Source organism: Boleophthalmus pectinirostris, unplaced genomic scaffold, assembly GCF_026225935.1.
Source record: "Boleophthalmus pectinirostris isolate CB_2022bp ecotype Guang Dong unplaced genomic scaffold, ASM2622593v1 HiC_scaffold_19, whole genome shotgun sequence".
In the NCBI taxonomy this organism is placed as follows: domain Eukaryota; kingdom Metazoa; phylum Chordata; class Actinopteri; order Gobiiformes; family Gobiidae; genus Boleophthalmus; species Boleophthalmus pectinirostris.
In genome coordinates this window covers 843,757-966,056 of record NW_026571140.1, presented here as the reverse complement: position 1 = coordinate 966,056, position 122,300 = coordinate 843,757, and the positions used below count along the sequence as shown (strand labels likewise).

Here is a 122,300-nt window from a genome sequence, read left to right as displayed (position 1 = left end):
CTCAGTTTTGTATTTATTTATATCATCGTGCACGTGCACGTCCATTCCAACATTTACAGGTTCTGGAGGCTTTCTGTGAGTTCACATTGTTCACATTGTTCACTTTATCACATGGTGCTTCTCGTGTTGGCCTCTAGATGGCGCCATTTGATTTCAGATGGATCTCTACAGGCCACACGGTCGTTCATTTGAACTATGACTTTTACAGTTCATTTGAGGCTTTACTTTATCATCTTGTACATGACCAAAGTCCCACAGAACATGAAGACAAGCTCCTTCACTGTTCACTGAAGTATCAGTAAAGTTTGGTGTAGTATTTGGGAAAAGAGTATAACTTTATAACTGCATTGTGTCACTTTTTTGGTGTAGGGTCTGACATGTGCACTTTATATTATTTCTTTGTCTCAAATATTTCACAGTATGGCATTAAACCTTTCTATCTTCATGTAGACCAAACCAAACAAAGTTCCAGGTCAGATCTGTGGAGAGGTGACCACACTCACAGCCAGAATGTCTGTTTTATAGATATTTTAGAGCTATAAATCCACCTGTAATTGAATAAATGTAAAGTAGAGCTGTTTAATGTCAGTGTTGAACATTTGAAGTAGAGCAATAAGCAGGTGACAGACCCCCAAATGAAATGTTACATAGCGCAGCTTTAAAGAGTAACCTTCAGGAAGTAACATCTGATTTATAATTTGAAGTGAAGTGTGCATTATTTCCTGTTTTGTCCAAAGAACAGACACAAAAAACACTTTCAGGTGCACAGACTTTCAGATAAGATCTGAAGAATCGCTGCAAGAAAGACAAATGTTTAAATCATTTCATATTGTCACATCAAGTTTTTGTCACTTTTTGTCACTTTCACTTTACTCACAGTGGGAAGAGGAAACACAACTTTTACTCGAGTAAGAGTACTATTATAAAAATAGAGTAAAAGCAGACTGCTAGAAAGCTAAAGTTAAGTAAATGTAAGTGAGTATTACCCACCTCTGTTCTTGATGATATTTTCATCATTCTAGAACCCCCACATAAGAGATGATAAAAATTTAAATTTCTGTTTTATGTTTTTGTTTACCAAAATGTGCATGTTATTTTATAGGCTTCTTGTTTTGTTTTTTGATCCCACGCTGAAGCCAGTGAGCAAAAAGTGAATATAAAGAGGCCAAAAAGAGCATGTGCAAAATGAAGCACTGGCCTGTAAGTTTAACATTAACAGAAGTTCCCCCCAAACAGAGAGGATCATGTATGTGATATACATGCAGCTCATATGACTTCACTGGTGAGAATGTATTCTTTTTATTAACTATTTTGCCTTTTTTTTTTTTTTTCAAAAATTTCCAATGTAATATACAGTGATATAAAGAGTTTAAGGGCTCAGCATGCACAATATCTGTGTTATGCATTATACAAAAGTAGAAAAATAATAAATAACAAATACATTCACATTTTATATTTTAACTTTCATACAAAGTGATTTATATATATAGATATATATGTATATATATATATATATATATATATATATATATATATATATATATATATATATATATATATATATATATATATATATATATATATATACATATATATGCTGTTCCCAGTACTGCACTTTTCTGGACTGAGATGTCTGTTGTTTTTCCCGGTATCTGTTGTGGCTCTTCCAGTTTGGGGTTACAGCCCCGAGTGTCCGATCACCACAGGCACCACTGATGCCTTTACATTCCAGGCTCTCTCCAGCTCCTCCTTGAGCCCTTGGTATTTCTTTAGTTTCTTGTGTTCCTTTTTCCTGCTATTTCCATCTCTTGGTATTGTGATGTTCCACCACAACGGCTCTGCTCTGTTTCTTCTCCACCACCACTATGTCTGGTTGGTTCGCCATCACCATCCTGTCACTCTGTATCCTTGTATCCCTGACCTTGGGATCTCCAGCCCGTACTCTGCACAGATGTTTCTGTACACTATGCCTGCCACTTGGTTATGTCACTCCATGTTTGCTTTTCCTGCCAGCATCTTACACCCTGCAGTTCTGTGCTGGACTGTCTCAGGAGTCACTTTGCACAGTCTACACCGTGGCTCTTGTCTGGTGTCGTAGATCTGCTCCTGTGCAGCCAGGATCAGTGCCTCTGTGTGTCCTTCAGACCAGCTCTCTCAAGCCATTGGTAGGATTTCTTGATATCAGCCACGTCAGTTATGGTGGTACGCCCTGTGTTGGGGCTTGTCCTGCCATGATGGTCCCACCAGCACCTCTTCCTCTGGACCTCTTCTCTCAGGGTTTGTCCTTGATGTTCTCAAGGAGCTTGGATGTTTCATCCTGGACAGTGGTTTCCACACTCACTAGTCCTCGGCCTCCTTCCTTCCGGCCTGCGTATAGTCTCGGGGTGCTGGATTTGGGATGGAACCCTCAATGAATGGTCAGGAGCTTTCATGTCTTAACATCTGTGGTCTGTATCTCCTCCTTTGGCCAGTGCATGATTCCTGCAGGGATCTGATCACTGGCAGGACGTAGCTGTTGATTGCCTGCGCCTTGTTCTTGCCATTGAGCTGCTTCTTAGGACTTGTCTCACTCTTTGCAGGTATTTGGCTGTAGCCGCTTTCCTTGTTGCCTCTTCGAGGAGCCATTTGCTTGTGGGATACCAAGGTACTTGTAACTGTCCTCAGTGTCTGCTATTGTTCCCTCTGGGAGTGACACCCCCTCTGTGTGGACTACCTTCCCTCTCTTTGTCACCATCCTGCTACATTTCTCAAGCCCGAATGACATTCCAATGTCTGTACTGTAGATCCTGGTGGTGTGGATCAGTGAGTCGATGTCTCGCTCACTCTTAGCGTACAGCTTGATGTCATCCATGTAGAGGAGGTGACTGCTGGTGGCCCTGTTTCTGAGTCGGTATCCATAGCCAGTGCAGTCAGTGATTTGGCTGAGGGGGTTCAGGCCTATGCAGAACAGCAGTGGGGACAGTGAGTCTCCTTGGTATATGCCACATTTGATGGACACTTGTGCAAGTGGCTTCCCATTGGCTTCAAAGGTGGTTTACCACAACCGCATTGAGTTTGCAATGAAGGCTCTTAGAGTCCTGTTGATATTGTACAGCTCCAAGCACTCAGTGATCCGTGTGTGGCATTGAGTCGTAGGCTTTCTTGTAATCTATCCAGTATTTTAGCCAGTATGCGTGGATCATGTCAGGGCCTGGTGTGGTCCAGTTTTTCATACCTGAGACTCTTTCCTGGATGTCTGCCACTGTGATGGTGACTGGATTCTGTTCAGGGAGGTTGCTGTGGTCTTCTCTCAGATCCACCAGCCACTGTACATCGGTGTTATGTGATGCCTCCCTCTCCCATATGCCTTTCCAGTACCTCTCAGTCTCCAGCCTTGGTGGTTCTGCTCTGCCACTGAGCGTACACTTTCACAGGTTATGTTGGGAACAGGCGCTTTATTCATCTGGCTTCATTATCTTGTGTGTACCTCTTCAGTCGGCTTTAGCCGACCTATGATTTTCACTACATTGACTTTCATTAAATGAAATATGGAACAACATTTTAGGGGCTCATTATTTGCACATTCTCTTTGCACAAGTGGGAGTGTTTTCTTTTGCAGTACTAGAAGATTCTAACAGTGCAGAGTCAAATCAGTAAGTGCATTCATTAGCCACTAAATTTATATAGCACCCAAGATACCCGAAGCTTTACTGTGCATTATTCATGAACAACACACTCAGAGGAGGTACTATACTGTTGTAGTCAGAGCTGCAATGACAGAAGCTAGACTGCCAGTCTGCACCATCTCTGACTTAAAGTGTCTTGTCTAAGGGCACTACAGTTTTTGCACCTGGCTCCCCACTGTGGCTCCTGGTGTTCTCTGTAGTCTCCCATCCAAACACTGACCAGGCCTGGCCCGGCTCAGCTTCAGAGATCTGATGAGTTCAGGCTTTGAGGAGCCTATATGGTCATTCTGTTTCATTCTTCTGTTTATGCAGTGTTGAGTTTAATGATAATATACATTTAAAGAGGACTTTACCAAAGCTATCACGCGTTAGGGTTTTTGTGTCAAAGGTACAAAAAAAAAGAAGGAGGCCAAGGAAGACCCAGGAAACGCTGGAGGGACTGTGTCTGTGGGCTGGACTGTGAACACCTCGGGGTCCTCCCGGAGGAGCTGGAGGAAGTGTCCAGAGTGAAGGAAGTCTTGGAGTCCCTGCTGAGACTGCTGCCCCCACAACCCGGACCCGGATAAGTGGAAGAAAATGGATGGATGGGTTTAAAGTAGTTTGAATATTATCATCTGTCATGTTATTTTTCTGTATCAGTATATGAATGACCAGGTGAGTCCTGAAACCAGTGGAGTCCTGAGAGCAGGTGAGTCATCTGATGCCCCTGATCCCTCATACCTGTGACTCAGTTGCTTTCCTTCTCATCATTCTGACCAGCTTCGTCCTGTGGAAATGTATAAAGTGAGAAGATCCTCCTCAGATCAGCCCCTCATACACACTGTGGAAACGTATTCACCTGAAACACTTTGTCCAACTGTGAAAATTACATTTTCATTTGCAATGGAATCTGCTTGGATGATTAAGGGATGACACAGACTATACTATACTATTACTCCAGTTACATGTGTGCAGTACTGCTCCCTGAGTGCTACTGTTTTTAGAGTACTACTGTTTTTATTTAGCTAAAGAGACAGTACTGATTTAAAGTATGTCACTGTGTGAGTTCATGTTCAGACATGAGAGTGCACTGTTCATCACCCACAAACAGAGCAAGACCATTTTTGATGGAATCACTTTTATTTTTAATTTAAAACAATTATATTTTGTTATCAAGGCCACTGTCATGCTGCATATAGTGAAGATGACCAAGCTTGTAATGTCAAAACTCACTGTGATGAAGTAAAAAGTGGTCATAAAGTCTGAGACAATCTGTTGGAATTAGAATAAATATTGATATGTCCTGATGAAGACGTGTGTGTCAAAAACTGTTGGCTTGTCCCATTTAATTACTAAAGGCCTTTTATTCGAATTCCAACAGAGGGCCTCGGACTTTTTGACCTCTTTTTACTTCATCACAGTAAGTTTTTGCATTACAAGCTTGGTCATCGTCACTGTTTGCCTTTGAGCCTCGTTCTTGAGAAGCACCTGTTAAGGACTTCTTCTAACATACCCTGAAGCTCTCACTTCCTCTGTGTTTTTATACCCTTTTGAAAGTTCTTTGGGAATCTCACAGGAGCTGTCTGCAAACTCTGATAAAAACCAAGTAGGAGAGCACATGGACTAGTGAAGTTTGTGTTAGGTGCAGGTGTACTCGCTCTGTGGGGCATGTTACAGTGTAATATTACAGTCTTCACCATTCAGTTATACTTTTCTTATTTTCAAAAAAAGAACCTTTCAAAACGCTCCAAAAACTCAGTTATTTCCTCCACTTTTGATGCATGACAACAACTGCATGTGCTTTAGGGTCTGAAGACACAATTATGAGTAAATACACGACTCAAGAAGAATCTGAAAGTTCCGAAGCAAGAGCAGATGGTCTACAGAGCTGGTCCAGGAAAAGCATCACAACAGTTGGTGACCTTTATATTTGCAAATCAGGAATAGGACCAAAAGTCAAACAAAAGAATCCTTTCCAACCAAAGCCTGATGAATCCCAGTTTGAATTGTTTCTTTTTGATGCCAAACACACCTCCACAAAAGGCCTCACATGATAACAGACAATGTCTCTGTTTATGACAACTCGCAATAAAACCAAACTGGGAGCGTGATTTAGGGTGAGCTTACACAACCCCGAGTGGAATAAGTCACTGAACTTTGTTCAAACAGCAAACACAGACACATTCAATTCAACGTCTGCCATAGAACATTTTATACCCCACACAGACTAACCAAACTAGAAAATGCTATTTCAGACCAGTCAAAGATGTCCATTAGAAATCTTGTACACACACTTTGGGTTGTGTCTTGTGTCTTTGTTTAGAGGCTGAGCCCAAAATTTAGATTTGTTACACCAATACAACTGATGCCTACTGATGCAGACTCTCCTCGTCCCAGTCAGACAAACTGAACTAATGAACTATTATCTTACTGAATCAGTATCAATATTGTGATTTTAAAAGTCCAAATGATAACATAATCATAATGATAGATTATAACCATATGGTAAACACAAGTGCAACACATCTTCTTTAGACAGACAGACAGACAGACAGACATATAGACATAGATAGATACAGAGCAGAACAGGAAAACCTAAACTCTGCCATATCAGACACTGTAAAAAAAATAACCACATTCTGGTTTGGGATGGGGCTTGGGTCATTAGATCAGAAAATAACAATTTCAAACGCTGGATCAGGGAGGACAGTGAAATCAGGAAACGAGGCACGGACACCATTAACCGTGATGACGGAGCGTTCCTCCTTTCGCACACTTGGGACACCCTCCTCCAGAGAACACCGGGCGACGGGAGATGTGATCAGTCTGAGCGACCTGCCAGGTCCATCGAACTGACCACGCCTACAGGAAGTGACAACAGCTGATATACGACACGTCACCACCAACACCCGTGACAGTTCTGCAGATGCAGCAGCCGAAACATGTTAACAAGGTAAATACACTTTACTGTATTGTTTTTAAAAAGAACCTAAGAAGTTAAAGATAGATAGATAGATAGATAGATAGATAGATAGATAGATAGATAGATAGATAGATAGATACTTTACTGATCCCAAAGGAAATTAAAAGTTTGGCAGCAGCAACAAAGAAATAAACATATAAACATGTAATGCTGTAATGTGGAGCATTCTAGGTCTAACAGTTCCATCTCCATAGAGACAAGCAGGGGACAGACCCTGCACCAAAAGTTGTTCACCTTTAAATTGATGATGTGTTTATGTGTTATGTTCTGTCCAGTTAGGCCTCTTTTCCTCTTTTCCTCTTACTCAGGTCATTTCTTGGACTTTCTTGAATATTATTGAATTAAAGAATCTCTAGTACAAAATATCTGAAGTTGAAGTGAAGTTGAAGTTGCAGCTGAAGTTGTTTTAAATGTACTATATAAATAAACTTGAATTTAATTGAATTGAAAGTATAACTCCACACCTGAGGACGAGCTCCTTCACTTACAGATGTCAGCCAGTAGAGGTCACTATCTGTCAACAATCCAATGTAGAGCGCCTCTCCTTTGACTCAAGCACCTTTTTAGACTGACTGTGTGCCACTGAGCAAGGCAATGTAAACATGCTACACACACAGTTAAAGACATGATTGCTTCTCTATAATATTAAAGAGAGATATTTTACTGCTACACTTCAGAACACAATCACAACACAGCCAGTGTGTATGCCCATAATGAAACTGCTGCACCTCACATCAGGTTTGTCAACTTGTTGTGACAGTTTTATATCATGTGTTTTATATATTTATGGAGAATTGTCGTGTGGGAACATGGCTGATGAAGGTTTGTGAGCGGAGCTTTGCACTGTAAGGAGGGTTAGAATAGAGAGAATGCAAAAATACTCAAACATGCATGGAGGACATCTGAACCCTCTTCACACATGTTTTTGATGAGGGAACAATGTTTTAACATGGGACAAAGTTTAAAAAAATTAAAATCTCTTTAGTGTAATACCCCGTGTTTAAACAAGTTCAGACCATTTATTCAACCAGCCCGAACCAAACCAGGACAAACAAGGTCTCCAAAAGCATTCAACGAGAAATAGAAATAGATGGACAAACACAGGTTTTGGAGATTTTATTGAACCTGAGGCATTTCACAAGTGCACACATCAGTGCACTGACTGACCACTAGGCACCGTATTTTACTGAACATCAAATAGTGCCTATTACCCTTCAGTGTACATGTATTAACACAAGGGTCTCCAACCTTTTTTTCTTTGGTGAACTACCAAGTTAGGCATCAAAATGAGACATTTACAATGGTAAAGAATCAAATTGTACTTATTATCTACAATACACAGAATTCACAAATCCCTTGGTGAGCTACTTGGAAGGAGCTGGAGAGCTACCGGTAGCTCCAGAGCTGCAGGTTGGAGAGAGGGTTTGGGAAGATTTCTTTTCTGTTCAAGTGTGTTTGACAGATTCATATGTTTTTCTAATTTGACTTGGTTTAATGGGAAAGTACCAGTGCTAAATATTTCATAGTTTTACATCAGTGACAGTGTATGAAGAAATGTAAGACACAAAAAGTTGGAAAATAAAACAGAATACCTCTACTTGTGTCATTAACTGTCATCAAGTCCATCCAACATGCAGAGACAACAGTGATTTAATAAAACAGAGGTCTTTATTTATTTATTGTCAAAAAGTAATTGGTGAGCGGAAACAAGCAGACCTGTAAGTATGATTCAAAGCTGTAAAAAGTGTATTTTACAGAGTAGATCTGCTTTAACCAAAACTGTGTGCTGCAGCTCAAAAAAGGTTCAAAACTGTGACTTGCCTAAATGCTCATGTCAGTGCAGTGAGTAAAGCAGGAGTCATTTAGAACTGAAGCGGGACACGACTTCATTCTAAAAGTGTATCTCCTCCTCCTCAGCCTCATCTTAATTCTCTTTCCTCGCTTCCTTCTCCTTGATTCCTTCTCCTCGATCCTCCATTTTTGAGCTGTTGATCAAACTTGTCATAATAAGCGGTGTCCCAAAGAAAACGTCTGAATGAAGGAGTAAACGTGAGGGAGGCTTCAGGAGCACACACGCCAGAGAACAGAATCAAACTTTATTGGTCAGAGTGAGGAGTTTACATCCTCTCTCCTCCCTGTGTCTCCTCTGTGGGCGGGACTTCCTCTCCTGTTTCCTGCAGAATCCAGGAGAGGAATGAGGAGAAGGAAGTGAGGAAAAGAGAAATGAGACGAGGCTTTTCTCTTTTCACATTGACCTGATCTGAACTCTGTCCCCACCATGACCTCCTCCTTACCTTCTCCGCTTGCCATCCCAGCTATTGCATCCTCCATCCTCTCATCCTCCATCCTGTCATCCTCCATCCTCTCATCCTCCATCCTCTCATCCTCCATCCTCTCATCCTCCATCCTCTCATCCTCCATCCTCCATCCTCTCATCCTTCATCCTCTCATCCTCCGTCCTCTCATCCTTCATCCTCTCATCCTCCGACCTCTCATCCTTCATCCTCTCATCCTCCGTCCTCTCATCCTCTCATCCTCCATCATCTCATCCTCTCATCCTCCATCATCTCATCCTCTCATCCTCCGTCCTCTCATCCTTCATCCTCTCATCCTCTCATCCTCCGTCCTCTCATCCTCCATCCTCTCATCCTCTGTCCTCTCATCCTCCATCCTTTCATCCTCTCATCCTCCATCCTCTCATCCTCTCATCCTCCGTCCTCTCATCCTCCATCCTTTCATCCTCCATCCTCTCATCCATCATCCTCTCATCTTGTATCCTCTCATCATGTCATCATCTCATCCTTTCATCCTTTCATCCTCTCATCATCTCATCCTCCAGCTGTGGGAAGAGGCAGTGGAGGAGTGTTTTGGGTGAGGCAGGTGGAGGAGTGTTTTGGGTGAGGCAGGTGGAGGAGTGTTTTGGGTGAGGCAGGTGGAGGAGTGTTTTGGGTGAGGCAGGTGGAGGAGTGTTTTGGGTGAGGCAGGTGGAGGAGTGCTTTTTGAGGCAGGTGGAGGAGTGTTTTGGGTGAGGCAGGTGAAGGAGTGTTTTGGGTGAGGCAGGTGGAGGAGTACGTCGGAGCGTGTCATCAAATTACTTGTCTTGAAATCTACTTTATTTACTTTATTTCAGATTCTAGTGTTCTGAATCTGCACTGACACAAGTTGGGAGTTTACGAGGATCTTAAGATATTATTTGTTACTATTCAAAACAAACTGTTTTTTAAGTTTGCATTAAAGTTAATAGGGCAGTTTATGAATCAGGTGCAATGTTCAGTCTGAATTTGCTACAACCACCTGTCTCACTTTGTACATAAAGTTATGGCCACTGTTTAAATTTCACACTGTACATTTTGCAAAAATGTTAGGTTTCTGCAAAAACCATGGATTTTCTGTAAATAAGATAAAATTTATAACATTTAGTATCCACATGAGCTTTATTTGATCTTTGTTGTGTGTTTGTTTATGAGCATGTGTGTTAGCGTTAGCTCACACATGCTCATAAACGCTGACATATGTTGTTTGTGGTTGTTCTGGAGTCATGTCCCTGTCACTGCTCTGGTCACATGACTTCTGTTTGGATGTACATACACATATCAGTCCTCTTCATTTGGCATATTTCTCTTTCTCTCTCTTTCACTTCCCCCATAATCAGCTCTCTTTTTATACGAACATCATTGTAAATGAGTATATTTATCTGTACTCACATTAACTGCAGGAATATTGAGTCATTCTGGATGTAGCTGCTGTCAGTGGGAAGTTCATGTTTTATAATATTCATAATGACATAGAGTAAAATATTTAAAAAGCAATATATAGTATAAATAAGTGATTTCTTTCAGTAAGGTGTTTTGGGCATGTCCCACTGGGAGGAGGCCCCGGGGAAGACCCAGGACACGCTGGAGGGACTATGTCTCTGGGCTGGCCTGGGAACGCCTCGGGATTCCCCCGGAGGAGCTGGAGGACGTGTCTGGGGTGAGGGAAGTCTGGGAGTCCCTGCTTAGGCTGCTGCCCCCGCGACCCGGCCCCGGATAAGCGGATGAAAATGGATGGATGGGTTAATGCTAATTTCATTTTATTTTGGTTAGATTTTTTTCTGGTTCCAATTAAATATTGTTTCGAGGGGAAGTTTTTACGGGTGTACTGTCTTAATTGGGAGACACACGAGGAGCAGCGCTCTGACCTCTGACCTCTGACCTCTGAGCAAAAAGGACATTTTAGTTTTAAGTTGAAAGTTTTTATTCTGTTTGAGTGAATGTGGCCAATGAGGTACAGTTTGTCTTGTTTTATTGTGTGATTCCTTTTCTGTCCTTGTTTTTGTATCCGAGGGTTCAATTTTAAGTTTAGTTTTTTCTTTTCTATAGTTCTGACGGCATGCGTCGGCATTGACACTAATTTATATATGGAGACATGTGGAAGACACAGTGTAAATGCTTGTTCAAACCAAAAGAATGATTTTGAGCCTTGTTTAAACTCCAGGGGAGTAACACTGGAGTCAGATTAGAAAAGTCTAGAGTTTAGGTGATCACACCGGCTTGTCAAAGCTTGACCCCGTCAGATTTCAGAAGTTCAGCAGGACTGGGCCTGGTCAGGACTTGGATGGGAAACTGCAGAGAAATCAGGAGCCACAGGAGGGCACCAGTCGCAAAAATTGTTGGTTCCTTAGACAAAACACCCACATCGCCTCGTATGAAAGTGGTGTGTGCGTGTGTGTTGTGTGCGTGTGTGTGCGTGTGTGTGTGTGTGTGCGTGCGTGCGTGTGTGCGATGGTGGTGGTCGGAGGGACTGATGGTGCAGATTGGCCGTCTCGCGTTTGTCAGTTTGCCCCAGGGCAACTGTGGCTACAATAGTAGCTTATCATCACCAAATGTGGAGTGAATGAATAATGGTCAGTAAAGCACTGTGTGACATATGTCTGTGAAAAGCTCTATATCCATAAAAACATACGATAAATTATGTACTAGACTAATCTAAGGCTTAAAATGAAAGTTCCCTGAGATAAAAACTCAAAGACCTTACACCAATGGAAGAAGAGTCCAAACTTTATTAAACATAGAAAGATGAAACTTGGCATGAACCCTAAACCCAACAAGAAGTCAGCCATATTGGGCAGAAATCCATTTTTGGAAAATCATGCTTGTCATACTACTCTGAGTTTCATTCAGAAAGCTTGGAAAATGTTTTAAACAAAAACTCGGCCCATGTGTGATTGTTTAGATTTATTTATTTTTTTTTTAAATAAATGTTGTTACAAAACAATGGCCATTTTGAAAAGCATTCAAACATGTATTTCTCACAGGTCATGTTGTTGACTCTGACCCAGTGGAACATTTGTGTGCATTGACGACCTGAATGAAATGATGTACATTATATAGAGCCATGACATAAAACTGCTGTACAGCTCCTCTGGAAAATGTTGTTTATGTGTTTGTGTTGTTTATGTGTTTGTGTTTTTGTGTTGATTGTGTTGTTGACCATTCAGATTTGGCACAGACATCCTTCTTGCTACACTGAACAAAAACATCAGTGAGGACACATTTCTTTTTGAAGACGAGTGACCACGACACTTTCACAAATCCTCTCACTGGACAGACTGGACTAACACGTAAACAAACACATATATCCACTGATGTTAGAGGGAGGGGTGATGTAGGCGGGCACGGTGGGCAGGGCCTTTGCGGTGGCATGTGCCCCGTGGTCTTGTGGGGGGCGAGGGCCTATCACACTGTGTGCGGCTTTAAGTTTATTTAAATTTCATTTTGGTATTCAGGTTCTGTTAACACAACAGACACGAGCATCAAACCATCACTGTACAATTACAACAACAAATCAAACAATTACATTCAACACACACACACACACACATTAAAAACAATATACCACCTTCTCCTAACCCTCCTTTCAGTGCATCCCATCCCACCCACCCCACCCATGAGTTGGAAATACATCTGATCACATAGTTTAAAAAGCCGACAAAAACAAATCTGTGCTCTTTTTTGCAATTGACTCTTCATTTTTGTGGTCTGAATTTTTTGTGTATATATGTGTGTGTGTGCGTGTGTGTGTGACCAGCCAGTATTAATCACACTGTGTGGAATAAAACCTGCATACACACTGACATTATGGGGACCTGCTTCTCTTAGGGGAAAAAAAATCAAATCCCCCTTTAAAGTTCAGATCTAGATTCAAATAGTTTAAGTTTAGAGTTCAGGTTGTGGTGAGGCGAGCAGTGACTGTGATTCAAGATGCTGTATCTGACTTTTACCATCATAAAAACAGAGCTAGTTCAGTTTTAACGGTTTGTAGTGGTCTAAAGTTCTTCCACACGTACTTTATACATCCATAACATCCAAATGCCACACAACCCTGAGAGACCAGTGTAACAGCAACTATCATGCTAATGTCTACAATAAAACACACTCTAATTGGCTGCAGAGCACAGCAGACTTATTTTGACCTGACACAATATAACTGTACTGGGGCAAGACACATTTTGCTCAAATACTTCGGAAAAATCGGGTACAGGCCCTTTAAGTCTACGATCAATCTTAAAGAATTGAATGTCAATGTGTATACGTGTGTGTGTGTGTGTGTGTGTGTGTGTGTGTGTGTGTGTGTCTGTGTGTGTGTGTGTGTGTGGCAGCTGCAGACTGGGGCAGGTGCACTGACCACAGGTGGACACAAAGACAGGAGCACACACTCTGCACAGGTGCTACACAATGACATACAAACCTGACACAACAGAGGACCCCCGGGGCACACTCACATTGTGGAACATAACAAAGTCATATCCATGACAACAGGCGTCACGGATCATCTGGACTTCATAATGACAATAATGATAATGATAAGAATAGGCAGATAGAGAATAGATAAGCCGTGGTCAGGTCAGGTGCTCTAAACTAAACTGAAGCAGGGCACACATCACAGGTGGACATTATACAAACCAAACTATGGAACTGTTCTACTGGAGGGTCAGCCACTCCTCTGGATCGCTTCCCATGTCTGAAAATGTGCTGACAGTGTATGAACTTTAAAAACACAGAGGAGCACAACTGTCATAGAATAGATGACCTCTGTACATCATGTGACCATGCCGTGCTGACCTGCTGAAGTGTGACCTGTCAGACCTCTGAAGCTCTGTCTGGGCTGGTTAGTGTTTGGATGGGAGACCACGGCCACAGGGGGGCGCCGTTGGAAGAAACTGATGTTGTGTCCTTAGATCAGACATTTGACCCACATTGTCTAGTATGATTGTGGTGTGAGCGTGAGTGCCTGTGGTCGGAGGGACTTGCATCTCCACAAACCTGACTTCTATGTGGCCTGGTTTAGGGCCTTCTGCTGCTTGTTTCCATAGAAATGTTGTTCCTTTGGTTATAATATTCTACAGTGTTGTGTAAAACTCATCTTCTCCATGGAGAATGTTCTGAATGTATGTTTTTTCTATTTCCATGGAGTCATACAGGAGATGTGCCACCTCCAGAAAGTTACACAGTGCAGCTTTAAGTCCTAATTTAGACATGGCTTAGATCGACCTTGTTTAATGACCATTTTCATTGTAAATAAAACTCAACACCTCTGTGATTTATCCAGAACCTTCTAATTTACTCCAAACTCCAAACACAATAGAAAGGTGCAGTTCTAGATACTAGCCTGTAGGGGGTAGTGTGACACAGAACACAGGAGCACAGTTTGTCAGAGTAAAGCAGAAAGTGGCTTTAAACTTTATTCATCATCATCATCATCATCATCATCATCATCATCATATCCACATGGGCATATCCACAGAAGTACATCCAGAAGAGACGGAGCAGTGAGAGCAGGAGCAGTGGTGACAGGTGCAGTGGTGACAGGTGCAGTGGTGACAGGTGCAGAGGTGACAGGAGCAGTGGTGGCAGGAGCAGTGGTGACAGGAGCAGTGGTGGCAGGAGCAGTGGTGGCAGGGGAAGTGGTGACAGGAGCAATAAGGGCAGGTGCAGTGGCAGTGGTGCAGTGGTTGTTTAAAGAGTGTGTAGATGGGACAGATACGGGTGAGTGTGAGCAGTGGGCACACATCAGGACTACATGTACTACTAGTACTAGTACTAGTACTACTACTACTATGTATATCCTTTTCTACATTCATACACCTGTAAAGTCATACAATGTAAGAAAGTTCTGTATCCATGGTCTTCAGCGTTGCCATAGTGATACTGAACAATTTCAGACTATATAATATAACATTTAAATGGGAAAAACTGCTCACGCTGAAACACATGAATAGATTTACAACATGAGTCTGCACCTGCTCACACATGTGAAGATGTTATTGCTTTGTCTGGAATATTCCACAGTATGACATTAAACATAACTATCTAAGTAAGTAGGTAGTAGCTAAGTAGCACCAGGCCGGTTCCAAGTCAGATCTGTGTAGAGTCGACACCGTCCACAGTAACACTTTAAGTTTTTAAAGGTATTTTCACAAAAACACCTGTAATTTAACTCATGTAATATAGATAAAATGGAGCCCCCATTTCCTTTTATATTTTTAGCAATGTGCAGAAAAGAGAGCGATAAAAATAGAGCGCACATTTATGACCTAATTCTCCTCTGTTTTCTGTTGCTTCATTTTCCAACAAAAAAGTAAAACTGTGCACACATCAAAACAACTGGAATCAACTGCATGCAAGTGTCAGTTCAACATGTGAGAAACTGAGTTCATTTAAATATTAAATTTCTAAAATCATAGTAGATTACTTAATAGTCCTAAAAATGTCACTACAGCATGACACATGTACAATAAAGCTAGAGGGTGAATGCTATACTGTGGAATATTCAGGTAAAGCTCTATCATCTCCATGACAACATGCAGTTGCTGACCCTGTAGCAGAAAAGTGCAATTTAAGAACATTTTTGACAAACTATGACGTAAATTCGCAGTAACCCTGTGTCATATTTTACATGTGATGTAACAATTTTGGTAGAATGAAAAGATGTGCACAACATGCTGTTTGATATTTGTGCATCAGATGTGAGTCTGTAACAGCACACAAGTCCTCTGGCTTATATTATGAGGACAATCTAACACCACTGCACCTGCACACTTCTGCACCTGCCCACTTCTGCACCTGTCCACTTCTGCACCTGCCACCTCTGCACCATAGTGACCGCTTTCCCAGAAACAACAGAAAGCGTGAATGTGAGCTATTCAAAAACCCATATCCACCCTTATGTTCAGAGCTCCAGTGGCCCTCAGGCAAACCGCAGCAGCACACTGTCACTTTGAGCATTTGCAGTTTGCTTTAAGTTTAAAAACTGTCCTCTGGGGCCACCATCCACGTCTCAGGTTTCATATCGTAAGTGCTCGTATTGTCCTTATTGTCTTTTCATGGTGGATAGGTCCAACATTTGGTATCAGTCTCTCAAACGCAGAAATGTAAAGTGCTTAAACCACACAGACACAGAGATGAGAAGGAATAAATAATATACTCATAAATAAACTTAAATAAATCTAAAAACATCAAAAGATTATAATGCAAACCGTTGCTAGGACACAGTCTACACCAGCCATTGCACATCGTCACATAGAGTTACAGTGTCTCAGGGGAGTGAAAAAGTCTGTAGAGGTCCACTGTTTTGTCCAGAGCTGACCGGAACAGAGCGGGGCCGTGGGGTGGGAGTATCGTGGGGCCGGTGAGGTGGGGTGGGAGTATCGTGGGGCCGGTGAAGTGAGTTGTGGGGCCAGTGCAGTTAATCTAATATGCCAGAGCCTGGTCTACAGAAGCACCCTGCACAACATGGGGAGTGGTGGGTACTGGTCGGTGGAGGGGCGGTTGTCCTTAGAGGGGTGGCAGGGGTCGGTGGTGTGCGGGTCATTGTGAGGTTGGTTGTGGGGATGGTGGTAGGATGCTTCTTGTGGCCGGTGGTGGGTGGGTTGTTCTCAAGGGGCAGTACAGGGGCAGCACGGGGCCAGTGGTGGGGCAGTTGTCTTCACGAGGGAAGTATGGGGACGGTTGTCCTCAGAGGCCAGTGGTGGGTGGGTTGTCCTCAGGGAGAAGTGGTGGAATAGTTGTCCTCAGGAGGCCGACAGAGAGTGGGTTGTCCTCAGGGGGGCAGCAGAGGGGGTGGGTTGTCCTCAGGGGGGCCGGTAGAGAGTGGTGGGTTGTCCTCAGGGGGGCAGCAGAGGGGGCGGGTGTCCTCAGGGGGCCGGTGGTGGGTGGGTTGTCCTCAGGGGGGCAGCAGAGGGGGCTTGAAGGTGCAGGCTCCGGTGCACTGTCGGGGACTGAGCATCTTACAGGAGAAATGGTGCAGAGCGTCGTGAGCTTCTGGAACACAGGGAACAGTTACAACAGAACAACAAATGTTACAAGAAAACTGTTACAACAAGAAGAAAGAACAAAAACAACTGTAATGTCATGCAAATGTAATGTAAATGTGTGAAACATTCTTTATTTCTTGTGATTTATTAGGCTTTCTAGTTCATGAATATTTTGAATATAGTTTGATTTATGAAATCTGGATGGAACTGCATAAGTGTAAAACACAAACAGGGTTGAACAGGGTTAAAGAGCACCTCAAAACCCTTTTGAAAAGTGTCCCCACTGCACCAGCACAATCATGAATGTTTTCAAATTCAAGGGTTTGTACCTGATGTTTTTTTGTTTTTTTTCATGCAGTACAGAAATGTATGTTAGCATAACTGCTTTCATCTCTGAGCTATAAACTCATCATGGTGAATAATTAGAACATTCAGAAATGAAATACTTATTTATTTCACATTTTAACACAGTAACAGTCAGATAGAGCTCCTGTACACCTCCAGTGTGTGTGTGTGTCCAGTGTGTATGGACAGTGTGTGTGTGTGTGTGTGTCCAGTGTGTGGACCGTGTGTGTGTGTGTGTGGACAGTGTGTGGACCGTGTGTGTGTGTGGACAGTATATGGACCGTGTGTGTGTGTGTGGACAGTGTGTGTGTGTGTGGACAGTGTGTGGACCGTGTGTGTGTGTGTGACCAGTGTGTGGACCGTGTGTGTGTGTGTGACCGTGTGTGTGTGTGGACAGTGTGTGGACCGTGTGTGTGTGTGTGGACAGTGTGTGGACCGTGTGTGTGTGTGTGGACAGTGTGTGGACCGTGTGTGTGTGTGTGTGTGTGGACAGTGTGTGTGTGGACAGTGTGTGGACCTGTGTGTGTGTGTGTGTGTGTGTGTGTGTGTGTGTGTGTGTGTGTGTGGACAGTGTGTGGACCGTGTGTGTGTGTGTGGACAGTGTGTGTGGACCGTGTGTGTGTGTGTGGACAGTGTGTGTGTGTCCAGTGTGTGTGTGTGTGTGTGTGGACCATGTGTGACCTGTGCTGTGTGTGTCCAGTGTGTGTGTGTGTGGAGTGTGTGTAACCTATGCTTTGTGTGTCCAGTGTGTGTGTCTGGGCCGTGTGTGACCCATGCTGTGTGTGGACCGTGTGTATGGAGCGCGTATGTGTGAGCACAGTGTGCGACCCGTGCTGTGTGTGTCCAGTGTGTGTGTGTGGACCGTGTGTATGGAGCGAGTGTGTGTCTGGACCGTGTGTGACCCGTGCTGTGTGTGTCCATTGTGTGTGTCTGGACCGTGTGTGACCCGTGCTGTGTGTGTCCAGTGTGTGTGTGTGGACCGTGTGTATGGAGCGTGTGTGTGTCTGGACCGTGTGTGACCCGTGCTGTGTGTGTCCAGTGTGTGTGTGTGTGTGGACCGTGTGTGACCCGTGCTGTGTGTGTCCAGTGTGTGTGTGTGTGGACCGTGTGTGACCCGTGCTGTGTGTGTCCAGTGTGTGTGAGTGGACCGTGTGTGACCCGTGCTGTGTGTGTCCAGTGTGTGTGAGTGGACCGTGTGTGACCCGTGCTGTGTGTGTCCAGTGTGTGTGTGTGTGGACCGTGTGTGACCCGTGCTGTGTGTGTCCAGTGTGTGTGAGTGGACCGTGTGTGACCCGTGCTGTGTGTGTCCAGTGTGTGTGAGTGGACCGTGTGTGTCCGTGCTGTGTGTGTCCAGTGTGTGTGAGTGGACCGTGTGTGACCCGTGCTGTGTGTGTCCAGTGTGTGTGAGTGGACCGTGTGTGACCTGTGCTGTGTGTGTCCAGTGTGTGTGAGTGGACCGTGTGTGACCCGTGCTGTGTGACCCCTGTGTGCTGGAGTCTTATTTAAAGTGGTGTAACTGGACTCCGTGGCTCTAAAGGCTTCACATTAGAGCCTGTCTGCTGCATGTAAGTGATACACACACTGTCCACTGACTTTTCCACACCGCCATTTAGGAGAACTGCACCTGACCAAGTACACAAAACTACACTAAAGTACACTAAAGTACACACACAGGGTTTGGGTGTCACATGGAGAAGGAGAGAGAGGAAAAAATATGCCTGCTGTTTACAGGAACAAAGCCCAAATCTCAATACACAAGTGTCACTTTACTGTTTTCCAATAAAGTATAAGGAGCATTGATCTATGTCAGGTGGAGAGAGAGGAGGAGGAGAGAGAGAGGAGGAAAGGGGAAATGACAAAGAGAAGACAAACAGAGGTAGAGATGGATCGAGAGAGAGAGAGAGAGAGAGAGAGAGAGAGAGAGAGAGAGAGAGAGAGAGAGAGAGGTGTACCTCGGACGATCTGCAGCTGTTGGACCATCTCCTCTCTGTACGACAGCTCCCTCTTCATCTGGTCCTGGAAATTATCTGACAAAGTGAAGAAAAACATTTATTTTTAGGAATAAAAGTTTGTTTTTCACACAATCTTAATTCTCAATGACTTCAAGTTTTTTTCTCAGCTCTGACCAGGACATCAGTAAAATAAGTGAAAATTCATAAAGTACATTTGAGTATTTACAGCACTTTATTTTCTCTTGAGAAATGATTTTGTTAATTTAAAACTTTTCTAATATGATTTTGATATTAACCACAACAGCAAGACAAATGTTGGAGATATGTGTGTGTGGTAATGTGCACTGTCCCTGAAATAAAATGAATTTAAATAAAATTAATACAATTAATACAGTTAATAAAATTAATAAAATAATCATCCCTAGTTTGATCTTGTCACATGTGACTGTTCCAGTGAAAACAGGATTAACAAACAGCCCGACTAAACAGTGGAATCAACAGTAGTAAGAGTCAGAGTGTGAATGTTTCAAAAGTCCACACAACCACACACATCATGTGTGCTGTTAGAATGTGGAGTAAATGTACACTTGAGTTTGGTGAAAGTCTACTGCAAGTGAAAAAATAAATTATATAAAATAAAAAATAATAAAATTTAAAAAAATCTCCTGTTTGCTCTTGTGAAAATTCACTATGATGAGTCTGAGCAGCAGCAGAGGAGGAGGAGACCTGTGAGTCTGAACACACACGACACGTGACAGATGCTCATGTTCTACAAGTAGCAGCGGGTAATACAACAGAATCCATTTACCTATCGACAGCACACACATGTACGCACACACAAACATACACATACACACACGTACACACACGCACATACAAACATATATAGTTTTATAAAGTGTGTACCTTTTAAATGCTGAAACTCTCTCTCCAGCTTCCTCCTCAGCTCCACTTGTTCCACCAGCTGCTTCTGGAGCTCCTCTGCACACACACACACACATACACAGATACACACACACACACACATACACACACACGCACGCACACACACACAGACACACACAAACACACACACATACACACATAGTTTAGGTTACACTGACTTAGATTATATCAAAAATTCTAACTAAGTCAAATCTGGTCCACAATCTTCTGGGTCCATTTGTGGAACAGGCCGACACACTTATACATACATCTATAAATATTCTAGTTACATCAAATACGTCTCCCCTAAAATGGGCTCCATATGACAGTCTTGTTAAAAATGACATTGTATCAGTCAAAACAGAGCCACCGGTTTAAGTCTTGTGTGTGTGTGAAGATTTCTCATGGATCTTTAGGGACATTACATGGACTTTCATTCTATGAAAAAGTCAAACTAACACAGCTGGACTTTTTTAGTTTTAGAAGCTGATGTTTTGCTCCAAGTGACGGGACTTGCGGCTCTTATATCGTTCCAAATCTTTTAGATTTTATCATGGCAAAAAGCCGATCAAAAGACTGTCTCTGTTAATATTTATATGACAGAAGCAGAGAGAGAAGTCATTTTATCGACAAACTAATCCCAGTGAAATGTCCAAGGCTCAGTCGTGTTTCAAATGGTTCAGACTGAGAGTGGGAGTGTGTTTGCCTTTTGGAATGATGCAAAATACAAATAAAATGTAGTACTACAATAATAATGATTTAGAATAAAACAGTAACCTCTATGACGATGAAAAAGATCTGTTTTTTTGTGCACAAAGCTCTCACTCGTGTGACTCTACATCTGTGCTCATTTTTGTTTTGAGATCCGGTTCCATGCGTTCACGTTAGGGAACCGTTCAAAAGATCCAGCTGTTTCACAAACGTTACAGGACTCTTTGCTTCTAAGCAGCTTCAGGATGCTGCATGTGTGTGGTGTGGAGTCACAGTCTCCGACACGAGGAGCCCTGAAGGAGCTCAGGTTTGTGGGGAGGCACCGGCTTCTAAACTAAGTCCAGCTGTTTGACTTTAACTTTATGACGCCTGCTCTTCCTCCAAATTTTCTCACTGAATCCAGCTCCTCTCACTTCCTGGAGACAGGTCCTCACCTCTAAGTGACAGGTCAGAGCGCACGTTTCAGCCAAAGGGGTTTCACATAATTACAAGATGGAGCTAAACATGTGACCTTGTTTTTCCTGGTTTGACCATTTTGGTGAAGTTTATAATTTTACTTCCAGGTTGGATCGGGGCAGCAAATACTGACATGTTTAATTCCATAACTGTTACCTAGCAACCATAATGTAAACAGAGGACCAAAACTTGCATAAATAGTGTATTAGTTATGATTATACTTTATTTAGTTAGATGAAGGTTTAAACCAGGGGTGTCAAACTCAAACTCACAGAGGCCAAAATTAAAACCTGGGACTAAGTTGTGGGCCAATCTAAATATTTATTGAAAAATTTCAGCAACATCTGCATGTTTTCTCTTCTTTCGAGATGTGTAATGATAAACCTTTTCTTAAAATAAATGTTAAATAATAGTTTTGCTTAAAAATTGAATTTAGAACAAGCAGAATATAAAATAAGAACAAAATTGTAAATAAATTAGTAGCCGGCAGGCCACCTCTAATACATATGATCTCGCAGGCCAAATATAATTATATCGCGGGCCAAATTTGGCCCCTGGGCCTGAGTTTGACATGTCTTGTTTAAATTGTGAAAAAGTTCCTTTCTCGTGTATAAATTGTCTCAGTGTTTTGGATGGAGGTTTTTGTGTTGATGATTTATTATATAAGCAGAGGGATTCTGTTTTAAACTCATCATTGCTTCCTGTATATTATTTTCTTCCAAACTTTTCTTCACAAACTGTCTCTTAAATGACATAAATCTATGATAAATATTTACTACACATTTACCACAGATCCTACGCAACAAACCAAGTCAGAATTAGAAAAACATGAGAAGCTGTCATATACACTTTAATCATTCAAGACAGAACACTGTAACATCATGTTCATGTCACTTTGTTTGTATTTGAGACGCCTTAATCATGTGAATAAATATTGTGAAAAATATTGAGCTAAAAATTGACCTTTGACCTTATTTGTCAGTTCTTGTATCCTGCCTCAGTATCATGAGCCTAAAATAAGTTTTCATGCAAAGACAAAAAGCAGAAACTTTGTATGTTTTGTTTGTGATTTAGCTCATAAATATATTTGATTTTAAAATCCAACCTCTGGCCTCTTTCTTTTTGTTGTGGCCTTGGCACACGCTCTGAACACATTCAATAAATAAAACTTTGTATTCAATTATACTTCAGTGATATTTAATGTGAAGTATTGTGTGTATTTATTCATACTGTACACACTTTACTGCAGAGTCAAGTGTCGCCGCACGATCCTGATCAGAACTAAACAGGAAATCCAAAACTCTTCTAGATCATTTCAAACAAACACATGATGACTGGAGCTTGGTGACGTTTTTTTTGTTTTTTTTTTTTTTTTTTTTTTTTTTTTTAATAATGGCTGGAAATCTGGAGAAAATCAAGCAAATAATAATGATCATGTCAGTTTCTGCCTTTGGCCTTTGCACAAAAACTTATTTTAGTCTCATGATACAAAGACAGAGAACAGGAAATGACAAATAAGGTCAAAGGTCAATTTTGAGCTCAATATTTTTCACATACAAATAATTCTTCATTAGAGCAACTAGTTTTCAGATTTTGGGAGCCTTGCCTTTTCTACTTTTGTCTGGACAAAACAGAAACTTTAAGTCATTTTTCACAGTTTCACACTCTGGAGAGTTAAACTCTTTTGTCTTTGTAGGGCAGAGTAGTCGGCCTGACCTGCATTATTGAACTCTTATCTGGAACGTGCTGGATTTTTTGTTTGGGACGCGTGGGCAGGTCTCCATGTCGTCTCCATGTTGTGAGTGTACAGTTTTTAGTCCCGACATTAAGATAAAGACATGTGTTACCCTAACCCTAAATATGATCACCATGACAACAACACTACACTGAAGAACACACCAAGACCCGGTGATGAGAGGTTCATTTCAGACATGACGCTGGAGTTTGGTAGTTGTAGTTTCATGTGGACACAGACATGCACATGGTTTAAACACAGTCACACTGAATTGTTTCAAAAATAAACGATGATAAAAGGTCATTAGTTGTGTAAAATGAAATGGTTTGGAATGTTAAATGTGAATTATGTGAAGGCTCTAAACTTTCATTTAGAGCAGAAGAAGAAACATTTTGAATTAAACTGGTTCAGAGTGTTTTAGTCCGACTGGACACTTTTAAAACTGAGGCCTAAAGAAATATGACTACAGTACTAGGCCTGTTTGAACTGAAGGTCTCTTAAGACAGGCTTCATATTACGGCCTCATTAACTAAAATCAAATTATGACGTTATTCGCTTTAACAGAGGAGACAAAACACACCCACATGATATAATGTCATATTTGTGATTTTGTTTTGTTTTTTTGTTTTCCTTTTACATTTCAAATTGAGTACAATTTCTTGGAACTATATCGCCACAATATTTAGAACACGTCCTTTTCATCCACGTGCGTGCATCAGTTCTATTTGAAGGTTTAGCAGAAGTTTTCAAGTCTCTTTTCTAACGGCACATTTGAAACGTTCATCATGTTAACCGCATTAAACGCAGCCTGAGAGTGTTTCCAGCGCGTCCGGGCCTATGCTGTGCACGACTGAGACGCGCTCTGTAAAATGGTGCGCGCGGAAAAAGATCTAAGGTTGAAATCATTTGCAGTAATTTGCCTTTTTAATTAATAGAAGCGCACCGACGCTGTAGTCTCCTGTTTATTTCTATCTCTGGCGTTCGAGGCTTTAATTACACTGAAGTGTCGCGTCGTCTTCTGCACAGCACCGACGCCATCAGCGGATTTGGGCATTTTTACGCAGCGTAATGGAAACATAAAAGCCAAACGCATTTCATGTTCCAGTTGTTGGTTCTTATAAATCCCACGCTGCGTCTTTACGGCCGTGGAAGTGCACACAGATGCAGCGGGAGCGGAGGATTCAGGTGCGCTTCCGCAGCCGCGGTAAGTGCCGCGCCGCCGCTCCAGCCTCTCGCTGCTGCTCCGGTAATTGCCATGCATAGCCCGGAGCTGCGGCGCATAATAACGGAGTCCCAGGGTTTTTCCAAGCGTTGTAAAATAATTAGCTGGCGCGCCTCGGGCTTATGGCGGTGTTCGTTAAAATATTAATAGCCTCTAAACGATTTGTGCGCACAATAACAAGTCAAAACTCCCACATCTTGTGATTAAGTGGTTAACAACTAGGAAACACTCCAGGCTCACACAAATGGAAATGCTCAAACGCGAAATGTTGGCACGGCGTAGTTAGCGCGCCGTGGGCGCGGAGCGTGCGTAAAGATGGCACAGGCGCGGCCATAAAAACAATGGATTTGGAGCATTTTTCTAATTAATTAATGACCCGTGCGAGTTTATGAATTCAACGTACACAACAATATACAGGGTCTGAACATCAGACTGTACGTCTCAAGAGGCCATCTGCAGAAATGAAAAAAAAGTGTGTGGATTCTAAAATATTACGGATGTTTTCAGTTAAATTTTTATGAGCTCACAATAATGTACAATTTACAAATAATAATAATAATAATAATAATAATAATAATAATAATAATAATAATACTTATTATTATTATTATTATTATTATTATTATTATTATTATTATTATTATTATTATTATGGGCCTATTTCCCTTCCTGTTTTTTTTTTTTTTTTTTTAGTATAAATTGTTGTGTTTGTGCTTGTGGTCTGTAGAATGTGACCAAACTTAAAAATGACATTATTTGATAATTAAATATTTGTAAATACCCTTCTTGTTGTCTTGATGAATCGTACCTTTGGCCATGTTTTCCAGGTCTCGCTCGTGCACACTGATGTCTATGCGTAAAGCTCCATCTGGAACAGAAGCCACGCGCGCCATATAAATCACTGTTTATGACACCCAGGCCGCGCGCTCACACGCGTGCCCGCTCACCTGCTCTGGTCTTGGGCTCTTCGTACTGCACCGGGCTGCGCTGGTTCTGTGCGTCAGGCACGTGGAGCAGTCCTAAACACAAGCACACGTACGTGAGTGTGAGGCCAGAGTCATGCGCGTAACAGCTCGGAATGGAACAATAGTCACCGTTGGATCTCAATTGTTTCCCTCCAAATGACTGGGGCTCGTGGGGGAGCGCGTGGCCGTCCTTTTCAGCAGCGTACACCTGTAATATGACACGCACAAAGACGTAATGACGCACGGTCATTATGTGTAATTTCGGAACATCTTCACGTAATTGACCTGATCACAACACGAGCTCTGACCAATCAGCGCCAAACACTCGTTATGATCAGAAGCTGATTATCTGTTCCGTGGCGCGGCGTTCAAGTGCTCTGGCTTTACACTAGGATCTTTATTTTTATCTTTGAAGTTTAATCTCTTTGTGACGGACAAAGACGCGGACGTGCCCCGAGCCTCTGACCACAGCTCGGCTCGCGCACACAGCGATGTTTAGCGCTGATTGGACTTTGATGGGGGCCCTCGGGGGCCATTAAAATGTCGTTTACTCTGGGCCTACCTCGTGCGGCGTGGAGACGGAGCGCGTGAGTCTGTCCTCCTCTGAGCACGCGGAGTGCGCAGACTCTTCCGCGCACGGCGCTGCGGGGCTGTGCACGCGCTCTGGCAGGGCCTCCACTCCAGGTGAGAGTCTGTCCGGAGACGCGCTCTGAGGCTCGTCCACGTCCACATCCGGGTCCTCCGTGTCCTCTGTGTCCCGCTCCGGGGACGCGGACCTGAGGCTCGAGCCCTCACTGATGAAGTCCGGGGACACGTGCCCGGAGCGCGCGCCGTACAGTTTGGCGATGCTTTCCGCGTCCCGCACCACCGGCCTGAACGCGGACACGTAGCTCATCTTTCTGTGCGCGCTCTCGTCTCCGGAGCGGTCATCGTCAGTGCGCGTGCACGAGGAATGCGAGCTGGAGCAGCGCTCCTCGTGCGCGGGGCCCAGGTTCAGGGGCGGGCTCCTGTCTCTGGGGTCGTCCAGCTCCTGACGCGCGCTCAGCTCCACGGGGGGTTTATGCGGAGAGGCGAGGTATGGAGGCATGGGCAGCCCCCCGGCCCCGGGCCAGAACACCGGGAAGGCCGGGTACAGCTCCTTGGCCGTGGGCCACAGGAGCCCGGACACGGCCTTGGGCTCGTCGCTCTTCTTGGGACAGAGGCCGTAGCTGGGGAAGGGGTAGGGCGGGGGGAAGAGCGGCGGGGGCAGCTTCTGGAGCTGCATGCTGAAGCTTTTACTAGGCACGGGGATCACGGGGTAGCTGCGCGCGCCCCCGAGGCCTGCCCCTGGCCCCGGCTCGTCCTCGCAGCGCATGCTTTTGTGGGGCACTTCGGCTCGGGGTTCCACACTAGAGGAGACGTGGGTCTTCATCGGGGAGGGGGGTAGAGTCCTCTTACGGCTACCTCCGTTAAACATGGCTTTGACGTCCTCCCACGCGTGGCTGATGTCGTCAGCGGGCTTCTTGTCCGTGAGACGCAGGTGGCGGCGCCATGAGTTGAAGTTGGCCGCGTCCGGCTGCAGGTAGCGCGCCTCGGGAGTGCGGTGCGAGTGGAAAATGAACTTGTTGGGGGAGAAGTACATGCTGCACATGCTGCACTTGATGCACTTGGCCCGCGAGCTGTTGTAGCGCGCGGGGATGAAGCTGCCCCTGCAGCCCCACGCGCAGTCGTGGGACACGTCAAAGGCGAAGTTCTCTGGGAGCTTCGGGGGGCTGTGCTCCCCCAGGAAGGACTTGCACAGGCGCTCGGCCTCGCGCTTCGTGATCATGCCACAGCGGCGCGAAGAGATGGGCATGGCCCCCGCGCGCCGCAGAAGCTCCAGCTGCACTGGTGTGCACTGCACGCACGTGATGCCCAGGGCCACGCGTCGGTTGTGGATTTCGTTGTAGCTGTAGTTCTTGAGCAGAGTGTTGGAGATCTGCGCCAGGCACAGGCGCTCCTTTCCGTCTATGACCAGCGACACGATGGGCACGCCGTACAGGGACGTCTCGCTCACCTGGTTGGGCTTCAAACCCGGGCCAGAGTCTTTGAGCGGGGGAGAGGAGTCCCGCACCAGCGGCCGGGCCATGGGCTCCATCCTCAGACCTACGCACAGAGAACACACGTCAGTCACACAGAGCCGCTGCCCCGCTGTGACCCCACCCGCGCGGAGCCTTCACACAATTACACGAGACAGGCTTTGGGGATCATTTGGCACAATGTTATGACGTAGAGACGGCCCGAGGGAAAACAATCACCATACATTAAACAATACGATTATGCTGCCGAGAGGAAAGGCGTTTAGGCCTTTACAATAGAAGATAAAAAGTGTCCTTTTCACGAGCCTTTGTCCTTTAGATTGTTGCAGGCCTAGTATCCGGTTTATATTTATGGCACTCTGGTGATGGCCGATAGCTGTTTTTGGGTTACGTTACCTTACGTACTGGTAAACTCTAGCTCTGCCCCGGTGCGCAGAGCCAAGTGGATCCGCTCGGAGTAAATCGGCTCACGGCAGAAGCTGCCGCTTACGGAGCTGTAAGACTCGGAGCAGGATGAGACAGAAGGAAAGAGCGGCTGAGCTGCGCCAATGCTCTTAACGGTGCACACGGAGCCCCGTAAGCCGCTTTCCTGGTAATTACACAGATCTAAGCGCACGTCTCCTCTGTTAATAAAAGACGAGTCCTATTTATAATTAAAGCAGCTGACCACAGGAGCCGGGCAGCGGCTGAAGTAGGTGACCGGGCCTGGCTCAGGTTCGCTACGCTTCGTGTGCCAAATATTACAATGCAAGTTTCACATGTGTGCGTAACGCAGAAAATTCCCCTCTCACAACTGATACTTTGGTTATTTTTTAGAGATGTTCTTCTTAAATTAAAATAACAACAAAACGTGTGTGTCGGCGTAGCGGGACAGAGGAGTCTTCATCAGTGCCCCAGTGTGTTTAGTGTCGCTCCTTTAAATGTGATCCGCTCCGTGCGGTACGCGGACACGTTTACGTTACACGTTACGGCGTTTTAAAATCACTTTTAGATTATTTTAAATATCGGCTATTATCTATTATTATCTATTATTATCTATTTCACAGCACAGCATTTATAACGAGCATTTCAGATGTGTGTGTGTTTCATATTATCACTCCTTTTTTATTCAAACATATGACATTATAAATGTAAACGCACTGTATCATTTTCTGTACATTTCTGTAAATCACGGAGTGCAGCTGGAAACTGTCGGTTTGATCCGGTGCGGAACATTTCTGTTTTTTATGAGCATAATGTCACTCCATCAAATAAAGACTAAAATAAAATTATTATTTCTTTGCAATTGGCAAAAGTATTTTTAATATTATTTGTATTAATATGATATTATTATTATTATTATTATTATTATTATTATTATTATTATTATTATTATTTAATTGGATTATTAAAGACCAGCTTAATTAATTTTTTTCTGTGTATTCGTAATGACAAAATGGTGTTAATTTTTTAAAGCCTTTTACGCACAAAAAGCGCAGAGCAAATAACGCCGTAAAACACACGTGGATTGTTTTAAAGCGTGAGAATAAATATAAAACACTCCGCGCTCAGCACCAGATGAAGCTACAGAACAGAGAGAAACAGAGCGGCACGCACCTGTCCCAAAGCGCGCTCCACGGCACAGTGAGTCCGGAGAAAATGGACCGAAAGCGGTTTGCAAAAGTGTGGAAGCGTAAATCCGCGCGTAAAGCACCGGGCCGGTGTCAGTGGAGCAGCCGCCGGACCTCCATCCTGCCGAGGCGCGCGGAGGGGAATGGCGCGCGTTCAGGAGGCACGTGGCACCTCTCTCTCTCTCTCTCTCTCTCTCTCTCTCTCTCTCTCTCTCTCTCTCTCTCTGCTGTCATGTCCCCGTGTCCTCCGTCCCTCCCAGGTCCCTCCTCAGTCCCTCCCCCCTCACGCGCGCACATACGCGCGCACGAGGGCTGAGCCATCACTTTATCGCCGTTCACTTCTGACGCTGAACTCTGTGACATTGGACGGATTCTTAGTTAAAGACTGACATTACAAAAGTGTGCCATGTTTTTTTCTTTATGAAAAATGCCACAATTAAAATTTGATCAGGACCAATCATCCATTTTATAACTCCACGTGACCTGGCGCACTTTGAAACTTTAATTTATACTTAAACCATGTTCAAGAATTTAACCAGCATAATAAGTGAACTATGCCCTAGAATATTCCTGTGTGGAGCTCCTCACTGAAAACTGCATCACTGGAACATGAGCTCAGGCTTATCTCAAATACACAAATATACAAATACACAAATACACAAATACACAAATATACAAATACACAAATATACAAATACACAAATATACAAATACACCAGTTTATCTGTTGGAAACAAAGCTTCCCTTTGTTTGATTGCAGACTTTTCAAAATCTTTTCGGTTGTGGACATTATAACACAAGTGCACTTGAACAAAACCCACATCACCTGCTTCAGAGGACTTGGTAAATATTTGTATCTTTACGTCCCAGGAGCAGCGCGCGTTTCCCGGCCCACAGGCTCCAGCCCGGCCACAGTGTGAACACACTGAACAGAGGACAGACTTATGCGAGGGGCCACATCCAGTGCACGCGCTCTTACTCACTGCAGACTCATGTGATTTGAGCTCGCGGCGTAGGCCGGACGTAGAAAATATAAAAAGTGTTCAAAGCGTTCGTGTCGTTTAACCCAAACACACACATCTGTGATAAAAGGTGAGGTGCGTTAATACTGGGTCCGGTTCCAGGTTTTGTGCGCGTGGCACTCTCCGGGCATCGCCGCGACGGGACTGAGCGCGCGCGCACACGTTGATCATGTTTCACGACCATCTGTTACGCGGATACACGCACGCGCACAGGCCTCGCGCTCAGAACACAGGGTCTGTGCGTAAAGTGTGTTGTTTTTCGGACAAAGCGGTTGTGGCATAATTAAGAGGCGTTTAACTGTTTTCTCTGAAGCTGTGGAAATGAATGTGAACGGACCACTGCTGCTGACGCCCGAGGCCACGCTCACACACACGCACATGCACGGACACGGGCGCGCACGCTGAGCTGATGAGCCCAGTAATTACATGTAAAAAAGGAGAAGAAAATGCGCGTGATGCGGTGGTTTGGGCTCTGCTGATTGGCTGCTTTGACACGGATTTATTATTAATAAGAGGATCAATGGCGGCTCGTTTAACCACAGCGCGCATACACAGAGCAGAAAAGCACGCGCGCATGGAGAAGAAACACGCACACACGAGGAGCTGAGCTCGCGCCCGCGGGGCACAGCGGCCTGGTGTAAAAACTATTGGTTTTGAACTCTTAAGTGTAAAGAATGGAGCTGATGAGGCCTAAAATGTCACAGCTCCACGCGTGACAGGAGCTCAGGTTTTCTCTGCATCTGCACTGCGCGCCTCTTCAGTTTGTTCGTATTAGTGTGAATCAGGCCAAATATGTACAACTACTACTAAGCCATTTCAGAATCTACGTTCAGGTCCACAGACTCACAGTGTCCAATAATGACTGTAATGTTAGAGTGTTAGTTTTCTTTTTTCTTTTTTTTTTTTTGTTAGTACTGAGTGGAGGAAGAGACCGGTCTGCGCTCAGGACGCAACCAAATGTTTCCTACACAAAGTCAAAATGATCCGCACAAAGTACGAACAGTTTAAAAAGTAAAGACCAATTTTTATTGTCATCAGTTTATAGGCCACGAAATATTTGCAAAGTAACTTACCAAAAAAACAAACAAAACACACTTCTCCAGAACTTTCGTTAGTTTATAGAATATAAAAAGGACCAGTCTGTTTCCACGGATCTATGACCAGTGCAGACTGAACAAAGCCCGACTCAAGTGAACAGGTTTGTGTTACACACACTGACCAATCATCTGACCTTCACAGGATAAAAAATATATATATATACATGTTTATAAGAAAACCAAGGGATTGTTTTTGAGAGTCGGCCATGTTGGAGCCATTTCAAACACATGTTGCTTTACTTGTGTGTGATCAAACCTGTGACAAAAACATGATTATGCCAAGTCCTGACTAACTCCAGGTCAAATATAACTCGACACTGTGACCAGTGTCTTGAGCCAGACGCCCCCGGGCTGCACCAAACCGTGACCTGCCCGCGCGCGGAGGCAGGCCTGTTATTTAAGGATTTCACGTAATGGACGCGCTTTTGTCCCCGTTTAGCGCGCGCACGAGACAACTCTGCTTTGCAATTAGCGTCACCTGATCCGCGGGCGTCCTCGTGCTTCCCCCGCGTCCTGCCCCGCTCCCGCCGCACTCTCACAGTCCACGGAGCCGGTTTACTCCGCTCTAATATTGATGCGCTAAACCTGATCCACGCGCGCGCTCTCCTCTTACACAGCGCGAGCCCCCTCCCGCCACCCCCCCGCGCGCTACAATAATTACAATTTTATACTGTAATTATTCTTCTCCTTGAATTATTTACCGCGCGGGCCTCGGTGCAGCCTTTTGTTGCGGGTTTTACGCACGGAAACGTGAGCTGACGTTCGTCAAAGCGGCGCGGAGCTTTTAATTAAGGCGGTAATTGTACGCGCTTTCGTTATTGTTACGCACGAGCGGACCGGGGGCTCGGGGACGTGCGCGCGCGTGTCCAGACAAAGCAGAGGCTGAAATATTGATGGAGCTCAGGTAAAGTCTTTAGGAGCTCGGATTGTTCCTCAGCCCGAGGAGACAGCTGTGCGTAAAGGCAGAACGCACGGGATTGAGCAGTGCGTAAAACACGTCCACGAAGTGTTCAAGTGCATATGACAGTTTTATGTGTTCCTAATTATTCCTTAGTAAATGTTGTGGTGTGGGCAATATTTATGAAAATTTGACATCAGCACTTTGTGAAATAAAAAAAAAATAATAGAAAAACTTGAGACAGTACAGAAAAGTACAAAAATACAGGAAGTAGTAGTGAGTTCAAGGACGTTTTGGATGAACAAAATGCAGAGACATTTTACGCACAGGGAATACAGTTTGCAATTTAAAGATGAATTTAAGAAAATATAAGTATTTTTTTTATATATAAGATATTTATGATTAGCCCAGTGTCATTTAGACACGTGTCCCTCTTTGAGGTGTAGTTACTTCAGAAAAAGTAAAATGATAAACTATAAAAACAAAGACATATTTCCAAGAAATGTGAAGTAAATGTATTTTAAAACGTGTCCAGTTTATGAAGTGTGTGGTGCGCAGAGGAAACTGTCTGCAGACACATGGACACTCAAAACACCAAAATCATCTCTTTCTGTCTGATCGTGGGACCTCTCATCTAAACCTCCCATTTTACACTGCACATGCTGAACATTTACATCATCTTAAAGGTCCAGAAATCCGATTATACGACTAATCACATTTTGATGTGTTTGTGGGCTGTTGCCTGTCTCGGGTGAACAACATGATAATACAGTGTTTCTCAAACAGTGGTGCGCGGCCCCTGTGGGGTCTGGTTTTACCTTTTGATGTCCCACAGTCACCCACAGGTCACAGAGTCACGTGAGGAGGATGAAGTATAAAGTCCCAGTCCATGGAAGACAGACGCATTATTGAGTCTGAGGTTTCTCTCTGTGATGATTTCATGTTTTTAAAGATACGTTTAGGATTTGAGGTTTATATTAAAGTTGCAGAGCACAGATCATACTTTTAAATCTTGTTCATTGTAACAGAAATACTGACTGATCCAAAACGGTTTCATAAAAGTAACACAACCATAGAGTTCTTGTTCAGATGGACAGAGGTCCCGCCCAGTGGAACTGATGCTTTTTATTGTTGAAAAACGGATGTGTGACGTTTTTAAACTTTTCATGTTTGACCCAGAGTCTGAGTCAAGAAAAGAAAAAATAATAAAGTCAAGCTAATCTAAAGTCTTGTGCAGAAAAAAGGTACAGCCAAAAGATTGCCAATCACCATAGCAACAGTCCCAGACTTCATCATTCCAAAACTCAGACAGATTATTTATTTATTTATTTATTCAGTGCAACAGTTTGAGGGCGTCAGTCCCAAACCCCCTAAACACACACACTTGATTTAAGTTGGAAACAGGTGGTAGGTGAAATCGGGAGTTTTGTGAGCACTCAAACCTCTAATGCAGAAGAGTCCAGGATGACTCCAACACGAGGGACCATGTAGTAAACTACAGTGATGACTGACAACTCTGTCCCGGTCACGTGCTGGACACTTTCTGCGCGCGCACACCTCAGTGTCCTCACACATGTTTTATCGTCACTTCACGCACTCAGGCCGCTGCAGCCCACGCACGCGCTCTACCCACGCTCCTCTGCACGCGCACCGTTCTCCGCGCGCGTGACCCTCTCCATCTCCGCGTGGACACGTCTCATTAAGGTTATTTACTTCTACTTTACTTTTCTACATACTTTTACTCTGTCCTGAATAACTCAAGTAAGAGTACTTTTGTTGTGTTTCCTCTTCCCCCTGTGAGAGTCTCCAGTGACCAGAGCTTTATGTGACAATATTTATAATAAAATCATCAGAACAGTTGAGGATCTTCACAGGTGATTTAGTTTGTGTCATGTTTGTGTCATTTGAAAATATCAGATTTTGTGACTAATTTCATGTTTAGTTCTTTAAATGACTTTCACTTCAAATGATAAATCACGTGTTATTTTCCCTCACTACTCTTTACGTTACTCTTACTTGAGTAGTTCTCCCAAATGCTCTTTTTTACTCTTGGGTAAATTCTTGGATCACTACTTTGCACTTCTACTTCACAGCGCAAACTGGAGAGTTAAAATTTTAGGGTAAAATATTTCAGAGTTGTTTTTAACTCAAGAAGTGTTATTTTAACTTTGTTAAAGTTGTTCTGGTTGAAGTGAATTCTACTTCCCTTAGTGTTAATTTGGCTCCTCGCACCACCACTTCAAACTCCCGCCAGTCTGAACCAGTTTTGTTCATCATTTCATCTTAAATTAGCTCAAATAAAGTGTAAAAATAAAACACCTCTGTGTGTTATTTATCTAAATCAGGATAACTCTTCAAAGTGTTATCTGTTTACTTTCCAAACATGAATATAACTCTTGATTTCAGGTTAAACAGGAACTTTGGTCCAGTGTTACTTAATGAACATTACAAAAAATATTAAATTAACTCTAGAACAGACTGAACTCATATAAACCCTGAGAAAATGTTAAAAATGATTCTGTGAGTCACTTTTAACACTTCACTTTTTGCTGTGTACAAAAATATTATTCTGAAGTAACGTTACTCTTACTTGAGTAGAGTTTTGCGCGTACCCACTTGTGATCGTGCACGAGCTCTGTCCACTTGAGGCGGAGCTCCTGTCCACGTTCCAGAGCGCGCGCACCGTCCTCCGCGCGTGACCCGCTCCCTGTGCGCGTGGACACGTTTCATAAGGCGTATGGATCGCGCGTGTCTGATCATTAGCAGCGGCATGAGCGGCACATAAAAGCCTGACCCCCATAAATCCCATTTTGGAGCCGGATCAATCCTCCTCCAGGAGCCGGCTCATCGATCCCCGCGGCCGCCTTTGTTCCACCCAAAAGAGGCTTCGATTGCACTTTTTACCGCCGCCACGGAGCTTCCCCAAATGAAGCGGTGACATTTTAATTACAGGACATTGATAAAGGGAGCGGGCTAATGGCGCTAAACAGGCCCCGGCATCAACACATAATCTAGTCCGACGGCTGCGGAAAGGTCAGGCCGACGAGAGCGCGCCCAGAGCGGAGGGGAGAGAGGAGGAGAGAGAGAGGAGAGGAGGAAAGGGAGAGGAGAGAGTGGAGGAGAGAGAGAGAGTGGAGGAGAGAGGAGAGGAGGAAAGGGGAGGAGAGGAGAGAGTGGAGGAGAGAGGAGAGGAGAGAGTGGAGGAGAGAGGAGAGGAGAGGAGAAGAGAGGAGAGAGTGGAGGAGAGGAGAGGAGAGGAGAGAGGGGAGGAGAGAGGAGAGAGAGAGAGGAGAGAGTGGAGGAGAGAGTTGAGGAGAGAGAGAGGAGAGAGTGGAGGAGAGAGGAGAGAGAGAGGAGAGAGGAGAGAGTGGAGGAGAGAGTGGAGGAGAGAGGAGAGAGAGAGTGAGGAGAGGAGAGGAGAGAGAGAGGAGAGGAGAGGAGAGGAGAGAGTGGAGGAGAGAGTGGAGAGAGAGAGGAGAGAGGAGAGGAGAGAGAGAGAGAGGAGAGGAGAGGAGAGAGGAGAGAGTGGAGGAGAGAGGAGAGGAGGGAGAGAGAGAGAGAGAGAGGGAGAGTGGAGGAGAGAGAGAGAGGAGAGAGGAGAGGAGAGAGTGGAGAGAGAGAGAGAGAGGAGAGGAGAGAGTGAGAGGAGAGAGTGGAGGAGAGAGAGAGAGGAGAGAGTGGAGGAGAGAGGAGAGAGAGAGAGGAGAGGAGAGAGTGGAGGAGAGAGGAGAGGAGAGAGTGAGAGAGAGAGGAGAGAGAGGAGGAGAGAGGAGAGGAGAGAGGGAGAGAGAGGAGAGAGTGGGGAGAGAGAGAGAGGAGAGAGTGAGGAGAGAGAGAGTGGAGGAGAGAGGAGAGGAGAGAGGAGAGAGTGAGGAGAGAGAGGAGAGAGTGGAGGAGAGAGGAGAGGAGAGAGGAGGAGAGAGTGGAGGAGAGAGGAGAGAGAGAGGAGAGAGTGAGAGAGGAGAGGAGAGAGTGGAGGAGAGAGTGGAGGAGAGAGGAGAGGAGAGAGGAGAGATTAGAGGAGAGAGTGGAGGGATTGAGGGTGAGGACAGAGTGAGGGTAGAAGGTGGGGGAATGTGGAGAGAAAGTGAGGAGGGCAAGAGCGAGGGATGAGAGGGTCCCAAATGAAGACACATGGTCAAATCACGTGTTTGATATTCAGAGGAGACGGACTCAGCACTGATCCGAGTCTCTGTACGTGAATGACAAATGAGCCTGACACACGAGAGGAGCCGAGAATTGACTTGAATCAGACCTGGTGCTCAGACTTCAGCACTCACACCTCACAGCAACAAGGTTCTGGGTTCCATCCCGGGGTTGCTGGGGCTTTTCTGTGTAAATGATGTGTCTTCTCTCTGTGTCAACGTGGCTTTCCTTTGAGCACCTTAGTTTCCCTAGAACGTAGAGAAAAATCCCACACACCGTCTTGCCCGACGAAGGCCTAGTGCCAAAACGTTGCATGGTTTGTCCTAATCTCACAATTTGCAAGTAAGAAGGTGTGCAGGATTTTTCTCCATGTTCTTGGGCTGCTCTCCCTCCTCCAACACTTCTCAAGTAACTGCTGTGCAAAGTTCTCATTCTTTTATAGCACTTTAGTTTCCCCCATCAAAACAAAACATGCACAAAATCCTTCAGTTAAAGTCCAAACATCTGCTCTGACCTTTTTTTCTTTTTTGATATAAGGATCTCTCTTTATCTATTATTTTCCCTTCATGTTTCAGTCATTAACCCATACAGTTTAGCTCTGACAAATAAAAATAAAATAAAAACTCTCTTTAGACAATAGAATGTGAATTTCCAGTATTAAATGGTCGTACTTTCTTTTCATGTGTTTTATGTATGTGTGTGATGGTCAGTGGTGCAGTAGGTTCATGTTGGTCCATGTGTGTGTACTAGTCTATGTGCTCTGACACTTGTTCTGATACAACTCAACATCATTCTAAAGATATTCAGAAAAGGTTAATTTCTGCTCTGTCAATGGGACATTTTAGTATCGATACTTTCTCAAATTAATATCTAGTTTCAAAACTAGTTTTATTATTGATGGCAGATTTATCACAGAGTGTGTGTGGTGTGGGTGAGGAGTGTGTGGTGTTGGTGAGGAGTGTGTGGTGACGGGAGTGTGTGTGTGGTGAGGGGAGTGTGTGTGTGGGAGGTTGGGGGTGGGGGCAGTGGGGGTGAGGAGTGTGTGTGTGTGGGTGAGGAGTGTGGTGAGGAGTGTGTGGTGTGGGTGAGGTGTGTGGGTGGGTGAGGAGTGTGTGGTGTAGGTGAGGAGTGTGTGTGTAGGTGAGGAGTGTGTGGTGTGGGTGTGAGGATGTGTGGTGACGGGAGTGTGTGTGTGTGTGAGGGGAGTGTGTGTGTGGGAGGTTGGGGGTGGGGGCAGTGGGGGTGAGGAGTGTGTGGTGTGGGTGAGGAGTGTGTAGGTGAGGAGTGTGTGGTGTGGGTGAGGAGTGTGTGGTGTGGGTGAGGAGTGTGTGGTGTAGGTGAGGAGTGTGTGGTGTAGGTGAGGAGTGTGTGGTGTGGGTGAGGAGTGTGTGGTGACGGGAGTGTGTGTGTGGTGAGGGGAGTGTGTGTGTGGGAGGTTGGGGGTGGGGGCAGTGGGGGTGAGGAGTGTGTGGTTGTGGGTGAGGAGTGTGTGGTGTGGGTGAGGAGTGTGTGGTGTGGGTGAGGAGTGTGTGGTGTGGGTGAGGAGTGTGTGGTGTGGGTGAGGAGTGATGGTGTGTGAGGGTGTGGGTGAGGAGTGTGTGGTGAGGAGTGTGTGTGACGGGAGTGTGTGTGTGGTGAGGGGAGTGTGTGTGTGGGAGGTTGGGGGTGGGGGCAGTGTGGGTGAGGAGTGTGTGGTGTGGGTGAGGAGTGTGTAGGTGAGGAGTGTGTGGTGTGGGTGAGGAGTGTGTAGGTGAGGAGTGTGTGGTGTGGGTGAGGAGTGTGTGGTGTGGGTGAGGAGTGTGTAGGTGAGGGGAGTGTGTGTGTGGTGAGGGGAGTGTGTGTGTGGTGAGGGGAGTGTGTGTGTGGTGAGGGGAGTGTGTGTGTGGGAGGTTGGGGTGGGGGCAGTGGGGGCAGCAGGTCGATACACTGAGTCCCTGTTGGATCACAGCACATTAGCAGCAGCCTCAGCTCTGCTCTGGGGAAACATCTGAAGCTGAGGTGAAAGTGATCCAGTGCTGAGGGTTAAACTCCCAGACAACACACACACAAACACACACACACACACACACACACACACACACACACACACGTAGCTATGAGATCTGAGCCACAGTGACTCCATTTGTCACTTATGGATTATCTGTATGTTATTTAAATATTTTGCTCTTTTTATCCATGTACTAACAAAAATAAATCAATCATTTAAACACAACTCTTTATGATCATGAACATAACCTGGAGTTTCAAGATCCCTCATATATGTCCTCACAGTGTCCACCCTTTGCTTTGTCAACAGCAAACCCTTGTCTTTCTCTCAGTGAGCTTCATGATGAAGTCTCCTGAAATGGTTTTCACTTCACAACTGCATCAGGGTCAACAAATGTCAAAAGTGCAAAGCCATGATCAGAGCAAAGAGTGAATATATCTAAAAATCTGAAAGAGGTTTGGAGTTATTTGGAGTTTATTGTATGTCCAGAGGAACATTTCCATGGAATAATAATTTGTTGAATTTCATTTTGCTCTTTAATGTTTTCTTCTCAAAGCCTTCACAACTACATTTCTGCCACAGCTGCCCTGGGGCTTATGGACACATGTGGATGCCATTCTATAATAACTGCACTTCCTGTATTAGCACATGACATCACAAGGTGAAACAGAGTGTTTCTGTTGTTGTGTGTTAAACATGTGAATGAAACAAATCACAGCTCCAGCTCCGTTTGTGGTGACATGACACAAACTAATAGTGTCTAATATGAATTGTAACTTGTGTGGTCTGACAGTGTTAGTTTGTGAAGTGGTATTCAAACACCTCATGAAGTTTGTTCACAAACTATCCACTTCCTGTATACTACAAAAGGTCATATCAGGATTCACTCTTGTAATCAGTCCACTTATGCATTTTCTGCATTAACATTCCTCCAAGACGCTGCTCTTAATTAAAAGCTCGTCTCAGATTAATTATGAAATGTAAATTTATGCTTGAGATGAGTGACAGAGCACAGGCCGGGTCACAGGAGGAGGAGCTGTAAGCAGAGAGAGCAGATACGGTGGTTACATACTTTTATTGTGCATTCTGGTTGGGTATGTGCCAGCGTACAAGAAAGGCAGAATTATACAGAGTAACAAAACACAACATGGTAAAATAGAAAAATAATAAATACGACATGAGAACAAAATAAAGCTTGAGGAAGTGACAGAGGATATGGCTGCAGGGTGTGCATCAGGAGCCACTGTCCTGTTGGCATCATGTATCTGACCCGCACACACACACACACACACACACACACGCACACACACACACACACACACACACGTATTACACACAAGGCCTGGTCACTGTTGAACAGTGTGTCCAGCTCATTGGACCAGGCACAGGCACAAGAGAAAGTACAAGTCAAACGTGAGGTGGGCTGTGCTCCAGAGTGGCGATAAAAACAGAATTCTGTTCAAAGGGAATTGGTTGAAAATCAGTGCAGTTTTAAAGCAGGCGGCTGTAACAGGCGTAAGAACGTTTCCTCCCACAGACACAACTGTGGAAAACAAAGCATCGGCTGCAAGACTGTGGAAATACACAGCCAGATGGATTTTAAGCATAGTAGCTCTTCTCTTTCCATTTTCTGTTTCTGTATGAACTGATATATCATCCATCCATATTACTGATGTCATTTGAATTAGGCCCACATGCTGAAAGAGATTTGGTTTTCACTAGTTCAGTTTCATTATTGCAGCACAATTCTTCTGGGAAACCAGGACAACATCTGTATTCAACTACTACTGAGCTTTAAGTCATGTTAGAATGTTGTCACCTCCTCAGAAACAGCTGGAGTTGTGTTTTGTTTCATTCACACGGTTGAGTAACTCTTTATTATTAGTCTGTCTACATCTCCAAAGCTCCAAATGCACCGTGCCACCTTGTGATGTCACGTAGTGGTAGTTTTCAAGTGAACAGCTCCTTTTACCTTTAGTTCAGTAGAAATAAGAAATTCCAGGACTGAAATCATCCAAATGATTCCTATATCACCAAATGACATCACAAAGTGGAAGAGACAGTTTTAAGTTTAAGAGAAGAACTCTTTCTAAATGTGCAGGGTTTGTGTGTTAAACATGAAACAAAACACAGCTCCAGGTGTGTTTGTGAGGAGGAAACTGCATTATACCGTATGTGGATCAGAAAAGAATGTCATATGGACACTTTAAAGTGAAAAAACATTGAAATGAAGATGAAAAGTGAAATATTTGACACTAAAATAGAGTTAGGCTCTTCAGGTCTCTGTTCTGTGGTCTCTTCTGTAGCACATGTAATTGCACTTGAACACTGCACACTTGGCTCCATCAGCGGTGCATGAAAAGCCAGTCTTTAGTCACACAGTGTCTGTCTGAGCCTGGACTGTGCAGAGGAGCTGTCCTCTCCTGTGTGTTCATCTCCAAAGGCTTCACTGACCCCTCACTGCTCACAGACCTCTGCAGTCCACAGCCAACGTGCTACTGATACAGACAGGACAGCTGCGGCCTTCCTCTGGTCATGTGAGCTGAGGTAAGCAGTACAAGAGGCACACACAATCACACATTCTCATCCCAACACATTAGACAATTTCAAGTGGGACAATACAACATGAAGAAGCACTCTACAGAAGCATGGAAAGTGGAACTAAACACTAAACTGTGTGTATTGTGTAACTGTATGATCAAATGTGGCAGAAGATCTTCGAGAGGAAACACTTGGACCATTTCATCAAAACTGAAACACCAGAGCAGAGTAAGAGTGAGACGTTTCCTAGAGGCTGCTGTGATGCTGGAGGACACAGATGAGGGACACTTTTGACCAGTCGTCCTGTAAAACTGCACTGAGACCTTTGACTGAGACACAAAGGAAACTGAGACGTGCAGTGAAAATGCTGCAGCAACATCAACTTCAACAGTTTGCTGCAGCAAAACTTGAATTTCCCTCAGGATCAGTAAAGTCTCCCTCTGTCTGTGTGTCTCATCTACTGTTCCACGTAACTTTTAGAAACTTTTGTGTGAACTAGATACATTTGCAGCTTTCTGGTGACAACCAAATCTACATTTGTGCTGCCTTCAGTGGCCTCTGTGATTCCCAGTAGTTGGTGACATGACACAGAACTGCCCTGATTACAGCCAGGAGTTAGGTGGACACCTGTTTGACCAATCACACTGTTTTTATACCTCCAGACCCCGCCCCTCTTCCCCGCACTATCAGCTCTATTTGAAATGTGGTTTTAGGAGTTTAGGTGTCCCACTTTTATCAAGGTATGTTTTTATTAATTTTTTGTTGATATGAACGTAATTAGTTAGTTATTATTATTAATCTACAAAATAGTCTCTAGTCACGCTTACGTTACAAACCAGGAAGACGTTTGGAAAGATGCAATGACATCTTCTGGTGTAGTTCGTGACACTGGGTTCACCGACCGACTGTGATCAAACCCACTGAAGTAAATGTGATAAGTGGTAAAATGAAGACTGAGGACGTATGTGCTGTTTGATGAAAATGATGAAAACTGAGGTGTGGTTGGAGTTGCTGATTCGCCGAACAAAACGGAACGCTACAATGACCTGGAGATGAATAAAACTGGGCCATTTTCTCAGACTTATTATCGTGAACAGAGCCCAAAGGAAGTCGTCATATTTCCAGACGTCTTCCTGGTTTGTGACGTAAGCGTGAATAGAGACTATTGCACATGTCACTTTTCATTTACAGCTGAGTCATTTGGAATTATTGGTGCTCACTTTCTAAGACTTCTAAATACTAAACCACAAACTCCACCCACTCCAGGAGGCAACGACCAATCAGCTGCCCTCTACATCCAGTCTGTGGTTTATAATGTTGCCTCTTAATAACTGACTAAAACTAATAAGCCTAATCTGGTGAGTGCTTTCAGAATTGTAAAATATGATGGGATGAAAATGTGCTTGAAATACTCACAGGCAAACCCCCTGTACATTCAGTAAGGACAGATAACCCTGATGCCCTCCCAGAGTGCTCCCGTGCAGTTCGTCTGGGTCCTTCTGAGAAGCAGGCTCCAGGCTCTCATGTTGTGTAAGGCAGTTTCATGTAAAGTCTCTATCAAACCCACAGCTGGGCCTGTTCTGCAGTCTTTCTCAGTGGAATAAAAACAGAGAGAGTGAGTCTGGTACTGCTCCATACACACGTTGTGTCCTACAGCTCATTCTTCTGAGGACCAATCGTATTCAAGGAGGTCAGAGTTTGGAGACCAGTGATCAAAATGGCTGCTGTTTGACATTGATTGTTTGCTGGTTCTGTTTTTTTTTTTTTTAAAGTCCTATATTATGAACAAAATGACTGTGATCTTATAACCATGTTAGAATGTTCCCTCCTCAAAAACAGACCTGGAGTTGTGTTTTGTCTCATTCACATGTTTGAATAATCCATTATTATTAGTCTGTCTACATCTCTCAAGCACAAAATGCTCTGTTTCACCTTGTGATGTCATTAAGTGGTCATATTAAAGTCAACAGCTCCTTTTTTTAGTGGAGATTGGCTGAAATTATCCAAATGATTCTAGAGAAGGTATATGGAGTTTAACAACATTGTAGCACTTCCTGTGTTACTAATCCTAAATGTGCAGGTTTGTGTGTTAAACATGTGTGAATGAAACAAAACACAGCTCCAGGTCTGTGTGTGATGAGGAACATCATCAGAATTATTATTAGATCAGAAAATAGCCTAATATGGGCCCTTTAAATTATCCAGCTGTTCTCAGATACAAGGTTAACATGTTCAAATGAAAGATACATGTCACTTTGTGCATTCCTCATCATTAGTCTCATTAGTCTGATTGTAGCAAACAGTACCAGACCCTTCCTCTGTAGAACAGACTGTGTTCACGTTGTAGAAGTCGTATTTCAGATAGAGGGCGGGGGCCTCTACAACTCGATGGAGATTCACTTTTTCAGAAAGTTTGTTTGTGATTGGCTTTACAAACTTCCCATCTTGATCTTGTGACTTAAAAGTCATTTCAACTGACAACAATCACGTCTTTGGGGTTGAATAATGGCAACACTTTCTGAAGCTACAATAAAAAAAAGCACTTTCTTCTACAAAGTTGTGATGTCACGTGAACACGTCCTTTACACTGACAAAGACTTGTGTGTCCAGGCTGTAGGCCGTGTGCTGCTCTGGTCCAGTCCTGGTTCAGGCTCAGCCCTGGTCCAGTCCTCATCGAGTTCTGGGAGCTCAGACTTGGTTCTGCTGCTGCTGCCTGCGCTCCTCCAGACAGCACCTCACCCACAGGGAGAGCACCTCTGAGCTGCCATCATTGTACTGGACTATGAACGGGTGCTCCTGCAACACAACAAGAACACACATTCATTACATTTGCACATTCATTATATTTGTCTAGAAACATTTATTAAAAGCTCTGGAGCTCAAAATACAGACGGTGAAAAGAGATTCATGAGTATATATGTGATACTTATACGGGCTTGACTTTCTCAAATGAGTGACAAACAATATTGAACTTTTCCATGATAATATTCTAATTTTTTGAGATGGTCTGTAAGTCCGCTGCATGCTGTCTGCAGCTGATGAGACAGCAGTTTATTGTCCGATAATCAGGAAATGCATGTTAGCCTGCTAGTTGTTAGCGTTATAGTCAAGAAAAAACAGCAGAACTCTTTTTCCTGTGAAGTTAAGAGAAGAATAACTTTAGACTTTGGACAACTGCAAACTGTTTAAAATGAACTCATTCTGTTTTTTGTTTGTCGATTTATTTTTACATGCAATTTCCCCAAAGAGTTATTTGAGAAATAAGAAAGGAACAAGGTCACATGTAACTTTACAAAGCAGGGGCCAATCACTGCATGTCACCATGGACACAAGCAAGTGTCAGACCCCCTACCAGAAAAGTTACACAGTGAAACTTTATTGATGAATCAAAATGTCTACCAAGTTTAAAGGGCTCATGTTATGCTTTTCTCCTCTTATTTTATATATTGTTTTCATATTGTTTCCTCATCACAAACACACCTGTGTTTTGTTCTTAACACACAAATCCTGCATATTTAGTTCTTTTCACAAAGAGAAAACACTCCACCTTGTAATGTCATTAGGGAAAATAGTGCTTTACTGTGTTTTAAAACTCCACACAAATTCACTAGAATCATTTGAATAATCTCAGCCCTGGAATTTCTGATATCTACTAATGTAAACTAAAGTTAAAAGGAGCTGTTAATTTAAAAACTACCTCTACATGACATCATAAGGTGGAACAGAGCATTTTTAGCTCTGGAGATGTAGACAGACCCATAATCCAGGATTACGCAAACATGTGTGAATGAAACAAAACACAAGTCCAGGTGTGTTTTTCAGGAGGTAATGATATTTTAACACGGCTTAAAGGTCACATTAATATATTTTGCGTAATATAGGACCTTTAAATATGAAGGAACATGCAGCCATCACACAGAGCTCAGACTGATATGACCTCTCATAAAAGTGCTATTTAACCAGACAATTGTCAATAGTTTGTACTTGGGTTTTATGAGCACCAGACTGACGCCACAAAATCAAATGCAACATTCAGTGAACAAAGTACCGCTCTTCCACATGTGCCGTTATTATACAAAATTACTCCAGAAATAATCATAAAAGTCTAATAAATTAAAATGGACTTCTATGAAAGCCTCCTAAATATTTACGTCCAACAGATTTTGTTTTAAAGGCACAGAGCGTTTTGGCAAATGGCAAACTAGTTGATTTGAAGGAGGTGTGCAGGGAGATGGATCATAACAGGTTGTAAAGTAGGCTTTGTAATAAACGTTGTCATAAAAGTTAACAGCAGCAGATCTGAGCACAGCCCCAAACAAGAGCCCGGGACCGCGTCAATCTGGACCTGCCTGTGGAGAAAACAATACAGTCATTTGAGTGGGGCGTGTGAGACCAGACATGGCTCCACAGAATGACAAACAGCACAGAGGTGTGAGGGGGGTCGCTTTTCAAGGATTTCCACTGGGCTTTGGTTCGGTTCAAGTGGGATCGTAACATTCAAAAGTGCCGAGGTGTGTAATAAGAGTCAAACATGATACAAAGTACAGAGCCTTCTATGTCAGCTGTGGACTTCAGTGAAATGATCCCCAAACCGGAACTGAACAACAACTGCAGTTTCAATATGAATAACAAAAAGCTCAAGGGACGACAACAGCTCAGTTGGTAGTGTTTGTCCACTGGTCCGAAGGTTGTTGGTTTGAATTCCACTCTCATTATAAACATCGTTAGTTGAGAGGTTGCATCCAGCATGTGAATGTGTGTGGTTCCTTCATGTAGTCAATATTTCTATGAAAACTGTACGTAAAAACACATTTGAAATTTGCCCTTCTAATAGATCATTCCAGTTTGTACATTTTTGTCATTGCAGATACATCAGTGCAGTGAGACTGTCCTATTCATGGTTTCAGATATTTAAAAAGTTCAATCATGTCTTACCAAAACATTTGACCATGTCCCATGTCAAATCCTTCTCCATTTGCACCAGTGAAAGTCATTTCAGACAGTGTTCACACTGGGTTTGGTCTTCTACTCTGGACTGGCCATTTCAGATGTTTAAACTAGACATTAAACTAAATCTACTTTTATGAGCTTTTAACCAAGCTCAAGTGCAAGCAAGACACCACTGCTCAGAAAATTCCAGTTTTCCCCTACCCCCTACACATGCTCACTGCTCAGTACTTAACCAAAAACAGTGACACATGTAGACTTCAACTGTGTGTAACTGTGTTACAAATTTAAAAAGCCACTGCTTGCTAAATTAATAGTATCAATCCATAGGTGGGACCATCGGCCTGGTCCAGTAAAACAGCACTTTGTGCCATTCACAGTGATTTGCTGGAAAGGGAAAGTCTGAAACCAGGATTGAACCAAAGTCAATGGTGCTGTTTTCATTCTAGTCATTCTAGATCAACATTGCAATATAAAATGAATAAAAGATGAAATGATCATCTCCATGAGCTGTAGATCAGAACTATACACAGACAAAAGCACAATATGTCTTCTTCAACAACAGTCTTGTCTGACATTTCAAAGGCGTTCAGCTCTTAGAGCTCATTCATTTCATTCCGAACTGCAAACTGAAAAACCCACTTTGCTGTGGATCCCACCAATTTGCCCAACAGAGACGTCACATCTGATATTTCACAGACCCGCCTCCAGTCGGAGTCGGGGTCATGAACCACACGGGGGTCAGAGGTCGCGGGGGCGGAGCTGCTGAATGGTCCAGAGGAGAGGAAGGAGCAGGACTTTGATTTGTCCTCTCTCTGTTCATTAGACGGACAAGAGCGAAGAGCCGGAGCCTAAATGGACTTGTCAACAGTGATTTGAGAGCGACGTGTCCACTACAAGAGGCTGTCAGTGTCTGCTCTAACTAACATGTTAACCTCCAGGAATCAGCTGCAGAGGACAATCATGGACAGGAAGAGACACACGCAGCAAAAAGCAACTAACAGCAGTTCTGCTCCAGCCTGACACACAAACACAAAGAATACAAACATTCTGATATGCAATGAAAGGAAATGGATACTATGTTTGGACAATTCAGAAATATAAACTCCAAACTCAAATGATGAGAAAGAGAAAACAATCACTTCAGTCATTTCATGATCCTAATTGTGTTTTACAGAATTGTCTTTACTCAAGTTGAGTCACATCAAAAGTCCCTTTGTACACGCTCATGTCAAAGTTCAAATGTTTATTGTCAATTCTTCATAAGAAACAATATGAAGAATCAACATTGTGTTTCTCACTCATAAAGCAGACAATACCAACATGGAGTTTGTGCAAACTTCATCAGCGCTACATTGTAGCACCTTTAGGTCCCACTGTGGAGTGAATAAAGCATCTCTGAGGAGCTTTTATAAACAGGGTTTAATCCACATTTGTTCTTTTTTCATTTTCAATGCATAAGTAAAATGTAGTTGACACTACAGACCAGCATCATGGACTCCAGCTGGACACTTGATGAAAAGTGTGGAGCTGCTCTGCCCAGAGAATAGAAAGTAGAACGATCAGTGTGTAACTTTTAACCCATCGTGAAGCACCTATGATGATTTGTTGTGTATTGTAACAGTTCTGAATTCAGTGTGTTTACATTGCACACAAATACTGAATTTGCCTGTATGTGTAACTAACACATAACACTGTTACTACCTCTTGGACGCTGACGAAATGGAGATTTTTAATCCCAATAGAAGACAGTATTCCTGTATTCTTTATACTGTTGTATACTATTATTATTATTATATATACATATTTTTTAAATTCAAATGCTGAACATAAGGCACTTTTTTAAAGTGTCAAGGTTCACTGTCCCACTATATTTATCCAACAGTACGGAATCAGCAGATTGAGCCTGCCCTCCATCTCAGTTTAACTCTACAGAGAAATGCAAACAGATGACACCAAACTTTCAAACGTGTAATCTATGAGTCTAAACACAAAGCTAAAAACAGCCGTGCCCACATAGCCTTATTAATTACCTGATGATCCTGTGGTGACACTCCACCTTTCACTTCATGGAAGCAGCACACTATTGTTGTCAAGTGTGTGACATTAAACCTGCTGCGGGCCTCAAACTCGCACAGACAACGACAAATGAACACCAAAAAGTAGGACATGGAAGAGATGCACCAGATTCCACCTCCTGGGAAACTTCAGGCATCTATTTTAGGCTAAGATAACGATTAAACACGCGCATCTGTACTTTTTTTATTTATGTATGTTGCGATGTTGTGGTGAACTTTTCATTTATAAAGTGATATTAGTGCACCTCTTGCTAATCCCGTAGACACTGTACAAGTCCAGAGGGTGGCCCATCAATCGTGTTGTCCTTCTAATGGGCAGCGGGGTGAGCTCGTCTGAGGTTAATTACTCTGCGCTGAGTGCGACGGAGTGGACAGCGCGCTCCCGGCTGAGGCTGCACGCACCTCTCATCCATCATGTGTCCTTTCCTCCGCACACTCACATACAGCACAAGAAGACATCCAGAGACACGCAGGGACCTTTAGAGCAGACACGAACCCGGCCACAGCTCCACCTCAGACACGCACGAGGGCTGTACAGGACACAACCATCACCAGCACACAGGAGGGTTAGACAAGTTCACCAGAGCAATGAAGCAAATGATCTATTATTAAGACCATCAAACATCAGTCAAATCCAATGGGATCTACAATCTGAATAGTCCAGTTTCCAAATAGAAAAGATGAGTAATTCATATCTGAATGATCAAGAGTTTTCAGTCCAAATATTAATACAAATCATTTGGATTTGAGAGAATGTGCCCAGCCAAACCAAGTCACTCATTCTGCAAATGTACTGATACTGACTATGGAACCATATGGGTGATCTGCACTGTTAACTTGAAAAGTGGAAGGGCATCTGGCATAATTCATGTCAGGAAAAACAGCTGGAGTTAAACTTTGAGAAGTGTTTGTCCTGCATAAAAGGCAGGGTGCACTTCACAGCTTCACAACAGGAACGCCTTTCTGGGTGGAGTTTGCATGTTCTCCCTGTGTCCGGGTGGAGTGTGCTGTGTCCGGGTGGATGTTCTCCTGTGTCCGGTGAGTTTGCATGTTCTCCCTGTGTCCGGGTGGAGTGTGCATGTTCTCCCTGTGTCCGGGTGGAGTGTGCATGTTCTCCCTGTGTCCGGGTGGAGTGTGCATGTTCTCCCTGTGTCCGGGTGGAGTGTGCATGTTCTCCCTGTGTCTGGGTGGGTTTCTGCTCCTGACAGGTTGCACCAGCAGCAGCACTGTGAAGGATGGGTCAAATGCAGATGACAAATAAAGTGTACCTTAGTGTGTACTTAATGTTGTTGACATTGATCAGTGATACAAATGTTTCATGACTGAATGAATTAAGTATTAATTAGATTATATTAGCTCATATTTGATTGAAAGAATATAAAGCTTTCATTCTGAGTGGATGAACACTGGACATGTCTCTGCAGATGTGAGGTCCACAGGGCGCTCGCTGTACGGGTAAAAGAGTGATGTCTTGTTTCTCTTGTAGCAGGTACTTCATCCACACACAGCACATGAGACTGCTGCAAACTGACTCCATTTAAACTCGTGTGAGCCCTTCAAGGCCGGCCTTCCGCGGGTTTCATTTGTCTGTGCTACAGTCACCAGCCTCACATCAGCGAGGGCCTATAATTACCTGACTGAGGCTCTTATTAACTTGTGGCTGAGTCCTCCTTAGCTGGGCCGTTGAAGGTGCCCTGGTGCGGGGCAGACATTGGGCAGAAGTGGGCAGGAGCAGGACAGGTACAGGACGACAGGGGCAAAGGGGCAGGCTGATTTTAAAGTTCCATTAATCACCGCGTGGACACATCAAAACGGGATAATCACCTGAGCGCGGGGCTCGGGCCCAGGGGAAATTCTAGCTCAGTCTTTAATTGTTTGAAGGCTCCATTTAATCTAAGATTCATTTATGGCATTTTAAATAACTTTATGTATGATTAATATGCTCACAAGAAATTAAGAGGAGTTAGAGGCAATTATAAAAAGAGAGTGGCCGTCACCTCATTAGAATAGTGTTATAGAGTGAGGCAGGGACAGGTCTTTACAGATTTACATGCTAATCGGACGATCCCGCTGGACACCGACACTGGTCTGAGCGTACAGTACAGAACGCCACAGAGGCACGTCAACATGGAGCGGACAAGCTCACCTCCAGGGACTGCTCTTTCCCCTTTAAACTTAATGACCCACATGTCTAATACCACTTTGAAAAGCTCTCTGCTGCGGTCTGTGCAGAGGCTTTGTGGGATATTCACCAAGTAATGAGCCACAACACTAAACGTTGGCCACTCAGATGGATAATAGTAGAAAGAAAGGGCCTCAGACGGAGAGCCAAAGTCTAAGTGTGCACAACAGCACTGTTTCCCTGTGCCAGTGCTTTTATAGTTCGTATGGTCAAAGTTCTCTATGCAAGGTGCAAGAGAGAACAAGGAGCAGAGCCAACAGGAAAAACGAGTATTTCTCCAAGCAGGATTAGACAACATACTGGTGCGATTATCAGCAACAGATCTGTGTAATATTGAATAGCTCACCTTTATTTTTCTTGCCTTTTTCTCACATGTTTTGCCAAGTATGGGGATTTTTATATTTCTATTTTTTAGTGTCCTTGAAGGGATTTTATTTCATTTTTTCTGCCTTTAACCCATCTCACAAAGAGTGATTTCTGGACAACCAATCAGGAGCATCGCTCAAGGATCCAGCTCAGGTTTATACATAAGGAGATTGGTCAGAAATAGAGAGAAATAACTAAGAGAACATGCAAACACAGAAATACAGAAACAGGATTCACACCCAGGAACCTTTGTGCTGTGAGGTGAGAGTGCCACCTAAGAACCTGATGACAGTCTGGATGTTGCCATGTGGACAAGAGCTGCAAGATGAATCACAGTCCAAACTAAAATACTTCAAGCAATTTCAATTAGCAAATGGCAAAGGCTGCTATTTTTGATGTGCTATGATTTCCTCAAAAAGGCCAAAGTCTGCGGTGTTAATGTGCATAAAAGCTGCCTACCCTGTAGTTTAGATCTGCACAAACATGTTCTGAAACATGACTCTTGTATTAGGGAGTCAGTTCAGATTTCAGTGGTTTTGTCAGTTTTTCAGGACGAGTTTAAAATGTAAACTTTGAACTGAATTCTGTTAAAACACATGACATGAATGCAGTCACATTCACAACATCACAATTTGCTAAATGATTCAGTTCTAATTTGGACTAATCTACCCGTGGGCAAACAGAATGTTATGATGGAACTTTTTCTGTACTGCTTCACTGTTGTTTATGATGCCTCCCAAATGGTGGCACTTTTTCATTGCATCTGTGCAGAAGATGAGAGACAGGACTAGATGACTTGGTGGCAGAGTGGTTAGCAGTAGCTTGGATGCCCTTTCAGGCTGTTCTCTGACCGCTCCACTAAAAACAGGTACAAGAAGTCCCTAATGCATCCAGGACTTCTCCACATGAGAGCCCAGTTGTCTCTGTGGGACGTGGGTTAAATAAAGAGCTGCTTCAGTGACCATTAAACCCTCACAGCACAGATGAGCACAGGTAAACAGAGACACTTCACTCTACACCGTGTTCTACTAATGCAGAGGAGATGGCAGTAGTATTTTGTATTCATTCCATGACATTTAGGCCCTCACCTGCACACAAAGGATTGTATTTCATCACAACACTCAAATCATTTGCTTTCTGCACAATTAAACATCTCAAAGTATGGCTATTTTTTTAACTGTCTTTTTTAACATAGAGGACCAAAACAATGTAACAGCAAAAAATAGACCAGAGAGGCCTTACCGTATTTTCCGCACTATAGGGTGCACTTAAAAGATTTAATTTCATCCAAAAACGACTGCGCACCTTATAATCCAGAGCGCCTTATATATGAATTTATTGGTTTGTCTTAGTACGACTTTAGTAAACTACAAAGCCGCTCCACTTGCAGCATTACGGCTCCCGTAGTCAGGAGCATCAGGAGTAATACAGACTGTGATTTCTTTTAATATCAAAATGCACCTGTCAAGAGACACGCTCACAACGCCCACTTTAAACTCAAGGCTGTTATAAAGTGAAAGTGTGAGCTGCGTGGGAGCAGTGGATGAGAAAAGAACACACATTCACCAAGACAGAGAGACAGCGCCGAGCCACTTACGCCACGATCTGCCAATGGATCGTGGTGTAACTGTGTATCAACTGTGGTCCGGGCTTTCACCAAGTCCGGAATCATCACTGAACTGAACTCCAGGGAACAGTAACCACACTGACTCGGATAATGACGAGAGGGATGTGGGCGTGCTGGATGCAGTAATCGCCCGTTTCAACAATTATGACTTATTGTGAGTACTCTAACAATTTAAAGTCTCAGACAGTTTTTTTTTTATGTGTTACAATTGAACAAAGTTGAGAGTTATTGTGAATAAATAAATAAAGTTTGACTCACTTATTTAACTGTTGTGTTTCTTTTAATGCGCCTTATAGTCCGGTGCGGTTTATATGTGAAAAAAGTTTGAAAATAGACCATTCAATGACAGTGCGCTTGATAATCCAGAGCCCCTATAGTGCAGAAAATACAGTAATTTGTGTGTCCACTTTTAAACACATGTCCAATATTGGCCTGATGCAGTTGAACGTACTTCTTACTTGTGTATCCCAGATGTATTGTATGAATGTACTGTCAGATAATCAAGTGCGTGTTAGCATGCTTATTGTCAGCATTACTGTCTTTGCAAAACTGCACTGCTCTCAGAATACATAAGGGAGATGAGGAATAACTTTGAGGCACTGCAAACTGTTTCAAATGAACTAGATTGGTTTTCATCTTTCTGAGACAATCAAGTACAGTGTCTACAATTATACTAGACTCCAATTAAGAGGAGTCCTTTTTAGACACATTATGGTCTATAGTCTGACACAGACTCTATAAGTCAAAGGTATTTTATATACTATACACTGTTCTTCCTTGTCCCGCTAAGTTTTCTGTTGTAAATGAGCTTCTTCATCACCTTGCATATTTTGCATTCACATAGGTCTAAGCATGATGTGATTTGCCTTAAGAGCGGAGGTGCAGGGCTGAGGAAGAGAGGGAGCAGGGGGTGTCTTTTGTCCTGGGCTGGGGCTCATCTGGTGTGCCTGGGGTTGGAGGGGGAGAGGAAATGGCCTGTGTCAATAGACAAGGGTGCTAAAAGGCTGAGTGAAGGCTACCGTCTGGGGAGTCCGAGGGGGGAGGGACAAACACAGCGTCCATCAAATCCTCATCAAACATAGAAAAGCTGCTCCCTTCACCAACAAATACATATGACTGCAGCTTGCCACACCCTCACAAACTATGCTCGAGTAACAGAGACAGAAAAGACTTGTTTAACACATATTTGTTAACTCTAGTGTGGAGATCTCCTGTTGGCCTGCTCTGGAAGAACAGCACAGGCCTGCCAGTCTAAAAGGCTACACTGTCAAGTACAGATGCTTTTGAATGGAACTTAGTGTGTACAGATGCACTGATACTGATACTGGTATTGAATATCAGCGCCCATAGATCACTGCTATTGCTAGATACTGTAAATGACGGGGCTTGTAACCTGTTGATTTGAAGGTTAAATAAGAGTCACATAACACAGTTAGATAGTTAGTGGTGTTTTAAGAAAATAAGCACCATTTTTCATCCCTACACTGAAATCGGTTAATATCGGCAGATAAACCAAACCAAAAACAGAGAGCAAAATGTGTCTAACAAAATCCACAGCAGTATTTGCCCTGCGAGAGAAAAAAGAACAGTCTTCAATGACACGTCCAGTCAGCTGCACATTCTGAAGTCACCCATTTTCTCTGACCATAGTACTGTGGGCACAGCAGACGCCGCTAGGATATAACCACACCAGGTTTACACAGAACAAGACAAACCCTGGAAACCTCAGCAGCACGGGTCAGACCCACAGCCCTCTGTGACCCTGGGGACCATGGCCAGTGGAAAGTGTCCAGCCCAAAGACGTCAGGACAGGCCGAGATGACAGGCTAGAGTGTCCATCAATCATGCACGAGGACGCAACTCACTGTGTTGAAGAGGAGGCAGAGGAAAGACACAGACTAAGAGGAACGGGGGAAGACAGCAGTTTGAGTTTTTGCCCTTGGAAATATTGGTCAAAACAAAACCTATTAGGTTTTGATCAAACACTTTTGTAATAATGATACATTTTTGGACACAGATGCTTTACAGTGCATTATTTATTCACTACCTCAGACACCCTAGAGTAGACTGATGGACGTGAGGTTACCAGTCTGTGCCATTGGCTCCTTTGACCACCGACACACATGCAAACACCAACGGATTAGGCAATACAGGTGAAGTGTTGGCACTAGAGCCACTGCTGTAGCACCTGGTATTACCAGCCAGGATGTCCTGCTCCGACACTGGTATCAGCTGCCCATCTAGACATTTTTAGAGTATCAGCATGGATCAGATTTGGTGAATAAATGGGCAAAACAGCATACAGTGTCCTGCAGATGTCAACGCTAACACTGCAGCTAACTCAGACTGAGGCTAACAGATGTACATATGTTCAGTACCATGTGTCTTTTTACAGGCCTTACACATAAATACTATGGGGAAAAAACACACAGGCTTTAGAAATAGTGAGATTAAACATCACCTAATGTCTCTGTCACTGTAATCTGAAGCTGCTACACTGTGGAGGAGTTTAACACTTTATTTTACAGCATTACAGCTAATTCTTAGGGTATGTTTAATTATGTTTAATTAGGCTTTTTTATAGCTGCTGATCCTTTTCATCAACTGTGCCTAACTGAACCGTGGAATACTTCATTATTTGTGAAGGCATAGCCTGCAGTGTGTAAATAAATAGTTCAAGATTAGAAGATTACTGGTATCAGATCAGTATCTGCATGATATTTAAAAATCAGTTTTGGCAGCCATGAAAAAAAAAAAAAAAAAAAAAAAAGAGAAAAACTGAATTGGGACATCCCTAGTTCCCAGTGGTCTCCATCCAAGAAGATCCAGTGTTGCGTAGCTTTAAAGATGTGATGAGATAAGACTTTGAACTGTCCAAGGTAAGACAACATAATCTACAGAGACCAATGAGCATGTAAGCAGTATGGAACCAACACTGCTTTAAGATGATTAGACCTGCTCACTGTGTGTGTGTGTGTGCTCATACACAAGCAGAGCTGTGAGCAGGAGAGCATTGTATGTGTGGGTGTGTGTGCGTGTGTGTGGGTGTGTGTGCGTGTGCATGTGTTTGTACACGAGCAGTGTGGCCGTCTCACAGGCACATTAACATACAGATAGAATAGGTAAAGGCTTTTAATGTACTCCAGAGGATCAGCTCCACACTCAAATGAGGAGACAAACAAGATGGAGTCTGTGAGTGCGGAGGAGCCACATAGTGAACATGAGCATCCAAATGGTGCTTCAAGTGTGTCTGAACGATTGTTCTGAGTGGACTATGGGGCTGGACACAGGGCCAAACACTAATCACAATGCTTCTCCTCTTACTAAAAACAACTATTTTTATGACAGAGACATGTAACACAACAATATGATCACATCTCTTCTTTCTTTTTCAAACCACATGCTTCCTCTGACAAAGGATTGGGTGTAGACCTCTCTATTAAAAATTCAGACTGGTCATGGACAATTTGGAAAACAAAGTCCTGAATTCAATTATAACTAGATAAATTGCACAACCCTACAGAAATTAATCTCACAATATACATTTTTAAATTCCTTAACAACGACAATGTAAATATTTTTGGCAGTCCATGAGAAACAGGCTAAATCTGACCTGATCTAAAGATGCACTATGTAACTTTTATAGTAGGGCTCACCACCTTTATGTCCACGGGGATTTTGTTGCTTTGTCTGTAATGTTCCATAGTACGGCACCTAACTTATCCATCTCCATAGAGACAAGAAGGTGATGGCACCAGTCACAATATACAGGTCAGATCTGTGGAGAGGTGTAAGAATTTTTAAAAGTATTATGGAGAAATATAAACACCAGTGATTGAATATATGCATGTTAGATAGGCTTAATACTGTGAAAATAAGTCTCTCTGGTGGTGGACCCTGCATTTGAAATGTTACAATGTGCCCCTTTAGGGTTTTTTTTGTCTCCCCCCCTTTTTATTTTATTTTTTCTTTATATATATGATTTAGACAATAAGCTACATTCTAAAGTTCCATATCTTAAAAAAAAAAAGAAAAAAAATCCATGGATGATTTGGATATAGTGCTCACCACTGTTTGTAATGTGTCTTCCTCCTAAAATACATCAGACATCAGTTTTGTTGTGTTGGTTGTGGACAGATGAGTGCAGAGCAGCAGTCAGAGGAGCTGCTGTGAGACTGAGACATGTGAGCTGCCTTCACACTCTTCTCCAGTGAGGCCCCAGCGCTGTCCGAGGTCCTGACAGCTGCCTGAACTCTCCTCTCCTGGTCTTCTTCTCTACATCTTTACACCACACCTCAATAAAACTCAGGGTATTTAGTTCAACTCCAGTAGTATTTTAAAGTGTAAGTATTTTCTAACTGTATTCTCTAAATTTTGCAACATGCTCAAAGAAGAGGAGAGTACAAGAGCTGCAAGACTAACTGTAATCAAATCAACATCACAATTTGAATAGAAGTCATTCCCAAAGATTGTGATTTCTGAAGTATCAAGATTTCCTCCACAAACAACATCTCCAATCTTGCTGTGCATAAAAACAACTGCTAACCCTGTAGTTTAGAACATGTTCTGAGATGTGATCCTTGGATTAGTTTGTTATGTCTTCTAGACGTGTTTAAAATTTAAACATAATGAAGACATAATCCTATTATTAAAACACAAAAGATAAAAACGCAATCTCAATGCTTGTTAGAAAATCACATTAAGATATTTTTCCCAAATCATGCAGCCGTAGAGAGCACACTGGAGTTTATCAAAAGGTGTATTTGGGTACTAGAACAAGTCTCTTAACCTCAGAATATTGTGTATCTTGATGTTATTTACATGTATATATTTTTTAAGTTCCACTACACGTAACTTTTCTGGTAAAGGCCCACTTGCTTGTTTCATGAAGATGTTATTTCTTTGCCAAGAATGTTCCACAGTATGGCATTAACTTATCTACCTCCCTGTGGACAGCCACCTTCAGGCAAAGTTACGGGTCAGATCTGTAGACAGACGATCCCGATCACAGTAAGAGTGGATGTTTACAGCAGACCTATTCTGCAAAATCACATTTTTAGAGCTTTCTGTTATATCCAAATAAAGGTTCTTTTTGACGGACCAGTGTTATGGTTTATATTATTATGTTATAGTAGTTTCCTTTTCTCATTTGACCCTCTGAAGTTGTATTTGGAGTAAATTGTGCATGTTTAAGCAATGTTTAATATTTTTTTACTGATCTACTCCCATTTTCGCACCCACTGCTCTGTATTTACTTTGTTCTCTAATTTTATTTTAACTGATAATACAAACAGTTTTCTAACGTGGAAGTCAGCAAACTTTTTTGTTTTGTATTCAGTTGTTTTAGATGAATATTGTGATTTCAAATATTAACATAATGATCTCCGGGTGCCATTATAGATGAGAACTATAAAGCAGACACAAGCACAATATGTCAGCTTTTAATAAATTGAATAGTTAATGCTGCAGTGTGGGACATGCCGGGCTACACAATAACATCTATAGTGACATGAAGTAGACTCTCACCTGAAAAGTACTGCACCTTTTAGTACATCTTGACAATATGTGATTTTCATTTTAAACAGATTAATTCTAAGCCTTATTTATTTAAAATACCGTCTTCTGTTATATTCTACTGCTGCTGATACTTCATTATACATACTCATTATAATCATGATCACCGGTAAAGTAGTTCTTGTATAGCTGGTAGTATGCATTAGTTTTAACAGTGTGAATAGAGACAACAGAACGGCACGATGGGTAGAGATGTTTTTGTGCTTTTGCTGAACTTCATTTGAGTCAGCTACAATGCTGTGACTCTTGTGTGGAGGCACATTCAAAGCACAGAATCTCATCCATAGTTACTCAAGTAGTTTTCAAAGAGCAGCCAAGGTTTCCACATCGACCCTTTATGTCACGTTTCATTCAAGCTTTAAACACATTATCATTTTTAAATTTTAGAATCCTTCACCTGAACACCTCACCCGTTAATGTAACACTAATTTATCACAAAGGTTTCAAAATGACGATAATTTCAATTTGTGCGTTGGAATGCAAGTATCTGATGACTGCTTTTGTACAGTGGGACAAAGGAGATTTTAATAGAATAGATGTTTAATAGAAGACTTGGATTGACTTACCATGAGGTTATTGGGGGCAGGCCGCTCTTTAGGCTGGCGTCTCATACTGAAAGAAAACACAAGTAGTCAGAATTGAGCGGAGCTGGTAGCACAGACACGCTTTGTGGTGGCCTTCATTCAAAAACATACTTTCTTTTGTTTCTGACGCCGAATACTCTTTGAATACACTCTTTCATTATTTAATTAAATATGTGCACACAAATTAAAACTTTATGATTCAATCCAACTATTTGTAACTTTTCCCACATAAAAGAACCAAAGGCAATCAAAACTTTATTATGCAGAATTTTCAAACTAAATGTGAACCATTGGATATGATTATGTAGAACTTGACTGCAGCAAAAAAGAAATAAAAAAAAGAAATAATTATCAGAGCAAATGTGCAATTAAGTTCATTAGCCATACAGTAAGATGGCAATTTGTATTAAAAGTTTCTTATTTTTTTTTATTGGTCTACTCACTAGTCTCCATTAAATGTGAGGTACCCGCAGTATTCTTGTAAATAAGGCTGTATTGTAAAAGCAGTATGCTCTGAAGAAATCAGACTGCTGTGCACTGTCTGCATCCAACTGTAAAAGAACTGTAAAATACTTCAAGTAAAGAGCTGCATATGTCATGTGTTGGCTGTGCATTAGCTGTCCACTCCTGTTTCATTTCCATGTGAACAAAGCTGTTCTAAAGCTGTGTGCACGGCCTCAAACTCATGTGAATATTAGAAATGTGCCTAAGTGTTACTTTAGTCTCATGTATTTAATTGCTTTCAGTTGTTTGGAAAGTTTACTGATGCCTGATTAAGAAATAAAAATTTCTATGGCAAGTGTGCGTGATACAAACTGAAAAACACTTGTATGTATGAGAGAATGTAGCGCTGCTAAACCCAAAACCATCATGTGACACTCTGTTGTCACTCACAAGGACATATCATGTCAAATGGGCTTTTAGGGTTTCAGGCTGGTCTATGGGGATTATTCTGGGACACTGTATTGTTTTGAAAGGTGTATTTGAATGTGACCAGTTGCCCTCTGGGGCAGTCAGGTCCTGTTTAAGATGGTCAGGTTTCTTACCTTCCTTTCACCATTTGCCTGAAGAAGACCACACAGCCTTTCAAACACTGCACCAAATAAATTCACTTTTGTGAGGATGAGTGGTGTGCAGGATTCCTCTCCTCATGTGAGCTCTCCTGCTCCTTTCACCTACCCCCTGTCCCCGCACACACACTCTGTATTTGCTTTGATTATTTAAAAACGACTCTGTATAATACATGTAGGGTTCATACATGTCATACAGCACACAGAAATGATGAAGACTATGACACACCAATGAAGAGGTAGAGCAGTTCTGCTTGAACAGGAAGTCTATTAAGATCAATTTTGTGATTTATAATGAACAACATAATGTCAAAAAAATGTCCAAATATATGTAAGAGATTAATACTAAATACCAGAACTTTGTTCTGGAAACATACTCTTTCTTTTACACAGTACAACATGAGACCAGTAGTTGCCCATATAACATTTACAGACACTGTATCCTCATTGTAAACAAAGCAGAGTTACATTAGATGCTCTGAGCTTTGGGGCAGTTACAGTGGACACTGGACTCATTTACCCACACTGCACCAGGCCTGATCCACTAACCAGGACTACACAAAGATCAGAGGCTTAACTCACTCATGTTTACAGCACACAACTTTATGTAAGTGTGAAGGTAACATGAGGCTAATGAATCCAGGCTAATGCTGAGTAAACACAGCCTAATAATAAACTGGGAGAAATGAGCAGCTTTTTATAACACTATAAAAAGCAGAGTAACCACAATGCATTACCACACAAAGGCACGTGCACCGGACTCTTAGTCCTGTGCCCATTATATCAGACTATAATAGACTCATCTCATGTAACCCTATCATTATTTATCAATTATTTAGTCTGAATATGGAGCCAGGAGGCTGCCTCCAAACTCTTTCCACACAATAAATAAGAGCTGCTATTCTGTACAGTATAAGGCACGCACACTAGCCATTAACAATGTCCACACAACCACCACCTGACTTATGCTCTATCTATAGGACCAGTTTGGACAAGTACAGACCTAAGAGCATGTAGTGTAGGGTGTTTCTGTTAGTGCTTTTTCATTATTAAGTGTGTTTCTCAAGGAAAATAATGAATAAAACAGAGATTTGATCTTAAATATCATAAACCTGACTAAAGTGTGTCCACAGATCTGAGGTAAACATGTTCAAATCAAATATATTTTTACAGATAATAGTTGTAATGCTGAATTATTCTGAATTACAAAAACATGGGGCATGATGGACAAGTTACTTAAATTGGTGCGTTGGTTCGTAAGATGATTATCCAATCAGAAAGCAGAATGAGCCTCACATGCCTCTCTCATTTGGGTTGCCAGTTTCAATGCTGAAACTAAAAAGATCTGATCTGAATGGTCACTGAATGAACCCCAGCACCAATCATGCATCAGTGCTAGTGCAGCCTCTGCAGCTCAGAGAGTGAGTTGTGGAGGTTCTGAGCATTCACAGGAGGCATGGCCTGTCCACATACTGAGAATGAGACAAACCTGGATGTATCTCTATCTGCAGGTTAAGGCTCTGGCAACACAGGCTCAATTGTAGTTCTTTTGCTCAAACTATAAAAGCACAAGGTGCACATTGTTCCTTTAATAGATTTAAAGTGAAGTATACTTAATATTTTTGGACAGAGCTGACACACTGGGCTAACTGGCTTAACACAGACAGACTATTTGTATACACTTAACTAAAGCCATTTTGACCAGTAAAGAATTACCCTCTCCAAATATAGTTAAACTTTATCCAAGGTACTTACCACTGAGTGACGAAGTGAACAAACTTCTCACTAAACTGTCCCACAGGGAGAACGGGAGGGTCCTGAGAAAACAGGAGACACATTACACACATTACACATATATAAGACAAATCAGGTGATAAAAATGTGCTTTGAAATGTTGGAAAAGAGACAAACTGTAGTGAAGCCGTTTCTCATCAAGGCCCAGAAAGCAAACATCAGCAATAATGTGCAGATGAGAAAACACACTGAACAATGCACAGTCCCACACAGTCTATTCATCTGAACACAACGCCTGTGTATGTTGAATGTGTTATGTAATTTATATGTATGTATATATGTATATATGTATATATATATATATATATATATATATATATATATATATATATATATATATATATATATATATATATATATATATATATATATATATATATATATATATATATATGTGTGTGTGTGTGTGTGTGTGTGTGTGTGTGTGTGTATATATGTATGTATATATATATATATATATATATATATATTATTTATTTATTTTTATTTTTTATTTATTTATTTATTTATCAATTAATTAATTGATCAAAAATCTGATAGTAAAACCAATATTGAAACTATAAACTCATTTGAGCAGGTATTGATACTACACAGAATCACATTCACAGGACAAATTGAAGATTTCCTGAATAGTTTTAGTGCCATATTGGTTACATTTATTACAACAGATTTTAAATTGAAATCCACAAGCCTGGAAATAATTTGGTGGTGTCGGTAAAGACAGGGAGAATGCAAACTACAGTCACTACATGTCCTCATAAATACACAAAGGCCATAGTGCAGTGTGTAGCAGTTTGAGCTCAGATCAATACAAAGTCAATTAAGCGTGTCCTGTTAACAGATGCGCCACATTGACCCTCTTTTGTCAAGAACGCCATCGGAAAAACAACACGCAGTCTACAAGCACATCTCATAATGGGACGCATGATTGGAAAGCAAGGTATTGGGCTGAGGATGAACTGCAATAAAAAATTCAATCGGTTAGGTTCATGTTATAGAATTTGATGATGTCATAATTTCAGACAGAGGGCAGGGCCTATATAACTCTACAGGAGATTCACTGTTTTGTAAAGAGGGGGTATTATGTAAAACTGATTGCTTTTAGGTTTCTAAAATGTTGTTAACCCATCAAAACCATGCCTGCAGAGGTTTTAGATGTCATCCATGCATATCTGAGTAATCTAGCGATCTCTCCCAGGTCTTATCCAAACCCTTTTATGTAAGCCTACGTCACCCACGCTCCCACATGACAAATCTCCATAAATATACAAAAACACGACACAAAACTGTACACAACAACTTCACAAACCTGATGTGATGTGCAGGAGTTTCATTAGTGTGATGCACACTGATTGTGTTGTGATAGTGCTCTGAAGGGGGGGTGACTTGACTCACAGAGCAAAGGGAGGGGGGACTCATTAAAACTTGATCCAAAACAACATATTAACATGTTTTATACAATTATAAGAAACATTTTCTACTATTATACAATGTTCTACTATTATACAATTAAGTTTTATTTACTTTTATATTATATTTATTATTATTCATATTTATTTACTATTATATTATACTATTATTGAAGGGTAACATGGTGATTTAAATGTGTTATGTGTCTGTTATGTAACAGTGTTTATTGGTGACTTATGGACTCATTTAGCTTATAGTATTATGGGTGCTGGTCCACTGAACTATACATTCACAGTTTGATCCAAGCTACACTGCATTCTGTTTTGGGTATTTAGGTGAGACATTTAGGCCTAGTGGAAGTAGAATACAATATCCATTTCTAGTTCCACGTAATATATTTACTACTATTACTGTCGAAAAATATAACACATGTAACACATGTTTCACTTGACTTCCTTCTCCTGTCTACATAGTCTACATTGTCATCATGGGATTGTCTGCCTATAAAATGGTCACATTTCTTTGTTTAAGGAAATTTAGGCTTGGATTTTCACCCACAGTTTGAAAAAGATTTTGCTCTAACCCACTGGTGAGCACCAAAAAATGTTGTATTTTTGAAGCGCTAAAGTTGCTACTGTGTGTATTTTCACTGTATTTTCTCTAGTTTTCTGAAAGAATAAAGGATTGTGATGAAATGTGATAAAATATCACATGTTTACTGTAAATAGTCACATAACCAGAGATGGTGATGTAAAAGTTACACCTTAAGGAGAAGATGACGTTCAGAATTCTCTCAAATAAACAGGTAAAAAAGTTATTTAAATTAGTGCTGTCATGCGATTAAAAAAATTGAGAGATTAATTAATTATGATCTGTAATTAATTAATCTAATTAATCTCTTTTTAATCTCACCTAAAAATTGCTGAGAAAAGCCTTGAATTTGAGGTATTTTCATTTAAATTCATTATTACATTATTGTGGCAGATCAAAAGACTGATATAGAACAAAAAAAAAGTGACTTTATAAAGTCATTTATTGTTTAACAAATCTCTCCAAATTGGCTGTTGAGCCCAAGTCTCCATGAATAAGAAACTGTTTGATGTAAAGTAGCAAAGACGAGGAAATCTGAACATAATAACTTTTGTCTACTTAAAGACAATAAAAAGTCCAGTCTTTCCTTAACCATATTTAAAATATTATTGATAGAGAAATGCTTTATATATGAGATCACTGATTTTAGTCCTGGTTTAGACCTGCTTTAGTCCTACTTTAGTCCTAGTTTAGTTCTGGAATGGGTTAGTCCTGGTTTTAGTTCTGGTGTTAGTTCTGGTTTAGTCCTGGTTTAGTCCTGGTTTAGACCTGGTTTAGACCTGGTTTTAGTTCTGATTTTAGTTCTGGTTTAGTCCTGGACTGGGTTAGTCCCGGTTTTAGTCTTGGTGTTAGTTCTGGTTTAGAGGCGCACAGGAGGAAGCGCGGTTTACGCAGCGTACGCGAGAAAATGTACGCGCCGCACGGGAGGACAGCGATGTCCGCCCAGTAACTACGGAAGGAAACGTGGTCCGCGCGTTCTCAGGTTAATGACGATGATGAAGGTGTGTGTTTGTGTTTGTGTGTGTTTGTGTGTGTTTGTGTTTGTGTGTGTTTGTGTGCATGTCCCCTCATGTGGCAGGTCACTATAGGACAGTAGTGCAGACATCATGAGTCTATGCAGGTTGTTTTCACCAGTGACATTTAAGTTGTAGGCAATTTTTTATTTGTTATTTTCTTTTATATTTCACGTTGGGAGAATAATTTCAAAGACACGAATGCGTTTTTACCTGTGCACTGCTGCCTCTGTTCTACTGGCTCTTCCACCTCGTCCACTGTGCGACTGACGCCGCCAACGTTAACATGACGTTTACATCGCTCTTACTGTTTTGTGTGGGTTTCCGGCAATGAGTGGAATTACCAAAATAAAAAAATTATAAATGTGTTTTTTTGTGTGTGTGTTGTTGTCCCAACAACACATAAAAACAGATTTTATAATAAAGCAACTCGCATACAGAAACAGTAAAGTTAGAGATTAAAAATGAGATTAACGTGATTAAAAAACATAACGTGCTAAATATGACTGTAATTAATTAATCGCAATTAACGCGATAATTTGACACCCCTAATTTAAATATAATCCAGGACTACGGTTTTTGGTACACATCATGTTAAGGGTCTCTAGTCATGATGAATGCATTTGCAATGAATCCACCTTATTTGGTGTGAGTCTAGGATGGAACACATGTTGGCGGTCACTATTGTCCTGTAGCATCTGTAATAACAAGTCTGAGGAGTATCCACGATCCTCTAGCTGTTACAATTCCATTATGAGGAACAATCAAAGACCTCGAGCTGCTATTGGGACAAGTCTGAAAAACATCAAAGGTTTTCTCAGAAATAATTAACCCCCATCTGCCACTCATATATAAGTGAGAACGGCATCCTCCTCATTTGGAGGAATAATTGTACTGTATCATATGAAGAGCAAACCTGTCAAACTGAAAACAATATTTTCTTAATGTTAAATGGTCATTAAAAATAACTGTGTTAACTATCCCAGTGATTCAAGTGAGTATTTTTACATTAAATTGATGAAAATCTCTTATGGCACCTTCAAATCACCATAAAAATTGATTTAATATATTTATTTTCATCTCACTGGTGTTAATAAAGATCTGATATTCAAGACTTTTGACCTACTATGGCGTGAAAGACTTTTTTTTTTGGAAGTGAGTTTCAAGATTATAAATTAGGTAACTTCCATTCCATTTGTACATTTACATTTTTAGTTCATAGTACAATGTTAACAGTCAATATATTTACCTCCTCATTTCTTGTAAATGAAAAAAGAAATCTGGAAACTTGAGCATATCTGAATAACACATGTTCTATTTTCAACTGTACTGCCGAGATTAGAATTATAACATTACAGACTAAGAAAAAACAAACAAACAAACAAACAAACAAATTACATTAATAATAATTAATATACCCACATAATGGTTTAAAATATATTATAACTTGTAGCCAGTAGTTCATAATTCACCAATAAACACTACATGATGTTTGTGAGAATGTATTATGTTTGTGGGACAGCACGTTTGAAACCACAAACATCATAAACTCACATGTGATATATATTGTTTGTGGTGGAGATTTTTATTATGTTTGTAGGGTTAACATGTGTCTCTTATAAAAACGGCTAAAAATTAAAGCAAGTATTTGTACTTGGACTGAAATGATCGAGTCAAAAATATATGTAATTCTCTTGATAGTATCTATATCCCAGTTCTTAATAGCCATACTGCAAATCGCTAAATTATCCAATATTGTGCAGCCCTAATGGAAAGAATACATTTACATTTTCTTTGCAAAGCACTATGTGTGCATTTGTGCCTTTTGCAGTCATAAAAAAGGACTCTTCCACGGTACAATTTTCTACCTTTATACGAGCACAATTCCTTGGACAAAACCCTGGCCTACCAAGCAGAAAATCCTGAGCTGCGGTCCCCAGCCAGAGCTCCATTCAAATGCAGGGAAATGAGGCCTGTGTGTGTGTGGAGGGAGGCCTGCTGTGCCATTAAAAACACCTCTGGGCACTATTCTCATTCCTTAATGCTCTGATCGGCAGCCCCCCGTAAAGCATGATGCATGACGCCATTTAAATTAACAAAGAAATAGGCCCTCCTAATCTCTCCGCAATAGAGTGTGCTGCCGCCGTCCGGATGAGCAATACATCATAGCGCGGCTGTGTACAGACAAACAAATGCCCTTGAGCAACGCACACAGAGCAGTGTTCTTCATTTGGGAGGGAAGCACCGAATCAGCAGCAAACATGTAGATGCGCATACACAGGCCAGCCCTTTTCAGCAGCTCTGCAGTCTACTGCTGCTGTATTATCCTACCCTATAGACCTTTGAAACATGTGTAAACAAAAGCAGTCCAAATTCTGGAATGGAGGTAACTGGAGGCAAAATGAAATAGAACATAATATGATTTCAAAGGAGAAGCTGGGATTAACCAGAAAATGTGAAAAATCCAAAAGAAAATCTCTCTTACACATGAGAGATATGAGAGTGTGGGTTAAAGGAGTTTATAATTGTCTCTGTGCACAATCAGAGGGACAGTAAGCGACGCCATTCCTGCTGTAATGTTTCTGAGGTTTCCAAAGGTACGTCTTTGTGTGTCAGTGCTAAGGCTAATTTCTGGCACAGATGTAAATAACGCCACAGTCTGAAATAATAAACACCTACAAAAAATCAGATTATCTTTACTAAATGTCATTTTGTTATGTTCGACTGAATAGATTTGAATGTTGTCAGTGACATCCACCTGCAGATCACTGTCCACTGACCCAGCAGCCTTTAGTGATTTTAACATGACTCTGCACAAATCTCTCATTGATTACACCAGAGCTGACCCACTCTGACTGGGAGTTGGGCACAGAGCCTACTGTACTTTAGTATTTATTTATTTAATAGAAAATTATTATACAAGAAAATTACATTTTATTGGACAGATATGTAGAGAAAGATTGACTGCAGAATACAGTTTCATTTTATCTACAGATATATGCATACTTTACCACACATTATACTTTTTGTGAGGCTTAAAAAACAGAGGCTAGAAAATATTTTTTTCCATCTTTTGGAGTAGAAAGGAAATGGTCATTTCATCACTGGAAATCCTAAATTATATCTTACTTTTTGTTATAAAGACTTGAAACCATTTGCATTTTGATCTGACGTCATTTTCAGTGATTATTGAACATGTGCTTTAAGCCTCCAATCTCCTCCAGTCTGGACTTTTGACCATCCTGATAACTGAGCATATCACAGGTTCTATACAGAGCATTAGTCTGGTCCTTGTCTGTTCCTGTTACATCTTTGGAGGTAGAAGGTAAAGTCAGCCACTGTGAAATGGAATTGGATAAAACATACGACCAATCAGGGCTCAGCGGTGGTGCTAAATATTACAGAACACACTCGCTTTGGGCGCACACAACTGTAAAAGTGCACAAGCAATCAGAGGGAGCACGGACCAAAGGAAAAGCCCAAATCTGCTGCAACTCATCTGTAGTGAGAGCAAAGGCTTTCAGACTAACGTTAAACCAAATAAGTTCAATGCTAAGTAGCAGCACACGGTACAAGCGTATCCTGTGGTCTGATCCAATACTCCCCACATAATGAGGAGGGAGCTCGCATAAAACCACTGACATTCAGTCATCTTATTAGATTAAGCTAACCTCAAACATAATAACTATTAGTGAGGATTACTTTAATGTCTTGGCTTGTGGACTGACTTGCACACAAAGACTATTTAAACTGAGACAAATGGGATTAAGCTGCAACTAAACCTGAACTAGGACTTAGAACAGATCCAAAAAGTTTACATCAGGAATAAATCTGGATCAAGCCAGGACCAAACCAAAACAAATGTAAATGCTAAAGTTGACTATTCTTAAAGACAGGGTATTATGCAAAACTTTGTGAAGCTTTCTACAAACCCAGTCCTATAATATTGTTCCCTGAATGTGCCTGAAGAGGTTTTAGTTGTCATCCATGCATCTTTGAGTATTTTAGTATTTCTGTAAGATTTGCCCAATGCTCAGCCCATAAGCCTTTCATCCATCCTCCCACGTAACAATTCTACCTAAATAAATATACAAAAGTATAACACAAAACAATAGATGACAACTTCACAAACCTGATGCGATGGACAGTGGTTTCTAGGGGTGTGAATATTTAAGTCCCTGGCAATTTGATTCAATTACTGGGGTCCCAATTCAATTAAAAACGATTCACGATTCTAAAATGATTCTTGCTTCTGTACATTCATACAAAATAGAATTGTTCTATTTGCGCAGGCAAGAATCTAAACAAGGTATCTGAAAATGTATTTATTTGTAGCCTATTCATTATTTTATTAGTTCATAATTCAATACAACTAAGATTGGTTCAGTCATTATCTGGATACAGTTCATGATTAAATTGAAATACCTATTTGTCACATATACAAATGATATAGATGTTCTAATATGTTTAGAGTCTGTTTATGATGAACGGGGCACTGGCCTTTTAACTCTCACATGCTGTGGCTGTAGTGAACACATTAACTTTCCTTCGCTGCTAACAACACAGCATTTTACCGTAGTGGAGACATGTTATTTAAAACCATTTTGTGAGAATTTGGAATCGATCCAGAATCATTAAGACGTAGAATAGCGATCCTTTAAAGAATTTTTTTTTCAACACCCAAGTAGTTTCATTACCAGAATGCAGCTGATTGAAATGTCATAGTGCTCTGAAGGGGAGTGACTTAGCACAGTGAACAAAGAGAGGCCGAGCCTAGAGTGTAAATATATCATTTTCAACAAAAATATTTTCAAAATAACAATAGGTGAAACAATCCCTCCTGTTTAAACACTCACACTCTTAACAATGACAGAACCAGTTCATTTGAAATGATTTGCTGTGGTCCAGAATTATTCCTCACTTACCTTATGCATTCAGAGCATCCTAAATATTCAACTCGATGAGCTTATACAGTAAACACGTTTCACAACTTTCAGAGGTTAACAATAACGAGCATGCCAGTCACATATCCTGTTTCTCTGACAATAAACAGCATAGATATATTTTCATCTCAAGAGCTGTTTATACACAACAGGCTCTCCCAAAAAAATGACATAATTTCGCAGGCCAATAATTCTGGCAATTCTTGTTGAAATAAGCTCAAATTTTCACAGAATGTTTAAAAACAGATCAAGATTTTATACTGAATATTTCATTTTTGTTCTTTTTTCATGTTGAGCCGTTCACTCCCAAAGAGAAGACATTTTGCATTTTTGTATCTGCTCACACACACTCACCCAAGACTGTGCAGACTTCAGTGCAACATTTAGAAAAACTTCACCAACTGGCAAACAAAATTGGACTTGGACCAAAAATGTAAAGGGGATGAATTTTCTGCAAGGCTAAATGATCACATATGTGTGCGAGCAGATTCCAAGATGCAAAATACCTTCTCTTTGGGAGTGAACGACTCAACCTGAAAACAAAACAAAAAATAAAATAAAATGAATATAAAATCTTGATCTGTTTCAATACATTCTGTGAAAATTTGAGGTTATTTCATTAAGAATTGTCAAAATTATTGGCCTGCAAAATGATGTCATATTTTTGGACCCCCTGTATATCTGCACTGGGACACATTTTCCTCAAATGCATGGGAAAAAAAACAAAAAAAAACCTAAAACAAACTCTAATACAGGTCCTTTAAGGATTTGAAATGGAGTGTATATTTGCGAGGCCACATATTTATGCATGTATTCCAAGCGCTGCCAGAGCTTTGATGTGTTAGTGGTGCTAGCACAAAGACAAAGCGGGTGATGAAAGTGCCCTGGCTCCTGCTTCATCCCTCTGCACCAAACGTGAACCGCCACGAGTAAATATACATGTGATTGCCATGGAGCCATTATTAGGGGAAATTAGATCAGTAATTACAGGCTTGAAAATAAAGTAGGAGTTCTTTATTAGCGGAGCGGCGTGCTATTCACCAGCGCAGCAGAGAGGTGCTTTAATGAGAGTGGGCAGCGAGCAGATGGCAGGACGCGCAGCGGTTCCAAGATGGAGTCTCCACGATTAATGTAGCGCTGTCTGTTTCCAGCAAATATACTTCCCACAGACAAACGCATGCAGGAGCTACTATTGGCAACAGAGTCATGTCCTATATGATTTATGTTGTGTCCGTGTGCCGTCGCAATGCATCCAGCGCTGTGATAAGTCCAATGTGCTTATTTGAGTAGAAATGCATGAAGGGTTTTTAAGGGGCTTTCATTGTAGTTTCTGCTAATGCTGCAGGATGTGTCCTAATCAAATCAAACTTGTAATTTGAATGGTCGTAATTAGCAAATCACAAAGGCTGCAGTCATTTAGGTGATCGTTTATACTCACAGTCTCTTTGTCTGAAGTCTGGTATTACCTGCTGAGTACTTTAGACCTCTACACACATTTTCTGAAATGCAGGGCTCTGTTGTAATAATCTTTAGTAATTCATCTTTCAGTCTGCCAATATATTCATTGTCCTGGACTGTACAGTGAACACTTGTGATTGCAATGCACAATTTTTGTCCCCAAAATGTCCTTACGTGCCAGTCTCTGCGTAAATACTGAAAAAGATAGCTGTTGATTTGAAAACAATTACTTCATGACATCACAAAGTGGAACAGAGCATTTTGAGCTTTGACAGACACTCTGAATAATTCAGAATTATTCAATTAATGAAACAAAACACAACTCCATGTATGTTTTGGAGGGGGTAAAAATGTTATAACATGGTTTAGCTCACAAGAGGTGGAATATAGGACCTTTAAAATGCCTTTAGGAGAACATTACATGTACTAAAATGCACAGCTGCAATACTGTTCTCAAAGGAATTTTAGGGTTTGTAATAAACATAGTTTAGCAAAATTCATGGGGTGAATAGGAAAGTGAAGTATTGTGACCCAAAGATAAAGCCTAAATGACAATAAGGGTGAAAAATAAAGTATTATAGTGTTACTATAGGAGAAGTAATTAAGTGTGGCTGATTCATTCTTTAAATCTGAATGGTACTTGTGAGGAAAGTGTTGTAGTAGAAACTATGGAAGGCCTATATGTGACACCAAGGTCCTACCAAGCAGGTAAGATATAATAACAAGATATTCTGTGTACACATCTCCTGCACTGGATTTTTGAGGTTTTTCAAAAACCCAACTGTTCTAAAAGCTGTCAGTCTTTGATATCCAATAACCCAGCAAAGCACAGTGCAGCGAGCTTCAAGGACAACATATACATTTTTTTTTAGGACAATTATATTCCAGGTTTTCCAGAATTTCCAGGACCCTGAATACTGAGCTTAGCACTAGAATAATGTTGACACAGTCCCCCTAACCTGAGCTAGCCCATCGTAAACTGCAGCTTGTGTCTAAAGAGTATGACAGGGCAAAGTGTTTCTCCTGTCACCTGTGTGTGGTGAGACTGTGGTGGGTTTGGTGGCGGGTTTGATAGTGGGTTTGGCGTTGGGATAGCAGGAAGTTTAGTAGTGGGTTTGGAGGCGGGCTCGTTTTGGGTTTGGTGTTGGGGTGGTGTTGGGTTTGGTGTCGGGTTTGGTGTCGGGTCTGGTTTCGGGATGGCAGCGGTTTTGGTGTTGGGTCTGGTGTTGGGTCTGGTGTTGGGTCTGGTGTTGGGTCTGGTGTTGGGTCTGGTGTTGGGTCTGGTGTTGGGTCTGGTGTTGGGTCTGGTGTCGGGTCTGGTGTCGGGATGGCAGCGGTTTTGGTGTTGGGTCTGGTGTTGGGTCTGGTGTTGGGTCTGGTGTTGGGTCTGGTGTTGGGTCTGGTGTTGGGTCTGGTGTTGGGTCTGGTGTTGGGTCTGGTGTTGGGTCTGGTGTCGGGTCTGGCTTCGGGATGGCAGCGGATTTGGTGTTGGCTTTGGTGTTGGGGTTGGGGTTGGTGTCGGGTTTGGTGTCGGAATGGCAGCAGGTTTGGTGTCGGGTCTGGCGTCGGGTCTGGCATTTGGTCTGGTAGTGGGTTTGGAGGCGGGTCTGATGTCGGGTCTGGAGTCGGGTCTGGTGTCGGGTTTGGTAGTGGGTTTGGAGGCGGGCTGATAGTGGGTGTGGTGGCGGGCTGGTGGTGGGGTGGCGGGCGAGCGGGGAGTGCCAGGCCCAGCACACGGCTCTCTCGCCTGGAGGGGAGACGGCAAAGGGCGCAGGAAAAAGAGTTTGAGTGATGCCTCTGTCTGCTTGACTAATGAACAGTTCAGCCGGGGTCAATCCATTACAACCAAAAGCATTTAATTATTAATTACACCCAATCTATAGGCAGTTAAGGACAAGTGACATAGTATGTTTAATGCGCAACACAGAGCAGGAGGGGGGGCAGGTGGAGGGGCAGGAGGGGGGGCAGGTGGAGGGGCAGGAGGGGGGCAGGCTGCAGTGGCGAGGGCTTATATTCTGTCATTTGTGCGTGTCAGCAAAGAACTGAGAGGGAGCAGGAATGAGCGTGGCCAGAGCTAACATTAGCATACACCTTCATAAACATGCACAGGGCTGTGTGGCTGCAGGAAATACAAAGTCCCAGACATAAAAGTGGGTTGGGGGTCATGTTTTACAGGACACTGGGTAGTGCCACAGATAATGGGGGGAATTATTTTAAAGCTAATAATATGAGGGTGAAAGTTGAGGTTGAACTGAAGTGTAAAATGTAAATGTAAAAAAATAAATAAATGTAATAAATACTTTCAGTAGAATTTGTATTCAGTTCTAAAATCCATATTCTGATTTTGGCATTTTGACATTATCCATATTCAAAATGGTGCTTTTCAGGTTCTAGACTGTGATGATGTCATTTTTTCAGATGTGGTAAGAGACAGATTTTCATATTAATAACACTGCACTTTGCCATGAAATATCCAAAAGGTAAATGCACAAATGTTGAACCTGATCATTTCTGTGACTGAGTAGACCAGACCAGCTCCAGGGCGACATATGGCCCATTGGTTTACTCTGACTGGCCTGTTTAAGATCATCTGGAATTACAAAATAAACATATTTTATTACTTTGCCTCATGCATAGACTAAAGCTGCATTGCTTTTATTTCAGAAGTGATATTCTAAATGACATTTTTTGTAAGGCAATCTCACTTTTTCATTGTTTAGTCATAATATAAACTTTTACCAGTCTGAGCAGCGCGTCAAAACAATGACATTTACTGTTATAAAGAAATACAATTAATATTATGCAGAACTGAGTTAAGCATTTTGGCCTCCACAATATTTTGTTTCTCATGTGGTCACATGGAAGAAAAAATAAATAAATTGCCCACCCGTGGACTAGGCTGTAGAACTCACTGTATTACATCACAAATCTGCTTTTGAACTCTTTTCATTTTAGCTGTCCCCGTCTGTATTCAGTCATATTGGTCTATAGAATCTAGTGACGTGTTCTGAAACCCAGCAACATATTTCCTCCCTGTACCTCTCTGTGTTCCTTATTTAAGCTAAAGAAAAGTGTCCATCTACCTGTCCATGGTTATGTTTTGTTTAGTGTATTGAGTACATGACTGGGGGCTGTGGTGTTAGCGGTGTTAGCCTCTGCAGCATTGTGCATGCGTGGTGTGTGTGTGGTGCATGCGTGGTGCATGTGTGGTGCAAGTGTAGTGCCTGTGTGGTGCCTGTGTGGTGCGTGTGTGGTGCGTGTGTGGTGCACGTCTAGCCCCAGGCGGGTGCACAGGACCAGGGCTGTACGAGCGGGGAGCAAAGCCGCCTGAGTGCTCTGCTTCATTAGGAAACAAAATATAAGCTTTCCGGGCCATTAGGGCTGACTTTAGATGCAAAAGCACATAAGACGGCGACTCACCTCATCAACGATGCATTGGAGTAACTGGAGAGGCTGAAACACACAGATGTAAAAAAAGGGTGAGCTGATGTGATGAAAGCGGATCTATTACGTTAATCAAATGCAGTGAGGCCGAGCCGAGCCATAACAGATCGGATATGTTATTTTATTATGCTACCTCGTGTAATGGCAGCTGTTTAGGAACAATCTAATATTTGCCAGTGAAAATGCCATCGGAGTGGAACAGTCAGCCAGGATTACAGACATGCAGATCCAATAACACTCACCATTAAAGATCCTTGGTTCTTCTGAATCTGGAAGGCACAGAAGAGGCCCTATGTAATTAGCGTGTCATAATCAAGGCGATAAACGTGGACACATGATGATCACTGGGAGGAAAATGATAGTTTCCCCGTGGCAATCTGTGGCTCTGCATTAACACCATTTACATAATGAAAACACACAAATGTTAATGGACTCGCTCTCATTTGAGGAGATGGGGGAAGAGAGGCGCTCATGCTAATCTCCGAGCAGTGCTTTATAGCTGCCCTCCAGGTTCTGTCGATGACTGGAGATGTGAGCCGCCATGTTGGATTCACAGGTACAAGGCTGAGACAATCATTAGAGGAGAGAGCAAGACAGAGAGCTAATTACACAGCTACAAGGCACATTGGGATAATTTGATTAGAATGGCAACCCTTAAACAATAAGTACACAAGCCCAAATCAAGCAGGCTAAAGTGTAAGTTTAAGAAAACATTTCATCGTTTATAAGAGAAGCAATAGGGTTTCTTCTTTGGATTTTTCCTTTTTTTTTTTTTTTTGAACACTGAACAAAAGTTGCACATTTTTGAAATGTACTACATTACAAGATTACTGAATACTCACTCTCAACAAATGAGTATTGGCTGTCTGCATAGGGCCATGCTGGTTAGCTCACTGTGTCTCAAAGCTAATTCTATTTAAAAAAAAAAAAAAAGGAAAATATAAAATAAACAACCAATTAAAATTTAAGTAAAGACAGCCTGATTATTTTTATGTGAAGATGATTTCAGTTTGTGGTGTTATTTTTATATTTACTATGAATCAAAATTTGTATTAGTACTATGACGCAAACACAGACAAGTGCTCTGCTCTGCTCATTTATAAAGTCTAACCTCCACTCACAACTTCCTGTTGTGTGATCTTCAAGTATTTATTAGTTTAGTACCATGGAGAACAATAAGCCAACATTCACTTCTGTCAGTGTCAGTGAAGCCTCTTGTTAGATTTGTCAGAGGCTCACAACATACAAGAACATAATGTTTAGCAACACTAAGTATTAGAACAGGATTTACTGTAAATAATAAATAAATAAAACCACTGTTACCACCGGTGTTGGTCAGATTGCTTTGCAAAACTACCGATTACTGACTACTGGGCGGCAGTAGCTCAGTTGGTAGAGCATTCGCCCACTGATTTGAAGGTTGGCGGTTCGAATCCTGCTCTCGACATTAAAAAAAAAAAACATCACAGGTTGAGCGGTCAGATCCACTGACCCACAGGTTGGCTGGTGTGATTCCAGCTCCCACAGATGAATGCTGCTGTTGTGTCCTTGGGCAAGACACTTAACCCACCTTGCCCACAATGTGTGTGTAAAGTGCTTTGAGTGCCTTGAAGGTGGCAAAGTGCTATAGAGAAAAATTTGACCATTTACTGATTACTTCCTCTAAAATAATGTAATTACTATTCTGAATACTTTATTTCAAAAATAATTTGATTACTGACTTAAAATAAGTTACACTGAAAAAAGAAAGTATACAGCGGAGGACTTCTAAAACGTATAAAAAAGTGAATTCTTCACACTTATTACACATTTTAGCAGTGAAAAAAGTGACTACTACTTCTACTACTACTCCCACTACTACTCCTACTACTACTTCTACTACTACTCCTACTACTTCTACCACCACTACTACTACTCCTACTCCTCCTCCTCCTACTACTACTACTTTTCTAAACACTCAAAGATGCTGTACAAAGAATACAATTAACATATATACGATAATAGACAAAATATAGGCATGATTGAAAATCAGGCTGGACATTAAAAATAGACTAGGGTTTTGAACAGTTTCTTGAAGATGGGGGTTCAGTGCAGTCACGGATTTGCTGAGGTAGAGAGTTCGAGAGAGTGGGGGCGGTGATAGAGAAGGCTCTGTCTCCCAGGTTCAGAGCTTAAGTCCTACAAGGGAGGGACAGGAGCAGAGACAGGAGCAGAGACAGGAGCAGAGACAGGAGCAGAGACAGGAGCACAGACAGGAGCAGAGACAGGAGCAGAGACAGGAGCAGAGACAGGAGCACAGACAGGAGCAGAGACAGGAGCACAGACAGGAGCAGAGACAGGAGAGACAGGAGCAGAGACAGGAGCACAGACAGGAGCAGAGACAGGAGCACAGACAGGAGCAGAGACAGGAGCACAGACAGGAGCAGAGACAGGAGCAGAGACAGGAGCAGGGGAGGGACAGGAAGACAGGGGTGATCTGTTCGTGGGACCATGTGTGTGTGAGCAGGTGGACAGTGTAGTTTTGGGTCCGGGTTATTTGTTTAAAGTGGGATTCTAATCAGAGGTTGAGGTCGACGAGGATTCCACGGATACAGATGAGTGGGGATGGAGTGAGAGGAGTCTTGTCAAAACTGAGGCAGAAGTTTGAGGTGGGTTTGATGCATAGTCTGTATAAAAGAAGTGGACTAAATGAGTGTGACATCACCCACAGCGTTCAGCGCCGCTCAAATGAGGCTCGTGATGTTCACGGTTACAGGAGGGAATCTGGAGCCTGACTCTGTGTTATGAACACGATTTTTTTGACAAACAAAATAGCGAAAAAAAAATCTGAATCACATAGAGCGGATTAATATGAACATTTTAAGACCAAAATGATGAGGCTCACTGCAGCTGTTACAGAGAGAGGGACGAAAAGATCCCAATGTAAGTCAGTTGGAGCCAGGGTTTAGGAGGAGCCGGAAGAGCCTCCTGGCGTCTATGGTTTGATGAAGTTTTTTTGAATGTCTGTTTCGTCACTGCTGAGTTTGAGAAAGGTGTGTGTTTTTATGTCGGTGTGACAGTTGGACGAGTTTATGGATGAAGTGGAGATGGCGATATAGAGCTGTATGTCGTCAGTGTAGCAGTAAAAACAGTGGCCATGATGAGGGATGATGTTGCCAAGCGGGAGGATGTAGAGAATGAAAATGAGAGAATCAAGCACTGATCCTTGGGGGACACTTTGTGACAGGGGAGCAGTGAAGGCGGAGCAGTTGTTAATGCTGATGTTCTGTTGTTGGTTTGTGAGATATGACTGAAGCCAGGACAGAGCAGAGCCAGAGGTGTTGATGGAGGTCTTGAGGCGGGAATTATGGAAGTTACAAGGGAAAGTAACTAATGTAATCACTTTTCAAATGAACTGAATCGTGTAACGTTGGTAACAAAATCCTCAGAGTATCCACTCAGTTTGTCTTCTTCCTTCCTTCTCCAACACTCTTCCCTTCTCATCCTCATCTGACAGACGTAAAGCGGGATGAGAGAATTCTCCAGCTGCTGCGCAATTATCATCGGAACAACTGCGAAAAAAAGTCTGTATCATGTTTGTGTCCGTGGCGTAACGACAACCTGAGATGACAGAAAAGGCGGTAGCAGCTGAAGTGTGTGTTTTCTTCCAGTTGATGTAAATACGTTTGAGCGCCCCCTGTCCAAACAGAACACTTTCCCACCCCAGTTGTTTTGCTTTGTCCACAGTGCTGTAAACCCTTGGCTTTCTCTCAGTGCCCAGGTTTACAAGATGTTTTTTAATTCAGAATTAATTGTTCTGAATTAAATAGTTTGGAATTAAAATATTCTCCTTCGAGTTCACATGGACATGATAATTCTGACTTGAGGTTTACATGGAAAACACATTAAATCATCTTTATTTCATTCCGCTCAGTGTCTGGGGGTGGGGAAGCGTTCTGATTGGATCCAAATCGCGTCAGAAGGGTGACCCAACGAGCATGTGCTGAACAACCAGAATTATTTTTGAGACGTTTACATGATCGAGGAATAAATTCATTCAGCTTTAAAATTGGAATGAACCACTCATTGTTTACATGGTCTTTTTAAAGCGGAATACATTTTTATACTGAAATAAATTACTTTTATTTGGAATTAAAGCTCTCATGTACCGTATTTTCCACACTGTAGGGGGCGCTCATAAACCTCCAACCCCATCAAAAAAACAACTGCGCCCCCCACAATCCAGAGCAACCTATACATGAATCCACTCGGGTGTCCCAGCACGACTTCAGTAAACTACAAAGCCGCACCACCCAGAGAACACACAAACACACACGGAGCAGACAGCGACCGAACAGCGAAACACACCCACAGACACACTCATCACTCCACACCGACAAGGAACGGAACAGAGGAACAAACCGAAAAAGCGAGTGCAATGTGCCACTTCTAGACACAACTGAACAACTGAGTCACTGCGAACACGCCGACAATCCAGCGATCCCAGACAGCACCCTCCCTACACGCCACAACTGAACAAAGCCCAGAGTCACCGTGAACGCCACAAACAAACAAAACCACTCACCCATCACACTGTTGGGTTTCCTTTAAAGTCCAGTGTGGTTTATTTGTGAAAAAAGTTCAAAAATAGACCATTTAATGACAGTGCATCTTATAATCCAGAGCGCCCTATAGTGTGAAAAATATGGTAAAAGTGGCAAATGAGTTTCATGAAGTCTCCTGAAATGGTTTTCAGAGCTGGGTTTCATCATGGTCAAGAAATGTCAAAAGTGCAAATTAGGGTTAGAAACACAGAGTAAAGTCTATTTTAAAATCTAAAACAAGAGTTATTTGATCTGATTAAATTTTTTGTTAGCTACATTCCACATTCATAGTTCTGATGCTCAAGTGAGAATGTAAAAATCATGGAAATAAGAAGTATGTCCAAACGTTTGACTGTTTGTGCGTGTTTCGAACAGGTGTAGATGGTCTGTTACTATAGTTACGGTCTGACATTTGGACACCTCACTGACAAACACCATTAGTTATCTCTCACCAAGCAGAGGGAGGCAGAGCAGAGAGCACGCTGCAGACTTCCAGATCCCACTTCACTTTGTGTGGAAATAAATTGCACATTTTAGCCGTTGCTTTGACAGTGCATTAAAGCGCTTATTGATTCACTCAATTAAATACAGGTTTGCATAGTCTGTAAATACCAGGAGACACTTAAGGCGCTCCACATCCAGTTTGCCTGATTCAGATGCATTAGAGGCAACTATAGAAAAGTCATTTGTTCAGAAATAATTACTCGGACCGAATTGCAAGCTGTTCAAGTTGAAATTGGATAGTGGAGGAACAAGTTATTCAAGCATAATTGCGTAGTTTTTCTTCTTGTATGTGGCTTAGTTAGACATTAGAGTTTTAATACATCTGCACCTCAGTCCCCTCTCTATTATGTGAGTAATCTAATACAGAGATGCACACACATGCTGGGTTTCCATGCTTGTTGGGGCACTGGGTAGTATATCCATCTTTAGAACTTTTGACTATTGTAAAATGATTCAGTGATTCATTTGACTAAAAGGAAGGGTATAAATCGTTTGGAGAAAATATGTAATTGCGATTTTTCTGACAAGCATTGACTGTTTGATTAGATTTGCAATTTATGTGTAATAACAAGTTCAAAGGAGGACTGCCATAAAAAATGAAATGTAATAAGACAAGACTGAGCTTGGAGAAGAGCCGCTGCTCGTCCACGTGGCTCAAGCATCAGCTCTGGATGCCTCCTGTGTGGGCATGTCCCACAGAGAAGAGGCCCTGGAGAGAGGGAAGTGTGGGCATCCCTGCTCAGGCTCCTGTCCCTGTGACCAGACCCCAGATAAAACAGAAGAAAATGGATGTTGGACCTAAACTACGGGGTAAATATACAAGAAAGAATATTTATTTGTTTGTGGAGAAAATTTTAGTATTTCAGAAATGTTTGTCTTTACAATTTGCTCATTTCTTCCGTTCAAATAGATTTTTATGCAATGTCCATTAATCTTGCAGCTCTGCACCAATCAAGTACAATCATGTAGTCACAGTCATTCTAGGGCAGACTGATAAAAGTGTGGCTGCTAATCTGCTTATATGGCCTTTTCTGATCACAACCAAACACATTTATATAATATGAGTGAAGTGTCATGCCCGAGGACACAAAAAACAAGATCAGCAGAGGTTTCAATGAGCAACCTTTCCTACCCAAACCCAGCCCATCTAAATCTGTTGCTGCAAGTTCAGCAACGAACGCATCTGAAAAGTAGTGCGGTGGTAAACTTTACTTTAGACGTCTTTTCAGAAGCAAAAAATAAAGATCAACATTATGATCTGGTGAATAAATTAAAATGTAATGGGGGTTGATGAACCTTACAGTGTTTTAAGAAGACATGCCAGTGAATTTAAGAAAGTGTGACAAAAACCAAGAGCCACGAAAACAGGGAGAAAACAAACGGCAACAAATCAATCAGGGACAGAAGTGCTGGCGGCTGTATACACATCACACTCAGCTCTGAAGTCTTCAAAGACTTTCCGAGCGAGCCGCGCACAAACTCCATTAACTCCTGACAAAGTATGCAAATGAACGGAGCATGTGGCGAGGGGGATTAAAGACACCAGCTCTAATCATGACAAACGCAAGGGGACGGCAGCACAGCCAACGCACGCGCTCCCAAACTGTCACACAGACATCACACTCAAAAAGCCAGTAAATACAAATGTAAAGATGCACAGAGTTACAGGGAGTAGTGCTCCTAAAGATGGCCTAGATAATGCTGCAGGATTATTCACCATCAAATTGAAATCACAACACACAAAGGCAGCAGTTATTTAAACAACACATTGTACTTTAGTCTGCCAGTGGTTGTTGGGCGCAGTAGTGGTTGTTGGGCGCAGGAGTGGTTGCAAGTGCAGTGCTTCTCAATTATTAGGACGAAACATCTCACGTGACTATAAATGTACCTATAAAAACCTCTACATGCCATAATGACGCCAACAATTAAAGTACAGTCACAGCGGGATGATTGTCGGCAATACGGCACGTTTTCGCACAGCGGCTTACAGAGTGATTGGGGTGTAATGTATTTAAACGCATGCGCGTCTTCTCATCCCTGTTAAATATGTTTTCCAGTTGAGGGTCTGCACACTTCTGTCTACACTTCATACTCAAAGCACAGTGCTCCACACCACACACTGCGCACACTCTGCCAAAGCCACTAATGTAGAAGTGCAGCACACTAAATCAGACCAAAGCGTCAAAGCGTCCACTTTCTATGTAAAGATGTGCGACAGCGTCCTGCGTTTTTGCGGCGCGTTTTCGGCGTCAGCGCGGCGCGAATCTGGCGTCAGCGCAGCGCGTCTTCAGCGTTTTGGCGTCAGTGGCCAAGACGCGCGTCCAAGGCGTCAGCGTCAAGAAGTTGAAAATGCTGAACTTTTCGCGTCAGAGATCAATCAGGGACGAGTATCCAGAGACGCAGCGACGTTATTATGAACCACAAACATAGCGGAGAATAAATAATACGATGCCATAGATACACCAGGACTGACTAAACAGATAGAAGACTCGAGACAGACACCACAAATTAAAGGACCAGTATCACAACACACATTAGTATAAATTAAAACAGTTCGACCCGACTTTGATGTTTTATGTCATAAACAACTGACATTGTTTCGGGAAAAGAGCGGGACCGGGCTCTTGTTTCCAGGGCAACGGACGCGCGTCAAGTATTTTTGTCCCGTCGTCCACGGCGTCAAAGATGCGCGTGGTCCAAACTTGCAAAGGTTAGAGGCGCGCGTTTTTTGACGCTTTGGTGTGAACGGTTGGTTGTGCATTCCCGAGGTCAAACGCGCTTGACGGAGTGGTGAGAAGCACTGCATTAGTGGGTGTTGGGTGTAGTAGCAGTTGCTAGATGTAAGTATTAGGGGTAGTGCTGGGTGTAGTAGTGGGTGTTGGGTGTAGTGTTGGGTGCAGCAGTGGATCTAGTACTGGGTGTAGTAGTGGTTGTTGGGTGTAGTATTGGGTGTAGCAATTGGTATTGGGTGTAGTATTGGGTGTAGTATTGGGTGCAGTAGTGGTTCTTGGGTGTAGTAGCAGTTGCTAGATGTAGTAGTAGATGTTGAGTGTAATAGTGAGTGCAGTAGCAGTTGTTGGGTGCAGTATTGGGTGTAGTAGTGGTTGCTGGGTGTAGTAGTGGGTGTTGAGTGTAGTATTAGGTGTAGTAGGAGTTGCTGGGCATAGTATTGGGTGTAGCAGTGGTTGTCGAATGTAGTGTTGAGTGTAGTAGTGGTTCTTGGGTGCAGTAGTCGTTGTTGAGGTAGTAGCAGTTGTTGGGTGTAGTAGCAGTTGTTGGGTATAGTATTGGGTGTAGTAGCAGTTGTTGGGTGTAGTATTGGGTGCAGTAGTGGTTGTTGGGTGCAGCAGTGGGTGCAGTATTGGGTGTAGTAGAAGTCGTTGGGTGCAGTAGTGGTTGATGGATGCAGTATTGGGTGTAGTAGCAGTCGTTGGGTGCAGTAGTGGTTGTTGGGTGCAGCAGTGGGTGCAGTACTGGGTGTAGTAGCAGTTGCCGGGTGCAGCAGGCAGGCCCAGCGCTCAGACAGCTGTGAGAGATGACAGCTCTGGCCTGCGGCTGTTGGCTGGCTGTGCTTGACGAGCTGGATGTGCGCTGTGCTGCTACAGCCTGCAGGTGAACTGTCTGCAGCGCCATATGGACCAGGGGGAGAATTAACACTGAGATGAGGAGGGCCCGCTGCCAGATACCACCATAGCACCACACCACAACCACAGGAGCCCATCTCACATGTGCAGAGTTACACTTCACAAGAGAGACCACCAATGTAAACTAGGCCTGCTCATGTTCAGGAGATGTCAATCTTATTTAATTTTTGGATAAAATATTTAGTTTAGTTGTATTATTACTACTATTACTCAGAGGTGGGCAGAGTAGCCCGAATTGCACCCAAGTAAGAGTAAAAATGGATTTGTGAAACATAGTGTTCAAGTAAGAGTAACTGTCAGGAGGCAACACCGGAGTTATAATTTAAAGTTAATGTAAACTGAGGAAAAACAATTAAGAAAGCACAAAATCTGGTATTTTCAAAGTACAGAGACTAAAATGAGACAAACTTATATCATATCTGATGGAGCACTGCAAGAAACACAAATGTTCAAATCATTTCATATTGTCACATAAAGCTTTTGTCACTTGTAGACTTACTCACAGTGTAAAGAGGAACCAAACTCTTACTCTAGTAAGAGTACTGTCACATAGATACATAAATTACAAGTAGGAGTAACAGTATGCAGCTACAAAAGTACTCTGAAAAGTTACTCAACTAAATGTAACTGAGTACTACCCACCTCTGCTGTTATTCCAGAACATCTTTTCTATTACTTCTATACATAAAAATGGTGCACAGATGTTCAAGTACAATATTCTCAGTGATTTTGCTCACTGTTATTCAAAATATGAATAACTCATTCAGATCCATCTGATTCTAGAAGATCAATGTAAGATCATTATGAGTCTGTTGCTGGCTCCTTAAACTATTCAAATCTGTCTTGTAAAATTGTTGAAATCAGCAGATGGCAAAGATGGAATACTAAAACTTGTGTTAAGTACAATGTGCCTGGTTGCATTGAGTGAAATGAGGAGGATCAAGGGTAAGGCGAGGTAACTAGATGCAGATTGTTCAGCTGGGATTAGAGATAAAACCATCTTAAAGGCCTAATTAAGACTTGATAGGATTGGTAAGCAACTTCTGTGGTCGGCAATTACATTTGAGCTGGATTTTAACTGAACGCAGTGTGTCAAGAAGACTGCTGCCAACCATGTCTAAGGTTTTAGTCAACCACAGGAGAAAAAAGGGACAAATCTGTTTATACCACCGTTAGAATGGGTGGGAAAGAAATAAGCATTCAAATAAACAGAAGAATAACCCAGGAGCATACACACATAATGAGCTTGGAGCTTAACGTACCTGTGGGTATGGAAACATGCCTAGTGCCAGCTGTGGAGGAGAGAGCAGAAGAGAGAGAAATGAAGAACAATCACACAGTTCAAATATACTGCATAGGAATAACCTCAACCCTGTTGTTTAAGCCATAACAAAAGAGACATGCTAAATATCACATTGCCTACACTTCAAGGCCATTACTTTGGAACAATAAAAGAGGTTCTAAAAAAAATTACAAAAATCTAATTGGGGTAATTTTACTACATTTTACATTCTATTTTCTGATATGTTATAATGTACTTTCCTCCTCATAAACAGACCCGGAGTTGTGTTTTGTTTCATTCACATGTGTTTAACACCAAACCCTGGAGATTTAGGCTGTGATGTCATGTGGTAATACAGGAAGAGCTCCACTGTGTTTTTAAACTTCATACAACTTCAGTAGAATCATTTGCATCATTTCAGTCCTGAATTTGCTAATCTCTACTAAACTACAGGTAAAAGGATCTTTAAACTTGAAAACTACCACTACATGACATCGCAAGGTGAAACAGAAAATTCTGAGCTTTTGAGATGTAAACAGACTAATAATTCACACACGAATGAAACAAAACACGACTCCAGGTATGTTTTTGATACGGTAACAACATTCTAACAGGGCTCACAGGACTCAATTGAGTGAAATATAGGACCTTAAAACTGTTCGTGTTTAAATATTAATACCCAGGTGAAAATCCATACTATATATCAAAACTAGACACAAGTATGTATATTAATATATATAACATTTGAATTATTAATTATTAATGAATTATTTTTAAATTTGTATCAACATTGGTATAAGAGTATCAAGCCTTTTTAGTGACATTGTGACATTGCGACATTGCTGTGGCATATGTGTTATAAAGATGAGACTCCATTCATTTAACTTATATGACCAAATTCAAATAATTAAGTTAAATATAAGTTGTGTTTTATTGGCTAAATAACAACCAATCACCCCCAAAATGAAAACAGAATTGCTACTTTAATGCTGCAGCTCAGTTACATTTAAAGAAGATATATTGTTGTGTCTGCTATATAGTTATAATCTACACCCATAAATTGTTAAAATTTGCACATTTTAAATATCAATATTGATCTAAAATGATTTAATAAAAGAAAGAAGTCCATTAACTTCTGCCTTAAAAAACTGTGGTGCCTGATGGGAATCACAACAAAGTGCCACATGCTGTGGGCCCCTCCTATGGACAGCTGCACATCACATTAGAGAGCTATTTGGGCCAAAAGAGTATCGTGATGCTACAAAATCATAATTGTATCATCGAAAATAAACTTGGCGAAGGAAGAGCGTACGTCACAGTGGGCGTGTACCGGTGGAGCTAAAAACGGAAGAGATCGAAGCAATGACGTCTTGAATACAGAAGACTAAAGATTGCTCAAACATAAATGAATCAGTCTAAATACAACTTCAGAGGATCACTGAAAAGAGACTTTTTCACATACTAGGTCCACTTTAAGTTAAAACAATATTATAGGTTTCATAACGGTAAGCTGTAGATTTAAGGTTTCATTAGTAGATGAGTCTAGTGTGGACATTGTGGTGTGGTGAGGTAAGAAAAGGGCTTTTAAAGCACAGTTTCAAATAAACTTGTGTTCGTCTTTCATGTAAGCTTAGTGCACATTGTAATCTAAAAACACTCCCTCATCAAACAACACTGGCTATTAGTTAATAAGCCCCTGAGTGACCCACCTGCTGAGCACAGAGCGCAGGGCTAAAGGAGAAGCCTGGCAGACTGCGCTCAGGGCTAAACCTAATGTAGTGCTGTGATTTTGGCTGGGGGTGGGGCCACACTTCTCCCTGACATTTGAGGTGGGCATTTTTCATCTTGGTCAAGGGCAGCTTATTGGCAACATCACCTTATTAAAACGTCAAAAAGCCCCGGCGTCTCCCCTTGAACGTAAATAGATTTAAACTGGTGGTCTAAAGATGGCGCTTGATGGAGAGGAGAGGGTCTGTAGGCACTTTCGTTTAGCGTAACCCCACTTGATACGGCCCGGCGCTGTTGTAAAAGTCAATCTCTCTCATGTAAAAATGATGTGGATAATTCTGACATGCCATCTCTCCCCCGCCTCATCTATTCTGGCGGTGATTGTGTGTGTATTAGGAGCTATTGACGGGGAGGGGCTGTGAATCATCTGTTATCAGGCCAAAGGAGCGCCGCAGACAGTTACAGATGGGGAATCAATGGAGTCAGTGGGAGGACAAGAGAGCAGCGCAAATGAAAATGTGATTTGAAAACAGTGTGTCAGTCAGGTCTCCAGGGGGCGCCGACAAAAGACACGTGTTTATCTACAATCATTCATTCTGCCCGGCCAGCCAACCATATCCTGCACACGCATCAGAGAGTGACGCCTCTGTCAACGTCATAATATCTCTGAAACACGAGGTACGCCAAGGTTTAAGCAGTCAGTGCTCTAGTTTTGCTTATAACCAGAGATTTGATTCAACGGCCAAAGTGTAAGCCTTGGGATATTGCTGACAACGTAATCTTAAAAACGTGAACAAACTATACATTTGTCATATTTTATACTGTTAAAATACATGTCCAGGAATGAATTAGACAAGTGAATACAATTATGTGGCACTAGATTTAAAAAAAAAAAAAAAAAAAATTCATTTTTTCTAGATGGATAAACTGTGTGTTTGAAATAATGTTGTCACGATACAAATATTTGAAACTCGATTTCAGTACAAAAGAATAGACTTGATACTCTGTTCTGATTCCCATACCATAACGATAATAGAAAAAAATACTCTTTATTTGGAGAATAGAATGTGATTTTCAACATTATATAGTAATACTTAAGTTATTTTATATTACCATGTGTTCCATAGATGGTCCGTGTGTATACTAGTCTATGTGCTCTTCTACTTGTTCTGATACAACTTAACATCATTCTAAAGACATTCAGGAAAGGTTCATTTCTGTCCCGTAAATGGGACTTTTTAGTACTGATACCTGTTATATTTAGTTTTGATACTAGTTTTAATATAATGTGGTTTTGGATAGTTTTGACAACCCTAGTGTGAATCCAAACATTGAACTGAATACAGAATTAGATTCATAATATAAAGTTATAGCTTACCGAGAGAAAAAAACAATATTTTTACACAATAGAATTGGATATTTGTTATATGAACATTGTAGTTCTGTTGATTTTGCGTGTAGTTTTATAATAGTATGCCAATAATAAACATAATAATCCTTGGCCAAAAAGCTCCATTATGTCCTACTTATGGGATTTCTTTCAGCCTCAATAGTTGGTCAAATCAGTATCGGGTTTCAACACAAGTTTTAGTATCAATTAGTCTCTGGGTATTGATTTGTTGACAGGCCTAGCCTCTTGTCACATATGTTATCAGTGTATGTTACAAATATGATGCTATAATAAAACACAGAGATAACACAGAGCCAGCTGTACCTCCATAAACGAGATGCCCACACTCCACACGTCTGCGTGGATGCCGTACTGCTCCCCTGAAATCCTCTCAGGCTGAAACACACACAGCACCACAACCATCAACACTGAGGAGCCAGACCCTGTCATATGAGAGCTCTGTGGATGCTTACTTACAGCCATGTACGCATTGGTTCCAACATAGGTTTTGGCTATAGAATTCACCAACTGCAAAAGAAATGCAGACAATTATAAACTGAAGTGATTAAATATACGTCATTAAAAACCTGAAGCTCACACATGTTTAACACACAAACCCTGCATGTCTAGGCTTTATTCTTCTCTCAAACTGAAAACACTGATCCATCATGTGATGTCATTGAATGGTGATACAGGAAGTGCTCCACTGTGTTTTTAAACTCCATACACCTTCACTAGAATCATTTAGATTATTTGCAGTGATGGAATTGCCAAACTTGAAGCAACACCAGTTTCTTTAGCTTTGTTGAAAGCTCTGGTCTTCTGGTGCAGAAGAATACCAGAAGATATTCTAGACTCTTTTTATGGCAACAAATGTTGGTTATTCTAGTGCATTGTAAATCAGTTCAATTGAGGCAAAAAATATAAAACTTAAAACCACTGGATGACATTAAAAGGAGGCAAAGCATTTTGAGCTTTGGAGATGTAGACAGACTAATAATGGTGGATTACTCAAATGTGTGAATAAAACAAAACACAACTCCAGCTATGAGGAGGTGACATTATAACATGAAGCTCATGGGAGTCCATTTTGCCCATTATAGCACCTTTAATGATATTACTGTTACAATGAGTGACACTAGAATCAAACTACAGTGGACTTCTTAATTCACTTTTATTTAGATGACCATAGATGACCATTCCTATTATCTGTGGCAACTATCAATCTTTATTAAAATACACATATGTATATATATATATATATATATATATATATATATATATATATATATATATATATATATATATATATATATATATATATATATATATATATATATATATATATATATATATATATATATATATATATATATATATATATATATATTATATATATATATATATATATATATATATTATATATATATATATATGTGTGTGTGTGTGTATATACATACATATACATATATATATACATACATATACATACATATACAACATTTTAAATCACAATATTAACCTAAAAACAACTTAATAAAAGACACAAATCCGCTGAGCTGACTTGAGTTAGAAAAGTGCAGTGTCGTTGTAAACGTCACCACAACAACAAGTCGAGAAGCTGTGGGCCTCTGCTATGGATAGCTGCACATCACATTAGTGAGCAGAGGATTTTTTGAGATTTGTATCAAAATGATTACAGTGCCGAATCTTACATCACAGATTAAATTGCGAAATGAAGTACAGAGCCATGGGCATGTGGAGGTAAAAACTGTGGTTGATCAGAAATATGGTGTCTTGAAAATAAGCATTAAAGATTGCTCAAACTTGCATAAATCAGTTGAGAGGGTAAATGAGAAGGGGAAGTGACTATGGCTAAAAGCATGCACAATAGGTCGACTTTAAATGTGTTCAAATAAATACACAAGTTTGCCCTATTTACGTCCCTGCCTTACAAGGAGACATTAGCATTGTCTGTATGTGTGGCTACAAAACACATCCCATCAGTGACAAGCCTACGATAATGAGCCTGTGCTCCCTCATGGCTCTGTGTATTTTCTGCGTGCCCTACAGACCACATGTGTGCGAGAAAGACAAACTGAACCACATCAAAATGAGGACAGGACTTTGCATTTGGAAGTAAAAAAACATCACCTTGGAGAGACAAGAAGTCGAGGTTAAAAATGAATAAGTGTTTACCATACGGACATGCAGTGTTTGTGGGGCAGGAGACAGGGTCCAGGGGGGACGTGGCGGAGCTGCGTCCCTCATGGTTACATTACAAATAGCCCGAACGCCATAGAGCGCCATTGTCTCCTCAGCGCCCGGACTGCATACATATCAATGAGGCCGCGCGCCCGTGTGGGGGCCATAATTATAACAAGTGATTTTTTTGGGACGCAGAGGAACAATAGGAGGAGGAGGGGGAAGGGGGAGGAGAGCACCCATGGGAGCGCCCGTGTGTTTGGAGGTGAAAATGAAAGCGCTGATTGACAGGTTGACCATATGTACGCAGATCTACATGCTAAACTGAACGCCGCACAGTGCACGTTGGTTGGGTTCAGGTGATGTTATATTATTCAAAACTGCCCATGTTTTAAAATAGAGGTGGAGGGCAGGTCAAATATCTGTGGTATAATTTAACATCAAAATGTCAAAATGCACAGGTCCTGGTTTATAGTTCATATGTCTGTAATCACTGGACCTATCCACATGAAACAAAAACTGGCACAAAGTTCAATGCCTTCTGTCAGTGTAAATAAACTTTTAGTTAGAAGGTGCTTATAAGCCCATGTTACTTTCACTTACACCTATCTGTCCCTGTGGAGATGTTATTGCTTTGTTCACAATATTCTACATATATTCTTTTCTCATTCACTGAGACAAGCATGTGGTGCCGCTAGGCCAAGTTATATCTGTGAATAGGTGAGCTCACTCAAAATAAAAAAGCAAGCTTTTCAATAAAAAAAAAAAAAAAAAAAAAAAAAAAATCAGCTATTGAATAAATGCAAATGTTACATTGTGTACCTTTAAATATTTTGACACTGTAATATTTAAAATTGGTGTCACTACAAGACCCACTGTGCTTTTGTCTGTGTCTATAGTTATAATCTATGACCCTTATTTTATTTTTATTTTTTTGGGACGAAAATGACTTTGTGGCGCTGTTGAATCCTACGTGTATCATCGATTAAGAAAATAAAGTTGGAGAGGTAAGTTTATACAGAGCAGTGAGTGTGTGCTTGTGGCAATGATGACAGGGATCAGAGCGGCAAAATGGCGTCATGAAAATAAGTTATTAAAGATTGCTTAAATATGCACAAATCACTCCAAATACAACATAAAAGTTATGAAACGCCCATTTTGTAGAATAGGTCTACTTTAAGACATGAGATTAATGAGAAAAGTGTCTGATCCTTAACCAAACCGAAACAAATATGATGAAGTTCAACACATGTGAATTTTACCTCTATAGAGTTCTATAGGCCTTGTCCTCCATCTGGAAGTATGCATTAGTATTTGTACATAATGAGTGTGTGTGCGTGTGTGTGCGTACCTGTGTGCTGACACCAAAGTCGCAGAGCTTGACTTGTCCTCGGGTGTTCACCAGCATATTGGACGGCTTGACATCTGCAGAGACAAACTGTTTATGGAACTCCCGCGTCAGCACTTTGAGCCTGTCTGGATCAACTCTCTGCTGTTTTTTTCCTCATAACAGTGGGGCCCGAGGTCTTACTCACCTCTGTGAAGTATCTTTAGGCTCCACAGATACGTCAGGCCTTTCACTACCTGCAAACACAGACACAAGTTAGATCAGAGGTGCACAGTGGAACTTCTTGGATGCGGTGGTCCACCACCTGCTTGTCTCTATGGAGATTGCTATAACTGTCCTTACAATAATGTCAGATCCTAGTTCACACAGATTTTGGCAACAGCCCAGAAACATGGGTCTGTATATGGATTTGAGTTTAGACGTTCAGGCAGTGTTCACCAACAGATGGCACTACTAAGTGGTTTCAAAAGTTCAAAAGTTCAAAATTCACAGTTTTATTGAAAGCTTTATTGACAATTTCTTCACATATACTAGACATACAAAGGAATCTATGTTAAGTTTCTCTCTGCTTCATGTGTAGACAACGACAGGGAGAGCGAGAGGGTGCAACATCTGCACACGCCACCATTCAAATGGTTCCATGGTTTGTCTTTGTTTAGAGGCAATGCAATTTATGTTCTGTACTAGTGTTGTTACAAAAATGTAAAACTCGATACTAAGGAATAGACTCAGTACTCAATAACAAATCCTTCAGTGGTCCAGGTAGGTTCCATAGATGGTTCATAAGTGTATATTGTGTGTGATAAAGCTCAACATCATTCTAAAGACATTCAGGAAAGGTTCATTTCTGTCCTATTAATGTGATTTTTTTAGTATTGATGAAATGACTATCGATACTAGTTTTAGTATCGATTAGTATTTGATTTCCAATACTTTTGACAACCATACACTGTACTGAAAGCACTGTTCTAACTGGGGTGCTATGAATATAAATATGATTGATTCAAGTAAGAAAAGACATGTTGTGAGTAGTCATCTTCAGACGTGTGGTGCAGTTTGTCTCTGGCACAACGAGCTCAGACATAAGAACAGAGCAGCACCGGCTCTGAAGTCCTGCTGCGTCTATAGTGCTGCTGTAAGGACAACAGTGGCCAGAGCAGAGGCCCTCTCGTCCTCACGGGGGCTTTTGTCTCCCTGATAATTAACCACTGTGACACAGGAGGGAGGGACGGGAGGGAGGGGAACTGCGAATTAGAATCAACACTGACTAAATTGCTGTCATGGTTTGATTATGGACAAAGTTAAAAAGGGGAGCAGAGATGGGGAGGCGCTGGTGCAGGGGGTAATAGGTGCGGAGACAGGCTTTTGATACAATGTGTTCTCTGTCTAAATGATCCCAGTGACTTTGACTTTGCCCATAGCTTCACAAAACAGAGGCTAATTGAATGGCTCACACCAATTTTCACCAGCCCAAATCATTAATAAAATTAGAGGCTTCCCTTCAGAATAGCAGCACAGAGGTGAGAAGTCACAGTACCAGCATAAACAGTTGTTTACTGAAGAGATGTGTGAAAGCTGTTATTGTGGACGCAAAAACAACTCATTATTGTATATTTTTTTATGGTGTCATCAAGGAAATGATAAAAAAAACTAAAGTCAGGATGTGATACAATACCGTGTGACTAGAGGTGTCATGATTTACCTTTTAATAGGATGTGGTTAAAGTTTAAAGGAGACAGAATGCCTTTGTCTACAAATAGTTATACTCTACTACTATTATATTTTGGACATTTTAAATTGCCATATTAATCTACAGCAGTCTAAGACAGACACATGAGACAGAAAACTGCAGCACTGATCCTTCTGAATTCTATCACTGTTTGGAATCTTTTTCTTTTGGCGTCTTGAATACAGAAGAATTAGGATTACTCAAATATGCATGATGTACTCTAAACAAAACTTTGAGCGTGTAAATGAGAAAGGTAAACAATTATTATGACATGAATAAAAGCTCTTAAAAGTATCTTTTAAAAAAGATGTGTCCTTTAACAAAGATGCTGGTAATACAATTAAATTAAACAATGGAAGTTTCTCAATATCTAAAATGTTCATGAAATTATAAATCAATCCTAAAATTAGTTTGGAGTTTTTTGCTCATTTTTTACCATCATATGAGATTTTAACTAACTAAGAAGTGCAGCATGTGCAGTTCAAAGGACAGACGTAAGGGACTGTTGGACTGTGATTGTCTTTCCCATAATCATGGAGACAGTACAAGGAGCTAGCTAAGCTAATGAGCTAGCTTTGAGATACCACATGTTTTTTTTTTTACATCAAATGTGGCAGCAGATGTGGCAGGAGAGCCTTCAGAGGAAATACTTTGAGGGAATTAAGATTTCATGAGAAAAGGAAACACCAGAGTTGAGTAAGGATGAGACCTTTCCTGTTGTGTTCACCTGGTTCCCCCTGGACACTGCTGTGACGGTGCAGGACACAGACACGGGGGACACAGCATCCCCTCTGACCAGTCCGACCCTGCCCTACCAGCCCAACCCTCCCCGACCAGCCCAACCCTCCCCGACCAGTCTGAAACTCCCCGACCAGTCTGAAACTCCCCGACCAGTCTGAAACTCCCCGACCAGTCTGAAACTCCCCGACCAGTCTGAAACTCCCTGAAATTTCGACTCTCTCTGACCAGTCCAACCCTCCCTGACCAGTCTGAAACTCCCTGAAAAGTTTGACTCTCTCTGACCAGTCTGACCCTCCCTGACCATTCCAACTCTACCTGACCATTCTGACTCTCCCTGACCAGCCCAAATCTCCCTGACCATTCCAACTCTACCTGACCAGTCCCAGTCCAACTCTCCCTGACCAGTCTGACTCTAACCATCATTAAAGATTGTGATGATTAAAATCAGTAACTACTTTTTCATTTTCAGAAAGTCAGCACAGACCTAATTTAGATATAAATCCACTGAATTTTCCAAAATACAACAAAAACTTACTGCCACAGCGATCCTCCCCAAAACATGTTCCGGTATCCTCTTGTACACGTCCAGTGACCCTCCTGCGGCACACACAAGAGTTTTCACTAAACTTTGGTGGTGTAAAGAGAGCAGCGGTGGGACAGACTTTTGCAGACGTGTGAAACATGGGAATCAGAGCATTAAGACACAGTTGAACAAGCACAGGCCCAAAGACAGCGGCGCTTCCAGTTCACACCGGTCTAAACACACATGCTAACAAGTGCACTTAAGTCTGCACCATCGCGCCCTTGTACCTTTTAGCACACATGCACGCTACGCCGCTAACACTCTTTTAAACTGCACAAGTGTAAATGGGTACAGAGTAGGTGTGGACAGTCGTTCATAACTCGTCTAAAAATGTGAAGTTTGACCTCCACAAACTCACCGTCCATAAACTCAGTGCAGATGGAGATCCTGTTCTCCACAAAGAAGGCCCCAAAGAAGGTGATGATGTATGGAGAATCACACTGGAAGTAAAAAAGTAAAAGTATGAGTCCAACTCCTTTAATAATCACTTCTACAGAAACATTTCAATGACGGATTTAGAATGGCCATTTCATCATATCTCTATAAAATGTTTTGAAACACATTGGACGAGAAGGACTCGTTCAGATTTCAGTGTTTCCAATGTCCTCCAGGATATATTCAAAAATTATTTGTGTCATTCATTCTCAAATCCACCTTTGTTATAAAAATAAATTATACTAGGACATCTCATTTGAGATCAGCCCACACGACATTGAAGCAGTTAGCAGCCATTTAATGGCCTGAGTACTTCTTACATTCCATTCTTACATTACATTAAATCTAATGATTAGCTTCAGTGTTTTAAGTACTCATGGCCTGCACTACAGTATGATTTACTGTCAGCAGTGTATAGACTATAGTCTGACCTTGTAGAGAATTTCTAACTCAGACATGATCTGTTTCTGTAACTCCACTGTGATGTCCAATGGAATGACCTGCAAACACACAAGACACAGCCATGAAGCAAGCAATCATTTATTTATCTGGACAAAATATGACGTGCCAGCATATAGCATTTACCTTGACAGCTAAAACCCGCTTGTACGATAGATGATATGCTCTGCAAAAAAGAGAAATAAAGCTTTACAATAATCAGTATTTGCAGACTAAAGACACTAAAGACGCTGAAGGTTCTGAGTGTGGTCTTCATGTGCAAAGAAAACAAGTGTGCACAAACCACACATAAACCTCTGTATATAAACTGTACTGGACAAACAAGTTAAGGTGAGCAGCAGACTATTTGTATATATCAAAGCACAAGTGCAGTTTTTTAGTTACAAAATTATCCGATTAAACAGTGTAATAGTTTGTAGAGCACATGATCAGAGGGCTCCTTGTCAGGACATGGCCTACAAAGATTCACAGATTCAGCTAAACACAGGTCCAGCTGTCACTTCCTGTGTCTAATGGTACGGAACAGTCCAAAGCCTGCCTGACCACTACAGATGGGCCATTACCAGCTCTAGACACAGGCAGCCAGAGCACCACTGAGACATCACAGGACTCACCTGTGCACCACTTCTTCCTTTTTGTACAGGAACTTAAAAATATGGGCTACCCAACTTTTGTAAATGTTAAATGTGTGTTTTTGTTCCCCAAACACTTATATTGGATGTAAAAGCAGCGCTATGCACCTAAATTAGACCTCTGCACGCTGTCTGCATCCAGCTGGATCAATCCCAAACCCAGAAGAAAAACACACAAGTGCGGTTAGGACTGAGTGAGGGCTGCTGGTTCACCCTGCGTCACTTCATTGGTCAATAAACCTCAACTAAACATGTGCACATGTAAGACAAAAGGGTTTGTGAGCGCTATAGACTAGTAAAGACACATTTACACCTACGTCCTCTTTTTACAGCTTGAATAAAATAGTCCATCATATTTGCATGAACTTGAATTAGGGCTCATGTTAATGAACAGGTGTGCTGTCATTTTATAAAAGTAGATGTATTGGAGGCTTTATCAAGACAACTACAGATACAGCCCTTTCTTAGAAGCCCATGAGGCAGGTAAAACAACACTACTCTGGATTACAGCTCATTAGCTCAAAGTAACAGTGCAGTCTGCAGTGTCACCTAAACTGGCATTACCAAAACCTGAGTCATTTTTCCTCAAGGTCAGAGTTGACAGAGCCAGACAGGGCCGGGGCACTGGTTCCAGACAGAGTTTTGAGTTGCACGCGCCCCTATAATGATTTAATTATCCAACTCCTCAATGCCAGGCCTCTTCTTTAGTTACAGCAGTCAGAGGTTAGCTTACAGCACTAGTTACACAAGCACTGGCCCTGAGTGTGAAGGGCGCCCAGGGGCCAGCAGCTGTCAGCTCTGGCTCACTACGGGGGTAGCAGACCAGGGGACTGAACGTGATCTGTCCACCACGTTAGCAGTAGACTAGGGGAGTGAATGTGATCTGTCTGCCGTTCTAGCAGCAGACCAGGGGAGTGAATATTATCCCAGGTTACACTCTGTCCTCGGTTCTAGCAGCAGACCAGGGGAGTGAATATTATCCCAGGTTACACTCTGTCCTCGGTTCTAGCAGCAGACCAGGGGAGTGAAGGTGATCCCAGGCTGCGCGCTGTCCACGGCCTGCCCTGCTGCAGTGGACAGGTATGCTAACAGGTGTGATTAATGCATCTTAGACTGGCATATCACATTACCGTGCGGCCAGACACCTCCAAACCAGAGCGGCCCTTTAATTAACAACACCCATTAGAGTCATGTCAGGTGGTTTACAGTCCAGGACAGGAACTTACTTCAATGTGTATGGAAGAAAGTAGCTTTTAGCAAGACTTAATACTCTGTTTCTCACTTTCATAGCTACTTTTAAAATTTTTAATTTAAATGCATCACAGTTGATCCCAAAAGAACAGAACTCACACATGTGGTTATTAGTGCGTTTTCGATCATGTTTCATCACCTGGTTTGAGTTGTCTGGGGCTGTCAGTGTATGTTTTGTTACCTTTTGTGTAAGAGCTCATAGGGAAAGACAATGAGAAATATCTCTGGATAAAATGTTATTCTGTGTGACATCAATGTTGCAATTGCTGACACGGGGATATGCAAAATGGCAATATTTAAGTATATTGTAAATAAAAAGTACTTAATCTTTCACTGTAATTTTGTGATCCATTCACTTTTTGTATGCGATCCAAGCCCATTTTTAATCACAGAGGTATACAGTATGGCACAATGGCAGAGGTTTAAGTATTTCTAAGAACAGACTTTGCAGACAATATTGCTAATTCACTATTAACATTTCACAAATCAAATGTTTCTTTTGAATACACTTAAGTCTTAATGTATTGTGCATTTGATTCTAATCTTTTGTAGAATCTGCTGTTGCCAAGCAGGTCTGAGGCTTGTTTTAATTTGATGTCTCAGTCTTCCTCTAAGCTACAATCAATATCAGTTAAGCATGACTGCAACCTCTTAATTAAGTGGAAGATGAGCCAATGTAGCAGGGGTAGACATGTTAAATACCAAGTGGGCAGGTTGGCTGTGTAAGAAATAGATCAGAGCAAGCCATCACCATGCTAAACAACATGTAGTTCAGTGGGAGTCATTTAGGCGTGCTAATGGACATAGCAGCCTGTGGCTATGTGCATCGACAACTCATTTAGCTCAGAGACAGCCTTTTGTACACGCACTGCTCATACATGTGTACTACTCTACTATTATACTACCAACACACTGCATTAGACATATAACAGTAATATCCTCATAATATACATGTCTGCTTTTACTACATGTTTAGCTACTGCTTACTTTAATTATAGATGTGATGGTGTTTCTCAGGACTACCACTCATGTTTTGTGTTGGAAGCAATGGTTTACTCCATTTTTCATGTATTTGAGCAGTATTTGTCTTGCCTCAGTACATATATAGTACAAGCAGCTCTTGAGGTCAAAATAAGTCTGCTATGTACTGTCTGCATCTTTACTGTTCGATATCGAGGAAGTTGTAGTGCTAGTCGATAATAATAACAACACATTGGATTTTTACAGCACATTTCAATGTGCAGTATGCACTCAGTGGTGGTAAGCTGCTCTTGTACCCACAATGGACCCTGGGGCAGACTGATGGAAGCAAGGCTGCCAAGCTGCACCATCAGCCCCTCCCACCACCACCAACACACCCACCACTTATATACTAGGAAATGTGGATGTGTCAAGTGTCTTGCCTAAAGACACATTGACAGAACTTGGTCCAAGCAGGAACCGATCCCCCGACCTTGGGGTTGGGTCTAGAGCATGGTAACCCAATCAAAATACGATGAGTTCTGACAAATATTTAGAACTTACTTTCGGGTTTGGGTCGGACTCAGATACAGATAGTGCATCAGTTGTTTCCTGTCTACAGTAAAAACACTCACTTTGAGAATCTTAAAGATCTTTTAAAGATCTCTTAAAGAAACTCAAAAGATCAGAGCTCTGCACTTCTAGTTTAGATACAAGTCAAAACTGAGTTATAATTATTTGTGAAATGTGGTGCAAAACTTCAGATACAGGATTTTTACAGCATAAAAGATTGGAGATAAAGTCCACAGGAAGTAGAGTCACTATTGCGAATCAAGCAGCTTCACCTCGATCCGTGCACTGTGTGGATGTAAACGAACACACGTCAACTACTTTCACCTTTTTACTTTTAAATAACTCCTCACACTGGATTACTAGCCCATTTTTGTGGACTGGATGTGATTATATGTGGAAAACAATTTCTATGGATAATGTGGATGAGATGCTGAACTTTAAATTTACTACTTTACGACAGGTGAGGAATAAAGTCTTTTCATTATTACCTCCGCCAAGGAGGTTATTTTTTTGCCGGCGTTTGTCTGTTTGTTTGTTAGTCTGTTAGCAACATAACTCAAAAAGTTATGGACCGATTTTGATGAAATTTTCAGGATTTGTTGGAAATGTGAAAAGGAAGAAGTGATTTCATTTTGGGGGTGATCCGGAAGAAATCCTGGATTCTGGATCACTTTTAAATTTTAGTTAACATTGTGGTAAATGGGGCCAAAAATTTTGTTTCTCAATATCTCGATTAATTATTGACCAAACCCCATGAAATTTGACTCAGGGATGGACAATCGGATCCTCTTTCATATTCCAAATTGAAAGATACGAGACAAATATTTATGGAAAACACAATTAATATGAGGGGGACTGTAGTCCTTGGCGGAGGTCTGCACTCTCTGAGTGCTTTTCTAGTTTTCGTTATGTCCTGAATTTGTATTTGTGTCCTTTAGAGGCCACACAAGTGTCACTAGGCCTATGAAAATAGTGTGATTTTAAATGTGTCGGGTTTGGACACAAATATCTTAATGCCTGTCGGGCTCGGGTTGGATTCGATTGCTGCTCTGTTGAACATGGGATGGGCTCGGACAGAAAAATTCGTCCTGATCCACACTCTAGTTGGGACCATTGCTCTAACCAGTGAGCCACAGTTGTTAGCTTTACAGTCACAGTGTGTGTGAATAATTAAGATACTTGTATAAACTGAGGAATAACTTTGGACCACTGCAAACCATTCAAAATGAACTAGTTGTTCACTTTTTAAAACAGTGGTTGTCTATATAATTTTATATAATATTCTCAAAAAAAAATAAAAAAAAAAAAATAAATAGGATGAAAGTAAACAGGTATTTGGTTGTGTTCACAGCATTCTATAATATTTTCATTTGTAGACTTACTTACATTGTCCAATAAAAAAATGAAGTTTAGGGTTGACAGCTCAGAGAAGTGAGATTTTGTTAAGAAGTTACTAAATGTACTTGAGTAAATGTAATGTTATGTTAGTTAGAAGCTCTTCCTTTGCCACAGCAGTCCAGTCTCCATGTCTGCAGGTTAACCCACGATGGCTAGACCAGTGCTGGGGTAGGCTTAGTCCCGTCTGTCCTTGGGTGCCTCGGGGTTGTATGAGTTACAGTGACAATCCGGTGACAGCAGCAGACACTGGGACAAGGTTACCGCCTCACCCCACCACACTTCCCCCGGAGCTGACCCCAGTAAACGTAAGCCATTGCCTGGATCTTATTTACACTCCAGGTCCCGGGTAATAAAAGCTCCATCATGCAGTATTCATAGGCCTCTCTGTATGACTCTCCACTTGGGGCTGTGGCTAAAAACACTAGACACAGGGCATTTACCGGGTCACATGGGCAGCCGGGGCCTTTCTCTCCTTATGCACACAGGTGAGTTTAAAGTACTTTGTTCAATTGACTTGACCATTATAAACATGTGTATTTAACAATCTATTAAAAGGAATAGTCAGAGGATCACTAACATTTAAAAGGCCCATATGAAGCTATTTTCTGATCTGTGTAATGATGTTGAATCCTCATGGAAAAACAGGCCTGGAGATGTGCTTTGTTTCATTCACACGTGTTTAACACAAACCCTGCACATTTAGGTTCTTCTCTTAGATAGAAAACATTGTGTTCCACCTTGTGATGCCATGTGGTAATACCAGAAGTGCTCCACTGTGTTTTTAAACTCCTTAAACCTTCTCCAGAATCATCTGTATATATTCCGCCCTGGAAGTGCCAATCTCTACTGAACTACAGGTAATATGTATTAGTAGCTGTTAACTTGAAAACTACCACTTCATGACATCACAAGGTGGAACAGAGCATTTTGGGCTTTGGGCTTTGATGTAGACAGACTAATAATGCAGGATTACTCAAATGTGAATGAAACAAAACACAAACCCTGTAACGTTTAAGGTGAGGTAAGATCAAGAGTCAAATTTGTGTTAGTATATCCCGAATGATATTCTGACACACACAAACTTACAATTTGGCAAATTCTCAGTGTCTCCATGGACACCAGCAGATGATGCCACTAGGCCAATTTACAGGTCAGGAGAGGTAAGCTACAGTGAGACTGTGTATTTTTCAGGCATTTTTGAAAAACGCTGTCATACCTGCTTCCAAAGGTACACAACATACTTAGAGTTTTTAATTCATTCACAAATGTTTAACACATAAACCCTGCATATTTAGGCTAAGTTAAGTTCTTCACTGAAACTGAAAACACTTCGTTACACCTTGTGATGTGCTTCGATGTGCTTTTAAACTCCATACACTTTCATAAGAATTATTTGGATGATTGTTGAAAACTACCACTTGACATCACAAGGTGGACCAGAGCATATCTAATAATAAAGGGTTACTCAAACATGTGTGAATGAAACAAACCACAACTCCAGGTCTGTTTTTGATGAGGTAACAGCATTAAAACACGGCTTAAAGCTCACAAGGGTAAATTTTGCATAATACGGGACCCTTAAATGATAAAGACTGCTCCTAATAATGCATTATTTTGAGTTATGTGTTGAATTACTCTTATGTTATTTATGTTTTATATGAGAAAAGTACCATTATACAGTTGAAGCACACTAAAACATAAAATATTAAGAGCAGCCAGTGAAGCATCAGACGACACAATGCAGTGTTTAAGTACATAGCAGTGGTGTGTGCGCCGTATGTTAGTTTTAAGTGCACGGGGGGAGCCATGAGTCACAGAAAGTGCCGGAGTGTCCTTGTTATTGCGTTTAAAGCCATGGGGGCAGCAGGCGCGTGCACAAGATGGACCTCCGACAGAGAGAGTGTAATAAACAAACACAGGGCGACAGTGATGGATGGCCGGGTCAGTGCGTGGCTATGGGAGCTGAGGTGTTGGTAACATCCAATTGAGTCCAAATGGCTGTGGGTCATAAACGGGCTAAAAGGTTAAAAGGTGGGAAACCAATGGAGGCTTTTCTCCCGTGATAGGCTTATTATATAAGCGGGGGTAAAGGCGACGGCTCAGGACCAGGGAGACACCATCTGGAAATACACAATAAACCAAAACAATACACTGAAGCACATCATGTCTAATTTACTCAACATGTTCACATCGCCAAGTACATAAGGGAGGGCAACACGGTCAAAAAGAATCTCAATATTTGTGTGGATTATTTTGTAGATTTGATATTATATAGTATATGTTTTATTATTAGTTATATTAAATGAATCCATCAGAAATGTGCTAAAAGGTGACATATAATTAACCTGAGAAGTGCACACATGAATAAATTAACCTCAATCATTGAGAAGGGTCCAGAACTTTTTTTTTCCCCAGTGTAACTATATCACATATATACATACATCCATACACACATGCATAAAATTGCTCTTTTGCCAGAAAGATGATCTCTAGGAGTTGGTGTTATTGATAAAAACTGATACCACCATATGTTTTGCATTATCTTCTATGTCTTACATTATGCTACATGCTAAATAAAGAGAAGCATTTGAGACGGCCTCATGTCAGTGATGATAGAGAAAGGGAGTGAGATAATCCATTCATAACATCATGTCCTGAAGTCAGTGACAGGTGGATTTAAACAAACACAGTGAAGTGTGACCTCAGATAAGAAGCTGTTTTAATTTGCTCTTGAAGGAATATGAAGCTAATAAGTGTACAAGGCTTTAAGGAGATTGTAATACAAAAATATGCCTAATACATTACAGTAATTGTATATTCACTGCAGTGCACTGAAATAATGAAAATAAAGGTGCACTAGGTAACTTTTGTATTGGGAAAACTGCAATCTGCTTGTCTGTTTTTGATTTGTCAGAAATCTTCCAGTGACGCAATCACAGTTATGCATCTACATTTACCCAATTACAAAAATATGCAAAAAAAAAAAAAAAAAATATATATATATATATATATATATATATATATATGCAGTGCAAAAATATTAAATATCGGTATCAAATATCACTATCAAATATAGATATCAGAGGATACAGATATCAGGGACCTTGTATAAATATACTGATACCGACAGTGAAACCATGCCCTGTCTCCATGGAGACAAGCAGGTGGCATACCCTCAACCAGTTCCATGAAGCATCTTTAATTGCTCTATTAAATGTCTCCAGCCATGAAGAAAGAACTGGCCCATACTGAGGACAGTGACACAAAGTGGCTTTACTGCAGATATTGCTATGCATAGAGGTCATAGTTCACACAGGAAAATACCTGGCTGTGTATCGACCAGGCGTGGGCCCAAGCATCTGCGTCCTGTTACACCACTTAATCTGCCCCTTTCTTCTCCCAACCATAAAAAATACCACCACCAAACTCTATGGATTTTCTGCTGGGCTAAATTGACTGAGAAGTTGTTGGTCTTGCAATATTGGCTTCCCTCATTGCTGCGTAACCATTTCCACCGCCAAACGGATCAGCCATCCCTTTCACCTGCGCCACGATGAGCGATTGGCTTTTAATGAAACCCTCCCATAAACTGTGGAGAGGGTTGAAAATATATAGTTTAGTATATATAGTTTCGCTGGAGAGAAATTTACTGGTTTGGCCTACGAAACAAAGCGCGGCGTCAAGCGAAGGTTAGCCTGAGCAGTGATCAATACTTCAATCTCAATAAAGCAGCTCGATGGTGGTTGATGGATGGAGAGAGGGAAAAAGAGGAGAGGAGGTGGTGACACAAATGCCAGCCTTGTCATAACAGCGCAGGGGTGATCATACATCTAACTCCAGAGGAAGCGCGGAGGGCTAGAGGAGACGGCTACTACGGGCCGATGAAGTCTGCTCCTGTCAGTCCTTACGAGCAGAAATCAATATCATATATGTTTGCAACCTTCAGAGCCGAATAAATAAATGACGACCCGAAGTGGCCTGAAAGATGTCCTAACACTGAGCGATAAACACGAAAGAGAAGGATGGTAGACACGAAGAAGGGGAGAGACGGAGTAAGGGAGCGATCAATAGAGTGATACAAGTGTGCGAGAAACTGAAAGGGATTGAGTAAATGCTTATTAATGCTTGTTTGACTAATTTGATCTATTGATACTAAAAGTCCTGAATGTCTTTAGAATGATGCTGATCTGTATTAGAATAAGTATAAGAGCAGACAGACTAGTACAGTGTGAGGAATTACACACATATAAGACACATGGGAATAAAAAACAGCAACTTGATTTTATGTTGAAAATGGCATTCTATTGTCTAGATAAGGAGTGTTAGAGAGTTTGTTTCATCACAGTATAAGAATTGGTATTGAGTATCAAGTTTATATCTCGAGAATAGTGACAACACAATTTACACAGTGCACATTTTTTCTCCTATGATAAAGAATACATGGGACAATACAGCCAAGAAGAAAGAACTCCCCATACTGATTAATAGGGATCAATAGAGTGATACAAGTGTGCAATAAACTAAAAGGGATTGAGTAAATGCTGATATTTTGTTTGACTAATTTGATGTAATGATAGATAATTGCGGGGTGAACAGTCCTCAAGAGGGAAGGGCTCATTGTCTGTATGCTAATGGTGTGGTGGAGCACCTACAGTGAGGGCACCATCAATTCAGGCTCATAATCATATGACACATAATGCAGGGCTGTGGAACACTCTCTGTGCAGCTGGAAGCATGATACTATTATTAAAAGAAATAGAAACAAGGGGCATACAAGCCAAACACATGTCTTCCCTATGTATGAACTGTGGCTGAGTTGGTCAAAGGGGATAATGCCGCCGATTGTTTTATGATTATATTAGTATCCATATAGTCAGCATATAGTGTTTTATGATTAGTTGACAAGTCAAATGGTTATTTATATTGTACATACATAGATTTTTTTTAATAACCAGGTAACACTGGCAGAAGCTTTCTACAGAGAGTATATTCATGGGTTTCAAGCTTTGACAACCGTCCTCCATGGTCATAGCAATTAGTGATGCACCAAGCTTTTTCAGTTTCCAATATCAATTTTGATACTATAGCTTTAAGAATCTGCTAATACTTGATATCAACCGATACCAGTGCAGAGACTGAAAACAGTATTTATTTCCTTTAAGCAAAAATAAAACAAAACTGCAAAAAACATTATGAGACTTTCTGGTCCAACTATGACCAGCAAATAGTCTTATTACATCAATTTATAGGTGCAATCTGGATATCATCAAAACAGATATCTGGAAACCGATATCTCATTAAGATAATTTTTCAGTGTCAGTTATAATATCCTACACCAATATCAGATCGTTGTATCCCTAACAGCAATCATGCAATTCAAGTCAAAATATGACATATCTTGTTAAACACAAAAAAGTGCATTATTGATGAGTATTAATTCATCTTTGTTGATATTTTGAGCTGATGTCTTTGTTATAGAAAGCCTCTGTTGGCATGTGTTTGAGCATATGTATAGACAATGATGAACATGTATGAAAATAGTCGATGATCATTTAAAAAAGTAGTTAGTAACCATTATACAATTCCATTGCTGCAGTCCTACAACAAGACTTTTGTCAGTATACTTCAGGAAGGCTATGGCTGAAAAAGTATCTTGTAAAGTAGTGTAATCCCTCATTCATCTAGAAATGGTATAAATGTTTCAAAGATAGTCATCTGGACCATGTTTTTGACCTAGAAAAAAAAGAAAAATATACTTCTGTATGGAGTCGAAAACAAAACAGTCTCCAGATGACTACCTGTGAAAGCTTTTGAAATAGTGAAAAAATAATAACATAACATCATACATCATATGAATTTATGTCATATTATTAACAACATGCTTTAAGAACAACTGTGATTGAATGTTCCTAAAATGTGCTGCTAGTGAAAGTTAAATGACTGTTCTTTTATGCAGAATCAACATATGGTCTCACAATGTCAACATAAGTAAGGTCCTGTAGTAGTAACACAAAGTAACATGAAGTGTGTGTGGTGTAACCTCGGACCATGGATCATTTGGATTATATCAACATCACAAGAAAGCTGTTGACCCCTCCTATTGATAACTGCACATCACTCTAGTGAGCATCTTATTTTATTTATTTATTTTTTGTAGCAAAATAACCATGTGCTACAAATGTTATGTGCTAGCACGTTCTTGCTTCCTTCAATGCTATTTTCTTAATAAGTGAAGGAGAAGGAAGCAAGAACAGTGATGGTGAAAAAGGGGGTGGATCAGAGCAATGACATCTTGAACACCAGAAGTAAACAATTAAAACACGGTTAAGATAGATAGATCTGCTTTAACCTGAGTGAAAAGTTAATATATCTTTACTTCAGCTTTTATCAGTATGAGCAAATATATGCACAGCACACAGCAGCAGGCCAAATAATAGCGGTACCGGCTGAAAAGATCCTTACGACCCATCCCAGGCAGACACACAGTGTGTGCTGTGTGTGGACTTGAATGAAGAGGTGCAGCACAGAACACATAAACACATACTTGTAAACAGTGCCTCCGTTGCCGTGTCCCAGCTGCTCCTGGTACTGGATGTCCTGAGCGTTTATCTGCAGAGCACACAGGTTCACACTTAGGCTTTTTAAGGACACTCCAAACATGACAACAGAGAAGAATAAAGGTTCAAAGTGGCTTCTACACAGGGCCAACGAGCACAGATGATCAATATGACTGGCTGAGAGCTTATAAACTCACACCAGCTGTGAGTGAGAGGCGTGTGGTCACTCATAAAACATGTGCAGCCTGTGGTCAAATAAAGCATTCACTGTACACCTTTAGTCATTTATTCGACCAAAATGTGTATTCGTTGACTAATCATTTTATTTAGATTGTAAGGATTTATACGAGACAACAGCAGAAAGGAGAAGTGAGTGAGTGAGCTGAAGATCTAGTATTTTTTGGTATTATCTGTAAAAAGGCAGATTAAACTCATGATTGACAAGTAAAAAAATTGGGTATTTTACTTCTATGTGGTATTAACAGCTAAAACATAACATTTTTAGATCACTATGTCCCTTTCATTGTTTTGAAAATGTTACAGTCACCCAAAAACAACTGCGTCACAATTGTATTAGTTTCACTTTCATTTCACAATCAGTGTGCATCGCTCTAATGAAACTACTGCACATCGCATCGAGTTTGTGAAGTTGTAGTGTATTGTTGTAGTTTTTACATGAACTCCCGCGCGGGTGTAGTCCTGTGAGGGCAGTTTGGGTCAGATACACAGTGATAGGTAATAGTAATGCAAGTTTTTGCCATGCTCCCTTTTTAGTCGACTAATCGATTGGTGGGACATGTCTGAAGTCAACCAAGAATTTCGTCAGCGGACTGCAGGCCTACTTCAGTGGGACATTCAGGGAGCTAACACACACTTCCTGGCACTGAGCTGGAGTGATGAGGTCTAACCCAGAGCGAGGAGAGAGCGAGGAGGGAGCGAGGAGGGAGAGGGCTCCATTAGTGCACTGTGTTAGGCTGTAAACTCGGGGCTGCTGCTGTAATAGTCTCCAGGACGTGTTAACTACTGAGTAACAGAAGCAGTGAACAGGGCTGTGCCAGTGCAGTCCCTGGGTCCCATTGGCCATCTGCTTCAGCGGCCACCAGCAGGCTCATCTCTATGGGCTGGACAAGCGTGTGGTTTCTAAATGAAGCCTTTTACTTACCTTTAGTACAACATGGCAAAAGTTAGAACAAAGTGGCTCTATCTGATTTATTTTACATATAGTTTATCAAATTGGTTTGGTTTTGCTCCACTACAGATATATTGTGAAAGAAGCTTTTAGGGTAGAGACGAGACCCCTGTGTGCTGTCTGCCTCCAAGTATAAACCTTTTCCTTTTGTCCAAGAACCGGGAAGTGCGCTGTTAACATGCTAATGACAAGAACACACTCATCATGAATAATTATAGTGCTAGAAATTGTTAGGAATTTACAATAAACTTTGGACCAGTGGTTAAAAATTAACATAGTTGTTTTGTTTTTTTGTTTTGTTTTTTACATTTTAAGAAAGGTAAAAAACAGGTGCAACACCTTTAAAGTTGCACTATGTAACTTTTTGTATACCTGGTTATGCTATATGGCATTATACTTGTCTGTCTTGCATGCATTCAATTATCGCTGCTCTAAAATACCTTCTTGGGTGGGATTACCTTTCCATAGACCTGACTTATTTATTGCCACACTGTGGAACATTCCACAGCAATAGCATCTCTATAATTCCTCCTTAGCATCTCCAGTTGAGGCTCACCTGTCCATTTGAGAGGATCCTCTTCAGTTCAGCAGATGATTTCTTTAAGCTACAACAAAAAGACAATTTATTTGAACATTTTGTCAGCAATACATTCTGATTTTCACTTCGCCTTCACTTGTTTTTTTATTTATTTATTTATTATTATTATTTTTTTAATAAATCTGTTCATTCATTTAGCTGTTGGTCATTTTGGGTGAAACAAAAAAAGTTCTAAGTCTCTTCTGCATGTAATGTTTCAGTCATCCAGGCAGGAGTCAGCAAAGGAGGAATTAAATTGTCCAGTTGACAGAACTGAATTTCTCCTTTGCTATAATCATCTTCTTCCAAAAAATGCAAACTACAGCTCTCGGTCATCCCATGCATTTCAAAACATGTACGGTTTAAATTACATGGATAATAGGCTTTGTAAAGATAACACTAAACTGAAGCGTACACAAACACATTAGTTTTGCATATAGAGAATTCTGAATTTGATCTGATAAATTCTATTTGTTTGTGACTTTGTTTCAATTGTGATTAATCTCTTGGCTCTAAACCTGTTCTTAATCATGTTCATTTTTTCAGCAGCACACCCTTTACTCTGTCCCAGAATCACCATCTTGCCCTGTGGCCCTCACCTGTTGTTGGCTATGGAGTTGGGGACGGCGTGCGTGCAGTCATTGGCTGGGCTGGTCCTCGTATTAACCTGGAGGTCCACACAAACACACATTTAATAGCTGCTGCAACACCCTCCCGGACAAGCTAAGTGGACAGACTAACAGGCAGACAGACATACGAGCGGACCACCTAATGAACAAGAACAAAACACTGGCTCTCACTTGGGCCCAGAGGTTAATTGGCTTTTGTGGGAGAGGAGAGTGGAGATGCCCACAAGGACGCGCTGCCGATGGCCAACGGGAGGAGCCATTAAAAGGGAATTGACAATAAATTGGTTGCCGAAAATTATGAGAGGATCAAGCCATTTCGCGGGGGAGCATTTACGTCTATTAAAATGCATGTTTACTCTATAGACCTCTGCGCTCAACCCAGATATCGAACGCGAAAGAGCAGCCGGCAGCTTGTAAACGCCATACTAAAAATAACTTGTTTAATTGAGGTCGAAAAGTCGCTGTGTTGGGTCTGCAAAAGCATAGGGATTCTCTGTTTAATTAGTGCCCAGGAAGACCTAATTTACATGGCACATAACACTTAATGTGCCAATTACGCTGATATTAAAAGTGGAGGAAAAAGGGTAGCATTTACAGCTTTGACAAAAACATCTTTTAAAGAGGGGGTATTTTACTTCTATGGGCTATTAACTGCTAACAGATAACATATTTAGATCACCATGTTACCTTTTACTGTTTTGAAAATACTATATTGTCTATATACTGAAATATACTACTGCACATCTTTTCAGGTTTGTGAAGTTGTAGTGTACACTTTTTGTACATGCTTTCATATATTTATGGATTATATTGATAATTGCTGTGTGGGAGCAAGGATGATGTTGTAAAGAATCACACTGCTAAACAAAAAGAGAGGTCGAGGAGGGTCTGGAAGAGATCGCTAAATTACTCAAATATACACTGAAGAGAAAAAAAGTCGATTTTGCATAATACCCCTCTTTAGCTGTTTGTCCTTGGTGAGACACTTTGCTCTTTTAGCTGAATGGACTTTTGAATAGAGATTTCACATCTATGATCTATGAATATAAAAAGGAGTCAAGTCATTGAACCCATTGTAATTAGCAGTGGGTTTCACAGCGACATATGAGTGACATAGCTGGTACGCTGAGGGCCGATTATGAATGAAGGAGGAGCATCGCTCAGCTGTGAAACTGTCATTATAGTCACAAGTCTTTCTGCTCCTTTTCATTCATTTGTTTTATGTTTAATGTTAGGACACTGTTAATGTCTTCTTATATTTTATGAATGAAATAAACAAATAAATAGTCCTACAGTCCTAAGGAAACAGACCAGAGCACTCACACAGCTGCTTTTAAAGGGACAGCTAAGGTCCTAAAGACACTGCTGGTACGGCTGTTTATTCCCAGGGGTTGGTATGTGCTGATTTATTTACACTTATTTATTTCACAAAAGCCATCAAGGTACTATTAACAGCAGTATACCTGTAGTTTAGCAGTAATGCTAAACACGTACTTATGTATTATTTAATTTGAAGGTCAATAAATCTAATGTAAGATAAAACTTACTTACTATTACTATTATCTACTACTACCTATACCACCACTACTAGTACTACTACTACTACTACCACCAACCACTAGTTTTCCATTTCTTACATTTTATGGACATATTTGGTTCTATTTCATGATAAATTGAGATGAACATGTACAAGGAGCAAATAGGGCTGAACAATTTTTCAATAAAAATATTGATAGTATATATATATTTTTTTTACACATTCTGATTGTGATGTGTGATTTATGGTTAAAATCAGAAGACTGGACTATATAATATATATAATACTATAATATTTATGAGAAGAATTCATTCTCTGCATTTGACCCATCAACTATGAATAGGGGAAGTATGTGAAGAAGCCCATGCTTTTCAGATTATCTCTGTACAGATTTCATACACACTACAACTAAATATTTTGTGGTTTGCAAAGGAAATGATGTCACTTGAATAACTGCAGCCTTTGCCAACAGTAAGCCCAGAGTAAACTGTGAGGGACTGTGTGGGGTTGTGTTAAAATGTACGTTTTACGACATATTTGTCTTTATATCAATGTATGTTTTCTGTTTCTGTATAGCAGCTATGTGTAATCTGAAAAATCTGAAATGTGTTAAAATAAAGATGTACTATGTACGTTTTCTGGTGACGGGTTAGTGTTAGAACACACCACAACATGACATTAAACAGCCACCTCTATGGAGGCAAGAAGCACATTACACACAGGATATGTGGAATTGAATAAATTCATTATGCACCATAATGAAGTTTAATGCTCTACTGTGGAACATTTTAGACAAGGCTATTACAAAGAGCATAGTAAATGCACATGCACACACTTTTACTTATTTACAAAATGTAAGGTTTAAATTGTAGTTTTAGAGGTTTAATAGTTTTTTTTTGTTTTGTTTTTTAAGATTAAAGATCCTGTTTTCATGTATTGTAGGCAAAGCTACAGTACATTGTATAAGCAGCTCGAAATAAGACCACAATGTTCTGTCTGCATCTAATTATAAAGAAATTTAATCTTCAAATAATCAGGAAGTGCTCTATTAGCATGCTAATTGTTAACTTTACTGTCACAGTAAAGCGTGCTCTTGTCTCTGACAGTTGTGAAAAGCATTTATAAACTCATCACAGTGAATAATGAGGATGTTTTGGATGCATAAGGTAAGTGAGGAATAACTTTAGACCACTGCAAACTGTTTCAAATGAACTTGCTCTGTTTTTCACGTTTTTAAAGCCGTAAAAATCTGGTACAGCGCCTTTAACCATTATAGCTTTACAGGGAAGTCCCAAATACTAGACTTTAAATGAACATTCCCCATAATGATGAGGAGTAGTGCGCCGCCTGGGTCTGCTGCGCGCTGTACATAAACAAAGACGAGGGGACAGGAGCATGAGTGGAAGAATAGGAGAGCCTTGACTCCAATTGACATTTCAATAAGTGGAACACAGCGTTACCAATCCATTTGCCTGCAACCCCCCGCTCTGCCCATCGCACTCCCCGTGTACGCCAGCTCAAACAATTATTGAGATAGGTACCTTCAGGCCATGTATGTTCCGGATCCCTGGAGTCTTGCCGGCTGAAAGAGTAATTGACTAGATTGTAGAACACATCACTGGGCCATTTACAAATGTGCCGAAAAGGAGTCAGTTCTTTAGATCAAAAAGGAGGGGAAAAATGAAATGAGAAGTGGAAATTAGTTATAGACAAGAGAGATTGAGATGTTGGGCTCTGGAGACGGCTGCTAGCAAAGCGTTGTGGTTGGGGAAGTGGTGTGTGCTATATATAGAGACACATCGCACTGATAGACAATAGCGGTGTGTTTTTGCTCTGCTCCTGAGGGCTGCTGTGTGTCCGGAAGTTTTACCAAAGCTTCAGAGGGCATGGAAGAGGGCGCAGTCATTTCAAACCTGACCTCTCTATAACCCCTCTGTGCCCCTGTAGTGTTGGGAAATACTTAATAATCTATGACGCGATGGTTGAGTATTAAAGGGCTATTACGTTATTTTCTGATCGATGTTATAATGTCGTTTCCTTATCACAAACAGACCTGGAGTTGTGTTTTGTTTCATTCACTTTTAATCCACACATACTGTAAATTTAGGCTGAGTTGTTTTCTAAAACAGAAAACACTCATTTCCTTTTTGTGCTGTCATGTGGCTCCACTGTGTTTTTAAATTGCATACACCTTCACTAGAATCATGTGTTTAAATTCAGCCTTTGGAATTGACCATTTTTAAAAAGGTAGCTGTTTACTTGAAATCTACCACTACATGACATCACAAGGTGGAACAGAGCATTTGGCGCTTTGGAGATGTAGACAGACTAATCATAAAGAGTTACTCAAACATGTGTGAATGAAACAAAACACAACTCCTGTTTTTGATGAGGTAACAACTTTCCAGCGTGGCTTAACGATCACAGGAATCCATTAAGTGTAATGTAAGACCATTAATATTTCTCTTTGACAGTAATGCGGGATTTGAAATGCATTCAAATAAAGATTCACTGCGCAGCATTTCTGGTGGAAGGTCCGCTAACTTGACGTATCCATGGAGATGTCGTTGGTTTGCCCACAATGCTCCACAATATGAGGGGTAGTGTGTCTGGAAGTTTTACCAAAGCTACGAGGGCATGGAAGAGGGCGCAGTCATTTCAAAGCTGACCTCTATAACCCTCTGTACCCCTGTACTTTTGGGCAAAACGTAATAATCTATGACGCGATTGTTCTAAATTAATAAAGCATACAGATATTAAGATTATCCAGAGGCTGCGTTAGCAACAAAGTACTTAATGCTCCCAGTGTTAATTAGAGTAAGATTAGGTTTCCAAAGTGATTTCTGTTTTGAAATGCAGTGAGTATTTGTCATTAGTACACAGAGAGGAGATAAGCAGTGTAATTAAACATGGAGCCTGTACCTCGTGGAAATATCTGCAGAGGGTCTGGCAGCAGGCCGTTTATCCTCTGTTCAGTCATGGTGTTGCAGTACTGGAAAAGTACAAAACATGGACATGTCATTCATGCACAAAAAGAAGGATGCTGAAAATAGGAAATGTTTTTTTAAAGTAAAGTAGCATTGGACTTGCAAAGACTGACTGTAAAAGAGTACTTTTCTGTTTTGTAAATGTGATTAGTTACAATGTGTTTCATCCAATAAAGAGTAATTTTAAAAAAACGCACATATAAACAGGTCCAGGAGACATATGAACAGCCAAACATCTACAAAAGTACAATGCACCACATGTCTAAAACTCAGAGGTTAAGGTTGGGTAGTGCCGTTGGTAGAGGACATTGTACCTGTACTATACTATGTCACAGCCGCCTTTGCTTACTTCATACATTGTATTGTATTGTATTGTATTGTATTGCCAAACCCTTATTACAGTTACTCCAACACCACCTATAGTCAGCTCCCATAACCTGCAGGATTACAGCAGTAGCATTAGCCTTCTCACAGACCAGAGAGCATGGTTCAACTCCTACTGCTAAACTTGATTTGATCATTTAGAAAAAGATTCACAATAAAGACCCCTCATGTATCCCATTATCCAGCTCCAAACGTAGTAATAAGCAGGTGTAATGTGCACGATTCCCACATAAGTGTGCATGTGTTCCTAGTGAAATGCCAGCAGCAGTAATGGGACGTGTGTGAAGGCGGCGTGCTGCGCTCAAAGCTGTTGCAGATGAGGACCAATGCCCTGTGGGCTTGTTCTGAGGCAGTGTAGCATTAACCCTTTTGTGCTGGAGGTCAGCAGCTCACCAAACACTGCTCTCCTACAGGACGAACACATGCACACTGCACAGGGAGCTGTGTGTGCCAGCGCGCACACATAATGGATGTTTCACTTCAACACACCATCTGTTACAGTGTGAACCAAAAGACTGTTTGTTTGAGCTTTGTCTGTTTACACTACCTTGTCTTTGGAGGCTCCCGTGTTTCCCACAGGTTTAGACTAAGACTATAGTACAATGTCATCCATCTTTTCATTACTGAAATAAGACAATTTATGGAATGAAGTGTCACTTATAGCCCCTACTGATTACAAATGTAATATAATTACTTTTGTACTCTAACATTATTGGGAAAAACAAAGTAGGAGTTGAATCATCAATTTGTGACCAGTGTGTTTTAGTCTATGAAGGGGCCACCAGAGTCGAATCAGTGAACACTGAGGTTCAATCAACAGCATTTCAAAGCTCCTCCTCTCCACTCGCTACAATATTTATTTACAATTCCTCCTGAACTAACAACTCATGGATGCGGCCATGTAAATGTGTCTCCCGGTGGGTGTGGGAGGGGCTTCAGACTGATCAGAATGGCTGCCCAAGTGGCACAGCTGTTATTAAAAGCCCTATTTATCACTGTCACATCCTGGGCCGCTGCTAGCCCCGCGCTAGCCCTGCAGCCTTCTCACCAGGCCACCTCCCAACAAAGGCTCCGCTCCCCCAAAAGAAAAGTGTGTGCCTGGAAGAAGGGGGGTTGCCTTTCACGTATACCTTTAATTTTCCGCTCAGCTAGTTTATTGATTAAGGCTGCAATTACCACCTAATCTGTGCTAGCAGTGTTATTAAAAGACATTCTCCATTGTTGGCCAATAACTAAATGGTGTCCGATCCCAAATACCATCGCTCAGCCTTGAGGGACAGGCTGGAGCGGCGAGTGGGTCTCATCATCATTAGCAGACCAAGGAGAAATGGGAGTACAAATGGTGGAATTAAAGACTCCTACCTCCAGGGGGAGCCGCGCGAGGAACAGATGAGGTCACATGTTTTTTTTCGGTGCTGACAAGGGCCGCTCTTTAACTTTGCGCTGGGCTGTCTGTCTTTCAAGTCGAACAATGATTAGAAGTGCCCACAAGTCTCCAGGCCTCCCAGGAGCGAGCAGCAATCAGAGCACGCTCACATGGAGGATACTTTTCACCGCTAATGCCCTTTGCACACTCATGTTAATTAAGTGCTGAATTTGAGCATTAATTTAGCTCGCCCATAAGTACAATTGAATATTCTGTTGGCAACGAGAGCTCTTGAATGAGCAGAAAATTACTACGGGGTAATTGTCGGAAACTCAATGTAAACATGGCTGTCCAGTCCCTGTACTACGGATATTGGACATAGGTAACCCGCAGGATGCTGTGATACCAGGAGCACATCTATAGCATGCCCATACTGCCTTGAGAGTCAAATATGATTATTATTATGATCAGAGTGACACAACAATTCACACATTTACGATGTCGAAACTAGATCAAATTGTCTCTTTAGATTCATTTGCTTATATTTGGTCAAATAAATGTGGTGTAATTAACAGTATAACTATTGAGCATTAAGGGGTTTTACAAGGTGTTTTTTTATATATATAATTTAATGATATATTAAATTATGCAAAATCAACCTTTTGGAGCTGTCTACCATGTTGTTGAAAACATGCCTGAAGCAGTTCTAGATGTCAACCGTGCATGTTTGAATAATCTTGCAATCTCTCCCAGGTCCTATTCGAACCCTCCTTACAGTTAGCAGTGCGAGCTTGTTTAATGCTCATGCACTCTAAAAGAGGGTGACTTAGTGCACAGAGTAAAGGGAGGGCAAAATGGAAACTGGTTAAACCTGTTAATACATTGTTTTCGGTGAATATAGCATTCCAAACAATAAAAGTTAACATGATGTAAATATGCTCTGTGTTACAGTTAATGCCCACAGAATGTAACAACCCCTCTTTAAAGGTTAGGATTAAGTAAAATCACAGACCTGACTGTAATAACTACTACTGAGTCACATATTGGGCTGTTTTGGGGGAAAAAGTGAAATAGTGTTTTGTTTATGTTTTTCGCTTTTTTTTTTTTTTTTCTTGGTTTGTTTGTTTGTTTCCAGTGTGTGTTTTTATACTGTAAATGGCAAATAAATAAATTTTTCATCACAATTTCGATTTGTGTGTCAAACGATCTCCAAACTCATATAATCAAGTTGAAACTATTTAACAAATTTTATTTTGGAATATTTATTTTTTATTTAAATAAGTACATTTATTTTATTTTATTAAATATAGAGATACATTTCATGTTCAAAGTATGTTTTATTCATTTTATGTTCTATACATAGCAAATCTGCTCTAAGGTATATATGTGTAACCTATATTTATTTTCAATTTGAAAGTTTTGCATAAATTATCAAATAACAAAGTGTGTTTTTGAGAGAGAAATGCTGAATAAATGCATTGTGTAACCAAAAAATAATCGTTTGAATAATCATGATTTCAATATTGACCAAAATAATCATGATAATGATTTTTTTCCATAATCAAGGAGCCTTAAACTAAACTACCCTCCTCTGTGTAAATAATTGGAGCCTAAAGATGCAATTGTCTAATATTAAATTGTAAGACATGAGATTGTGTTAGACCCCAGCCCTACAGTGACCATGTTAATGAAGTACTGAATCTGAATTCCCTAATAAGTGCACTGCTAGAGACTACCCTGGTGGGAACTAGTGTAAAATGAGTCTACAGGCAAAAACACTCACAGGACTACAGTACAAACGATCCTGGATTTAACCTTACATGAATGCTTCTCTTAATTCCCATTAATTTCCCACAATGGCTGTCCTCCAAATACAAAATAACAATAGTAATGCACAAATCCTCTGGGGGTCTTCAGGCCAAAGCGCTACAGCAGCAAACAGCAAATACATCTTGTAAATCTGAATGCAAATGACTGCTGAACGCGGCGCTCGCTCGGCCCGCTCGGCTCCTGTGGATGTGAGCCCGCTTCTTTTTCAGAGCAATCAGCAGCTTTTTAAATGCCCCCGCGTCCCAGGAGGAGGGGAAAGCCATTACTACAGTCCTAGATTTGTTTTTCAAAATTCATTGTATAAATCTGCAATATAGCGCAGGAAATGTTAAATAGCTGTGCAGGTCTGGAAAAGTGTGAATGGGAGCAGGTTACAGCTGAGTTCAAATACTGTTAATGTTGTAAGATTAGGCCAGACTATGGTAGCTGACACTCAAATAAAAAGGGATTCTATAAAACCAAACACTGTTTTGTATGTGTATGTTTTTGTTTTGTGTCATTCCTTAAGTGTGTTTAAGGAACTATATAGAATGTTCTCTGTCCATTAAAGGTACAACAATCACAACTGAACCTGCATCACCAGAGCCTTGACCTGCAGATAGAGACACATCCAAGTGTGTCTCATTCTCAGTTTATGGACAGGCCTCATGTAAAAGCTCAGAACCTCCAGAATTCCCTCCCTGAGCTGCAGAGGCTGCACTAGCACTGATTCATGATTGGCTGTATGTGCTGCGGTTTAGATAAGGTTTCAGTCACACACTAGAGGAATGCTCATCTACACCACAGTATGAATACAGTGACTGGAGGATTTCACTGTTATTTGGTCATGGTGTTAATGATTGTAAATAATGGGAAGATGGTTTCTCCTTACTGTAACACTAACATTGTATATTATGACATCCCTAAGTTAAGGCTTGGTTCTTCTTACACACCACAGAAGACAGAGACAGACATAAAAATGTGTTCGTATCCAAAGGTACATGTTAGAGTCATGGTGGCTGAGGTCAACACTTGTACAGCATGTTCCCACTGGAGCCTATCAGCACAACAGATGTGTGCGCCTGCCTCATCACCGCTCCTTCATGCTACGCACTGATTAAAACGCATCCACAAGTGAATGCAGGAGAAAAACGGACAGAAACAACGCCGTGTGCATTGTGCCTGTGGCTGCAGCCGCATCGTTGTGAGCTGATGGGGGGTAAAAGACATCCACAGATGAGAGTAGATTTTGAACAATACTGCAGCCCAGGGGGCCCGCGCCTTAATGAGGCAAAACTTTAAGTACTGAATAATAAATAATAAAAATTGACAGTTCATTTAGCTTTCAGTGTACCTCATAGAGAAGCCATTACACATCATTACTCTTACTGTCCGTGGCATGAACAGTAAGTATGGAGGATAGCAGAACACTGTGTGGAGCCACAGAACTGAATGACGACGTGTAATGTCTTGGTTGTGCTGATGGAAAACATGTAATGTTTTTGTTTAGGCTGAGCACACATACTTAAAGCTATTGCTGCTTTTTTCTCTCCACAAACATGGGAGGCACAACAATGCAGCACCACACTTCTGTACTGTACAGAGAGGGGTACCACATATTTATCATCTGGATATGAACTGTGTCTTATGCCAGAGCACAAACCTGCATTTTGGCACAGATGTGGTGTTTAATCGTGAATACAGTTATGTTTTCTTTGTTATATTCTTGAATTTTGTCATAACTACTAAGAAGCTGAACTGATATAATAATATAATAATAAATGTTCATCCTTCATCACTATCTCATGAGTTTGAAGTAACAGCCATCTGATGGTACACTGAAGATTTTGTTTGCTTCCTGAATGAAGAAGTGAAAGACTTCCTCATAGCTACTGTTACTTATACATTGTCCTTGCTTTCATTACTATGTACTATTATGTTGTACTCCCATATCCACAGAGCATCAGTACACAAACTGAAAGAGTAGAGAATAGACTTGAATGCACTACTCACATAGGACAGCATGGCTTTCAGTTCTTCATCACTTCTCACAGTGATCCTATCTCCAACTTCATCTTCATCTGTCAGCAATACAAACAAAGGTAAATATAATACCACTTTTTTAGTGTCAAAGTAAGTCAGTTACAGTTACAATATATCCAGCAGAACATAAGAGACACTTTTACAACAATAATAATAATAATATGGTCCATGTAAGTGCTTCTCTAAAGCTTAATCAGTGTTTCCCACTAATACAGGAGACTATGGTGCCCCCCATAGTCCAAAATATGTCCCCAAAGTCTAAAATAAACTGGACTATACGTTGGCATAACAAAATTAGGCTTTGTTGTTCATTGTATTGTTATAAACTTATAAAAGAAACAATACGGGTCAAAAAACTTTGCTTAAATATTCAATAGAGGCAGTAAGTGAAATCTTGAATTTCCCTCTCTCATTTAAACTCCACAAACTGTATGAGAATAAATTATTCAAATACAAATGATTCATGGCACCATAATCTTAAAAGAATCTATGTAAACATATAAATATGTAATAAAAAATCTCCACTGTGACTTACACTCAAAGGCAGTGACAGTGGCTTCAGGCATCACATCTCTGATAGCAACCTGCAGAACAAACCAAAACCTGCCATCAGAGGAGGAAAGAGCCACAAACACGTGACATGAAGAGAAGAGACGATCAGAGGATTACATGCACAATACGCATCAAGCACACTCAGGTTTCCATCACTTTGACACAGAACTAGAGTTGGAATAAGTTAGAAGAGCTAAGGAGCACTGTAGCATCACACCAACCAGCAAGTCATTGAAGTTTAACAGGAACGGATAGTCCACAGGCGAGTCCATGTCCCCCGACGGAGTCTTGATCCGAATCACGATCCCCTCCGTGTCCATGGCTTTAGTGGCTTATTACAAACACAATGCGCACAGTTAAAACTATTGGAAATGACAGGCTATGCTAACGTGCTAATTTCCTGTTGTGTTGCTGGCTCCACATGCTAGCATCCTGTTGACTCCACACAGCACATGTGAGTCACGGTGAGAGGTGAGAGCGTGTCATGGTGAGGACAGACTGCGGGGAGGACAGAGACGTGGTGTGAGCAGAGATCTGGAGCTGTCAGAACGCATAAGTGTGCTGTTTGTAAGTCAGAGCTAGCCCTGGAGCTAACAGCAAGTGCTTCCTGTAAGCCACAGCAGCACTTCCGCAACAACATCCGCTCATCGCCCTTCAAAGTAAAATACGAGACAGGAGCTCGTCACGTGTGGAAGCGATCGTGGGAAAAAACTAAAGAAAAAAAGAAGAAAAAAAAGGGTAAATAACACGAACTGTTTCTAAATGTTATTATTATACTTGGAACATTTTTCATCCATAAACATAAATGAAATGTAAACCCCCTTTTACAAACATTTTTCATAGAAGTTAAACTTCACTATTGTGCCCATACCAGCTTGTCAAAGCCTGATCCTGTCTGATCTCAGAAGCTCAGTAGGGCCGGGCCTGGTTAGTACTTGGATGGGAGACCATGGGGAAAATGAGGTGCCACACGGGGGGCGCCAGTCATAAAAACCGCCAATGTGTCGTTAGGCAAGGCACTTCACCTTCATTGCCTAGTATGAAAGTGGTGTGTGTTTGTGTTTGTGGGCAGAGGATCTGATGGTACAGATTGGCAGCCTTGCTTCCTTCAGTCCGCCCCGGGGCAGCTGTGGCTACAATAGTATCACTGAGTGTGGAGTGAATAAATAATACTCTGTAAAGTGTCTTTGAGGTTCCAAAAAACGCTGTGTAAAACTGAGGCATTATTATTATTACTAATTAACATTTCCAATATGTTTTTATTATAACATTTTGTACGTAAATTATTATTATTATTATTATTATTATTATTATTATTAATGTATTTATTTATTTCATTATTATTGTGATGTCCTGTATGAGCTCTGTGGAGTGCTGGAGAAACACTATATATTTGTAATACTTGGGATATGAATTGCCTTTCTGGTCCAGTTGGCCTGTTTGGAGGCTCAGGCTGTGTTGTTCATCCATGATATCCAGCCGACAGCCTACTGGCATAATGGCTGAAATCAATGTCAAAACTGCTCAAAAGTAAAAGTTAATCGAAGCAACTATTTCTAACTTTTCAGCGTTCTTTTGAGGTTTCTAAGAAAGAGATTTAAATGTAAAGAGATTTCAATAGACAGATATTTAATAGACTAACCGTGTGAATGGACGTATTGTCACAGCCTGCTTTTCATTCTCTTGGCATGCTTTAATAAAACGTTTATGAAAGCAAATTTTTCGATCCTATACACACCTTTGAACCCTCAAGGAGAATAGGAGACCACGTGGATGGCTTTTAAACTGTGACATTGATGTGATCAACTTTTCAGAGAAGCAGACAATACGGGTCTGACATTATGTGTAATAGGATTTCTGAAGGTTGCTCTTGTTTGACTGCAGATCACATGATTATTGTACCTGCTGAAAAGCTCTAAGTGTAAGACGAGGCCTCTGCTGTATAAAAAAGCACTTTCTATTCAGACCCATTCACACTCGCCTGATTGTACAGGTTTTGTTCAACATTTCCCTCTTGTAACTCGCATTGTAGATTATTAAAGCAAAACATGTGATTAGTAGATGTATTTGGGACATGATATGGGTGTAAGCAGTGTAAGGATCTCTTTTTCCTTTGACCTGGTTGTTAAAGAGGAAGTATTTTACTTCTATGGGTATAAACTGCTAACACAAAACATATTTAGATCACCATGTTACCTATAATTGTTTTGAAAATGCTATATTAACAGGGAAAATAAATATTTGCACATCTGATAAAGAAGTCCCTGGTCTTTAAAAATATGTGTACACAGTAGGGATGAGTGTGATTTGAATCAGCAGAATGTAGTTTTTATAATGGTATTTGAACAAAGTGACCCTAAGTCATATCTGTTTTAATTTATTTGTGGTTAATTTATTTATATACATTTAAATTGTACTTTCATATTTCCACCAACCTGCTCAGGGACTACAGGTTCCTGCTTTAACCTGGCACCAGTATCTTTCCTATGACTTTTGTCTTGGTTAATGTATTGTTGTTCACTGTCCCTGTACAAATAAAAAGTATACCATACCATTAACATGTTTTATGTGTCCCTTTCATTAATGAGTCCCCCTTCTTCAGCGTACTATATCACAACACAATTAGTGTGCATCCTGCTAATGAAACTAGTGCACATTGCATCAGGTTTGTTACAATGTAGTGTATTATTTTGTTTCGTGTTTGTATATTTATGGAGAATTGTTGTGTGGGAGCATGGGTGATGTCGGCTTGTGGGCAGAGCTTTACACAGAATCTTAGAGCTAACAGTAAGGAGGGTTTGAATAGGGCTCAGGAGAGATTGCTAAATTACTCAGACATGACATCTGAAACCTCTTCAGGCATATTTTTGATGAAGGAACAATGTTATTAACATGGTAGAAAGTTCCAAAGAAGTCAATTGCGCATAATAGCCGCTCTTTACACACTCACTTTTCCCTCTCTTTCCCCTCCTGTCTTCTCACAGGTTACAAGTTCACCTCATCGACTGACAGAGCCGTACAGTATCTACATTTATCCAGCCAGGTTAACCAACTATTGACTGCCTTGTGATGTCCCAAATTATGACCCCTCCTAATTGTTAGAGGAGCCAAACGAGCCATAGCACCCCCCCCCCCCCCTCCCCCCAGACTGTGATGAATGCTCCTCGCACGGCCGTCCTGATGAGCTGAAGGATCTATAGTGCGTTTGTCTCTCTCTCTCAGGGCGTGACATTAAGGCCTGGTGCTGTGGGCTGAGCCTCGTCAGCAGTCTGCTCTATCAGAAATCAAAGGGCTGACTTAGCTGCAGGCCTGGCCATCCACTGTCTGGTAATTAAAAGGCATTTTATCAGCCCTGCTCTGGCGTCAGGTGGATCTGTGCAGCTATCGACAGGCTGCTTAGCACAAAGTGAGCTCAGTTTAACTCTAAATATACACGGCACACTTATTTAACTTTCTCCATAAGAGGGGACTGCTCCAGTGAAAGGACACATGACAGGCTTTAAGGTTTGATCATTTTTACTCTGTTTGCACACTAGTGGTAAATATTGATCATAA

At 41.3% G+C, this 122,300-nt stretch overlaps 2 protein-coding genes across 3 annotated transcripts; both read right to left on the bottom strand.

The window, feature by feature from the left end:
* Window positions 1-16,830: 16,830 nt before the first annotated feature.
* On the bottom strand, window positions 16,831-27,457 carry LOC110174532 (SKI family transcriptional corepressor 1 homolog-B-like). Its single transcript, XM_055154807.1, has 7 exons — window positions 25,794-27,457; window positions 25,361-25,439; window positions 25,214-25,285; window positions 25,075-25,134; window positions 20,125-20,199; window positions 19,219-19,293; window positions 16,831-16,928 (listed from the first exon to the last, which is right to left on the bottom strand). Exons 1-7 carry the CDS (start codon window positions 27,345-27,347, stop codon window positions 16,831-16,833), a joined length of 2,013 nt encoding a protein of 670 aa, XP_055010782.1. The 5' UTR covers window positions 27,348-27,457.
* An 11,647-nt stretch (window positions 27,458-39,104) lies between these two features.
* Window positions 39,105-119,369, bottom strand: map2k5 (mitogen-activated protein kinase kinase 5). Of its 2 annotated transcripts, XM_020940631.2 has the most exons (22): window positions 118,967-119,369; window positions 118,729-118,777; window positions 118,164-118,231; window positions 112,527-112,596; window positions 111,146-111,186; window positions 108,038-108,105; window positions 107,418-107,466; window positions 105,660-105,724; window positions 94,428-94,467; window positions 94,274-94,342; window positions 93,766-93,847; window positions 93,360-93,421; window positions 90,542-90,590; window positions 90,358-90,431; window positions 87,279-87,329; window positions 87,126-87,197; window positions 83,664-83,693; window positions 73,913-73,939; window positions 73,647-73,679; window positions 60,773-60,834; window positions 57,930-57,975; window positions 39,105-43,385 (listed from the first exon to the last, which is right to left on the bottom strand). In XM_020940631.2, exons 1-22 carry the CDS (start codon window positions 119,063-119,065, stop codon window positions 43,278-43,280), a joined length of 1,314 nt encoding a protein of 437 aa, XP_020796290.1. In that variant the 5' UTR covers window positions 119,066-119,369; the 3' UTR covers window positions 39,105-43,277. The 2 variants fall into 2 exon arrangements, with proteins under 2 accessions (XP_020796290.1, XP_055010534.1); XM_055154559.1 differs by lacking the exon at window positions 73,913-73,939.
* Window positions 119,370-122,300: the final 2,931 nt, after the last annotated feature.

Coding starts and splice junctions, on each gene's coding strand:
- map2k5 (XM_020940631.2), bottom strand. CDS start 119,065: ATGGACACGGAGGGGATCGTGATTCGGATCAAGACTCCGTCGGGGGAC. Junction 93,848..94,273: donor AGTTAGAAATTCTCTACAAG/GTCAGACTATAG, acceptor TTTTACTTCCAG/TGTGATTCTCCATACATCAT. Junction 90,432..90,541: donor CCTAAAGATACTTCACAGAG/GTGAGTAAGACC, acceptor TTGTCTCTGCAG/ATGTCAAGCCGTCCAATATG.
- LOC110174532 (XM_055154807.1), bottom strand. CDS start 27,347: ATGGAGCCCATGGCCCGGCCGCTGGTGCGGGACTCCTCTCCCCCGCTC. Junction 20,200..25,074: donor CCTGGAAAACATGGCCAAAG/GTACGATTCATC, acceptor GTGTGTGTGCAG/AGGAGCTCCAGAAGCAGCTG. Junction 16,929..19,218: donor ACAGCTGCAGATCGTCCGAG/GTACACCTCTCT, acceptor CCTGTGTTCCAG/AAGCTCACGACGCTCTGCAC.